General features: G+C 37.4%; 4 protein-coding genes and 2 long non-coding RNA genes across 18 annotated transcripts; 3 read left to right on the top strand and 3 right to left on the bottom strand.

Annotated features, from left to right (window-relative positions):
• Positions 1-10,013: 10,013 nt before the first annotated feature.
• LOC145542635 (uncharacterized) lies at positions 10,014-12,881 on the bottom strand. The gene is made up of 2 exons (XR_014079990.1): positions 11,608-12,881; positions 10,014-10,274 (listed from the first exon to the last, which is right to left on the bottom strand). It is a non-coding gene; the product is annotated as an uncharacterized LOC145542635 (long non-coding RNA).
• A 99-nt stretch (positions 12,882-12,980) lies between these two features.
• On the top strand, positions 12,981-50,983 carry ORC2 (origin recognition complex subunit 2). Of its 4 annotated transcripts, none has more exons than XM_081581844.1 (18): positions 12,981-13,264; positions 20,031-20,079; positions 21,043-21,146; positions 21,662-21,805; positions 23,223-23,312; positions 27,205-27,297; positions 28,081-28,109; positions 30,811-30,871; positions 33,459-33,652; positions 34,648-34,746; positions 37,222-37,331; positions 39,685-39,817; positions 40,642-40,738; positions 42,536-42,682; positions 43,297-43,468; positions 47,663-47,724; positions 48,597-48,715; positions 49,221-50,983. In XM_081581844.1, the coding sequence occupies exons 3-18, from the start codon at positions 21,050-21,052 to the stop codon at positions 49,305-49,307; spliced, it is 1,734 nt and encodes a 577-aa protein (XP_081437970.1). In that variant the 5' UTR covers positions 12,981-13,264; positions 20,031-20,079; positions 21,043-21,049; the 3' UTR covers positions 49,308-50,983. The 4 variants fall into 4 exon arrangements, with proteins under 4 accessions (XP_081437970.1, XP_081437972.1, XP_081437973.1 ...); XM_081581846.1 differs by having other exon boundaries at positions 21,043-21,175; XM_081581847.1 differs by lacking the exon at positions 12,981-13,264 and adding an exon at positions 13,403-13,594 and having other exon boundaries at positions 21,043-21,175.
• A 1,836-nt stretch (positions 50,984-52,819) lies between these two features.
• Positions 52,820-70,980, bottom strand: NIF3L1 (NGG1 interacting factor 3 like 1). 5 transcript variants are annotated; one of them, XM_081581854.1, is made up of 8 exons: positions 70,288-70,980; positions 68,650-70,069; positions 67,685-68,447; positions 66,670-66,832; positions 63,933-64,059; positions 61,633-61,771; positions 59,717-59,800; positions 52,820-55,454 (listed from the first exon to the last, which is right to left on the bottom strand). In XM_081581854.1, the coding sequence occupies exons 3-8, from the start codon at positions 68,118-68,120 to the stop codon at positions 55,270-55,272; spliced, it is 1,134 nt and encodes a 377-aa protein (XP_081437980.1). In that variant the 5' UTR covers positions 68,121-68,447; positions 68,650-70,069; positions 70,288-70,980; the 3' UTR covers positions 52,820-55,269. The 5 variants fall into 5 exon arrangements, with proteins under 5 accessions (XP_081437980.1, XP_081437977.1, XP_081437982.1 ...); XM_081581851.1 differs by lacking the exon at positions 68,650-70,069 and having other exon boundaries at positions 67,685-68,145; positions 70,820-70,980; XM_081581856.1 differs by lacking the exon at positions 68,650-70,069 and having other exon boundaries at positions 67,685-68,083; positions 70,820-70,980.
• Positions 70,981-71,016: 36 nt separating this feature from the next.
• PPIL3 (peptidylprolyl isomerase like 3) lies at positions 71,017-83,060 on the top strand. Of its 4 annotated transcripts, none has more exons than XM_081581858.1 (7): positions 71,017-71,131; positions 71,834-71,910; positions 72,995-73,069; positions 74,505-74,598; positions 74,956-75,023; positions 77,569-77,687; positions 79,704-83,060. In XM_081581858.1, exons 2-7 carry the CDS (start codon positions 71,908-71,910, stop codon positions 79,828-79,830), a joined length of 486 nt encoding a protein of 161 aa, XP_081437984.1. In that variant the 5' UTR covers positions 71,017-71,131; positions 71,834-71,907; the 3' UTR covers positions 79,831-83,060. The 4 variants fall into 4 exon arrangements, with proteins under 4 accessions (XP_081437984.1, XP_081437986.1, XP_081437983.1 ...); XM_081581860.1 differs by having other exon boundaries at positions 71,017-71,357; XM_081581857.1 differs by having other exon boundaries at positions 71,017-71,368.
• LOC145542634 (uncharacterized) lies at positions 78,379-90,674 on the bottom strand. The gene is made up of 5 exons (XR_014079989.1): positions 89,648-90,674; positions 88,291-88,449; positions 84,232-84,377; positions 80,828-81,014; positions 78,379-79,747 (listed from the first exon to the last, which is right to left on the bottom strand). It is a non-coding gene; the product is annotated as an uncharacterized LOC145542634 (long non-coding RNA).
• On the top strand, positions 90,167-97,553 carry CLK1 (CDC like kinase 1). Of its 3 annotated transcripts, none has more exons than XM_081581849.1 (13): positions 90,182-90,297; positions 91,269-91,432; positions 91,715-91,943; positions 92,953-93,043; positions 93,443-93,509; positions 94,583-94,699; positions 94,790-94,956; positions 95,451-95,545; positions 95,638-95,767; positions 96,306-96,388; positions 96,783-96,862; positions 96,969-97,059; positions 97,179-97,553. In XM_081581849.1, the coding sequence occupies exons 2-13, from the start codon at positions 91,269-91,271 to the stop codon at positions 97,320-97,322; spliced, it is 1,458 nt and encodes a 485-aa protein (XP_081437975.1). In that variant the 5' UTR covers positions 90,182-90,297; the 3' UTR covers positions 97,323-97,553. The 3 variants fall into 3 exon arrangements, with proteins under 3 accessions (XP_081437976.1, XP_081437975.1, XP_081437974.1); XM_081581848.1 differs by lacking the exon at positions 90,182-90,297 and adding an exon at positions 90,744-90,790; XM_081581850.1 differs by lacking the exon at positions 92,953-93,043 and having other exon boundaries at positions 90,167-90,297.
• The last annotated feature ends 4,947 nt before the right edge of the window (positions 97,554-102,500 follow it).

Genomic DNA, 102,500 nt, shown 5'->3' with positions numbered 1-102,500 from the left:
TTCAATTAAGAAATACAAAGAAATATCTGTAAGTTTTGGGAATTCTTCTCTATGATGTTAATTTGAAATCATGTTACTAGAACACGTATATGTTTTAGAACAAATCAAGTGTAAAGTGAAAGCTAGCTTAGAAGTAAGATTTTTTTTTTTAGAAGTAAGATTTTTAAATACGAAAATATTTTGAGAAGCTGCGTGAGAGGGTGATGATTGTAATTTGAAATCTGGATCATTACCACTAGTCTTACCTTCCCAATGATTCTCCTATGCCTATTTATTATAAAGTCAAATTTTTTTGTGCTAAAGAGACCGTAGAGGTAATCCAGGAGTCTCCCAGCACCCACTCCTTCATATCCATCCTCAGGAAACTGAGACTCAAAAAGGTTGTAATGTGCTCAAAGTCACATAACTTAGAAGCAGAGCCAGAGTCAAACTCCTGTCTCCCGTCAAATGCATATTAACACCCCACTGCCTCCTTTCACTCCTCATATGGTGAGCATGGTATGGAACACTCTCCACTTCTGCAGTTTCTTTACAGTTTGGGTCTAGTAGTGATGAATACAGCACATTAAGAAAAGTATTAAATCCAGAAAAAAGTGTAGAGTAATAAACATAGATGGGGAAGGATAGATGCATTTTTCTTACTCTAATTTATGCCTTACTATTTTCTGCCACTTAACAGTTGTATGCTGCCATTTTATAGTTGATTATGTTTCTGGGAATTTATTTAAATGCAAAAACTAACCCAGTGAAAATGACTTTAATCAGTGTTTCTAGCTATCTTAAGTAATTTTTGAATCAGCCAGCTTTCACAGTCACCTAGGTGGCAGGTTAACCGTATTGCACAATGTAGTATTGCAAAGTAAAGATAAATTTGATTCCATAATTTCTAATGTAAAGAGATTGAACCTTGTGCTCAGAGCAGATAGATAACAAGCAATTATTTCCTTCTGTGATTGAAAAAGATTTGTAGTGTGAAGCTTATGGTTCCATAACAGAATGGTGACTCATGTCATTTAAAGTGTATATATGGTATAAAATGTCTTAAATGCGGTAGTCCCAGCTATATAAGCTCAATATTTCCAACCTACATTCTCAAATTCCACTTGGTAGCTTTACTGAAGTACTGAGAATAACTCCTTTTAAGTTGTTTTGTTTGCACTATTTTTGTGAATATTTTAATGAAGTGGGGTGTTTTTCCTACTCGGACGAGTTAGTATGGGTCCATTTTTGAGTATTTTTAACTGTTGACAATCAGTAAGTCTCATTTAATTCTCTGCATGTTCATCTGTAAATAAAAATATTAGTATGTGTCTTTAGTGGGTAGTACACTATTTATACAGACACTAGCAAGGAGGATCTCTCCATTTCTGATTTTGAAATTACAAAGTAAGTTTTATGGTTTTGTTTTTTTAAAATCAGTATTTCAGTTACACACTTGTTTTTTAGTTTAAAAATGTTTAATAAGTCATCACAGTGGTCAGAAAATCTACAAGAATTTTAGAGCAATTTTTTCTATACTATGGCTATGTAAACAGTCTGAACCTGAGACTTTTTATCTTTCAAGTTGAATGATTATTGTCATGTTTCAAACCACTAAGTCGGTTGAGACACTTATTTGTAAAAATACTTTAATTTTTAAAAAAGTGCTTTTTAGAAACAAGCTGTTTGAAAATCAGCTAGAAATAATTGATAGCTTAAACTCTAAATGTTAGAATATTTGCCAGATTATAAAATGGAATGCAGTATAAAATTGTTAACAGTGCTAAAAAAAAAAAAATCATGAGTCACCAGATTGGTACAACTTTCCATTGCCAAGGTGGTCGTGTTGATAATGTAAGACATAAATTTTAGTATTACTTACATTGGTATACCTAATGGGTATATCATATTGGCACTGAATATATATAGGAAATACTATTTGTAGAGTCAACCAATGTGCACTTAAACTGTATTGGATTTTTGGTGGTGCCAGAAATTTGTGTGGTGATCCCAACCCATTAGAATTAGAGGAGTCATGTAATCATCCAACCTTCCCCTGCCCATATAGGTACATTGCTTCTGAACCTGACCACATAACCACAAAATTTAACTTCAATCTCTTCAGTATGTTTATAATCTTAGCCATTAATCCCATGAGAAATAGAAGAGCAAACAGTTTAGGATAGAAGTTAGCAGATAGCTGGCAATGATGTGAAATAACTGGCAGCATAGTACAGATACCTAAGTTCTCTGTTTCTGGATTTTGTGAAAATGTTTACAAATTAAGTCATATTCAGATATCGGCTATTATGCTATTCTGTTTAATACAGATTTTTACACCCAAAATTAGAATTAGGCGTAGCTTAAAGTATAAATGAGTCTTTTTTTTTTTTCAGAATTGTGTATCTGAAGGTAGATTTAGTAAAGAAAGTCTTTTATTTTCAAAGAAAATGAACTTAATTGGACAGTCCATCCCCAACTACAGAATTCATATCAATCTGGTTTGCTGTATTTGAGTGTCAAAAGTGTAGTGTTAATGATATCAGAGGAAATTCTTCACATCTTCATAAACTACAAAAGTTACCAAAGAAAATGAATCAACCAAATATAAAATTTGAAGTACCTAACTGTTAAGGAATGAGGCCCCTTTAACATGAAGGATTGATTTCTAGCCCTGGGGGAAATATTCTTCCATGTGGAACAGATATACAGAACCTACAAGATTCCATTTGAGGTTTTCTTATCGCGTTGGTAAAATGTCAACATTTATACTTCCAGCAAAAGTACCAGTTAAGGGTTAAGTCCAAATATTATATCTTATGGCAAATTTTCATGTCTCCTTAATTCAAATTAAGGGTTTTGCTCATCAGTGTTAAATAAAAGGGGGGGAGAGAAGAATTCCTATAATTGGTATACTGTATAATATTGTGACTTTCTAAAAAAATTGAGGGTAAATTATAGAAATGTGTATTTTAAGTGAGCAATGTCAATTATTTCTAGTAAGTATGATATTGGCTAAAACTGTGTTTGTTTACGTAATTTATGTACTCGATCACTGGATATTTTTTTTCTTTGCAGAAAAACATGATTGGGTTAAGAAAAGTTAAAACACTCATTTTTAAAACAGCTCAGTAAGCACTAAAGAATTTACTTAAACTATTAAATAATGATTTGGGGGGATATGAATTTTTATCTTACCTGATGTCCCAAACAGGCTCTATGTATTATTTTTTTTATAACAGAAGTTAAAAAAGTAATGAATGTATTGATCTGCTATCTTAGAAAAGATTGGCTTTCTAACAATTACGAACGTCGGTTTTTGTGGTTTTTTTAAGTTTTATCATCCAAACTGAATTGAGACATATGCCAAATGTTCTTTGTGTTGTTTTAAAATACTTGTAAGAAGTTCATTAACTGCTTTACAGTGGTGGTTTTTTGATTCTTATTCTAAAACTTATACTGGCTTTACATTCAGTTTAACTGGTTAAGTGAAACAGTTTTTACGGTGCAAAGATAATTTTCCCACTTTGACATCATAATTTGACTCTCCTGACCTACCATTTCTGAAGAGTTTTTTACTACTGTAACATCATGTATCTCATCTCTGTCACAATGGACAAGTATACAGGAAATATCCAACTTTGACGTTTGCTTCATAAAAGGATACAGGTTGAATAGGTCAGCTCTTATGTTTTTGTTTCTTAACCAGCATCAACCTATAGCTTGGTGTAAACTTGCCAAGTATTCAGAGAATAGTGCTGGTTAAAATTTAAATATGATAGGAAGAAAATATGATCTCTATTGACTGATGTCCTTTCAAACTAGGACTAGTGAAAACACTTTTTTCAGAGCTGAAGAAGAAAAAAACGCACATTTAAGATCATATTTATTGGTGCATGTAAGCCATTATCTTAACTGTCTTACTGAACTGGTTAATGCTGTTGATTGTTGAAATGTGAAATGTAGTCACTGTTGACCTTGTAAATATCTGCCAGAGATGAAAAAATATTTTAAGTTATAAATAAAGATGTATAAAATTCATTATCAGTCTGCAATGCAGAAACATATCTAAGATGTTAAATATTGTGTTTCTTGAGAGATGTGTAATTTTTCCCTAGATGTATCTAGTTACATTAAGGATGTAAATTTTCTTTTGTACAGTATAAAATACAGCTTTATTTGGCTTTTGACTGGATTTTCCTGAGTTAATTCATATCATAGCTAAGTTTCATAGCTTAAAATGGTCCTTCATTGCATTTTTTCAAAGCATGCAATTTTATTCATGTATGTCTAAACTTTTTAATTTATATGATACCCTATTAAGGAAATTTATAAAATTAAGGCAATATATAAAACTACATATAGTACCCCAAATAAGAAATAACATGTAGGCAGGAGTGAAGGTAATACATAAAACGTGTGCCATACACTTACATTACTGTTGAGGTACAAATTTATCTCTGAACTTTAAAGCAGCCAGAGAGAGAGAGATTAACAATGTGATTTTCAGATATCCTTAAGATAAATCAGTTTCTCAGATGAAGCACAACTGTTTCTAGTACTGAGCCATTAGAACTAATTTTCTTTCCTGGGTCCTTACAAGAGGAGCCATCATTATTACAGTGCCATTTATACTCTTCAGTAATGTATGAAAGTGCTTTTCTCACACTCTTACCAGCAGTTAGTTCTCTAGCATTAAACTTTTTGATCGATCCTACATTGTCTTTCTAAAGATACTTTAACCTCTTCTTAGAACATGGATTTAACAAAGGCCTGAGCTCCAGGCTCCCTTTACCTCTCCTTTTACATGCACTTTCTAGAAAAATCTCTTTTGTACCTTTTTTCCTCATGCTTGGTATTCCTTACTTATGAGCCAAAGCTTTCTCTTCCCTTTTATATCTTGTTATGCCTTAATGCAAAATTGCTGGTATAGATTAGCAGTTCCAGAAGAGTGATTTAAGGCAACTCACCAGACCTTTTTATTTCCCTCAACTCTAGTTCTCCATTATTAGTCAGGAAGAATGAATTTTACCAGTTGACAGTTTCAGTATTCCTTTCATTAAAAATGTATTACTTTGTGGTCCATTGGTTAAGATTCTGCACTTCCACTGCAGGAGGTACAGATTCACTCCCTGGTTGGGAAAATAAAATCCTCCATACCACGCGGCAGGGCCTGAAAAAAATAGTATTACTTGTTCATTTTGAAAACCTTAGAAAATACAGAGAAAGTACAGAGGAGAAAGTCACTTTAAGGTACTGTAATAGTGAATATTAAGATAGTGGGGGCAGTATCCTTCCACACAAATACAACTCTGGTCCAGGTCACAATATTTTATGGTCCAAGGATGAATTAAAAATGATGCTTGTTCAGTGGTAGGATGTGCCAAGCACCATTATAAACACTTTAAAGAAAATACTGCTATTCAGTTCTCAGTTAATACAAGTGTCTGATAGGTACTGTTTGTTGTGGTGGTGGTGGTGTAGTCGCTCAGTTGTGTCCAACTCTTTGCGACCCCATGGACTGTAGTCCACTAGGCTCCTTTGTCCATGGGATTTCCCAGGCAAGAATACTGGAGTGTATCGTGATTTCCTTCTCCAGGATATCTTCCCAACCCGGAGATTGAACCCGTGTCTCCTGCACTAGCGGGCGGACTCTTAACCACTGAGCCACCTGAGAAGCCCCAATAGGTACTATTACTCTTCCTTTATAAGAAAAGGAAATTTCATCTGAAGTAGCAACAACCTCAGATATGCAGATGATACCACTTTAATGGCAGAAAGTGAAGAGGAACTAAAGAGCCTCTTGATAAAGGTGAAAGAGGAGAGTGAAAAAGCTGGCTTAAAACAGCTGATTCATGTCAATGTATGGCAAAAACCACCACAATATTGTAAAGTAATTAGCCTCCAATTAAACATTCAAAAAACGAAGATCATGGCAACCGGTCCCATCACTTCATGGCAAGTCAGTTGGGAAAAAGTGGAAACTGTCAGATTTCATTTTCTTGGGCTCCAAAATCACTGTGGGTGGTGACTGCAGCCATGAAATTAAAAGACTTGCTCCTTGGAAGAAAAGCTCTGACAAACCAAGACAGCATATTGAAAAGCAAAAGTCAAAAAAAAAAAAAGTCACTTTGCTGACAAAGGTCTGTATAGTCAAAACAATGGTTTTTCAAGTAATCATGTACGGATGTGAAAGTTGGACATAAAGAAGATCGAAGAATTGACACTTTCAAACTGTGGTGCTGGAGAAGACTTGAGAGTCCCTTGGACATCAAGGAGATCAAACCAGTTAATCCTAAAGGAAATCCACCCTTAATATTCATTGGAAAGACTGATGCTGAAGCTGAAGATCCAATACTTCGGCCACCTGATGTGAAGAGCTGATTCATCTGAAAAGACCCTGATGCTGGGAAAGATTGAGGGCAAGAGGAGAAGGGGACAACAGAGGATGAGATGGTTGGATGGCATCACTGACTCAATGGACATGAGTTTGAGCAAACTCAGGGAGGTAGTGAAGTACAGGGAAGCCTGGCTTGCTGCAGTTCATGGGATCACAGAGTCAGACACAAGTTAGCAACTGAACAACAACAAGGTCACAGAGCTAGTAAGTGATAGAGCAGAGACACTCAAGACATTCAGGCTCACAGACTTGTGCACTTAACCATCAAGATACTGGTTCATATAATGTTGATTGTTCTAAGCTATTGTTCTCACTTGCCTGAGGCCAAGGCCCCTGTGGAAGTTGGGAAGGAAGGGGAGTTTGGATCTCAGTAGAGCTAGATTACTAAAAGGCAAATTAAACCCTTGAAAGAATCAAGTTCTAATACCCTAGATATCCATAGTTATAAATTAACTTTCCTCCTACATCCATTGGGTTGGCCAAAAAGTCTGTTTGGGTTTTTCCATGTTACAGAAAAACCTGAACAAACTCCTTGGTCAACCCAGTATAATATTTCTAATTGACTACTGTCCTTAATTATATCCCATTCTTATTTCTCCAGAGTGCATGTGTGACTGGAGAAATGAGAAAATAGTCTTTCTATGATTCATATGAGGAACCTCAGTTGAGAAAAGCTGGTTTAGACCATTAATGAAGAGGAGGCTCCCAAAATACAAACTTAAAAAATTTTAGTTCCTTCATCCCAACCACCCTGGGAAAAAGCGGCTTAGGAAGTTGGACTTATTTGCAATTATTTGTAATTTAATGTTATTTTTAACTGCATGGGAGTGGGTAGAAATAGTCTTTTGTGTTTAGGGCCTCTAATGATCTAAATGTGGCCCTGGGTCATAATTCAAATAGGTTGGATGTAATCAGTGGTACTAGCCCTAGTTTTGTTCCAAATGTTACATCAGAAAGGGGTGGTACTGACTTCTAAAACATGAAGGGCCAATTAGTTTTGGCACTTTATCTTAGGGAACAATGTTTAATACACATTAGAAATGAAAACATTTTTTATGGCTAGGTTATGTTAATCAGTACAGACTTAACGTTCTGAAATACCTATAGCTAAAAAAGTTACATTCAAAGAGATTAATCACAGGATTTTGAGAAATCTAAAGAATAGCAAGGAGAGATAAGAAAGCCTTCCTCAGTGATCAGTGCAAAGAAATAGAGGAAAACAACAGATTGGGAAAGACTAGAGATCTCTTCAAGAAAATTAGAAATGCCAAAGGAACATTTCATGCAAAGATAGGCTCGATAAAGGACAGAAATGGTATGGACCTAACATTAGAAGATATTAAGAAGAGGTGGCAAGAATACACAGAAGAACTGTACAAAAAAGATCTTCACGACCCAGATAATCACAATGGTGTGATCACTCACCTAGAGCCAGACATCCTGGAATGTGAAGTCAAGTGGACCTTAGAAAGCATCACTACGAACAAAGCTAGTGGAGGTGATGGAATTCCAGTTGAGCTATTTCCAGTCCTCAAAGGTGATGCTGTGAAAGTGCTGCACTCGATATGCCAGCAAATTTGGAAAACTCGGCAGTGGCCACAGGACTGGAAAAGGTCAGTTTTCGTTTCAATCCCAAAGAAAGGCAATGCCAAAGAATGCTCAAACTACCGCACAATTGCACTCATCTCACATGCTAGTAAAGTAATGCTCAAAATTCTCCAAGCCAGGCTTCAGCAATACATGAACTGTGAACTTCCAGATGTTCAAGCTGGTTTTAGAAAAGGCAGAGGAACCAGAGATGAAATTGCCAATATCCGCTGGATCATCGAAAAAGCAAGAGAGTTCCAGAAAAACATCTATTTCTGCTTTACTGACTATGCGAAAGCCTTTGACTGTGTGGATCACAATAAACTGTGGAAAATTCTGAAAGAGACGGGAATACCAGACCATCTGACCTGTCTCTTGAGAAACCTGTATGCAGGTCAGGAAGCAACAGTTAGAACCGGACATGGAACAACAGACTGGTTCCAAATAGGAAAAGGAGTACGTCAAGGCTGTATATTGTCACCCTGCTTATTTAACTTATATGCAGAGTACATCATGAGAAATGCTGGGCTGGAAGAAACACAAGCTGGAATCAAGATTGCCGGGAGAAATATCAATAACCTCAGATATGCAGATGACACCACCCTTATGGCAGAAAGTGAAGAAGAACTAAAGAGCCTCTTGATGAAGGTGAAAGAGGAGAGTGAAAAAGTTGGCTTAAAGGTCAACATTCAGAAAACTAAGATCATGGCATCTGGTCCCATCACTCCATGGGAAATAGATGGGGAAACAGTGGAAACAGTGTCAGACTTTATTTTTTTGGGCTCCAGAATCACTGCTGATGGTGACTGCAGCCATTAAATTAAAAGACGCTTACTCCTTGGAAGGAAGGTTATGGCCAACCTAGATAGCATATTGAAAAGCAGAGACATTACTTTGCCAACAAAAGTCCGTCTAGTCAAGGCTATGGTTTTTCCAGTGGTCATGTATGGATGTGAGAGTTGGACGGTGAAGAAAGCTGAGTGCCAAAGAATTGATGCTTTTGAACTGTGGTGTTGGAGAAGACTCTTGAGAGTCCCTTGGACTGCAAGGAGATCCAATCAATCCATCCTAAAAGAGATCAATCCTGGGTGTTCATTGGAAGGTCTGATGTTGAAGCTGAAACTCCAATACTTTGGCCACCTCATGCAAAGGGTTGACTCATTGGAAAAGACCCTAATGCTGGGTAGGATTGGGGGCGGGAGGAGAAGGGGACGACAGAGGATGAGATGGTTGGATGGCATAACCAACTCGATGGACATGGGTTTGGGTAGAATCCAGGAGTTGGTGATGGACAGAGAGGCCTGGCGTGCTGCAATTCATGGGGTCACAAAGAGTCAGACACGACTGAGCAACTGAACTGATAAATAATGATTTTACACTGTGAAATTCTTTCTGAATTGAAGGTTATATCCTATAACTATTCACGTTCTCAGAACATGAATTACTATGTACACGTTTTGGAGAGCTTACTCTGCCAAATCTTTCACTGCTAATTTGTGTGTAGTTTATGAAGACCTCATTATCACAGGTTCAAGAGAATACTAGAGATAAAATAGCTTCTGGTTACTATATTCTCTTTTATTCCTGGATTCTAAGATAGACATAATCACTTTTGTTTCCTGAGCATTATTGAAATCACTTGATATTTTTAAAAATCTCTGGGTAGAAATTATTTGCTGCGGCATCTGTCAGTGACATTCTAGACCTATTGTACCCTTATCAAGTGTGTGTTTAATGCATAGCATCTAGGTCATTTTATATCATATTTTGATCATCTAAAATATGGTTTGGGTAAAAACCTTTGTTTGAATGTGAAAATAATTAAAATTTGAAAAAGTAATTTCACATTTTTAAATTCACTCACTATCTTACTGAGAAAGAAGTTTATAAAGACATTCTGATTTGCTGTGCTGACAAATGAGATCATTGGGGAAGAAAAATGTGTTCAGCTGACATCTTGATGCTGCAATCTGCTGTCTAAACATTAATTAAAACTTTTTCTTTAGAATCTAAATTTGATGACCAACATTCCTTTTTATATTCCTTCTTTTACAGATATAAAATCTTTGTCTCTGAGGTATTCTTAATTACAGTTTGGAATAAACCTTCTGTTTCCTAAATAGTCTTTTTGCTCCTGGTCTATTTGTTTTGTCTCTTTTAGAGTTGAGGCTTTATTCAAAAGTTGGTGAAGCCAGAATTGACTGGAAACTTTGCCTGCAGGGGCAGGGATTATCAGCTGGTGGGTTTCAAGGTGGATCAATAGATGAACTGGCTTTTTCAACTGGGGCCTCCTCTTCTGATTAGTTTTCTGAAAAAGAAGTGTTTAAATAAATGACAGTTGCCAGTGTTCTGGGAGCCAAACAAGGAGATTCCTAGTATCCCACATAATCTGTCCAGTTATGCCGGCCAAATTCAGTATGACTTCTCATTTCTACTCTGTTGAGTCCAGATCCTCTGGTTCACCTTTAAACTCTTGCTGTTGCTAAGTATGAAAAGAGATCTAGGATCTAATTGGTCCTTGTTTCAGACTTTGACCAGTCCTCCAGCTCTCAGTTCCAGTCTGCTCTTCTGAGTTTAAAGGTTCCTATAGACTAATTCCTGAGACTAACTGGAGTTCTGTGACAGGAATAGACACTGTTGTCATCCTTTCCTGGCCTACATTTCAGCTTACTCTGCTTTGCCTGATCACTATACATCTTCCAAAATTTATTAAATTATCTCACTTCTTTTCCTGTTTCTTTGTATGTATGTTTATATTTAAAATTTTCTTTTGACTCTGTTATTTTAGTGGCATTTCAAGACAATATTCAATTCACCATGTTTAATCAAATTCTGAAAAGTAAAAGTGTTAGTTAGTCGTATCCGACTTTTTGCAACCCAATGGATTATAGCCCGCCAAGCTGCTCTGTCCCTGGAATTCTCCAGGGAAGATTACTGGAGTGGGTTATCCTTCTCCAGGGGATCTTCTCAACCCAGGGGTTGAACTTGGGTCTCCTGCGTTGCAGGCAGATTCTTTAGTCAAATTCCCAAAGACTTTTAAATTCAGAGACTTTTAAAACTTGGCCATAAATTTCAAACTATAACCCAACTAGCTGCTGGCATCTCTACCCACTTAAGATGGGTAGAGCCATCTTAAGCCAACTTAAGCCAATTCAAAACTGGCTTGGTCTTCTCTTCCTCTTGGAAAAGTCTAATGTTCTACCCAAACTATGTGTGGAATACATGGGGAAATTGCCATTTTATGATCACCTCTATCTTCAACTTCTTGCCACTCCTAAATTCTAGATCTCCATTTTGAATGGTATGACCCTTTGTTTTTATCTACCCCAGTACCAATCTAGAAGGGAAACAAACTCAGCTCCTTCTGTCTCTCCCACATATGTGTGTGAGCATGCTCAGTCATGTCCGACTCTGTGATGCATGGACTGTAGCCAACCAGGCTCTTCTGTCCATGAGATTTTCCCAAGCAAGAATACTGGAGTGGGATGCCATTTCCTTCTCCAGATCTTCCTGACCCAGGGATTGAATCCGAGTCTCTTGCATCTCCTGCATTTGCAGGCTGATTCTTTACCAACCGTGCCACCTGAGAAGTCCCATTTCCCACACATATACCATAAAAACAATTAAAACCCACCACTCACACCAAGTCTGCAGAAGACTAGTGAAGATTTGAGAGGGAGATGGAAGAAAGCTTCCATCATAGAAACAACTTATTAGTTGAGTAGTATTATCAGATCTTCACATTTTTAAGAACTCTTCAAGCACTTCAGTGTTAACTGTTGACTATGTTCCTTCTCTGGACTCAACCCCCAAATTCTGTTTTTGACTCCAATGTAGAGAAAATTAATCTGTCTTTTGTTTTCTTAAATTCTGCTAACCAAAATGGAATACTAAGGTAGGTATCCAGGCTATGACTATTTCTCTTTCCCAGATTTCCTAAACAGCTTCCAAAATGATGTAACTCCGTCTCTTCCTTCCCTCTGCTCCATTCTTTCCACCTTTATCCAGAATGATCTTTCAATACAATTTGACTAGTGCCCTAAGGGCCAAACTAGCCCTTCATAAAAACAGATGCAACTTTGGGGCTTGCTTCTTGACCCCTTTATACACCCACTGTGTTGATTTGGGCCTTCCTTCTGGAAAACTTTACCCCTCCTTTTGTCTGGCTTAAATCTATTCAATCCTCAGGTTTCAGGTTTAAATATCTCTTCCTCCAAAGAATTTTTTTTTTTTTCTGAATCCTTCTGTCCTTTAATTAGATAATTCTGCCAGTGGTTCGGTAAACACTGGGCTTTCCAAAATTGTAGCATTTTCCCCATATATTCAGTATCTTCTATAAGGGCTACTGTGAGCACAGAGAGCGGGCTCCGCTAGCTCAATAGTGTAACGTTATTATTTGGTATGCAGGTTTTCTTTTGAATGAATGAGGGAATCCAAATGAAATCGTAGTTAGTGGGTAATACTGTTATTCCAGCAGGTTCACTCCTTTTCTTCTTTATTACCTTTTCCCTCATTAGTTCTCTCTGCATCCATTCCTTCCATTTTCCTCCTCTCTTCATCCTATTAGCAGTCTGATTCCGATCTCCACATTCAGCGCTCCAGCCCTAATTCTCTTCATACCAGAGAGCACTGCTCCCCTCCTCCCTACCCCATATCCCTGAGATGCACGGGGTCCTACCTTTCACGCCAAATGTGGTTAAGTTTAAAAATAAATAAACCCAAATTCATTCCATTATCTTTTCCCTCAAAAGAAAGTATCCGGAGAAACCAATGACACTTCGAAGACTGCGTTTGCACAGAGCCCACTTAATTTCCTCAAATCTAAGCAATGCTTCCTACTCCCTTCCCCGGAAACGGAAAGAGCAAAAGCAAAGCCCAGAACCCAGAGCTTGCGGATTCGTTTTCCTGTTTTCTTGTGGGCGGGGCCATCAGACCGGCCTTGGCTGGTGAGCAGAACCGTCGCTCTCAGCCGACTCCACGTGCTATTGGCTATACGGGGCTCCGCCTCCTGAGCAGGGCGGGAGATTTGGTGTGCCGCAAGGAAGCTGCCCATCCCCCCTCTGACTCCCGGAGCTCTCCTGCTCGACCCTGCGACCCTGCGGTTCTGCTCCTGCACTGCCTACAAGAATTTGGCATTCTTGCTAGGGCCGAAGCCTTCTTCCCAGCGGCGACCATTCAGCTGGGTAGCGTCCGGCTGGCACGAGGCGGCCGCAGCCGCTCCTGGTGGAGACCTGGCGGTGCGTGGTGGAGCGGCGGGACCGCCTGCCTCCCTCTCCTGCTTTGCTCGGGGCTTCTGAGGTGAGTCCAGGTGCACCCAGTCCCCACCCAGCCTTCTCCTGAGCACCCTGGGCGGGGTGGCTGCGCCTCCCTCTGCGCTCCCCAGGCTGCCTCCAGCCTTGCTGGCCTGAGAACCCTCGGCTGCGCGAGGCCCAGAGCGAAATCAGTAAAGACTTGGTGTGAGAGGCTCACTGTTTAAGGACCGTTCCTCTGTCCAGCAGTGATGGGTCTTCTGTTCAGAGGATGTCTGTTACCAGAATATCTGTTTCCCGGCATGAGGAGCCTTCTGCTTGCAGAGAGAACTGTAAAACTCCGTAAAGAAAATAGTAAGGCGTCCTGGGACAGGAGCAGGTACAGTGAGGGCTAAAGAGGAAGGAATCTTGTCCCATAAGTGCCACTGGAGCGGGAACGCTTTGATGTCATCCCACCCTGGAAGCACCAAATGAATCCTCCTAACTGAACACAGTCACCCTGGGCCAGCGGTTGTAAAGCGGTTACCAAACCAGGCTCCTTTGGTAGAGCTTTTTAATAAAGTTAAAAGGATGCTGATGCATTACTTTTCGCTTTGCATCTGAAATCCACTACACCTTCCTCTAGCTGAACTGCAATCTGAAGAAAAATAGCATGGTCCCACACCTTTGTGTGGTGGCACTGCACATTAAATGGACATCATTCAACTCGTATTGAGCACTGTTTCTCTTTAATGTGCTGACGAAAATTAATCAGTAGTCGATCTAAGAAAGAAGTGGAAAATTTTATTTGAGCCAAACAAGGTTTTAATTCCGAGAACTGTTCTGTTAGAGGTCAAAGTACAGTTATGTGGATTTTTTTTTTGTTGTTATATGTTTTTGAGAGTGTGGACTGTACATTAAATTAAATGACACATTATTGAAAATTTACACTATCCAAATCTACACGTACAAAGCATATAAGGGGGTCGTGGGTCATCATGGCCCCTTACAAGACTAAAAAGGAAGGTTATCTTCTAAGGAAGTCTGGTTAATGCAGATGCACAACACATACTAAAGTGGAGGGAGGAGGCCCAAGTAGTTAAAAATTTTATATTTAAATTATGTTTAAATCATCTTGCCATAAAATATGAACTTTCATCAGATGTTATTTGGGATATGGAGTTGTACAAGAGATCTGCACTGTTAAGTTGAAATTTAAAGTAAAAATACCTGTAATAAGGAACTTGGTTAGCATTTTCATAGGCCAAGCACATGATCCCATTTAATCGTCAACTTTGTCCTAAGTTACACAGTTGTGTGGAGTTAAGATCAGAACCGAGGTTTATCTGATATTAAAATTGGTGAATAACGCTAAATTAAACCACTTTTTTAAAGGATTATGTTTTTAAAAAAATTTAGCAAACGCTTTATCTACTCTCAATGGAGAGTGTAAGCTATTAATGCTCTTTTGGTGTTAACTCTTTGAAAAAAAATCCACTTAAAGTAAGCATCAGGACAGGGTCTTGAAGAGTAAATGGTCACCAGATATTTTCATGTTATTCGGTTGTACTGGGGTTTTTTTGTTTTTTGTTTTCAGAAATTGTGGAAAAGAAGGAAGGAAAGGTTTATTTCAAGGTTTCTGTAGAAATTTCAATTTTGTGATTCTGTCCTATATAATAAGATGCCTTAAAATCTAGAAAAGGGAATTATGTATAAATGCATTTGGCTACAGACAAGCCTGAGTTAGGCTGCCTCTGCCCAGACAATTCTTACATAAAATACCATGGGGAAACTGCCTGGGATACTGTTCACTTATCTACAATATTTGTTTTTAAATTTTTGTTGAAAATCTTTTTTTCCCCCCCTGAAGGAACTACTTAACTTTTGCTAATAAAATTTATGTAACTGACCTTTAATCCTTTTGATTGCCAGGAAGCTCAGAGCTAAAAATTCTTTGTAGGATTTTATTTTCTGGCTTTCTTTTTCTTTTATTTTCCCTGATCCAGATTCCCTATTAGTATTTATAGTTTATCATTTGTTTTATTGCATTGTTTATTGTCATTGCTTCAGATCCTCTATACAACATAGTCAACTCATTGGAAGAGACTCTGGTGCTGGGAAAGACTGAGGGCAAGAGGAGAAGGGGCGACAGAGGAAGAGGTGGTTGGGTGGCATCACTGACTCAGTGGATATGAGTTTGAGCAAACTCAGGGAGATAGTGAAGGACAGGGAAGCCTGGCTTGCTGCAGTTCGTGGGGTCGCAAAAAGCTGGACATGACTTAGCGACTTAAACAACAAAATGCTGCTCTTAAAAGCATGCTTGCTAGAACTACTAATGTTTAACCTAGTGAATTGGAAACCTAGAGGAACTGTAGAAGTCCTTGGATATTTGAACCACTGTGTGGAAAAATGACTACACATGTTGTGAATAGTTTCCAGAGGCCAAGACAAGCATTTAGGATAACAGGTTATGATAATGGCATGAGAAGTGTGTCATTTAATAAAATGATCTAGGTCTTTGGAATTAGTCAAACTTGGGTTTCAGCCCTAATACACTTTCTAATTGTGTGAATTTTAGTGAGTAATTTAATATTTAACCTGTTAACTCATCGGTAAATTGGGGGAGTTATATATATTTTAACTACCTCAGGGAGTCTGAGGATTTACTGATCTGGTGTGCATAAAAGTGCCTCATACAGTGCCTGACAAACAGCCCCTCAGAAAGCTATTTTGTACAGATAAAAAGAAAATATTTCTTAATTTTATATAAATGTCACATAGATGCGTTAAACTTTTTGTTTAATACATCCATTTCCCCATATTAAGAAGCAGTATCATGACTAGAAAGTTGGCAAAGAAAAAAGAATATGTTCTACTGGCAATGGTCATATAAATTATAGGTGAAATATTATTATTGCCAAACTCTGTATTGTTGTTGTTCAGTCACTCAGTCGTGTCCTACTCTTTGTGATCCCATGGACTGCAGCTCTCCAGGCCTCCCTGTCCCTCACCATTTCCTGAAGTTTGCCCAAGTTCATGTCCATTGCATCAGTGGTGCCATCCAGCCATCTCATCCTCTGATGCCCTTTTCTCCTTCTGCCCTCAATCTTTCCCAGCATCAGGGACTTTTCCAATGAGTTGGCTGTTCGCATCAGGTGACCAAAATACTGGAGCTTCAGAATCAGTTCTTCCATTGAGTATTTAAGATTAACTGGTTTGATCTTGCTGTCCGAGGAACTCTCAGAAGCCTTCTCCAGCACCACAGTTCAAAGGCATCAATTCTTTGGCACTCTGCCTTCTTTACAGTCCAGCTCTCACAACCATAGGTGACTACTGGGAAGACCATAGCCTTGACTATGCGGACCTTTGTTGGCAGAGTAATGTCTCTGCTTTTCAATATAATGTCTAGGTTTGTCATAGCTTTCGTGCCAATAAGCAGTTGTCTTCTGATTTCATGGCTGCAGTCACCATCTGCAGTAATTTTAGTGCCCAGGAAGAGGAAATCTGTCACTACTTCCACCTTTTCCCTTTCTATTTGCCATGAAGTAATAGGACTGGATGCCATGATCTTAGTTTTTTCAATATTTAGTTTTAAGCCAGCTCTTTCACTCTTCTCCTTCACTCTCATCAAGAGGCTCTTTAGTTCCTCTTCGCTTTCTGCCATTAGAGTGGTATCATCCGCATATCTAAGGTTGTTGATGTTTCTCCTGCCTATCTTAATTCCAGCTTGTAACTCATCCAGCCCAGCATTTCTCATGATGTGCTCAGCATATAGGTTAAATAAACAGGGTGACAGCAGACAGCCCTGTCATATTCCTTTCTCAATCCTGAACCAATCAATCAGTTGTTCCATACTGTTCTAACTCTTGCTTCTTGACCCGCTACAGGTTTCTCAGGAGACAAGATGGTTTGGTATTCCCATCTCTTCAAGAGCTTTCCACAGTTTGTTGTGATCCACACAGTCAAAGGCTTTAGCATAGTCAATGAAACAGAGGTAGATGTTTTTCTGGAATTCTCTTGCTTTCTCTATGATCCAGCGGATGTTGGTAATTTGATCTCTGGTTCCTCTGCCTTTTCTAAACCCAGCTTGGACATCTGGAAGTTCTTGGTTCATGTAATGCTGAAGCCTAGCATGCAAGATTTTAAGCATGACCTTACTAGCATGGGGGCTTCCCAGGTGGTGCTAGTGGTAAAGTATCCGCCTGCTAATGCAGCAGATGCAGGAGACCAGGGTTTGATCTCTCTGTCAAGAAGATCCCCTAGAGAAGGAAATGGCAACCCACTCCAGTATTCTTTTTTTTTTTTTTGATGCTAAAATCATCTCAACTTGTATTTCATCAATTTGACCTACCTTTTATTTATTTTTTTTATTTTAAATAAATTTATTTATTTTAGTTGGAGGCTAATTACTTTACAATATTGTAGTAGTTTTTGCCATACATTGACATGAATCAGCCATGGGTTTACATGTGTTCCCCTTCCTGGACCCCCCTCCCACCTCCCTCCCCATCCCATCCCTTTGAGTCATCCCATTGCTCCGGCCCTGAGCATTTGTCTCATGCATCGAACATGGAATGGTGTTCTGTTTCACATATGATAATATGCATGTTTCAATGCTATTCTCCCAGAACGTCCCACCCTCACCTTCTCCCTCGGAGTCCATAAGACTGTTCTATGCATCTGTGTCTCTTATTCTGTCTCGCATATAGGGTTATCGTTACTATCTTTCAAATTCCATATATATGCATTAGTATACCGTATTGGTGTTTTTCTTTCTGGCTTACTTCACTCTGTATAATGGGCTCCAGTTTCATCCATCTCAATAGAACCGATTCAAATGTATTTTTTTAATGGCTGAGTAATATTCCATTGTGTATATGTACCACAGCTTCCTTATCCATTCGTCTGCTGATGGACATCTAGGTTGCTTCCATGTCCTGGCTGTTGTAAACAGTGCTGCGATGAACATTGGGGTACATGGGTCTCTTTCAATTCTGGTTTCCTCGGTGTGTATGCCCAGCAGTGGGATTGCTGGGTCATATGGCAGTTCTATTCCCATTTTTTTAAGGAATCTCCACACTGTTCTCCATAGTGGCTGTACTAGTTTGCCTTCCCACCAACAGTGTAAGAGGGTTCCCTTTTCTCCACACCCTCTCCAGCATTTATTGCTTGTAGACTTTTGGATAGCAGCCATTCTGACTGGTGTGAAATGGTACCTCATTGTGGTTTTGATTTGCATTTCTGTAATAATGCCACTCCAGTATTCTTGCCTGGAAAAATCCCATGGACAGAGGAGCCTGGTGGGCTTCAGTCCATGGAGTTGCAGAGTCGTATATGACTGAGCACTTGTTGTTGTTTTTTTTTCACTAGCTTGGGAGATGAGTTCAATTGTCTGATGATTTGAACATTCTTTAGTACTACCCTTCTTGGGAATTGGGATGAGGATTGACCTTTTCCAGACCTGTGGCCACTGCTGGGTCCTCCAGATTTGCTGACATATTGAGTACAACACTTTGATAGCATCATTCTTTAGGATTTTTAATAGCTCTACTGGAATTCCATCGCATCCATTAGCTTTATTGACAGCAGTGCTTCTTAAGGCCCACTTGACTTCACACTCCAGAATATCTGGCTCTGGGTGGCTGATCACATCATCGTAGTTATCTAGGTCATTAAGATGTTTTTTGTACAGTTCTTCTGTGTATTCTTTCTGTCTCTTCTTGATCTCTTCCATGTTTACCGGGTCTCTACCGTTACTATGGTCATATAAATTATAGGTGAAATATTATTGTTGCCAAAATCTTAACTCTCTGTACAGCAATGTCAAATAGAAATACAGAGACAGAATTTTGAACGAAAGACGATAGCTTTATTTCTTTGTCAGGCAAAGAGGGAACACAGTAGGCTAGCACCTCAACAACTGTACCCCCTTCTCTGGGGAATAGGGAGAGGTCTTCAGGGCTCATGGTCAGGGGTATGTGATAAGGATTAAGGCAGTCTTGCATTCTTCTTGCTTCTGCAAAGTTTCAAATGGCCTCAATGCTGGATCTGGTCATCTCCAAGGTTATCAGCTTATGACCTTCTTTCTGAAATGAAGAATGCTACAAGGGAGTGTTACAAGGGTGTTGGCAGGGGGAGCGGGGGAGGCCAGGTGCAAGATATGATTCACATAGAGAGTAACTAAGGAATTAACTTTGTGAAGGACAAGGCTTGTTACGGACACTATAGATTAGAAACAGCTGAAGTAAAACCAGGATTGCTTAACTCTCACGGACCTGTTCCTGGGGTTTTTATAGCTGTTTACTTCGTTTCCCTTGTTTGTTAGCATTAAAAAATCCCATTTTCCATTTCTGTTGTAACAAATTCCCCACTGCTGGTTTATTTGCTCCATTTCAATGGAAAAAGAGAATCGGGTATCGTTCTTGTTTGGCTTAGGACGAAACTTCAGTTTTACTCCACTGGACAAATACCAGCTGTCCAGCGTGGGGGCCCATCTGTCTCCTACCTTACTATCTTTGTACACAAAGTATGATCCTAATAGAATTGTTATGAGAATGAAATGAGAATACATATAGAACATTGAAAATTTTGTCTAGCACATAGTAAGTACTCAAAATTTCGGCCTCCCTCCACCACCTGCCCCTGCAATTTAGATCTTCCCAGTCTCCGAGGCTTCCTGGCCAAAATGGTCATTTTGCCCTTTACTGTGCCGTCATAGTAACTTTGGCTTTGTAAGATCTGCCTTTATTCATCTTGTTTGTTAAAACTCATGAACTTCTTTGGTTGCTCTCATTTTCCTGTTTGCTGGCCTGACTGAGGTCTTTTTCTCAAAACAGGTGACTCTACTTGAATTTTCCAGCTGAAGAATATGTAGTACCTTTAAAGGTAAATGAAAACTGAGACAAAATTATTTATGTGTGCTAGTTACAAAAGAAAATTTGGCAATATTTAGTAAGTTACCTGCATGCAAAGAACTGACTCATGGGGGGCATAGCAATATGATCCTCTTGTCAGGGAAAAGCGTATAAATAGGATTTATCAGAGACAAGAAAGAAAAAAAGTCTTGTTGAGTAAACTGCTGATTAACTGACAGCTAGGTGGAGTTATTAATTTGTTTCAGGCAATAAGTAGCATTGTAAGTTCTGAAACTAGATTTTGTCAAGGAAGTAAGAGTTGATCAAACGTTTGCCTGCCAAACTCTGAAATTTATTCAGTGAAGACCTGACTATAAAGTATTGGTAGGATTCATGTTTACTATTTAGTTACCGAGATAGCTAGAAAGCCATATTCATAGTTATAAAGTTGTTTGGGGAGAATGCAATTTAATAGTAAAGGGAGATCCTTGAGGGTTATTTGATCCAGGTTTGGACACAGTGATGTACACAGGCTTCCCCCAATAGACTGTATCTTTCTAGTGAACAGATATTAAAATCCACCAAACTATCATTCCTTGTTTGGCTGCCCCTTTTCTAAGCTCATGTATTAATCTCCCCCTTCTAATTAATGTTGTTTTCCTATAAATTGGTTAGAGGTTTTTTTACCCACAGAATTGTTTTCCTGTCACTATATTTCAGTTGTCTTGATTGGGCTTGGCTTTTTCTTTTTTTTTTTCTTTTCTTTTTTTTGTCTTTTTCTTAATCTCAGGCACTTCGTCATCTCTTCCGTTTTTCAGATAAAAAATTGAGTTACTTATTATCAAAAACATAATATTGATACAATAATGAATAATGTGTCTTTCATACTTAAAAACTTTTAAAAATATTATGTAAATATATGTATTCATTATGTGAATGTTTGACTGTTGATATGAATTTTTCATCACTTGAGTACTTTATTGCTTCTGTTCAGGTTAGCAATGACGAGCAAGCTGGAATTAAAGGAAGACAAGATGCTGAAAGTTCAATTTGTGGGAGATGATGATGTTCTTAATCACATTCTTGATAGAGAAGGAGGTACTAAATGATTATACAATTGAAGGGACGTTTATTTAATGGTTATGTATTATTTCACTTTTAAAAGTCTAATCATCTGTTTTGAAAATATAGTACAAAGTATTTGATCTAGTAAGACTGCAAATAAATACCACCTTAATTTTTAGTTTATTCCATTAAAAATGTATTAAAAATAGGGGGACTCCCCTGATGGTCCAGTGGTTGAGATCCCAACCTTGCAATGCAGGGGGCTCAGGTTCAGTCCCTGGTTGGGGAACTAAGATCCCAAAACCATCCACTGTAATTAAAATATATAGTTATTTTGAGCCCCCAAAATATATAATTTCAAGGTTTTTTTTTTAACTTACACAAACTTACACAAACTGATTTCTCTTGAATCAAAGAGAAAACACTGAACTTTTTTCCAACTTTTAAATAATGACAATGTAATAGTATAGTTTGTTTATTTAAATGTAGTGTTTACATTTAAAAGAATTTATACCTGTCATGTTCTAATTCTTTGGATGTTTATATAGGACCTAAAATAAAAAAGGACCGAGCCCAGCTTTTGGTCAACACAAAAAAAATAATAAAGAAGCCAGAAAATGAGTTGGAGGAAGATGACCAGGAAATTTTAAAAGATCAGAACTATGTTGAAGTTTTAGGACAAGATATTCAAGGTATTTGCAGGGTAGGGGTGGTGGAGTTGGGAATGTACCCTCAAATTTCTGCAGGTAGCTGAAATTGCTTTGCACGTTACATAAAACTAGTCCTGTTGGTTAGGTAGCATTTTGCTACAATTTTTTCCCAGTTTTTAAAATTTTAAAATATACATTTTAATAATATAACAGTTACCATTTTTGCCCATTTAAGTGTACAATTTAGTTATATTAAATACATTCATAATATTGTACTACCATCACCATTGTCCACCTCCAAAACTCTTTTTATCTGGTGTGCTATATTATGTCTCATCAGAAAAGCATTCCTTCAGATTCTTGCTCTGCAGTTGGAAAGATTGAAGCACTGAGTTTCTACTATAGACTTTTAAATAAACAACTAGTCTTGTTCTTACTTTAAGAAAGATAGAGTCTACTGACCCAGCCCACAAAGATATTTGTTAAAAGATATTTGTACTTTAAACTAATTTGAAATAATTTCATAAAACAAGTCACTTTATTATTACCTTGATCATCTTTACAGAAATAGATAGAAGGATGATTCCAAGGAGTAATGTGTTCCAACTAGGCATGCTAATGTTATGTTTTTTTATGCCTAAGCCAGATTCCTGCCAGATTATGCTTAAAAATGTTAGGCTTGAATTATAATTTACTTAACTTAGGACTCCAAGAGCACAGATTTATATTACAGTGCAAGGAGCACGGACCTACTTAAGTTGACTTAAAAAAAAATTAAAATCAAGGAACAAAATCAGTACTGTTGGGCACCAGGAGCGTTAGATCTAGGAGCAAGGCTTTTGCTATCTGGGATCTTCTGGTCTCCCTCATGTCATCTCTGTGCGTCAGTCCTGTTCTGTCTATGCCACCTGCCTCCCTAATGGACTTACTGTCTCATACTTGACTTATAAGTGGTCATTGTGACTACTCCTGACCTTTTTGTCACTTCTTGAGTGATACTGCTTTTGGAATTTTTCCCAGTGTTAAATGACATGATGCAAAAAATGACAATTACCCCTCAGTAGGCTTAGCAGGCAGGGTAGATTGTCGTAAAAGTGTCCCTAACTAGACAGTTGACACTTTTAGCAGTTGTTGTTCTTAAAGGGAAAATTAAAGAATGAAATTAACTCAGCGTCTTTGTTGAGAGAAAGAGAACTTCTATCATATGACTATTTTTGAATGTATTTTTGTGTATCTGTGAATAACGTGTTTTCTGTGTTTTAAAATTTATGTAAACAGTATCATGGTCTATTGTGTATTTTAAACATTTTATTTATAAATACATATTGTTGAACCTTTATGCAAGACAGTGAGGGGTACATATCCTAAGTTTTTAAGTAAAATTTTACCATTTTTTTCTGTTAATTAACCTCACCCATTTTTCTTGCATTCTTTTTTTATGTTGCATTTTTTCTTTCAGAAACCTTGAAAAATGGCTCTGCTACAGATGGTGGGAGTAAAGTTTATCCTTTTCAGAATAGAAAAAACCCTGAAAAGATGGCTAAATTAGGTATGTTGCTTTTCTGATTTCCGTAATCATTATTCATCTTTTCTAAGAAGGTGTGTTTAACCACATTTCCCACAGTTATCACCCCGTTGCTTTCACTAAAAGAATGATGAGGGATGTCATTTTATGTTACATATTCAAGCATACATAAAGTCATTAGTATTTTTTCATACTCAGATGTCTTCTGTTCTCAGCTAGGTTCTAAGCTTATAGAAACCCTGTCTTAGATTCCTTCCCACACATCTAGCACAGGTTCTTAACATTTACTTTTTTTGTTAAGTGAGTGACTTAAGTTGCACAGAAATATTCTGAATGCATTGAAAATAAGAGTTTTGCACTATATGTAGAAGAAAAATGTTGTTTGTACTAGAGAAAATTATTTATATAAAATTGTTAGTAATGAGCTGTTCTCATATTTTTCTTACCCAGGTTACCACTTATACTAATTACACGTGAATTACTGAGTTTCAGAGAACTAGACTATAGTTAGATCCTATGGCATGAGGGATCATCAGTTTTGGCAGTTTTGAGGAAAGGAAATAACATGTGAAAGCATTTTAAAATTAAGGCGGCCCATAAGTATATGAAAGCTTGAGAATACCAAAAAGTTAAGAGCAAAGGGATAATAATTAACTGCCTGGCAAAATGTAGTTGTTTGTATTAATATAAAAGGACTTATAATCTATAATTATAGAATATCTATATATATATGTCTTAGGTGGCATATTTTTATATAGTCATTGTGACCAATGGTCATTTAAACGTTCAAGGTTAAAAAATATCACACTCGCTGAGTGTTAAAACTGATGAGGGACATATAAAAAGTAATTATATTGGTAAGACCTGTGTTTCTGAACATAATAAAATTTAAACATTTGCAAAATTCAATTTTCTGAAAGATACTATATGCATCATTAATTTTGAACCTAACATGACACATATAATAATTTACACTAATTGATGTTTTTCTTAGAGTTTATTATCTACATAAAGAAATTTAAAAAAAATTTTTTATACAAATAAACTTATTATTTCCCTGGTGGTCCAGTGGTTAGGACTCGGCACTCCCCGTGCAGGTGGCACAGATTCTGATCCCTAGTTGGGAAACTAAGATCCCACATGCTGTTACCATTAGGCCAAAAAAAATGAAAAGAAAATAGATACTAACCTATAGTAGAGGAAATACTGAGTATCGTCAGAGGCATCCTTGCCAGCGCGCCAGGTGCAGTGAAGAGAAACTTAGTATGACCGTAAGTATGTAAAATTATTTCCACAGTGTTCATGATGTAAGTTTAAATACACAGTTAAGGTTCTAGGAGACCCTGGATGGTCAAAAATAAAAAGACCAAATGAACTTATTTACAAAACAGAAATAGACTCACAGAAATAGATAACTAACTTATGTTTACCAAAAGGAAAAGTTGGGGGAGGGATAAATTAGGAGTCTGGAATTAACAGATACACACTAATACATAAAAAATAAACAACAAGGACCTATAGCACAGGAAACTATATTCAATATTTTGTAATAACCTGTATGGGAAAAGAATCTGAAAAAAAAACCAGAGTCACTTTGCTGTGTACCTGAAACTAACACACCATTTTAAATCAACTACTTCAATAAAAAAGAAATTAAAAATTTTTTGATCTGTAAAAATGACTGAATTCTATGTTGGATCTCTGAGAAACCAGAGGAAAATCCTGAAATAATTATTAGAGGAAAGATCAGATAGACACCAAAGCCCAAATGAAACCCTAAGGACAGTGGGGCATTGGAGAAAGAGGAGAACTAATAGTGAAAAGAATAATAGAACCTCAGTGGAATCATCAAGTAGAAGTTCCCTGAGTGTGTACTTAACATCCACAAAGCTGCAATGATACACGTCTTCTATCTGTATGCACTGTGAGGAACTTAAGTATTGTTATGATGGGCATTTCTCTCACCACATCTGAAAGAAATATGCAGTCACGAAAAGGTAGTTTTTTGGATAATATAACTGATCATACTTTCCAAAAATCTGTGTTTAATTATGGTGCTCTTTGACTCATTAACGATTGTTGCTAATTAGGTTTACATCTGAACATATCGACAAAATAGAATGCCTTCATACTTTTAGATACGTGATCGGTCAGAAAATCGGTATTACTCTTGAGTGTAAAGGATGATTAAATATAATTGGACTAACCAAGATATAGTTGGGCTAGAAATTGAGTAGGAGTTAGTTTGGAAGGCTTTGTGAACTACAGAGAACACTTGCGAAATTGAAATTAGTTTGGTCAGATAGAATCAGATAAACTCTGATGAGAAGTTATTTTTAGCCAGAGAGGAATTTTGTTAATTAATTGATTTTTGGCTGCACTGGGTCTTCATTGCTGTGCTTGGGCTTTCTCTAGTTGCAGTGCACGGGCTTCTCATCGCGGCGTCTTCTCTCGTTGTAGAGCACAAGCTCTAGAGTGTGCAGGCTTAAGTAGCTGCAGCACGTGGGCTCAGTAGTTGGGGCTCAAGGGCTCTAGTGTGTGGGCTCAGTGGTTGTGGTGCTGGGCTTAGTTGCTGTGGGACATGTGGAACCTTCTCAGACCAGGGATTGAACATATGTCCCCTGCATTGGCAGGTAGATTCTTATCCACTGCGCCACCAGGGAAGTCCCAAAGAGAAATTTTACTTTAAAATTTTGAGTATGTTACAGACCACTCATTGTGTAAATATACAGTACAAATGAATAAGAAAAACAAAAATTAAATAAAATATATCCCCTGGTTTTTTATTATGGAAATTAATATCTGTACATGGGTTACTCTCTTGTTCCTTTTCCTCTTTAATTCTTCCTTTTTCTTCCTTTCTCTTTTTGTAATTTTAAGTTATTTAAAAGCAGAGAAATTTTAAGTTTTAAAACCAAAATGATCTCAGCTAAGTTACTTTGTACTTTTGTGGCTTTTTGTTGACGTGAAGGTTTTTTTCCTATATTGTGGATCAGCAGCCTTTAATGCAAACTTGGCCTACTTTTCTGATGTAAAGAGAAGGCAAGGCCTGAGCCTTAGGTACACCTGCAGGTAGATTGCTTGGGAGGACGAGGACAGTGAAGAAGAGATGGAATAACTACCAACAGTAGCTAACCTAACAAATCCACCTATATTTTGTCTTTAAAAAAAAAAAGATAAATAGTGCATACTTTTTTCCTCAGTGAACAATGTTCTAGTGTGTGTTATTGGGGAAATGTAAATCTGTTCCTTCAATTCCCATGTGCCTATTACAGTGAGAGAATGTGAGCATCTTTAACGTTTGTATTTTTTATTTTAAATGGCTCCTGCTGTTCAGAAGCCAGGTATTTCATCTGATGCTCAGTTGAAGAAATGCCCTGTTTAATGCTGTATCATATTTTATACATTATTAATATGTGTTATAAAGTTTTAGACATAAGTAATAGAGTAAACCACACTTTTGGGGAGATTTAAAGAGCTTTAAAATTAGTATAATTTTAAATATATACAGTTTTAACTTTTGATCCAACTTTCTGGCCATTCTTTCCTATGCCCTTGCAAAGATGTTCCTCAAGTATATGTGGTAGAGAAATGGAAGAACTGTAAGCCTGTCAGTGGAGAGGAGAGGGAGAGAATATGATGATTAGAGAAACTAGCAAGGTCAAAGTTAGCTCTTTTTTTTTTTTTTATTTGCGAGACCTTGAAGGAAGACTTGAAGAGGCTTGGAAAACAGTGAGTAAAGGTGAAAGCAGTACTACTCTTAACATGGCTAGGTTTATTTATCTTTCTGATAATAGTAGCAGCAAGTTTGTTTTCTTTTTTTTTGTAATTTATGTAAGTGAAATAAAGATACTTTCCCTCTTAATCTGTTATACATTAAAAAAATATTTTATGTATTTCTTTTGTCTATTTACAGCTTCAGAACTAGCAAAAACGCCAAGAAAAAGTGTTTCACTCAATATGAAGAATGATCCTAAAATTACAGTAGACATTCCTCAGTGTAGCAAGGGTAAGATTTTACCTCAGTTGTTTAAGGAGAGTTTTCAGAGTTGGTTCAAATTATAGTATACTACTTTTTTTTGGTCTACGTGCATGTTTATATATTTTCTTTTCTGTTCTGAAAATGCATTCGGCAGATGCAGTTAATACCCCAACCTGTGTGCTTTAGTGTATTTTAGCAAAAATACAAAAAGTAAAGGGCAAAAAGATCTGTGCAGGTTGAACTTGTACAAATTGACAGAGCCAATAAATACTATTGTCATTTGCCTAAGTTAGCCAAATGTTTGTGGAAAATTTGCTTTGGCAAATACTATTTGAAATAAGGTTTTGGGTATTTGGAAGTCTTACAGTTTGTGGATAATTGTGGAGCACTTGTTTTTGAATAACCCATTCCAACTAGATTAAACAGTGTACTATTAAAGTAATGAGTTGGGTATTCCCTTATGGTCCAGTGGTTAGGGCTCCACACTTTCACTGCTGGGGCCTGGATTTGATCCCTGGTTGGGAAACTAAGATCTCACAAGACACATGACATGGCTAAAATAAATAAATAAAAATAAACAATGAAAAGATGTAGTTTTTCTTGTTACATGAATGCTACAAAGTGTCACTAATGGGAGCAATCATAAAATTAATAAAAACAGTTCAGCCTCTAGTGGAGACGTAATTAATTAAGAATTCAGTAATATAGTGGCTTCTGGATAGAACTGGCAACTTTGCTTTTAATGAAACTAGGTTTTTATGGAACATGAAGTATTTGTAGTGAGTAATGGCTTTTTGTTTCATTCTTTAGGGCATTCTCCAGACAAATCTCAGTTGAAGGTAAGCAATTGACTAAAAATAAGCAAAAAGCATAGTGTTACAAAGTAAGACATGATGAAAAATAATCATTTCACCTCTTCATTTTGATAGTACTTAATCATTTACAGGTATCTGCTAATTAAATACCTAACTTATATGAAGAATGTGAGGTTCAGAGAAGTGAAGTGACTTGTCTAAACTCACCAAACTAGGATAGGGACAAGCTGGAAAATGAAGCCAGGTTTTCTGACCCCAACTGTCCTGCCTATTCTTTGTCAGAACTATCCCTGGGTATTTTCATCAAGTAGAGTTGGCTTGGAAATTTTACGGTTTGGTTTGGTGTTGCTTTTGTATGTAATGTTTTGGGGTTGGGGGGGTTAATCCCAAAATCCACTAAATCCATTAATCTAGCCCCTTATCATTTATGTTTGAAACCTAAGTTGGCTTTGGTAAATTCATTCCAGGGTAGCAGACAGTAATGAAGAGTTTATCCTCTCCTTTGTGTTTTTGTGGTTTTGTTCTTTCATTATACTTTGTCAAGTGGCCCTGCCTGGATGTGGGCAAGCCCAGGTAGGCATGGATGAATCCAGGATAATGAATATGTGAGTGGTGAGTGTTTCCAGGCCTAGGTGGCTATAGATTTAGATATGTCTGGACTTGTGTACAGGCTCAGTTCTGGGAACCCCTCATAAAATTTTGAGTATAGACATTCAGGGCCATGGTTATAGCCTGTGCAGGAATGTCCTGTTTTAGGCAAGTATAGGTGTGAGACTAGACATGTCAGAGCCTCCTGTGCCTTTGATAATGCTTTTTTCCCCCATATTATATCTTGTATCACTATAAAAGAATAAAGCTCATTCTCATAATCCAGTCAGTGATTTAGATAAATTAGTGCATTCTTTTTCAAGTTGTGGATCACAACTTAGTGGATCTTGTTGATTCCCTAAGACATGGTCAGAAAAACCTGTTAATCAGTGGTATTATACCCACCACAATAAGAGACCATCACCCTGAGAGAGTCTTAGTGTTTTATCTTATAAGGGGTCAATCAGGAGAGAATATGTATAGGGCTTTGGGATCTGGACTCGAGGGTTTTAAGGCACATCTATCAAGATGGGAAACTGATCTGTATTAGACAAAAATTCATGGCATAGTATTTTAGGATTAGTGGACACAGTGAGGAGAGGGTTTTAAATTGAGTTTTGTCCAGGGTAGCAGATAGTAATTGAAATTTACTTACCAAAATTTGAGTTTTTATAAGTAAACAAGTAAGCAAGCTGTTTGCCCTGGTTAGTAATCTGCTATCTTAATGGGAGACTAGATTGCCCAGATGAGCAAACTGTCAAGATAAATTAGTTGCAGAAATTTCTGTAGAAAACAGTGAAGTTATTTACTAGTTTATAGCCTTACGTTTTTGAGCAAGAATTTTCTGAAATGATTATTTTGACACAGATGTTCTCAGACCTGATAATTAAACTATGTGGATATAGGTTGTCTCAGTTCTCAATCCAGAAATCAGTTTGGTAGGACATGATCTACAATTTTAAAAAAATGAAATAGGATAAAACAGGAAATTTCTATTTTATAAGTAGTATTATAATTTAACTCAGTTATATATGCACATGTGTACTGGATAAAGATGGCAAAATATTTAAAAAAATTAAGGCTCTGTATCAAAAAAGTTTAAAATATACTGATATATTTTATAAACCCATGGATCAGATCAACTATTATAACTATTAATATCCTGAATCAAAATTTATTTATAACTAGTGCCATCAACTTATCACAAGACAGCAGACTTCTATTTTGTGTCATATATTCATGTTGCCAAAAAAAACAGGGTATTTTATCTCTTTATGAATACTATTATCATGTATACAACCGTAGACATTTTATTGTGCAGAAATTGCATGGTTTTAAAGTATTAGATTTTGTAAAGAAAAGAAAAACATGTTGTATCACTATAAATGTTTAAAAAATTAAAAATACAGAAGTAAAAAGTAGAAATCTCTGTTTCTGTCCTCACAAACTATTTTTTATTTCTGGCTGTGCTGGGTCTTTGTTGTGGCACACATGTTCTCTAGTTGCAGTGCATGGACTTCTCTAGTTGGGGCATGCAGGCTTAGTTGCCCTGCAGCATGTGGGATCTTAGTTTCCCAACAGAGGGTGCAGCCCATGTCTCCTGCATTTTGGAAGGCAGATTTCTTTACTGCTGGACCACCAGGGAAGACTCCTCACAGACCAGTAAATTTTTTGTACATTAAAAGGCCCATTGCCATAAGTATAGGAATCCCATTTAAGCAAATCCCATTTGCTTACTCATCATCACTGGACAGTATTACCTTTTTAAAAAAAAATATTCTGCTAATCTGATAGGTGAAGAATGGTTCAAACGCTGATAAATTTGTGCTTTTTCTTTACATAATAATAGAAGTCCATACTTGACAGATGTCTGGAATACAACTTAAAGAATCACTCTAAGAATCCTTTGGAATTTGTTTGTATCATTTTCGTTGTTATAGTCTTTTTTTTTCCCCCAACAAAGTCATTTGTCATTGTCTTCTAGTTCCAGGAAGTAGCTCCTCTAGTTCTAATGTCATCTATTGAAAACAAAATATTTTTCTTTCTAGCCTTTCTTGCACCCAGATCCATCATTAATTTCCATGTCATCATTATTATTTGACTATTTAAACTATGTTGCTGTTTTATTTTTGAACAGAACAATGATAAAAGTGAATTTCTGTCAACAGCACCTCGTGGGCTAAGGAAGAGATTAATAGGTGTGTATTTCTTTTAACACTGAGTTTTTTATAAAAAAGCATCTAAACAAGAGGCAATAATGGTTAAACATACAGGTTCTAGCCTTAGAATGCTTACTTTTTCTTTGGCCTGTCACTTACAGGGACTTCTCTATGCCTCAATTTTTTTCATTTGTGAAATAGGGACAACAGTGGTACCAGCCTCAGAGTTATTTTGAGATTAATTGAAATAAAGAATGTCAAATGTGCTTAGCAGTGCTTGACCATGATATATGCTTAACAGGTGTTAGCTATTATTATCTTTTACTAGTATAACTACTTATTGCTGTTTCTTTTCATGATGGAAAGGATATGTTCATGTCTTCAATTGAACTGTAAATTCCTTAAGGGCAAGGAGTCTATCTTATATTTTAACTCAACACTTAGCACCATGTCTTTGACATTACAGTCAGTGGATATTAAGGTTAGTTAAAATTCTTCTTCAATATAATAATATGCTTTCTGGCTTATTTGCCTAAGACAGTTTTAGAAATAGTTCTATTGATTTATTTAGAAGTTTTATATTGAAATAATTCAAAATATTCACAGTTATACTGAATACTATACAAAGCCAAGTAAACAAACATGAGTCCCACCTTTGGGGAAATTAAAAGTGTTTTTGGGTTTTTTGGTTTTGGGTTTTTGTTTTTGTTTTTGTTTTTTGCAGCACTGTATGGTTTGCAGGATCTTAGTTCCCTGAGCAGGGATTGAACCTGGGCCACAGCAGTGAAAATGTGGAACCCAAACTACTGGAACTACAGGGAACTCCCTGTTTTGGGGTTTTTAAATGTTTAACTTGGGGCAAATTTCTTGTTGACCTTGGTTTCCTAAAGATATCAGCGCCTTTCTTGGGGTTGACTCCTTGACAGTATTAGTTGACATTTTTAAGTCCATGTCCCGTAGCCGTTCTTTTCAAGGTATAAACTTGATGCTACATTTTTAATCAACGTAAAATTTATAATACTAAATTAGTGGATATCTGAAGTAGTAAAAGATGATATATGCAATTGTTATTATTATTTTATGCCAAATACATCCCACATCTTATGTTTCCTCCTTACTCCACAGAAGAATCCTTTGTAGAGAGAAGGTGAACATCCTTTTCCATCTCAATAACCATCAAATAAATACACCAACATGTATGATATATTCATGTAGATAGGATAAAGACATTGTCTAGTACCTCCTACCACTTCTAACCCATGCATCTACTGTGGGCAGCAATCACCATAAATCTGAATCTTCTAAGCTATATATGCCCACAAAATCAAGCCTTTTTTTTTTCTTTTTCAGTATCTATATTTGTTACATGCTGACTGGATATTCTCAAGTATATCTACTCTTCAAAATAAATAGTGATTTGCTTAAAATTATTTATTTTGAAAGTTAACCTTTTACGATAGTTTTATACTTATTTTATTGAGTGTAAAAACTAGTTTTATCCTTACTTTATGATTATAAAACTAGCTTTATTATTTCTAGACAGTGGTTGGGGTCATTATGGTTTGTTTAAAAATATAACTTTTATATCAACTCTGGGATGGAATTGTGCCTATGTATTAGTAGTACTTAAAGTAGTGACTGTCATATATTGAGTGCTCTGTCAGTTAGAATGGCATTTTCAACAGGCAGCAATGGAAAATTCTATAACAATTGCTTAAGCCATGGACATTGAAGTATCTCACATCATAAGAAGTCTAGGGATACACAGTTCGTGGTTGATGTAGTGACTCAACAGTGTCATGAAGGATCCAGGTTCTTCCTGTCTTTTTGCTTTATCACTGGCATTTTTCATCTTTAGTTTTGATATTTTATATTGCAGAATGGCTTCCATAGCTTTAAGCTGTGGATATAAGTCTTGGGACCCCATGGACTTCAGCCCACCAATTTCCTCTGCCCATGGAGTTTTCCAGGCAAAAGTACTGGAGTGGGTTGCATTTCCTCCTCCAGAGGAAGCTGACCTAGGGATCAAACCTGCGTCTCCTTCATTGGCAAGCGGATTCTTTACCCGCCGAGCTACCAAGGGGCTTTCTTCCATAACTGAGGAGAATCTTTCCCAAAAGCTTCCAGCAAATTTTCCTTCAAGTTTCATTGGTTAAATGTTTACATAGCCAACTCTGGTAGCAAAGGAGGCTGAGAGAGCATGTATTGGGCAAAGGAAAAGAGTTAAATTTTCTGTGATTATTTATTCCTTAGCACATTACCACATTTTGCAATGAATTCTATTAGCAAGGAAGAAGGAAAGAACATAGTAGATATGATTGACAATTTCTGCCTCAGTTCCTATGTGTTAGGCATTGTTAGTTGCTTTATATGCATTTTGGTGTAATCTTCACAATGTTTTATTAAAAATACTGTTTTATTAAATTAAGCATTGGTAGCCTCATTTGATAAGTGAGGAAACTGGTACTCAGAAAACTTACATAACTAGCTCTGGTGAGATCATCATCATGTAATGACAAAACCAGAAGTCACAATCTCTTACTTCAATGCCCACACTCTTCCTAATACCCTACAATGTCTCTCTTGTCAAGCTGTCCAATTTTCCCAATTACTTCTTCCCCCACAGCTGCACGGTCTCATTCTGACAGTGAAAGTGACTATTCAGCTTCCAACTCAGAGGATGATGAAGGGGTTGCACAGGAATATGAAGAGGACACTAATGAAGACATATTGAGCCAAAAGATTCAAGCTCAGAATAGAGTAGTTTCAGCTCCTGTTTGCAGAGAAACCCCTTCTAAGAAAATGAAGAGAGAGAAAACAGTAAGTGAAGAGAGAACTTTAACCTGAAAGAAAAATTAGTAATATCTCAAAGATAAGCTACCTAAAAGATCCAAATGCGAGGATCAGCACCATTTTTTTACTTCACTTTTCTACATTTTCTCAGCCTTTCACATAAATTCCCACATATATATTTCTGAACTTTGTATCCTGGCCTCTCTCTCTCCATATCCATATATCAATACCATAGTATATGCTAAAGGTGGCAATTCAGTTGACTGAAAAAGAGCTTTTCAATAAATATTAGTTGGGTAATTGAAGACAAGACTTCTCAGTATATACCTTTTTATATGGTTTTATTTTGTAACACTGTTCATGTATTCAGATTAGTATAAAGTATATAATAAATGCAGTGACTCTGGATCCAGGTTGAGTTGTTTGGAGAACACTGCACATATCATGGCCTGAGAAAAGGCTAATTATCCTCTCGTTCTCTGTAAAGACCCAGAGCAGAGCCTACTGCTTGATAGCTTTCCATTCCTTCCTTACCTTCATGGAGGTCAGTCATGCCACAAATCAGTGGAACACGTGGTGAGTCATCTTACTGGAATAGTAAGCAAGTCTTTTTTTTTTTAACCTCGGTGTTGATAACTTTCTCATTTTCACAGTCCTTCACCCGTACTAATTAAAGAATTTGCTAGGACTGTGTGAGGCAAAACAAAGGTCCTGATATATAAAACCTTTTTTTTCTGTAAGTCTGAATGGGAATTATATGTTGGAATTTAGGAATCATTTTTGGACAGACTACTTCAAACGAGTCACTTTCTTCAAATTTTATGATCCTAAGAGTTACTCAGTTTTATCACTGGAATTAATTTTGCTTGGTCCTTAATCAAGGTGTTGTTGCTTCAAAAAGAAAATACTGACTGCCAAATAAAGAATTTCACTTACCCTGTTTTACACTACTGTTACTATCTAGTTTTGATATAAAACAAATATCTGAAACTAAGAACTGACTTTGCTTGGTCCACTTTCAGAGTCACTTAGTAGAAGAATATTTTGAAGCCCACAGCAGTTCTAAAGTTTTAACCTCTGATAGGACACTGCAGAAACTGAAGAGGGCTAAACTGGATCAGGTATGTTGCAATGAATGCTACTTCTAAATTTTTCTTATTGTGAGCTGAAAAATATACTACATAAGCAGCAAAATCTGAAGAGTAAGCGTACACAGAAGAATACTGCCCTCATCAAATTAAACAAATTAGTGTGACATAACTATTACATATTTTATTATGTAAGTGGTAAATGGTTCACTGAATTGGAATTCTGTTTGACATACTATAATTATGTTTTTCTCTTATTTATAATTTCTTCAGGACCTACAGTAATCATCAGGGTCATAGTTTCTTTTTTTTTATTTTATTGACATATGTATATATATATATACTTGATTTACAATGTATTAATTTCTACTGTGCAACAAAGTGATTCAGTTATACGTGTATATATATTCACATTCTTTTCAGTATGGTTTATCACAGGATACTGAATATAGTTCCCTGTGCAGGGTCATAGTTTCTTTGAAATCCATGTACCATTAATCTCTATTGTTAGTTTAACCCATATATTCACTGAACCTCACATTGGTCATAAAACACTGACTGATCTGATTCTGAGTTAAAAACCTTGCAAAACGTAGTGAATATTCTGCTTTCTGATATTATGGAAAGCCTGTCCAGTACAGTAAGGTAACAGGGTTACTATATACTATGGTTCCACTGTGTCATGTAAAAAATACCATACAAGTAGACTCAGGGCTTTTATTCATACCTCACTAAGACAAGACACAGAACCATCTGAATAAGAAAATGTTTGATTAGAAAGTGGGCTTGATAATTTAAGCCAATAAGAGATTGTTATTGACTCAGAGTATCAAGATTTTATTATTTTCTGAAAGTAGAATTCAGTGCATTTTTTAAGGTATACAGGACTTCTGATGGACTTTTTCAAGGTATAGAAAAAAGGAGATTATTGGGTAAACCACTGTGATCTGGATGACATAGTGCTGTGTGGTTGGGTTTTTTGGGTATTTTGTTTCTTTCTGCCTGGCTCATTGGTATTGCAACTCAGATCAGAGACTAGCTGAAAACATGTGTCAAGAAACCATATTGTTCCAAGGAAGAGATGGCACTAACATCTTCTTAGTGCATCTGTTTTTATATAAGCAGCATGGGGATGGGGGAAAGTGGATCTAGGGTCAAAGTAGGACTTCACAGGACCTAGTGACAAAGATCTCTCAGAGAATGAAAGAAACACCCGTTACTGATAATGAAAGAAAGGAAAGTCTTTCATTAATTGTGGACATAGCTGATGGATACAGTCTTAGTAGCACATGTCAAGAAGCATTTATTTCTCATGTCTTCCAGTTAGCTGGGAGTTGGCTGATCTAGGATTTGCTCCACATATCTGTCTTCCTTGTTGGACCTCCTTGGAAGGCTACCAGAGGCATGTTCTTCTCATGACAATGTCAGAGACAGAAGTGAAAAAACAAAAGACCTCGTACAGCCTGGGCTCAAAAGTGTCTCTGTCACTTCTGCCTTATTCTGGTAGCCACAGTAAATCACGTGGCTGAAAACAAAGTCAGGTTCTTCCCTGGTGGTCCAGTGGCTAAGACTCTGTGCTCCCAATACAGGGGGCCTGGGTTCGATCCCTGGTCAGGGAACTAGATCCCACATGCCACAACTAAAGATCCTGTGTGCCACAACTAAGACCCAGCGAAGTCAAATAAATAAATATTAAAAAAAAAAACAAACAAACAAAGTCAGAGCAGGGGACTAGACTCACTTGTTTAGTGGGAGGGATTGCAAAGTCACACAGCAAAGGGTATGGATGGGGAAGTGGCAAGTGCTGGGGCCTTGTAATATAATTCTGCAACCCTAGTAATATAATTCTGCACAAATGGAGAGAGAAATTTTTTTAAGCTACCTACTTAACAGTTTCACTTAGAATTTGTCCTATTTCTCTTTAAGTATGTGAATAAATAAAAACTTGGCAAAAAATACAAACTATAGGCTAGAGTGTTTAGAATCTTGAAGACTAGCTGCACTAGTCTTCAGTATTAAAAGAATGTTTTACTTAAAGGATAGAATGATGAAAACACAGTAGTGCCAAGGTAAAAAGGGATATACAGCTTTTTGTTAGTGTTTTCATTTCAAGAAGTGAGCTGTGTTTAGTCACCAGAGTGTCTGGATTTGTTGTCAAAACTAGGAGGCAGGTTTAATCATCTCATGATGGTAACAGTTTTTTTTAAGAAATTAAAGCCTTAACATTTGGAGTTCATTGTCATGTAAATGGTTCTAGACAAAACTTAGCAAATTCATTACTGTTTTATATGTTGGTATGTAAGAGTATATAACACATTTTACAAAAACAAATACTGAAATACTATGTATATTCAGTAGATGCACTCACTACCAAACCTGATTAAAGTAATATTTCCACTAATAGCCTCTTCTAACTTCGACCTGTAAGGGAATATTTTTACTTTGAATTGATTTGATGTATGTGACTTGAGAGTGATCTTCTTCCTACCCTCTTCCTTTTTTTTAAAGCAAACTTTGCATAACTTATTGAGCAAGGTTTCTCCTTCCTTTTCTGCTGAACTTAAACAACTAAATCAACAGCATGAACAGTTATTTCATAAATGGATGTTGCAGTTACAGTAAGTACTATTATCATTGCAAACCTCTGTAAAATAAATATATTTACATAATAGTATATGTACATAAGTCTATGTTAAAATCAAAGCAGTTAGACATTTAATTTTTTTGGCAATGACCTTGATATGCATTTTTATTTATGTGTAAAAATTTGAAAAAATAGATGTTTTCCCAGTTTTATGACCCAAATGTAGAAATATCATATTATTATATGACTCTTCTCAGAAATTCCAATTTTCAGAAAATGTGTCTTTTCTAAGTTTAATCAAATTTGAAAGCTTTTATAAACTAAATAGCCTTTCTTAGAATTATAAATTATTACTTATAAAAATATTTGAAAATATAATTTGTCAAGATTGATAAATATATCAGATTTTACTTCTGTTTTTCACAGCCAAGTTCCTAAAATGAAAGAATATATATTTTTCTTTTAACCCCATTCTATTTACATGTACTGTAGACCTTCAAATTTCATGAGATCTGTTCTATAAATTTTATGTTACCATTTAAAAAATTTTTTTATAATATTTTTCCAATTTTATCATTTCTCAAATACTCAAGGCAAAATTTTAAACTTTCATTGAAATACCTAGAATGATAAAAATTAAAATATAGAAATTTTTTTCTATAATTATTTTTATATTTGTATTTAAAAGAAACTTAGTATAAGGAAGTGCTTAAAACGTATGCTAAAATGTGAATGCAGTAAGAACATAGAAATTGCCACAGTTTCCCCAGTTGATCCTGGTTTTCTCTTGCCAATAATAAATCAAAGGATTATGCTAGTAAGAAAATTATTTTCTTCCCTGTTAAGACCTCACCTTCTCTGAGTAACTATTTATGGATCTGTTCATTATAAATTTATATAGCAGATCTTCACTCTAATCCTACCCCACAGCCCACCAATTCTTTTCTTCTCATCTGTCAACTTTGATAACTTGATTTGCTTTGCTTCCCAGCCTAGACCTCATAGTCAGCTACTTCAGTAGAATTGCTAGTTCTCTGAATTCCCTTGCTTTGTTTTTCCTGCTGCTTTTACCTTGCTAATCTCTGCCTTTGGGGATTTATCTCTTCTTTTCTTCTATTTCTAGGCTATCCTGCATTGCTACAGAGCATATCATAAATACTGTTTCTGATTGACCTCCATAAACAATCATGGAGTTGAACTTTAGCTTGACCATTCATGCTTGATATTCTGGGTTGTCTCATCCACTCTCTTGGCTTCAGTTGCTCTTTGTATGTGAATAACTCCCATAACTGTATCTCTAGCCCAGCCAGAATTCACTTCAGCAGCAGACATGAATTATATTGGAAGTGTCCATGTAGAAGTTCTATAACTAATTCAATATACATAAAATTTAACTTGTCTTAAACCTATCATTTCCACCTGCCCCAACTACCTAGGGTAGTGAATATCACCTCATCATATAGTTGCCAATGCCAAAAAACTGAGTTATTCTTAATAGTCCCTTTCACTTATCTTCCATGTCTAATCATTCTCCAAATCCAGCCGATTTGATCCATAAAGCTCTTGACATCTTATGTTTTTCTCCATGACACCTAATTCAATTCCATAGTCTTCAGTTTTACTCTCCTTCCTATCCATCCCCCAACTCAGCCAGTGTAATCTTTCTAAAAAGATCATGTTACTTTCCTACTTAAAACCTTTCACTTAACACCCGACTGCTTACTTTAAATGATCGTATTCCTTAGAATAAAATCCAATTAATGTCTTAGTTGGTTTAACAAGACCTTTTGTGACCTGGCCCCTGCTTACTTTTCCAGTTTAATCTCTCAATTAAAACTCTGCTTCAGCCTATTAAAATTTTTTTAGTTTCTTGTACCTAGTGCCTTGTTCTCTCTCTCTTCCTAGTATTTGAAAGGTTATGGGAAGCTCTGATACTTTGGTCACCTGATACAAAGAACAACCTCATTGGAAAAGACCCTGATCCTGGGAGAGATTGAGGGCAGGAGGAGAATGGGGTGACAGAGAATGAGATGGTTGGATTCACCACTGACTCTGGACATGAGTTTGAGCAAACTCTAGGAGATAGTGAAAGACAGCGAAGCCTGGTGTGCTGCAGTCCATGGGGTCGCAAAGAGTCAGACATGACTTGGCAACTGAATCACAGTAGGAGCTAGAGAGAAAGCTACTGAAAGTTGGACCTGCAAGCTTGGTCTACAGATAACAAAATTGTGCTTTTTCTTTATGTGTGTTGGGAATAACATTAATCGTTATTTAGCCATGCCAGTTCTTCCTGTATTCTTGATAAGCTTAAATTACAGAAACTGGTTGATTATAAAATTGGCAATAAGTACTGAACTTTAATTTCGTGAGTGCTGTTTTTCTTACAGCCTGGGGTTCAACATTGTGCTTTATGGTTTGGGTTCTAAGAGAGATTTACTAGAAAGATTTCGAACCACCATGCTACAGGATTGCATACATATTGTCATCAATGGCTTCTTTCCTGGAATCAGTGTCAAATCAGTAAGTTTTAAAAATGTTTAAAAAAGGAGTAATATCATATCCCCTGCCAATCCATACCGCCATGATAAAGAGGATGCTATTTCATATTCTGGAGCATTCATTTTTTGTTTTTAGTTTTTACACTAGTAGGATTGCATAGTGCTTAAGATCACGTGTTTGAACTCAAGCGGGTTCTAGCTTTGAATCCCCCTCCTTGAATTTCCTATTTGGTAACTGAGAATGTATTAAATCTTAGGGAAATGTTAGCTTTGTTTACTACACTGAATATCTACAATACTTCTCTGAAGGATAGGATTATGGAAAAATTCAATTTTATTATGCTTTTATATCACTTTGATACTCTCAAAATAGTAAAAATTTATGTAATAGTTTATAGTTCTTTGATCATTTTTACACCAGATGCTCATTTCTCTTCATCATTTGAAAATGAATTTAAGCCTTTTGGGCTCTGGATATTAACTAATGTAATACTCCTTTTTAAAAATGTCTTGAATGTTTGGACCCTCTTTCATTTGATAAATCTATAGTTTTATATTTCTCATATTGTTGGGTTTGTTTTGTATTTTTACTACCTTGCTTATATTATCTTTACACCTTTGCTTCCCCATTTCCTTTTAGCAATAACTTATGCAAAAAAATAAATTAGATCTACTTAATCTACTTACCTTAAAAAGTAGGACTTTTGAAGAGATTTTTCAAACTTGGTGGGAAATCCAAATTTATTTTTAATTTATTTAAAAAAAAAAGGCTTGGCTTGTTAGTTGTATTTATCCTACATGACAGAATAAGTTATAACTGATGTATCTTGCACTTTTATGACATAGATCCTGAATTCTATAACAGAAGAAGTCCTTGATCATATGGGTACTTTCCGCAGTGTGCTGGATCAGCTAGAGTGGATAACAAATAAATTTAAAGAAGGTAATGTGAAGAACATGTTCTGCAGTTACAGGGTGAAGCTAAGCCTGCACTTCTACTTGTTTGTGTCCTAGTACACACAAAAACGCGGACAATTTTAGTAATGACGTTTCTCTCATTGCTGATTTAGATTTCTTTAAAATAATTTCTCCTTTCCTTTTCTGTGAACTTCACTTAACTAACAGGAAAGAATTGCTCCTGCTACCTTGAACTTACATAGCCAAAGCCTTTTTTCCCAAAACCTTATACTTCAGAATAATTTTCCAGTTTTGTTTGGCTAGTGTAAAGTGCTTCCAGCCAATTGGAACATCTGTGTCTAATAGTTTTATATTGTTTAATATGTTTATAAAGTATTATTTCTTTGTCTTGAGGAAATATCAATGCATTTGAATAATTTCATATACTAAAATCTGAGAAATGGGAAAAAAAATTTTGTTCTTTTGGTATGAGTGTTTTGGTTATATGAGCACTTCAGAAAAATAAAATAAAATTATTTAGGGCCTAACAATTGTTATTTAGTCATTGCTTAACAATTAATTGGGGGCTTCCCTGGTGGCTCAGATGGTAAAGAATATGCCTGCAATAATTAGACTTGGGTTTGATCCCTGGATTGGGAAGATCCCCTGCAGAAGGAAATGATAACCCACTCTGGTATTCTTGCCTGGAGAATTCCATGGACAGAAGAGCCTGGCAGACTACAGTCCATGAGGTGGCAAGGAGTCAGACATGACTGCTGCTGCAGCTGCTAAGTCGCATCAGTCATGTCTGACTCTGCAACCCCATAGACGGCAGCCCACCAGGCTCCTCCATCCCTGGGATTCTCCAGGCAAGAACACTGGAGTGGGTTGCCATGTCCTTCTCCAATGCATGAAAGTGAAAAGTGAAAGTGAAGTCGTCGTTCAGTGGTGTCCGACTCTTAACAACCCCATGGACTGCAGCCTACCAGGTTCCTCCGTCCATGGGATTTTCCAGGCAAGGGTACTAGAGTGGGGTGCCATTGCCTTCTCCACAGACATGACTGAGCGACTAACAATTAAATGGAGTAATTGGTTATGCTTAATGATTTAATAGATGATTTTGATATTATTTGTATGCTCATTAAAATAGGTGCCTGAGTCATTTTTAATATGTATATGTAGTATATAATCTGTATTATATAATCTATACTATAATAAATATATAATCTATAATTTCTATTAAATATATTTATAATTATGTAAATCATAAATATTTTAGTTATATAATATGCATGCTATCCAAATTTTACCTTCACTGACTTCTATATTTTACTTCTCTGACCTTCTTCGTGCCTTGAGGAATGTCCTAGGCCTCTCCCCTTCACTTTTTGTTTTTGTCTCTTGGCTTTTGTGATAACCGAGGTTTTATATATTCTCTCTTAATGCTTAATGTGAACTCTTTTAGGGATGGGGATCCATTCCACCTTGCAATTCAACATGCACAGATTCACCTCCCAATCTAATACATATCTTGCCTTATTTCCTATGCCTTATTAAAACTGGTTACTTCATGAATTGATTCAAGTGTTAACCATTCCAGTTAAGACTTTAACTGCTTCAGAGTCTACTGATTTTCAATGAATTTCATTTTTTTAAGAGTATAATAATGTCTTGCCTGTTTTATGAGTGACTGACATATCTTCTCAAATAAATTGCATACCCCTAACAATAGCTGTTTTGTCCTGTATTAACTTGATATGTTCTTCAATACATAAGCCTTGTATGTGGTGGGGACTTTACAAGTACTCACTGAAAGTAATAATTGAATTCTCTTTCCTTTTAGATTCTTCTTTAGAACTCTTTCTTCTTATTCACAACTTGGATAGCCAAATGTTGAGAGGAGACAAAAGCCAGCAAATTATTGGACAGTTATCATCTTTACGTAATATATACCTTATAGCATCTATTGATCACCTCAATGCTCCTCTCAGTAAGTTGAATATTGCTGTTTTTTTCTTCTTGAGTTAACAGTCTTTGAAAATTACTGTTCTTAATGGTGGAAATCACAGCATTTGTATTGTTTTTACATATACATTTCCTTTGTTCCATGTTTAAAAACACAGTTGCCAAAAATATAGGTGTCCTCAATCTGATTTAGAACATAATTCTTGGAAATAAAAATTTAGATAGTAAAGGGTGTGTTTTATGGTAAAGTGTCTTGAAGAAGAGGAGACCCAACTATTATTTTGGTTTCTTTCTAACTTTTCTTTGTGATACTGCATTATTTATTTTATGCCTTTAGTTCAGAGACTTTGTGATAATCCTGCAAAACAAAATGCTAAATTATTAAACTTTTTAAAAGAATGCCTTGGTAGTGCTAATATATTTTAACCTGTATTTAATATACACATAAAGATTCAGATGGTGATTGACAATGAAATTAGATTGTGAGGTACTGATTTGGATGGGGAGATAGCAAAAATGAAAATTTTCAGCCTTCGCTTTTTATTTAATGCTTTCTTGTGCTTTCCTAGAGTGGAATCTAGTAACAGGACAATATGAAAATAATTAGTCATTCTTATTTTTTTTGATCATGTACTCTAGTGTGGGATCATGCAAAGCAGAGTCTTTATAACTGGCTCTGGTATGAAACTACTACATATAGTCATTATACTGAAGAAACATCCTATGAGAATTCTCTTCTGGTTAAACAGTCTGGATCACTACCACTTAGTTCCCTAATTCATGTCTTACGAAGTCTTACCCCTAACGCAAGGTAAGAATGAAAACTATTGTTTCATTTTTAAAAAAACCTTTACACATTTTAAGATATGCCCTATTAGGTTTCAATGGCAGTACTTAAAGTCCTTACTAAGTTTGCATGATTAAGAGAAATAGTATCAATGGTAATAGTCGCTAGTACTGGGTTATGCATTAAGTAGACTACTCAATAGTAGTCTCAAATTGCCCAATAATAAAGCAGGGGTACCAACATTTTTAACAGATTTTTATGTTTTTGAATAAGAACATCTCAGTGGTCATCGTTGAGGAAACAGCAGAATTTTGATGGATTTTACGACCCAGATAATCACAATGGTGTGATCACTCACACTCACCTAAAGCCAGACATCCTGGAATGTGAAGTCAAGTGGGCCTTAGAAAGCATCACTATGAACAAAGCTAGTGGAGGTGATGGAATTCTAGTTGAGCTATTTCAAATCCTAAAAGATGATGCTGTGAAAATGCTGCACTCAATATGCCAGCAAATTTGGAAAACTCAACAGTGGCCACAGGACTGGAAAAGGTCAGTTTTCACTCCAATCCCAAAGAAAGGCAATGCCAAAGAATGCTCCAACTACCGCACAATTGCACGCATCTCACACACTAGTAAAGTAATGCTCAAAATTTTCCAAGCCAGGCTTCAGCAATACGTGAACCATGAACTTCCAGATGTTCAAGCTGGTTTTAGAAAAGGCAGAGGAACCAGAGATCAAATTGCCAACATCCGCTGGATCATCGAAAAAGCAAGAGAGCTCCAGAAAAACATCTCTTTCTGCTTTATTGACTATGCCAAAGCCTTTGACTGTGTGGATCACAATAAACTGTGGAAAATTCTGAAAGAGATGAGAATACCAGACCACCTGACCTGCCTCTTGAGAAACCTGTATGCAGGTTAGGAAGCAACAGTTAGAACTGGACATGGAACAACAGACTGGTTCCAAATAGGAAAAGGAGTATGTCAAGACTGTATATTGTCACCCTACTTATTTAACTTATATGCAGAGTACATCATGAGAAACGCTAGGCTGGATGAAGCACAAACTGGAATCAAGATTGCCGGGAGAAATATTAATAACCTCAGATATGCAGATGACACCATCCTTATGGCAGAAAGTGAAGAAGAACTAAAGAGCCTCTTGATGAAGGTGAAAGAGGAGAGTGAAAAAGTTGGCTTAAAGCTCAACATTCAGAAAACTAAGATCATGGTATCTGGTCCCATCACTTCATGGCAAATAGGTGGGGAAACAATGGCTGACTTTATTTTTTCGGCTCCAAAATCACTGCAGATGGTAATTGCAGCCATGAAATTAAAAGACGCTTACTCCTTGGAAGGAAAGTTATGACCAACCTAGACAGCATATTAAAAAGCAGAAACATTACTTTGCCAATAAAGGTCCGTCTAGTCAAGGCTATGGTTTTCCCAGTGGTCATGTATGGATGTGAGAGTTGGACTATAAAGAAAGCTGAGTGCTGAAGAATTGATGGTTTTGAACTGTGATGTTGGAGAAGACTCTTGCGAGTCCCTTGGACTGCAAGGAGATCCAACCAGTCCATCCTAAAGGAAATCAGTCCTGGTTGTTCATTGGAAGGGTTGATGTTGAAGCTGAAACTCCAATACTTGGGCCACCTGATGCAAAGAGCTGACTCATTTGAAAAGACTCTGATGCTGGGAAAGATTGAGGACAGGAAGAGAAGGGAACAACAGAGGATGAGATGGTTAGATGGCATCACCGACTCGATGGACATGGATTTGGGTAGACTCCAGGAGTTGGTGATGGACAGGGAGGCCTGGCGTGCTGCGGTTCATGGGGTCACAAAGAGTTAGACACAACTAACTGAACTGAACTTACATGTGATAGTTATTTTTAATTACATATTGAACATTATGATTCAGACACAGGGCCCTTTACACAAAATAGCTTTTTTGATCCTCATAACCACTCTAAGGTAGATAGTAAAGGGCACAGAGATTTTGATTCCTATCTATGTGGTTCCACAGCTCATACTGTTAAACCTTGAACATCTTTGTATATAGTGTTTCCAGTGAAACCCTTCAGCAGCCTAACCAAGACGCATATCCGACTTAATAAGAGCTAGTTAATAAAGGCTAAGGAAAGTTGTATATAGCATAAGCCAGCAAAAAATAAATTGCGTAATTAAGCTGTTGAAAAGGGCTTTTTAGTAGCCTCACTTGGAGGCCCCAGAGAAACGTACAGGCAGGTCCAGAGTATTCCTTTCCCAACACCACCCCCCCACCCCCCCACCCTCCCCCGCCAGTAGCTCACACCACAGATCGGTGTTAAAGCCAGGAGACTGACACTGGCACAATCCATAGAGCTCATTCAGATCTCACTTTTGATACGTGCACTTATTTGTACGTATGTGTGTTAGCTCTGTGCTGTTTTGTCACATGTGTAACTTTGTGTAACTACTATCACAGTCAAGATATGCAGCTTCATCATCACAAGACTCCCTTGTGGTGTCAACCCTCAAATGCTAATTTTAATGAATTTTATTATTCTATAAAGCTATTTCTGTACACTTAAAGATTATCATTGCATTTACAATGAAATAGGTATTAAATGACTTCCCAGATGGCTCAGTGGTAAAGAACCCACCTGCCAATGCAGGAGACGTGGATTCAGTCTCTGGGTCAGGAATATCCCCTGGAGAAGGAAATGGCAGCCCACTCCAGTATTCTTCCTTGGAGAATCCCATGGACAGAAGAGCCTGGCAGGCTACAGCCCATGGGGTCGCAGAGTCAGAGATGACTAAAGTGACTTAGCACATATATTAAATGGGTATCTAATCAAAATTTTTGATGGAATTGGGAATAGAAAAAATGTTCATTCAATTTTACTATTATGCTTACTCCTAGTGGACTGTTGCAATTTACTACATATAAACTTGGGAATCCAGCAATGCAGATATTCTCAACATGACACTGACTGCTCCAAATGCAGTTGTTTTTAGTTTGGCATACCTAAATGTCTGTGTGCTAGCCTCCGCTGCGTCTTTGGTTCATCCTTTACACTCCAGTACACATTTAGTCTTTACTTGGTATGAATGTGATTGATCAAAAAATCCTCACCAAATTCAGCTGTGTCCTAAGTTATAAAGCGGTCATTGAGATGATCCAAAATGTGCTCATAGAAATTATCTTCTAGACTGTAATAAAAATGAAAATGTGAAGGTTTAAAATTTTTACCACATCCAGGGACTTCTGGGAAGTTTAGTTTGTATAACACTGCTTCCAACCTAGTAATTCTACCTGGTACACTCTCCTATAGAAACAGTTCCAAAAACATGAAAGAATATTTATTACAATTTTATTTAATGTGGTGTTATTTTTTATTAATTTAAATTGGAAGTAATGTGAACGTCCAAAACCAGTAGCAAAATGGTAAGTTTGTGGTATGATAAATGAGCAGGCATTAAAAACTGTTTAGGAAGAATTTTAAGACATGGAAAAATAACTAAGTGAAAAAGTGAGGTTTAAAATGGTGTATACCATATATAAATGCATGAATTTATGTTTTCACACTGCTTCATTCCACAGACTTGAGAAAGCATCATATGCAAATATGATCTCCACATCAAATGTTAGTGACTGTAATTTTAAGGTTATGGAATTAATATTTTTCTCTTTAGGTTTTTTTTTCTTTAGTTTTTATTATATATTCCAGGTTTTCTATAGTAAACTAATCTCTAGTCTAAAAAAAAAGTTGACCCTTGAACAACATGGGGGTTAATCTGTGTCTAACTTTTTATAGTCAGCACTCCATATTCCACTGCATCTGCAGAGTCAGTTAACTAGGGACTATGTAGTACTGTAGTGTTTACTATTGAAGAATATGCATATGTAAGTTCGATTCAGGTTCAGTCACTCAGTCGTGTCCGACTCTTTGCACCCCCATGGACTGCAGCATACCAGGCTTCATATGTAAGTAGACGCATGCAGTTCAAACCCATGATGTTCAAGGGTCAGTTCTATGCCTAGATTTTCTTTAAAAGGAAGTAAAAATGCTTCTCCTTTTTAAGTAGACCAGGATATGATGTTCTTTGAAAAAGGAAAGGAAGGTAATATAAACAGGCTAAGTGTTTCACAGTCTGTGTGTACTTGACTATTAACTGTTATCTGTGGATGTTAACATTCTGGATTTCAATTTGTTTTTGTTTTTTTCCTTAGGGGAATTTTCCGGCTACTAATAAAGTATCAGCTGGATAACCAGGATAACCCTTCTTACACTGGTATCCAATATTTGATATTAAATTGTGTGACCTTTGTTTCATCCCATAAACTCTTTCCTGGAATCTAGTAATAGCACTGCAGTGTTTCACAGCAGTAAATAAATGGTTGCTCTGTGATCACTGTGTCTGCCATATCGAAAATTTTCAGTCAGCCCTACAGATACACTGCTGAGCAGGCTATTTGTATTATTTGTCCATACAAATTGAAAAACAAATCCAGTTTACTTCTTAAATTTCCTCTGCTAACTATGGATGTGTGTCTACCAGCTACATATATTTCATATACTGAGCAACTTAGATTTTCTTTCACTTGAGTGAAAATAATCTGTTAAACACGCATTTTAATAATCATTCAGGGGACTCCCCTGGTGGTCCAATGGTTAACACTTCACCTACCAATGTGGGAGTTTCAGGTTTGATCCCTCATTGGGGAGCCAAGATCCCACATGCCTTGTGGCCAAAAAACCAAGACATAAAATAGAAACAATATCGTAACAAATTCAATAAAGACTTTGAAAAAATATTAAAAAAAAAATCATTCAGCTCTCACTTGACTTACTAGTTCCCTCTTTTAAAAAAGTCAGCTTTACTCATGCTGTTTACAACTGCCCATGAGATTATATATTACACTTGGCCACAGTTGACTGCTTTCAACCAATCAGTTCTCATTAAAAAAATGTAAGCCACAGTATATAACACCTAAGTATTCTCTAGTTTTGCTTCTTCCAGAGATATTTACTCAGCATTTACTGACTGCTTTGACATACTCGGCTAATAGCACTTTTTTCCTGTGTTTTTCAGCATGGGTATGCATATATGGGGTCATGTCTTAAATACTGACTTATGTTCACATCTTCTTTTGAACTCGCCAGGACTTTGTTTTCAAGACTTTTACCAGCAGTGTCGGGAGGCATTCCTTGTCAATAGTGATCTGACACTTCGGGCCCAGTTAACTGAATTTAGGGACCACAAGCTTATAAGAACAAAGAAGGTGAGATTTTGCTCTATAACATTGTATGCCAGGAATAGTGTCTCTTGTTTACTTAAGGACAAGTATGCCTATTATGAAACTGAGGTTGCCTTGGTGGGTCACAAGGATCCATTTAGGCCGAGTGCCATTCGAGTTCTGTAGAAAGAAGGTAGAAGTGCTGCACTTCAGCTTGGAGCAGAAGACTCATGACTTCTAGTTCAGAGTAACAAACAGGCCATTAGAAATGAGTCAGATAATCATGTTCCCTTCTCCTCTATTCATTAATAGAAAGAGCAGGAAATACCCACCTTCTCATTCTTTAGTCTTCTTTTCCACTATAAAGTGGTTTAACTATAAACTCAGTGTATTTAATAGCTATATATCCCTGTGTCCCCTCTGGCTGCCCTTGTTTTTTATACTTTTCTATTCATGTAAAGTATTCATGAAATCAAGTCCATTTTTTGTTTAACATTTCAAATACATTTCTTATGAATGACTAACATTCAGGTATTCTCACATCTTTTAGGGAACTGATGGAGTAGAGTATTTATTAATTCCTGTTGACAATGGAATACTGACTGATTTCCTGGAAAAGGAAGAAGAGGAGTTATGAAGCACTTCCTGTACTCTTAAATCTTCAGTGGAAGAGTTATACCCCAGCTGCCACTCCTCTGAAGTGTTGTGTTTACATCCAACACTAGACTCTTCAGTGTACAAGATTTAAAACGGGGAGGGGTAATGTCATCACCTAGAACCGTGGTTAGCCTGGCTGGTATACCATCCTAGTACTATGCAGCGGTCCTCACATTGGAGAAAATGTGCCTTTCATTTATTACCTCTCTGGAGGCTTCTTGCTGGAAGGAACAGTGTGCTCAGGGACTATTTGGAACTGGATGTTTTTGAATTCTTTTATACCAGAGATGATGCTCCTAAATTTTTGAAGGCCTTTTATCATTGTATTTGCAAATGTGCTTGTTCCAGAGTGTGAAAGTTACAAAGACAGTGGCATAATGTAAATCTGCTCTATTTGCTATTCCATGTGTCCGAATTGAAGAGTATAATGAAGTAGGCAGATCATCTTTTATTGTTTCTGAAATGGCTTAATAAAAGGCATAGGACTGGAGGAAAGTAGGTGATTTTCAACTTTCTCCTTTTGGATTTAGGCTACATGCTGATAGAGGAAGGAGCATGATGCTATTCAGTTGGGAAAGTGGGAAAACATAACAAGCGTACAGGGTGTACGCCCATCCCAGAAAGCACATGAACAATAGATCATGCTCTTCGAACCAGTTAATGTTTGTGCCATCATGTTCACGATATGAGTGAGAAGCCAGGCTAGAGAAACACGATCCTGAAATTATAGTCCTTTTTTTCCAAGGCAACAGAAAAATTTAATTATTCTTGTATATCAACGTATTTTTTTCTTTTCTTGAGTAACATGCAGATAAGTAGCTTATTAATGGCTGGCTTTAATTTGATTTCTCTATCAAGTAGGCCTACCTAAAACTCACTGTAAGATATTTCAGTTTTTTCTTAAAGTGACAATTTCAAGCCTCCTAAATACACAACCCTTTTTTCTTAGGAAAGAAAAAAATGCTAACTTTGACCACTGGAGTCAGCAGATAGTCTTTACATACTCCCTGAAATGTTTCATATTTGGAAATTAAATTCTCTTGTCACTGCAGTATACTGCATCAGCATTTCTCACTCATTTCTTATCTTGTAAACCCCTTTTACGAAAATATTTCCCAAAATGCCCAGAATTTTTAAAATCATTTCTTTGTGTCATATAATGAAGTAATTTTATATTAAATCCATGTATAAGGGGGTTAGTCTTAACCATAATTACTAATCAATATTTAAACAAATTTGTACGTGAATAGGATTCAAAAATTTTTTAATTGTACCAAAGGATATTCAGTGAAAAGTGAGTTTCCTTACCATTCCCTGATCCAGTCCCTTAGGCAGCCATTGACAGCATTTTAAGCATTCTTCCAGAGGTAGTCTATGCACATCTAAGGTATTTGTCTATATTTCTTCTTTTAAAAACAAGAATGGTGGCATATGATACTTGCTGGTTTGCACCTTTTTTTTTTTTTGCTTAATATATTTAGTTTATAATAACTTACAATATAAAAAAATGTATACAAAATCTTTAATGACCTACTGTGAAACTTTGCATTTGCCCTTAAATTTATCTACTGGTTTATTTTTATATTTTTTGTGTCGATACTGTTTGCAAGCAATATGTGTGAATAGGCTACTATTAATAAAGCAATTTGGATAGAACTTTCTTCTTCATTTATAGTACTGTTTTTTTACTTAGAGCTCCCAGATTCTCTGGGACCTTTTTTTTTTTTTCCATCTTTTGGCAGTGCAGTATAACATGTAGGATCTTAGTTCCCCAACCAGAGATAGAACCTGCACCCCTTACATTAACAGCACAGAGTCTCAACTGCTGGACTGCCAGGGAAGCCCCATGAAGTGCTGTATTTTTACTAAAAATATTTTGAAGTGCTTCAAAAATTTTATGAGTGCATCTTACAGCTCTGATAGTGATCTTGGCAGAATTATATGCTCTTCACTAACTTGTTTCAACATCAATGTAGCTTAAGCTCTATCAGTTTGACTGCTAAGGCTCCAGACTTCTGCTGTTACTTGCTTCTGGCAATGTTAAACAGACCTGAAACCTTGAAAGATTCTTCTGGCTTCTCTTAATAAAATGGCTAAAACAGGGCTAAAAAGGTGCAGGGGACACAGGACAGATATTTGCACTATGCAAACTTGGCATAATACTGAATTCCTTATGCAGAGAATTCTAAATGAGCTCCTGTGATATTCCATAATAGAAACAACTTTCTTAGTATCATATTTGTTATTTTAATACATGAAATATTTCATTCTTATAAAAGATCAGGCAATTTGAGGGATGGTTTATAGATTATGCCTAACTTAAAAAAATTACTAACGAAACTTTAGAAGTCTACAGTTGACCCTGAACAACACAGGTTTGAATTGTGTGGGTCCACTTATGTGCAGATTTTTTCCAACAGTAATTACTACAGTACTATATGATCCATGGTCCGTTGAACCCACAGATGTAAAAAGGGAAACCAAGCATACACAGAGCCAACTGTAGGTTATAGTTGGATTTTTTACTGTGCAGGTCAGCACCCCCACGATGTTCAAGGCTCAACTATACTTCAGCTCCAGTCAATCCAAACCTGGAGCCAGTAGCATGTTCAGAATGTATTTTTCTACATTCCAGGTTTTTGGCTTAGTCCTGACTAGCTGTCAGAGATGACAGCAAGTCATGAGAGTCTGCCTCATCACAGATGTGTGTCTTCTGAAAACCAAAGGATAGTCTCGTACATGACTTTCTCAGGCTTTTTGTAATTATTTGATTTCTCCCTTGGGAGATTCTCCCACACTTTAATTTTTCAAATTGCTGTTAAGCCATGTTAATTCATGTTTTTTGAGAACTTACCATGCAGAAAGCTCTGTTCTAGGCAGCTGAGAGAAAATCAAGATGTGATATGAAATACCTAGTTGAGGTTTTAATAGCATTAAAAATTACAGTATCCTTAATGTGTTGAATAAAATCAATTTGAAATAACTAATGCTATGAAAAATATAACTTTAAGCATAACAAAGCTCATTACCAAGTTTTCATTATTTTGGCATGTATCACTTGGGCCTCAAGTCTTCTGAAGTATTTAGGTCACCTGAATACTTCAGCATCTTTACTTCTGCTATCCAAAGTGTCCTCAAGGTGGCAGCACTGGCATCTCATGGCAGCTTAAATGCTTGGGCCCTTAACTTGAGCATCTGAATCAATCTGCATTTTAACTAAATCTTGAGATGTCCTTGTGCACATTAAAAAATGAAAAGCAAATTATATATACAACTAAGCAATCAACATTGTTAAAACAGTTTGGAAAATTTGACAGCTGAAAGTAAGGAATCTTGAGTGATATTTTTTCTTAAACTGCATAGGAAGAAAAAAATAAACTACATAGGATATGTTTAGGGGTATTTTTTTTTGTTATTCAGAAGTGCAAGCAGGCTGAAAATGTATTACAGTAATAATACTATTTGGCAATAAGTGTGTCAATGTTAAACAAATTTATTTTTTTTTTTTTTTAAACAAATTTATTGATTCATTAACCCCTCCTAAAACTCTACCCAAAGGGATTAATCCACAACTGTCAATTCCAAGATCCTGTCTGCCTTCATGAGTCCCAGGTCAAATCATACCACAGCTTAAGTGTGCTGTAACAAAAAAAGGAGGGTGTGAGAGCTATGGCCTCAGGCTATTACTTCATTATCACCTTGGACCATACCTTTCCTACCTTCTTTCCACCCTGGCAATACTGAATGAATTACCTGGGCTTTTCCAGTGGGCTCAGCTGTTTCTCTACTTGGTGCGTGTGTTTAAGCTGTTCCCCCAGAAGACCTTCCCTATAAATCCTACGCCTGCCTTTTTCATAGTTAAGAGTTTACTGTCATCATCAACCAAATTCTGTCGTATCCTCTCCACATCTCTATGGGTCCAACACAGAAAGCAACCAAGAGTGAATGAATGAAGCAAATACCATTAAGATAGTCTCAAAGCTGCTATCTCATTCTCTCTGCTTTGACAAACTTGACCATCTCATAGAGGCGTTCTAGTTCTTGGCTTCTGACACTTAGCTGTTCTCTCACCTTTCCTGGTGGCTCCTCCAACTTTAAATGAGGAGCATTTCATAAGGCTCACTCCTGTTGGCTATTTCTGTAGTGAATCAGTATTAACAGGTGAACCACTAAGAATAATTTTTAAGTTAGGATCCCAAATCCTCCAGGAGATAGAAGATGGGTAGGAAAAGGATCCTACAAATATTAAATTCTATGCTTTCTCATTTTTAGACAATAGTATTTTAAAAGATTGCTTTTGCCATTACCATAGTAACATGCTCAGTGTAGAAATTGGAAATAAATATAAAAGCATTAAAAAGAAAAGCCTCTCATCATACCACCCAGAGAAGATCACAGTTAAGATGGATTTTTTTTTCCCCTTCAGGATTTCTTCCCTACCTCTTCTATCAGTCCTGCCATCAACGTATTTGATTAAGATCCACTGCAATTAATAAGCACATAGGCTCTGGAGCCAAACTGAGTTTATATCCTAACTCCATCACTTCCAAGCTACGTGGCCTTGGGCAAGCTACATAACCTCTGTCTCAGTTTCCTCATCTGTTAAAATGGGAGTAACAATACCTATATACTTGCATATAAGGGATTGAAAGTGTTTATAGAGCACCTAGTAGAGTGCTTGGCACAAAACTAATACTGTACAGGTAATCACCGGTATTATTTTTAAAGTTAAAAATCTTTAATGAAATGGTGAGTTACCTAAAAAGCAATAGTTACATGAATAATCCTGAATATTCATTGGAAGGACTGATGCTGAAGCTGAAACTCCAGTACTTTGGCCACCTGATGTGAAGAACTGACTCATTAGAAAAGAGCCTGATGCTGGGAAAGATTGAAGGTGGGAGGAAAAGGGGACGACAGAGGATGAGGTGGTTGGATGGCATCACTGACTCAATGGACATGAGTTTGAGTAAACTCTGGGAGTTGGTGATGGACAGAGAGGCCTGACGTGCTGCAGTCCATGGGGTCGCGAAGAGTCGGACACGACTAAGCGACTGAACTGAACATGAATAATGATCATGTGTATTTACAACAAAAAGCAGAACTCATTCTGAGGGACATCCCTGGAGGTCCAGTGGTTAAGACTTCACACTTGCACTGCAGGAGGCACTAGTGTGAGCCCTGGTTGAGGAACTAACATACCACATGCCACGTGGGATGAGGACACTGAGACAAAGGTTAAGTAGTTTGCTGCTAAGTCGCTTCAGTCGTGCCCGACTCTGTGTGACCCCATAGACGGCAGCCGACCAGGCTCCCCCGTCCCTGGGATTCTCCAGGCAAGAACACTGGAGTGGGTTGCCATTTCCTTCTCCAAGTAGTTTGCTCAAGGCCAAAAAATAAAATCTCATACTGATCCTGAAATTTAGGTGGGAGATCAGTGATCTAGGAACAGGAACATATGGACAGAACTTACCACCCTCCAAAGGTTACTACCTAGACATAGGTGAGCTAATATCAAGTTTTTAAAGTATACATATATAGACATACTTTTCTGAAAAAGTATATTTTTGAAATAAGAACAGATCTAGAATGATACATCCCATCTACAACTGAGTTTAAGAGATGATTACTTGAGCTATTTCCCAAGAATGTTAAATAAACAGGTTTACTCCATCTTTCCTAGAGTTTATAATGAATTTATATTACACAGTATATTCTTTAATTTGTTCTTCATAATATTTATTCTTCAATGGTAATTACCTTATAGTTTTTACCTTCTGAGCTACAGAACATCTGGAGAAGCAGATTAAGCAACCAGAAATGATAATGTACCTTCTAAGATATTCTTTTGGAAGGATACCAACCCCTCTGATTCATGTTATGGATTGACACTGGGAGCCATCTGATTTCTATATTGTGTTATCTCGCTGTTCCTGCAGGCCTTATATCACATGAAGAGGGTCCCTGTCTGTTTCTGACAGAATAATATTAATCTTATTCTCCAAGTGAGCACCCAGCATATCTCGAAGATTGGAAAGAAAGCCTCGTTCAGTGTTGCTGTGTTCACAGAGGATGACACTTATTCCTTGGGAAGCAGCATCCAGAACATCATGGTGGGACATCTCACCTGCCAACAAAGGAAAGAGCAAATATTTAAATATTAGACACAGTCTGTGGACTATGGTTCTGTGCTGAACCATAACAGCGGAAATACCAAGTTTTCATCCTATATGAAGCAAATGTAATACAGCAGAACTTTACACATGAATCTAGAAAGTTATATGCATGTTTCTTACATGTCCTCCAATTTAAAGAGAGATAGAGACCATCCCACTGAGAATTCCAAATTCTTTCTCCTTGGCATATGCAAGGCAAGTATCCAAATTCACACATCCAACAGTATCTCATACCGCCAGAAATGTAGGAACACCCATTCAAAAGGTTTCCACAATAAAATAAAATAAATGACCACTGCTTACCTCCTAAAGACTCCTTTATACTTTGTGAAATAACGTGAAGTGTTAGTAGCTCAGTCATGTCTGACTCTTTGTATCCCCATGGACTCTAGCCCGCCAGGCTCCTCTGTCCATGGAATTCTCCAAGCAAGAATACTGGAGTGGGTTGCCATTTCCTTCTCCACGGGGTCTTCCTGACCCAGGAATCGAACCCAGATCTCCCACATTCCAGGCAGATTCTTTACCATCTGAGCTAGCAGGGAAGCCCCTTATAACTTTGTGAATACCAAAATTCTCAGCATCAACTGTATTCTAATTCATAAGAATGAAATGAGCTTAAGGTTATTTCTAAATTAAAAACAAGGTATTTTCCTTTGACTCAGGCAAAACGCCTAGAAATTCTGAAGTTACTGGTAGAAGAGGATCTTATCTTTTGTGGAAAGATTTTGGGAAAACTCAAATGTTTTGAATTTTTAAAAAACACTGTGAATCTGATGTAAGAGCAAGAATATTTGGCTTTTTCATAAAAAGCACAATTTTGAAATATACTTAAGACATAAAGGCATTTAAAAAAAAGGTTCTTAGGAAAAAAAAAAACCTCAATTTCAATACCCCACACTCCCCTAGCCATCATTTCATTATGAAGTGTTAGTCACTCAGTCATGTCCGACCCCTTGTGACCCCATGGACTGTAGCTTGCTAGGCTCCTCTGTCCATGGAATTGTCCAGGCAAGAATGCTGAAGTGGGTAGCCATTCTCTTCTCCAGGAGATGTTCCCAACTTGGGGATCGAACCCAGGTCTCCTGCATTGCAGGCAGATACTTTAACATTTGAGCCACCAGGGAAGCCCTCATTGTAAGGACTAGTTTCTACTCAAGCACTTTTTAAAATATCTTAATCTTAAGTAATAATAGAGAAAAAGTGAAAGGAGAAAAAGACACTATGTGGCCCATTTAGAAGTCATGCTTTAGGAAAGACCATCTGGCTGTCTGGACTAGTATACAATTTATATTTCCAAGGAGCAAGCTTGCCATCTGCTGGTCTTCCTAGGATACTACCCTTTATGACCTAATATGTAGAGCTCAAAGGAAGGGTGATGAAAATGGGTCTTTTGGCTGGGGTTTCCCATCCCTGAAGTGATATTCAAGTGATGCCTCACAGATCACAGACATCTAAAGTAAGCTAGATAAGACATTTTCTGTTTCCCCAACTAACCATATAAGAAGGACATTTTAACATTTTGGAACTGTGTGAATTTATTTCATGTACATACTGCTTTGTGATATGAAAACTAATTTAAAAAGTCATTATTTATGAGAAAACAATCAGCCATTCCAAACTGAGAGATATACAAAAAAGCAAATGGCCTACGCTCTTCAAAAATGCCCATGCTTTAAAGACAAAGTTGAGAACTAGAACAGATGCAGTGTGTGATCAAGAATTGAGCATCAATCTGAAAAAGAAATACTATAAATTTTGATCAATTAACAATATTAAATTCCTGAATTTGGTCATTATAACATGGTCATATAAGAGAATGTCCTTGCTCCTAGGAGATATAATGCTGAGGTGTTTGAGGGTAAAAGGTCATCATATCTGTAATTTATTTATAAATGGTTTAGGAGAAAACATAAATACATATTAGGTTGGTGCAAAAGTAATTGTGCTTGGTACAAAAGTAATTGAGATTCAAAACTAATTGTTGTTGGTGCAAAAGTAATAGTAACTCAGGTTGATGAAAAAGTAATTGAGGTTCAAAAGCAACTGCCGTTGGTACAAAAATAATTGAGGTTGGTGTAAAAGTCAACCACAATTACTTTTGCACCAACCTAATACTTATGCATACACAAATATATACACACATATATGATGTTGTAGAAAGACAGAATGTACAAATGTGGCAAAAAATAGCCATAAGTAATCTAGGTGAAGGGTATATAAGAGTTGATTATACTATTCTCACTGCAACTTTTCTATAGGTCTAAAATTCCTTCCAAGTAAAATGTTAAATTTTAAAATAGAAACACCATGTTATAACATGTTAAACTGTCTATACACTGAAAGTTTATTTCAATCTGGTATAAATTTGAGGGCTTATAAAAATCTTACATTTTAGGTGACCTAGACAGGAAGGAAATCTAAAAAAGAGTGAATATATCTATACATATAACTGATTCATTTTACTGTACATCAGAAACTAATACAACATTATAAAGCAACTATACTCCAATAAAAAATTAAATAAATAAATACCCCCCTCCCCAAAAAAACCTTGCTTCTTTAGAAGGAAAGAAAACAGACAGTGGTCACATACACTTTTAATTGGTTCAAAGCAATACATCAGGCTTGCTAAGATGCTGTACTTATTCTCAGAAATATGACATTATTTCAAGTGCAGCGGCCTTTGTAAGGGAGTATGCTAGATAATAAGGCACGGGTGTACGGTGGCAGGAGAGGTCTAGTAATGGCAAGCCCCAGAGGTAGCCAAAGGAATGGCCAGGGGCTTAAAACCCTTGAGTCTAGTTTTAGAAGTGGGTAAAGTAATCTTAAGCCCCTGTCTCCTAACCCTCAGAAGGCCCAGAGGTAGAAATGCAGCTGGTAGCAGCAGCGTTCAAAGTGCCTCCAGCTCCCTCGGAGGAACGATGGGCCATGTTATCAATTAGGTATCACCCATAAGAACAGAGTATAGAGCCTGAGAGTCAAACAATTTCTGTCCAAAAGAAATGCATATTGTAGATTAAGAACAAAGTGAAAGGAATTGGGAGAGGAAGGTACGATCATCAGGGGCAGGAGCCAGACACTGTCAAGAAAATGCTTCTCAGGGGAGGTATGTTTGAGCTTATCACTAGAAGTATAAGAAAGGAGCAAAGAAAAGACGTCCTAGCCAGGGAAAACAGCATGAGCCAAGACTGCATAAAGAGGGTGGGATGTTTAGGCTTCACCAGGGCACATGGAGAAAATCGCTGAAGGGTTTTCAGCCACGATAATATCATACACTACACGTTTGTACTTCTGAAAGTTAGTTCTGGGGGAGTGTGTGGAAGATTAAGATTAGAGGCTTAATGAAGTACTTTAGGTAGGGGATGCCTGGATGGAGATAAGGGGAAAAATAGATTTTGGAGCTAGAACTGAGAGAAAGTGATCATTGCCTTCAGGGCCGAGTAAGAGGAACAATTTTCTACCTAAGGCAACAGGTAAAAAGTGTCCCAGTAACTTACGTGAAATTTAAAAGAAATCATGTTTAGGAACAAAATAGGTTAAATAAATGCTGAACATCACTTTTTAGATAATCTAATTACTAGATGATTTTTCTTCCTTCCACAAAGTCTGTGGTATGTCCCCAATTTTGACATAGTTCTTATTTAGTTCAGCTTCAAAAAAACATTTATTAGATCCATCTGTATGTTAGGTGCTGTCCTAAAATCTGCTAATTTTTTTTTTATTTATTTATTTTTTTATTTTATAAATTTATTTATTTTAGTTGGGGGCTAATTACTTTACAATATTGTAATAGTTTTTGCCATACATTGACATGAATCAGCCATGGGTTTACATGTGTTCCCTTTCCTGGACCCCCCACCGACCTCCCTCCCCATCCCATCCCTCTGGGTCATCCCATTGCCCCGGCCCTGAGCCCTTGTCTCATGCATCGAACATGGAATGGTGTTCTGTTTCACATATGATAATATACATGTTTCAATGCTATTCTCCCAGAACGTCCCACCCTCACCTTCTCCCTCAGAGTCCATAAAATTGTTCTATGCATCTGTGTCTCTTATTCTGTCTCGCATATAGGGTTATCGTTACCATCTTTCAAATTCCATATATATATGCTAATTTTTACCTTGTAAAAAAACAAACCAAGGTAGGGAAGGGATACACAAGAAAAGAGTATCAAGAAAAGGGTACAAGAAAGGTCCAAAGGCTGTCCTACCTGTGAGATAAAGGTCGGCATCCGTCCCCTGCAGGACGCTGCTCCCAGAACCAGCGCACAGAGCCACGACTTTGACTGGAGACTCTTCACGATAAAGAAAACAAGAGACCAACACTTTACAATTCCCCTTCATATTAATATTACAATCTGTACCAAGAATCCAATATGCAATACAGATCTCTCTCCCAGTCTCATCACCAGTATGTGAATTTTGTGTAAAAAATTTTAAAAAATAATAAAACATGTCTTCATATAGGCAAACAGACTACTCCTTGGTATTACAAAGCTAACCTAAGGCAGGATTATTACTCCTTTGGACATTCGCTGTTGCACAAGCCCACATAAGGCACCTCTGAATAGTATTTACCACTATTAGCACTAGGTTTTAGGCTTTACCACGGTGCTGCTCAGTTAAGCGACCTCACCTGGTCTCCAGGTAACAGTGAGAGGCAGGCATGTTTGTCTCTGTTCCCAGGTAAGGAAGCTAAGGAACTAAACAGGCCAGTTAGAGGATGCTATGTAATGGATTTGACACACATCTTTTTAACTTTTGATTTTATATTGGAGCATAGTTGATAATATAGAGACCGAACTTATAGTTACCAGTGGGGAAGTAAGGAGAAGGGATAGTTAGGGAATGACATGTATATACTGCTATATTTAAAATGGATAACCAACCAGGATCTACTATTTAGCATAGGCAACTCTGCTCAATATTATGTAACAACCTAAATGGGAAAAGAATTTGAAAAAGAATAGATATATGTATAACTGAATCACTTTGCTGTATACCTGAAACTTAACACAACACTGTTAATTGACATTTTTTTTTAATATGGTATTTTCCTAAAAGAGCATCCTCTGGAGAGTGAAATACAAAAACTGTCAAGCCAAAATCCAACAAGCGCTGAGCCCTTACGTTTCTAGAATGGACACTTCATTAGTTATATTTCAAAAAAGGGGCAATGGAGCTGGTCAGAAGTCTTATTCCATCTCTGCCACCCACCTTCTTTGGAAATGAGCACTCCTGAGTTGTTTGATCCAACTGTGGATTTTGGTTAAGTCAGGTACCTCTGCAAACCTTAATTTTTTTCACCTATACGACAGGAATAATAATACTTTCCAGACATCTAACAATAGCTAGCATTTACTGCACTTAATGTGTGCCAGCCACATGAATTATACCACCACTTCCGTGTCTGTCAAAGTCATGCAGCAGACATAACTGTTACATGAACCCACAGCATCAGACTCCACACTCATAACAACTGCACTCCACTTATCACCTTCGCAGTGGAAACACACACACTCAGGACACTCTGAATAATCCTAGGCTCACTGCAGGGGCCCAATAGATGTTCTGCTCATTCCTTTTGTTCCCCAAAGTATAGGCGAAAGCCAAGAGAGAAGGCAGTGGCTACAAAACTCAGAAACCGCAGTCAATTACATCACTGAGCATAGCAGTACCTCACTATAAATTACCACCAGTATTGTAAAACTTAAGATCTGCATTGTAACTGGAGCAATCACCATTTCTAGCTTTCTTCCTGGAATGTGGTAGGACTACTCTCCCTGGGTTGACTGACTCTGAACAATGAGTTGAACAGAATATGTATCATTTCTAGACTACAATGTTTAACTGCAGTTTAAGACCCTCCCTCTTCAAGACCTGTCTACAATGATCAGACTCCCCTGCTGATTTGAGATGGACCTGGAGTGTGAATGAGAAACAAATCTTGTTTAGGCCGATGAGATATATACCACAGCATAACCTTGACCACTCTGACTGATAAAGTAAACCAGTCATCTTCTGTGAGCTGCTAACACATTGCTATCATATTGATATAGCCAAAAGTTTCAATTTTTGCCCAACATTATCAGTAGGTATGCTGGACAAATACAGAAGACATACTTACCTAAGGTCTTCCCTATTCCAAGAGCAAGGCGAACATGAGATAGTTTTAGGTGACTTTTGATTCGCTCAATCATGATTGCCAAGGAGACAGACTCATCCAGTGTGCATAACCGTCCCATCCCAGTATAGAGAAGTAGAGGCTGTAGAGAAACAGATATTAGGAAAACTGGACATCATCAGTCCTAGAAAACAATTCCATAGAGCAAAGAGCAAATACTGAGATTAATAAAACAAGGGTACTATGAGCTTGCTACAAAACTAGCTCCAGGGCTTTCCTGGTGGTTCAGTGGTAAAGAATCTGCCTGCCAATGCAGGTGACACAGGTTCGACCCCTGATCTGGAAAGATCCCACATGCTGCAGGGCAGCTACTAAGCCCATGCACCACAACTATTAAGCCTGTGCTCCGGAGCCCAGGAGTCGAAACTACTGAAGCCCTTGGACCTGAGAGCCCATGCCCTGCAAGGAGAGAAGCCACCACAATGAGATGCCCATGCATAGCAACTAGAGGGTAGCTCCCAATCACAGCAACTAGAAAAAAGCCCACACAGCAATGAAGACCCAGTACAGCCAAAAGTAAATAAATAGATAAAAATTTGAAAAAGAAAATTAGCTTCAAGCTAAAATTTAGGAACGCAAACCTGACAAAAACATTCTCTGACTTCTAGGAGCTCAATCTCCTGAGAAGGTAGTTTTCTCTTCTTTTTCTATTTTTTTTGGCTGAGTGGCATGTGGGATCTTAGTTCCCTGTCCAGGTACTGAACCTCTGCCCCTTGCATTGGAAGCATGGTCTTAACTAGTGGACCACCAGGGAAGTCCAAGATAGGTACTATTTTTTTATGGGATCACAAAAGAGTGACAAAATAGATGAGTTGCGGGGAAGGTGGGTATTTGAAGTAAGCGGAGTAAAATAAGGTTCTACAAGGACTTGGGTCTTGAAGACAAACCAGAAAGGAGTTAAGAAAGAAATGATGTCAAGTGCAGGGTGGTGGGTTAGAGATAGGGTGAGGCATTCTATTTTTTTTCTTTTTTCCTTTTTATTTATTGATTTATTGAGGCATTCTAAACAGAGAGAACATGTACAAAGGTGCCAAGGTGTGAGAGAGCACACAGGGCAGATCTCAAAGCAGACAGTGTAGCTGGTATGCAGAGCGAGGGATGGGGAGGGAGAAGAAGCTGGAGACAGGGGTCCTTGCTGCTCATGAAAGGCTACATACTCTAAGCCGAAAAGCCTGGACTATCTCCTGGAGGTGTCTGCTCAGGAGTTTACTGTGTCTTATATCCCAAGGGAGGGAATATGAGAGATTCAACTACTGTGGTGGCAAAGCAAACAGAGAAGAGAAACATCTTGTAGATTTAGGGACAGAATCAGCAGGGCTTGGATGTACGGGAGCAAGAGAGAGTTGTGCAAACCTGCAAATAAAACAGCTCTTAGGGTCACCGATAAAAAGGAAAAAACTTGTATTTAAAAGCATGGTATGTGGATAAGATCAGTATTTGTATATATTGGATTTTAAATACTTGTGAGATCTGTAAGTGGAAAATTTTCAGAAAGTGTCTGGAAATACAGTTTTTTAAAAAATTTTTATCTTTTATCTTAAGAAAGCACCCTGAGACAGGAAGTGAAGACACAGGGATCATCACATGTCAAGTTAAAGGAATGAATAAAATGGTCCAGGCAGAGGGTATAAGATAGGAAACTGAATCTGTAACTGAGTTTCTAATCGTGAAGAAGTACCATCATGGTCTGAATGTTTCTGTCCCCCTCAAATTCATAGGATGAAATCCTAACCTATAGATTAGGAGGTGTAGCCTTTGGGAGGTACTTTCAGATCAAGAGGTTGGAACCCACACAAATGGGATTAGTGCTTTAGAAAAGAGGCTCCAGAGAGATTCCATGTCCCCTTCACTGTGTGAAGACACAGAGAGAAGGCATCATCTTTGAACCATGTAGTGAGCTCCCATCAAGCAACACTCAGAATCTGCCAGTGCCACGATTTCGGACTTTACTTCCTCCATAACTGTGAGAAATAAATTTCTGTTGTTTGTAAGCTATCCAGTCTATAGTATTCTGTTACAGAAGTCCAAACATGTTATGGCAGCCTGAATGGACTAAGATATCTACATTTTTTGTATTCCTGAAATGTCTCCCTTTTTCAATAAACTTTCCAGGGCATAACACGCTTTCATCATCACTTTGTGCTTTTACTCTAGGCAATAGTTAATAACCTGCTGAACTAACAATTTACATATATGAATTTGTCAAACAAAACTGCACTGTAACATAAGATATCTTTTATTACCTTCTCTAGTGACAGAATTTCAGTCTTCTGATAAAACTGCCTATTCTGGGAAAGAAAAGCCACCACCTGCATCAAAGCTTGTTGAGTACAATTCAGACTGAGCCATGTTTGTTCTTCACCATCAGTCCTGGAAAAAAAAGTCACTTGGTTTAGGATAAATATAAACAAATAAATATAAATTTATAAATATATATACATATAAATTTATGTATTTAAAATAATCCATAGTTACAACCTCCTGTAATAGGAGATTAGATTTACATGGAATTTGGGATTTAATTCCAAACCATTTTCTAGAATAGTGTTTCTCAAACTTCAGCATGCATCAAAATGATCTCATGGCCTTATTAAAACAGACTGTTGGGCCATACCCTCAGAGTTTCTAATTTAGTACGTCTGAGTGGGGGCTGAGAATTTATCTAACAAGTTCCAGGTGACACTGATGTGCTGGTCCAGGGACCTCTTTGAAACCCCTGTTCTAGAACTGTTCTTAGTCCTGGTCGTGCATCAGAAATCTCCTGCTGGCTTCTTAAAATAACAGCTGCTGGACTCTTCTATAGACTCAGTGAAACAGAACATCTATGAATGGGGCTGAGGCAAACAATTTTTTTAAAGCCCTAGAAAAGTTAATTTTCAAACATCATTGAATACAAGAACCTCCCAGACAGATTCTCAGGCAAATCCCATTCTAATTACACAGATCTGCAATAAAGGAAAAAATCTGTGTTTTTGTTTGTTTTTAATTGAAGGATAATTCTGCTATAATATTGCATTGGTTTCTGCCATACAACAACATGAGGCATTTTTCAAAAGCACCCATTATACTTATGATTCAGAGGGTCACTGAATCACCCTTTAAAAAGCAATACCCTTGGGAATTCCCTGGCGATCCAGTGGTTAGGACTAGGTGCTTTTATTGCCAGGGACTGGGTTCACTCCTTGGTCAGCAAACTAAGATCCTGAAAGCCACGGGGCACAGCCAAAAAAAAATTTTTAAAGAACTATCTGAGAGCCTCTCCAAAAAAACTAGCATCAAGAAAGTTTTGTATTTAACCATAAACTCTAAATATAATCGCAGAATTCGAGAACTAAAAGATACCTTACAAGATAATGTGGAAGCGTAGTTTTAACACTGGAACCATCTGTAGAGATTTAAAAAGAAAAAGCAAAAACAATGCCTGGTCCCCAGTCTAATTGTTAAGTCCTAGATGTTACCTGTAATATGGAGAAACTGGAACCAAACTAAATGTGTATCAGTTCTTTAAAAGGTCCAACAGTTAGGAAGCAAAATGCTTCAAGAAATTACAGTACATTCATAATAAGAAATCTACATGGAAAGATTACTATGACAAGTTGAAAAGGCAAATACAGCATACTATTTAATTATAAAAAACAATGACTAAAACAAAACTATACATTCTTTCATGTCCCTATACATGTTTGGAAGGATACCCACTTCTCTGAAAACAAAAGAAAAGACAACTTGAGTTGAAGATCTTGGAACTGAGCAGAAGGGACAAAGAGGACTTTGGTATTGTTTGAAGTTTTCATGCTCTATTTGCATAATTTTAATTTCAGTATTTACACAGTATTTCAGAATGGTAAAAGATACCTACAACTGGAATCTATGCAAAATCTTATAAACAATTTTCCTTAAGGTTCTTGAAATCCCCCAATACTATTATAGGACATTTACTGTGGCTTTAGTGTAATGTGCTGCTGCTGCTGCTAAGTCACTTCAGTCGTGTCCGACTCTGTGCGACCCCATGGACTGCAGCCCAGCAGGCTCCCCCATCCCTGGGATTCTCCAGGCAAGAATACTGGAGTGGGTTGCCATTTCCTTCTCCAATGCATGAAAGTAAAAAGTGAAAGTGAAGTCGCTCAGTCGTGTCCAACTCTGAGCGACCCCATAGACTGCAGCCTACCAGCCTCCATCCATGGGATTTTCCAGGCAAGAGTACTGGAGTGGGGTGCCATTGCCTTCTCCGTTAGTGTAATGTATCTACACATAAAAACCACTCATCAAAGAGTCATTTTCAGTGTAGCCTATATGGATTTCCATTTTAGCTTTGCACAGCGGCAGTATCACAGCCAGTGAGATTTATCCAAGGCATGATTACTGCTAACAGATTTCCATTTTATTAAAAGGTCACTATATTTATCTTTGTTTTTTTGAATAATTATTAAGTCCTAGCTCTGTATAATGTGTCTTTTACAATGCTTTAGTAGGCATTAGGGTAAATTAGTCCCCCCAAAAATCTCCAATGAGGCAACATTTTTTGGTATCTCAGATCCAATTAAATAAATGATTGGCCTATCTGAGAGGCATTTTAATGTATTTTTCCCTTTCAAGTGTTTGAGAATCATCATTTGCTGGGAACTGATAAAAATAAACCTATACAATCAGTATATCAGTAAGGTTTATCTATATACCCTAAAGTAAAATTAGCTTTCAACACTGTCAGGAGGATTAGAAATACTGTAAGATGTGTGGTATAGTCCTTCCTGCATAGAAAATAGTCAATAAGCGTTATCATTTTTATTGTATTGAAAAGATCCCATAGTTTTCCTCCTCAGGGACCCATATGCAAATGAGAAGAATGCTGTTTTGTAAACCTACTGGAGGAAAATGATTCCACTTGAGGTAAATGATTTGTTGTAAACTTAAATAGCAGGGTTATAGAATTTGTAAGAAAGATTCTTAACATATACACAAAAAGAGGAAAATATATTGTACCTAGCAGAAAAAGAAGTGACAGATACACCTGCAATTTCTTTCAGTGCAGAAACGACTTTCTCCAGGTCTTGGGTGTGGGTAACACCGAATTCTACTCTGTGAGTTCCCTCTGTGGGGTAGTCGGGAGCTTTGGAAGGATGGATGGGCCTAGAGGTGCAAACACCTAGAAAAAAAATTGCCAGGAGTTAAAAGAAATTCTGTGAGTTTTTTAAAAAATTAAAAAGAAAAACTACTACTTTAAGAAATGAGTATTCTTTAAAAGATTCATTCTTAGATGCTTCTATAATAAACACACACAACATGGTCCTTACATATACACCCAGCAGTCCCCATAATCTAAGGATTTTGTATTGTCATACAGAATCGTATTTCTTTTCAGAACTATTTTCCACAAGACTCTTAAATATCACAGAAAGTTGGACAAGACTGACTCATGAATTTCTGATGACATATAGAATTGTGACTGCTTACTAAATTTACTTGTGTAAACTATGATTCAAGTCACAAAGCTCATGATCCACTTGACCACACTAATCCAGATTGTATCATCACAGAAGCTTCAAACCAGCACAAGGAAACTAAAAAGTCTTACCAAAAATAAAGCTAAAAACACATACACTGAATCCCCTCATTGTGCTGGGCATTAAGCACTAATCCAGTGAAACTATCTGACTGATAAATGAAGTATATTCTGGAGAGGCCTGAGCTTTCAATTCAATTCAACAATCATTTCTGGAGTGCCTGAGTGCTAGGCACTGTACCACTTGAGTTAGGAATCACAAAGCTCAGCCAAAAATGAAGATTTCCAATGTGGTCTTTATTCAATAAGAATAAAATTTTATTTTCAAATATAATTTAATTGTCAGGTTTCAGCAAGATTATTTTAAAATATATAAAAACAGAATAATGGTCCCCATCCCTAAAGAGGTTAAAACACTATTGAAAAGACACTCTATAAAATTTCAAAGCACTGAAAGGGAAAAAACTAGATATGAAAGAACAAGAGGCTTCTCACCAAGCCCTTTAGCCAGCCAGTTGTTGACTCCCTGAGGAGCAGCGTCATAGGCGGTGTGAGGAGAGTAGATCCCAACTCTGTTCTCCAGTGCCCGGATTACCAGGCGCTCCTTCCATGTTTTCCAGGTGATGCGCTTCATGGGTCGGAAAATAGGTGGATGGTAGGAGAGGATGAGATCTGCCTTCTTCTGCAGCGCCTCCTCCATCACTTCCTCTGTCAAGTCATTGGTCAGGAAGAGTGTGTTTACAGTGTGTGGTGGGCTCGGTTCCACCAGTAATCCAACATTGTCCCAACTCTCAGCAAATGAGAGGGATGCAAAGTCATTCAAGGAGGAAAGGAGAGCCTTCAGATCCATGAAGGAACGGGAAGAACTGCAGATCAGGGAACGGACCAGGCGGGCTGTCGTGGCAACCATGCGTACACGAGATGACAACATGCAGAAGTCAGGTAAAACTGAGGATCTGAAGTCAAACAAAGACTATGGAGCACATGTACCCTTTACAGACTAAAACCTTTTTAGAGAGCAAAGCATATGAGCAAAAGAGCTGTAGTCTTACACTAAGAAAAAAAAAAAAACCATGATGGCATGTGTACTCAGTTGCTTCAAACCCAGGTCTCCCACATTGCAGGCAGATTCTTTACAGCTGAGCCACAAGGGAAGCCCAAGAATACTGGAGTGGGTAGCCTATCCCTTCTGCAACAGATCTTCACGACCCAGGAATCAAACCAGGGTCTCCTGCATTGCAGGCAGATTCTTTACCAACTGAGCTATCAGGGAAGCCCACTAAGTTGCTTCAGTCGTGTCCAACTCTTTGCAACCCACTGGACTGTAGCCAGCTAGGCTCCTCTATCCATAGGATTCTCCAGGCAAGAATACTGGAGCAGGTTGCCATGCCCTCCTCCAGGGCTTCTTCCTGACCCAAGGATCAAACCCGCGTCTCCTGCGATGCAGGCAAATTCTTTACTGCTGAGCCACCAGGGAAGCCATACCTAAGTTCAAATACTGGCTCTGTCATTTACCGGCACACGGTATCACAGGTAAGTCACTTAAGTGCTCTAAGCTTGTTTTCTCATCTACAAAACAGAGATACTATAACTTACTTCATAGGCCATCTGGAGGAGTAAATGGATTATATGTTTAAGTCATCTTGAACAAGCCTGGTGTGTGTGTGTGCGTGAGTGCGTGTATGTGTTGCTCAGTTGTGTCTGACTCTTCGCAACTCTACGGGCTGTAGCCCACCTCACTCTTCTTTCCATGGAATTCTCCAGGTAAGAACATGGGAGTGGGTAGCCATTCCCTTCTCCAGCGCACAAGCCTGGTACATAACACACAATTACATTCATCCCCTCCTCCCTGTCCCCCACATACCCTCTGTTCTTACTCTCCTCACTCTTACTTCAACCATCCTTCTCCATTTCTCTAGATATTATACTTCCTTCCAAGACCACTTCAACTTCCTAAATAAAGCTTTTCTTGACAAACTTTTCTCTTTCATTGTCTCCCCTTTTGCTCCATTCTCTTAATTAATGTTATATTCCTGTTTGTCTCCCCTAGTATGATAAAGCTACCAGAGAACAGGAACTATCTTTTCTGTATCTCAGTATCTCCAATATGGGCCAGCACTAAATGCTTACTATACACAGACAGTTTCCCTCCCCCTATCATAGCAGAATTTGGAGTTAGGGTGGTATATACTGACATTAAAAATTGCTTTATCAGAGAGTTCCCTGGTGGCCTGGTGGTTAGGATTCCAGCTTTCACTGCTGTGGCTCAGGTTCAATCCCTGGTTGGAGAACTGAAATCTCTCAAGCTGTGGGGCATGGCCAAAAAAAGGTGCTTTATCAAGAAAAAGTAATGATACCATATATAAAAAATTAAGTGGTTTATCAGTAGGATGGGATATCACCATGGGATGCAGAGGTGGGTCACTGTGAATAGGCAAGGTCATGGCAGGAAAGGGGCAGGAGATGCTGCCCCTGAACAAACACCTTGGTGCCATACAAAGGACAGAATCAAGAGGTGGGAGAGGTGAAGATGTAGGGTACTCTGTCCGTAGAGTCTGTCAAAGCCTTCTAGACATCTGTATCCAATACAAAAGATAACACTGTCAGCTCAATTCTTAAATTGAGTATCTATAAAAATTTTTTTGAAGAAAAGCATTTCATGGTATGCAAATTAGCAAGAAAGCAGTCAACTGTAAATTTTAATTGGAATACTTGTAACTCAACTTCGGAAACAATTTTTTAAACTTTCATTTGTCCAAAAAAATATTTAATATTTAATGCATTTATTCAAAGTATGGTTTGGAGTGATGAGGAACCTCCACAAACCCTTGAACTGAGGTCTTGGAAGATCTTCTAAGTGTCCTTATACCAACTTACGGGCTTCCCTGGTAGCTCAGTTGGTAAAGAATCCGCCTGCAATGCCGGAGAATGCAGGAGACCTGGGTTCGACCCCTGGTTGGGTACATCCCCTGGAGGAGGGCATGTCAACCCACTTCAGTATTCTTGCCTGCAGAATCTCCATGGACAAAGGAGCCTGGGAGGCTACAGGCCACAGAGTCGGACACGACTGAGCCACTAAGCACCACAGCACATACCACTTCCAATTTTCAGATTCCAGGTCCTGATACTAATTACTCCACTCTACAGACTCTTCTAAATCTGGCAACGGGTAAAGTGAAGCTCTACTGGTCTACCACGTCGGTGTTGATTTATTTACTGCTAAATTTGAAGGACTTAAAGGTAACAAAACACTTCCCATTCACAACGAAGCTGCATAGCTTGAAGCCACAATTAACAATGGGAGGCTGCCCAGCATGGTGGAAGACCACGGATCCTAAAACCAGACTGACTCCCAGAGCCACAGCTGTCTGCGGTTTCCACCTCTGAAGGATGGAAATAATAGTTTCCAGCTCACAGTGTTGTTGCAAGATTTAATCGTAAAGCTGAGGAAAAGTGCCTGGCCTAGAGTCAGCGCTGTTTAAGTATCATTAGCAAGGCCCACTTCACAGCCTGCAAACTGCGCCCCCCTTTTTTCAGTCCCACTTCAGACGTTTTCCAGGATAATGAAGAGAGCAGGTGACAAGGCCGTAAACCTGAGAGTCAGGGCCCCGGCCCCTCTTGAGCCCTAACCTATCTCGAGGTAACCCGGTTTTCTGCGCCGATCTCTGCCTTGTGACTATCAGGGTGCTGCCACAGCCCGCCACCGAAGGCTCAGCTACCCACGCTGCAATCTCATTTTCCCAAGACTCACCAGTCCCGGGACTCCGCGAGTGCTACTTCCGGTCCTGCGCGGAACTTCCTGGTGTTGTGAAAGTGGGCGGGACGCCGGAGCCGGGCGGAAGGGGTCCTTTCTATTTTGTCTAAGCCCGAGGCAGTTCTAGAGGTTGCCCAGAATTAACGCTTCTTGTCCTAGTGTAATTATTGAAAGAGCCCCCTGTCAAGGTCAGAAGTGTTTCTGGTGGGGAATAAATCATACATTCTCTCCCTAGTTCTTCTCGTTTGGGTTACAGATAGGGAGGGGGGAAGGGAGGACGCGAACAGGCGAGGGGCGTTCTCTTTAATGGGTCTCTTGCTCGACTTCCGGTGGGATTTCGAATCTACAGACCCGTGGGGGCACCTACGATTGCATCATTGCTGTTTTAACAACTGTGCTAATCGAAGTGCTTAAGTAAATATGGGGTAACGTCACTTATTGTTTCATTAGCTTAACTCAGGTGCTTGCAGAGCGCTGTGTGTTTTAGTTCTTGGACTGCTTACAGTGAGTATTTATTCTGTGCGGGGAGGGTGACGATTAGTAAAGCATATAGTATACTAGTGGTAAGTGCGGTGAGAAAAGGAAATCGTTATGGCAGGATTAACCAGACTTTTGAGCAGAGATTTGGAGGTGAGGAAACTAGCCGTACAGATGTCTGAGTGTACATGTTCCAGGCGAGGGGAACAGGCGCTTGAGAAGTGAGCGGGGAAAGTAGGAGTTTGAGGGTCTGGAGTCGATTAGTTTCACCTGATGGTTTCCATAACCGAATTTTTATTACTTGGGTAGAATGGGTACTTGTTGACACTTTTTGTTTTAAATATGCTATAAAGCTGAGCTTGTGTGAGTTAAGAGAGGGAAATGAATTTAATTCTCATTTCTTTTGTAAATAGAGGCTGTTTTCGAACTTCTCTCAATAAACTCTGAGAGAAAGTAACAGTGCTTCCTGAAACCATCAAGGAAAAAAATGGTAAATTTTATGGAATTCTTATGAATGTCTTTCGTAATAAGTAATTTTTTTTAGAAACTCAATCAAGGGAATTAAAACTGCATGGAAATTTCAATGACAAAACAAATAATAAGCTGAAGAACTATATAGTGTAAAATGATTCTAAACAAAACTAGCAAAGGCAAAATTAAATTATGTTTTTCACTTAACACAGAATTTACCTTTGTATGGAAAAAGATTGATACGAGAGAGACAGATGGAAAGGGGGTTTTGCAGAAGAACATAGTCAGGTGTGATCATTTTCATTGGATCCTTTTGCTCTTGATCTAAGGTGGACAACTGGAGCCGGAAATAGAAAGAAAGCAATGTGCCCCACCAACACACACACACACATTCCTGCCCTCTTTCTTCAACTTAGTCATACTCTGACTGCTAGATAATATTGTAAAAAGAAAAATTAAAAAAGAAGTCTCAGAAGCTTTCTAGCCTCTCTGGAATGGGGTAAAAAAAGGAGTATTTTGACTACCAATGAATAGATTAAGCAAAAAGGCAAGAAAGAAAGAGTACTCTTGGTTACCTCTGCACATTTAGAATCTAAAAACACAGATGCTTTTTATGTCTGTTGTCTTTAGTGGAGAAAGAAATTGTTTTTCAACTCTCACAATTACATAAGGGAAATAGTAAAAAAAAAAAAAAAACTATGTGAAAGTCTTTTTCTTACTATTTTTCAATAAACATTAATGACTTAGTGAATTGCTTATGTAAGTCAGTCTTACTAACATAAAAATTGTTTTTATTGATGAAAAATTCAAATAAGATAATTATTTCTATTATAGTATTTGCTCCCAAATTTTTAGCATAGATACCATTTTACCTAAACATTTACATTTCTCCTCTGGAATTTTTTTTTTTTTTCTACTGCTGAAATAATTTTGAAGAACTGTAACTTATCTCTCAGCTACTGTGTGGATAGATCGTCTCTGAAATGGTGTTTCTTTCTGCTTTTATTCAGATAGTCATCTTTAATACCTAGTTAGGGAAATGATAAAGTGCACAAAACCACCTGAAGAAATCTCATTTTTCTCACATTTTCTCTCCTTTTTAGTCAGTGACATTGCATACAGATGTAGGTGATATTAAAATAGAAGTCTTCTGTGAAAGGACACCCAAAACCTGTGAAGTGAGTACCATAATGTATGCATAAAAGATGAGTTAACTCAATAGGGTAACCATTTTGAAATTGAGTCACTTAACTTAAATGACATTCCGTCCCCCGCAAAATAGAAAACTTTTCTATAAAACCATTGTGAAGAAAAACCATCAATCATAATTTCTGATCTAATTTATACTTCGTTTTCTTATTTTTAGCTGTGCTGGGTCTTCGATGCTGCATGCAGGGCTTCTCTAGTTGCAGGGAGCAAGGGCTGCTCTCTAGTTGCAGTGCACCAGCTTCTCTTTGTGGTGGTTTCTCTTGTAGAGCATGGGCCCTTGGCAGACAGGCTCAGTAGTTGTGGCACACAGGCTTAGTTGCCCCTCGGCATGTAGAATCTTCCCAGACCAAGGATTGAACCTATGTCCCCAACATTGACAGGCAGATTCTTAACCACTGGACCACCAGGGAAGTCCTACACTTCTTTTTCTGATGTTAAAAGTGAATTAAAGAAAGGGTAGATAATTTTTCTCTTACTATCATGGGGCTGGTGTCTTTTTCTTTTGGCTCTTTTTTCTCAAGAAATATAGGGGAACTGTTCCATATATTATTTCATTTGTTTAAATAACAAGGATAGAAGGAAAAAGGGAGTTCCCTGGTGGTCCAGTGGTTAGGACTTGGTGCTTTCACTCCTGTGGCCTAGGTTCAGTCTCTGGTTGGTGAACTAATATCCCATAAGCAGCGTGGCATGGCCAAAAAAAAATACAAGAAGGGAAAAAAAGAGAGTCAGCTATATATATATTCATTCATTCAGCAATTTTGCTTATGAGAAGCTATCTTGCTAGCACCTGGAACTTCAGTGATGGACAAGAGACATTCCTTGCTCATACGGAGCTAATATTTACCTGATAGGCAGGGGGAAAATTCATTCTAGAAAAAAAAGTAATTCTAGAGGGAAATAATGCCTTGAAGGAAATAAAGGGTTGAGATGGAGAATAATGGGAAAGATCTATTTAAAAGAAGGTGAGGGCAAGGTTAGCCAAGAAGAACTGAGTGTGAAAAGTAATGAAGGCATCTCTCTGGAAGGACTTACAAAAAGAACGTTCCGGGTATAAAAATAGGTACAAGGGCCTCAAGGTGTGAAAGCCTGTGTTTTTTTAATAAACTTTCAGAAGGCTGATGGGGTTAACACAGTAAGTAGCAGAGAAGGAGTGATTATCATGAGATGCAGAAGTAGGCTAGGTCATGCAGGGCTTGCTAGGCTCCACTGAGGATTTTGCATTTTCTTTCGGAAACAGAAGGAAGCTATTGGAGAGTTTTAGTCGGTGACTTTATCCAAAGTAATGCCTAATGCCTGAAAGACATTGTTTAAATAGGTTGTTGCAGTATTTTCAGTAAATACAATTCATTCGTTATCTAAAATATGTTCTGCTACGTTCTCAATCATTATTTTTACTCTCTTCAGAATTTCTTGGCTCTTTGTGCCAGTAATTACTACAATGGCTGTATATTTCATAGAAATATCAAGGGTTTCATGGTTCAAACGGGAGATCCGACAGGTAAGTGATTCCAGTAATATGTAGGAAATTGAATATATGGTGTAAAGAAGAGACTAGATAATGAATAGAAAAATAAAAGCATGTGGGGTTTTTATAACTTATCTTAGCAAGAAATTTTTACGCAGAAGCTACTAGCACCAAGCCCTAAAATATGAACAATATTGATGAGGGTTTGGGGGTTTTGTAGAGATAGTTTATTTTTATGTTCTTTAAAGTTCATTTTGGGGAAGTAAGAAAGGACATACCAGATTTTATTTGTATGTAAAGGGTTACGCTATATAAACTAGCCCTTACATTTAGAAAATAAACCCTTTTCACCTTTAATTAGATACTTTATTTGTTTGTCTTGTAATATAGGTACTGGAAGGGGAGGTAACAGTATCTGGGGCAAGAAGTTTGAAGACGAATATAGTGAATATCTTAAGGTATATCCAAAATACTTCAGAATCTATTTTTTCATGCTGTGTTTACCACTTGGAAACTGATACATATGTTGTAATGATGCAGGTTAAAATAATTAGTAAATATACTTTTTTTTTAGCTTTTCACGCTTGATAAGTGATGTCAGAGAGGAAATATAAATGTCAGTTCTAGCCTAATATATAGCGGAATCTCACCATCACATGAATCTTGACATTAAGTGAGCTCATCTTTGGGTCCAATCTGAAATGTTTAATCAGTAATGTACCTGTGGGGCTTCATGTCTCACTATAAAATTCATGTTGAATGACATGAATCATTGGCCTTTTTTGAGGGTGGGGAGGAGAGACTCTCAGACCTCCTGGTTGCAATATTGCCTATTATCAATCACCAGCTTTTTATCATCTTCTCTTAGATATTCAAATATTTCTGTATTAACTTCACGTAATGTCTGTGGTAGATCTCAGCTAGGTCTCAGAGAAGTGCATATAAATAAATCTTCAGCATAGAAAAATTAGATATTTATATTTCCTTCATATTTTTTCAAACTTTCTAAAGAATTTTTTTTCTAAAAGTTAAAAAACTAGTACATATTAATTAAAAAAAAAAGTTCCATTCCCCAGAGATGACATCAGTTAACAATTTATTGTGTGGTCTTTCAGTCTGAATATGTAATTTAGTATATTGTTTTGCAGTTACAGTAAAATGTACTCAGCAAAACTTCTAAAAATATTCATTTCAGTGTTTATCTCTGGACGGTGACTAGGAATAATTTATATTTTTGCTTTTCTATCATAAATAAATACTATTACAAAGTTGGAGTTAGAAGGTGATAAATTGTTTAAAAAGTCAGTTAAACAGTTTTTTAGGCATTAATTAATGACTGTTTCCATGGTACTGATCTGTCATCCTATACCAGTGATTTTCAGACTTTGCTGGTGACAGATTGACCTGTAGAAGTTTTAAATTTAAAAAAAAAGAGTAGGACCTTAGCTCCCTAAATCTAGAGGAAAAACAGTAGAACTGATTAGGACCGTTACTATATTTTAAGGTTCCCTGGTGACTCCTACACAAACAACGTTAAGAAGTATTTTCTAACATACCAGAATTGAGGATGCATGAATAGTCACTTACTCTAACCCATAAATTCCATTCCCACACGTTTACCCTAGAGAAATTCGTGTACATGTGCACTAGGAAACATAGAGAATGAAAATGTACAAGTGTGTTCCTAGAGTACTACTTGTATTAACAAAAATAGAAAAACAATGTCCATCAATCTTTGGACAAATTGTACTATATTCAGTAGTAAAATATTATACAGTGAAAGAAATATGTATAATACATGTATGAATCTTAGAAGCATTAAGTGCAGAAATCATTTTCTAGAAGACTAAAAATAGTATGAACTATTTTATAGAACTCAGAAACCAGCAAAAGGAAACAATATATTGTTCAGGCATTTATAAAGATATTAGAATACTAGTTACCACTTCGAGAGGCTAAAGTAATAGCTTAGAGGAGCATATAGACATATGCAACAATTTGGTAAATTTTAATTCTTAAAGCTTGGAAACAGGTTAATGGTTGCTTATTTTATTATACTGTAAGTGGTACATATATTCTTATGATGCATCAAATACATTTGATTGGTAGTCACCTTTTAGGGAGACAGTAAAGCATTAGCATCTATGTAGTTGCATCTCTGTGGTTTGTCTCATTAGTGTCTGCTGATGAATAGCTACAGACAGAGTAATCATTGGAGTTACTTTTAGTGTATTTTATATTTGGGCATCTCCCTGGAAGACAGTTCTGTCTTCAGTCTTTATTGGTAAAGTCCTTTTAACTCCTGTACACATTCCCTTGTATAACAGTGTAATGAATATTAGACAAGGCCTTCCTTAGATCATCCAGTCCTAGGTTTATGAACTGACTGCCCATAGGTGGAAGACCCACAGATTCATTCTCTATGGCCATTGGTTTAAAAAAATTGTAAATGTCATGAGGCAAGAGATACACTATTCCTTTTGCCAGATTCCACCATTCCCTAATGTTTACATTCTGCCCAATTATCAACTTATTATCTGCTAACCCTTGTGAGAATTTAAATTATGAATAAACCCCTGAACTAGTCCAACCTCCCTTGTTTTACAGATAAAGAAACTAGCCAGAGTCCAGTGTATATGTGAAGAGATTATGGGGATTTTGGTTTTATTGTCTGCCTGATGGTTTCATGCCAGCACACTGTTCCTTAATATAAATGTAAGGATTATTTCTATTATACATTGGTGTTGCCAAAAGTGTTTGTGGCTCTACTTCTCCAAAGATAAAATTGAGGAATGTGATTTGGTATATAAACAATTTACATACAAGTTTCCAGACATACAGATAATACAGAAACTGAACATTTGGACTAGCCCTGATGGAAACAGATTACATGTTTTCTTGATCTCTTAAATATTGGGAAGGTGAAGAGTGCATGTCTTGTTTCAGTCCTATATTTGGAATGCTTATGTAAAAACAATTAATACTTTGGTCTGTCCTTTTCAGCACAATGTTAGAGGTGTTGTATCTATGGCTAATAATGGCCCAAATACCAATGGATCTCAGTTTTTCATCACCTATGGGAAGCAGCCACATCTGGACATGAAATACACAGTATTTGGCAAGTGAGTATTCTGGTTTGGAATTTCATTGCAAAGGATGCATATGAGTGGCTGTGATCATGGTGTAACTAGTATTCAAAGAGCAGTATGAGAGCTAAATGTACCTGAAATTTACACCCACCACTTAATAGCCATGTGACCTTGGGTAATTTACAACCTCTCTCACCCTCAGTTATTTTGTAAAGAAGCACCAGCACTTTTTTCAGGATCTTATGCAAGTTAGCAGTATGTATTTTTTTCATTCAGAATAGCATTTTGTATCAACACATCTGAAAAACAGTTGCTTAAACAAGATGAACTGGGATGGTGGTTCTAGTATGTCACTGATGTCCCAAGTGCCTTTCTTTTTTCTCAGCCATCATTAGCTTTCATTCTGAAATTCACCTCATGGTTATAATTTGAACAGCAAAGCTCCAGTCAGAACATTTGTGTTCCAAGCAGAAAGAAGGAGGAAAGGCAAAAGGTGCTTGCCAGCTGAATCAGTCCCTTTTTAAAGAACTTTCCTGGAAGACCCAGGCCTTACTTACAAGAGAGGGTAGGAAATGTTTTTCAGCTAGATATATTGCCATATCAATAAAATCAGGCCTCTATAAATAAGAAAGGGGAACGGAATCTTGAGACTTTTAGCAGTCTCTGCAAGAAAATCCATTAGATGCACTATCCCTGGGAATTGCTTTTATAAATCAACAGGAGGTCAGTTTGTCAACGAATTATTTACTTTGTTCAGTAAGCCAAGGCACAGTTACAGAGTTTGTTTTATTTAATAGTTTGGAGGCCAAGCTAGTTTAATTAAAAATACAAGAGTCTACAACTTTCCTTTTTCATTCCATATGCATATCTAATTTATAGATTAATAATTGCTGAAAAGGAATATTATAGCCTTTAGTAGTTTTTGTGTGTACATGGATAATCTTTAGACTCCCTTTATTTTCTCCCTAACCCACCATTCAGAATTATTGATTAGTAATTAGTAGGACTTATCTTACTGAATTGGTTAAAAAACACTAGCATTTAGAGCAAGTATTCTTAACCTTCAGTCTAGTAACTCCTTGAAACTGTTTTCTGTATACGCACACACATTTTTCTGAGAAAATGGCTCATAGCTTTTGCTGGTTCTCAAAAGTACCCATTCCCAAATACTTCCTTACTTCAACTCTACATGCCCTTTTTTGCCTGGGATCTTTTTCCTGCACCCTCTTTTTCTCTTACTGACCCAGAAGGTGGGAAAACCTTTAAAACTTACAATTTAAAGACCTTAACTGCCTACCTTTGGGCATAAAATCAGAAGGCTTTGGCTATAATAACATTTTAGTGGAAATGTAAAATAAAATGAGAATCTCTCTTATTTTTAAAGTACCTACTCTAAGTCTTAGGAATTGACTCAAATTGCACTAGGAGGTATAATCTAAAAAGCCACTTTGTCTTAGTAGACTAAGTTTCTAGAATATATTAGAAAAACAGCTGTATTTTTTTTTCTGATAGAAACATGAAGTGGGCTTGCTGGAAGTGGGCTTAGCTGTCAATCTTCTCTTCAATATTTCTTTTTGTTGTTTAGAAGCAAAAAATAAAAACACCACGTTTAAACACTAAAGTACAAAGAAGCTACCCACTTCAGAACCTTCAGTGTAGGGCAGCACTCATAATAACTGTCATCCTTACATACTTTCTCCAGGCTTTTCCTATAGCAAAGAAAACCTTCTGACTGGTTGTATTGGCCCCATTTGTAGCTAATCCATGTGAATGAGGCAGAATACATCATTGAAGATACTTTGATGGGAATATTCCTGCCCATTGCTACTTTTGTCTAAAGGCATAAACATAAATTTTTGTTTCTGAATTTTGGGCCCTACTTATGGCAGAAAATCAAAGCAATATTTTATTGTATACTCAACAGGGGAACTCAAAAAACACTGTATGACTTGGTTGTTTTCTCTTAGGGAGACTGTAATTGTTGTACATATTTGGATATTATGTTTCAATCGTAGGAAATTTTCAAACATTATATTGTTTCTCTTTCAGGGTAATAGATGGTCTGGAGACTCTAGATGAACTGGAGAAGTTACCTGTAAATGAGAAGACATATCGACCTCTTAATGATGTACACATTAAGGATATAACTATTCATGCCAACCCATTTGCTCAGTAGCTATAATAGACCTGGACAAATACTTGGCAAACTATTCAAGGAACACACCTATTATGGTTTACTCAGTTTTAATTATGTCAAAGATTGCAGCTTGTTTACAACTAAGATCTTCTACAAATTGCTGGTACTAAGGGGGGCCAAACAGTGTTTAGTCCTATTTTTAGAGCATATTCTGTGACTATTATCTAATGCATTTCTTTAATTCAAAAAAACAACCCTGTGTTTGACTTTGTATTTTCATATAAACATTCATTTTTAAATGCTGAAATGTCAAATCCAGGCATTTTTGAGCACCCTAATTACATACTCCTACCATATCTAGTCTACATCCTGTTCAGTTCAATTCAGTTGCTCAGTCATGTCTGACTCTTTATGACCCCATGGACTGCAGCACACCAGGCCTCCCTGTCCATCATCAACTCCTAGAGTGTACTCAAACTCATGTCCATTGAGTTGGTGATGCCATCCAACTATCTCATCCTCTGTTGTCCCTTCTCCTCCCGCCTTCAATCTTTCCCAGCATCAGGGTCTTTTCAAATGAGTCAAGTCTTCACATCAGGTGGCCGAAGGGGTTTTAGCTTCAGCATCAGTCCTTCCAAAGAATATTCAGGACTGATTTCCTGTAGGGCAGACTGGTTGGATCTCCTTACTGTCCAAGGGACTCTTAAGAGTCTTCTCCAACACCACAATTCAAAAGCGGCAATTCTTCGGCGCTTAGCTTTCTGTATAGTCCAACTGTCACATCCATACATGACTACTGGAAAAACCATAACCTTGACTAGACAAACCTTTGTTGGCAAAGTAATGTCTCTGCTTTTTAATAAGCTGTCTAGGTTGGTCATAGCTTTTCTTCCAAGGAGCAAGTGTCTTGTAATTTCATGGCTGCAGTCACCATCTGCAGTAATTTTGGAGCCCCCCAAAATAAAGTTTGTCACTATTTCCACTGTTTCCCCATCTATTTGCCATGAAGTGATGGGACCAGATGCCATGATCTTACTTTTCTGAATGTTGAGTTTTAAACCAACTTTTTCACTCCTCTTTCACTTTCATCAAGAGGCTCTTTAGTTCTTCCCTTTCTGCCATAAGGGTGGTGTCATCTGTGTATCTGAGGTTATTGATATTTCTCCCAGCAATCTTGATTCCAGCTTGTGTTTCTTCCAGCCCAGCATTTCTCATGATGTACTCTGCATATAAGTTAAATAAGCAGGGTGACAATATACAGCCTTAATGTACTCCACATCCTAGAAATATTTCTATTAACTATTTACTTTGTACAGTTAGAGGAAGGATAAATAAAGAGATGGCCTAGAGAGGTCAGTCAATCCATTAGGTATTTCCCCTGGTCTTTAAATTTATAGTCAAGGCCCAGAGAAGTCCTGGAGTACAGTGAACACTCAGAATTCCCTGATTTGCCCATGGAACATCTTTTTAAAGTGTATCCTTTTAAAAGTGCAATAATATGTAAATGCAAGGTAAGAGTTTTACAGATGATCCATTTGGAAAATACAATTAGTTGTAGAGTCCTGGTCTGGGTCTGAATCACAGCTCTGCCTCCTACTATTAATTTTAGGCAAGTTAACATCAAGCTTTAATTTTCTCATAAATAATCTTCCATATGACTCTTGTTAGGATTAAATGACACAATGTGTGTAAGGCTTCTGGGGTGGAGGAGTAAGTGTTCTGTAGCCAGTAAATGGAGGCTGCGTTCTTTTTTAAATTATTTATTTTAGTTGGGGGCTAATTACTTTACAATATTGTAATAGTTTTTGCCATACATTGACATGAATCAGCCATGGGTTTACATGTGTTCCCCTTCCTGGACCCCCTCCCCCCTCCCTCCCCATCCCATCCCTCTGGGTCATCCCATTGCCCCGGCCCTGAGCATTTGTCTCATGCATCGAACATGGAATGGTGTTCTGTTTCACATATGACAATATACATGTTTCAGTGCTACTCTCCCAGAACGTCCCACCCTCACCTTCTCCCTCAAAGTCCATAAGATTGTTCTATGCATCTGTGTCTCTTATTCTGTCTCGCATATAGGGTTATCGTTACCATCTTTCAAATTCCATATATATGCATTAGTATACTGTATTGGTGTTTTTCTTTCTGGCTTACTTCACTCTGTATAATGGGCTCCAGTTTCATCCATCTCAGTAGAACCGATTCAAATGTATTTTTTTTAATGGCTGAGTAATATTCCATCGTGTATATGTACCACAGCTTCCTTATCCATTCGTCTGCTGATGGACATCTAGGTTGCTTCCATGTCCCGGCTATTGTAAACAGTGCTGCGATGAACATTGGGGTACATGGGTCTCTTTCAATTCTGGTTTCCTCGGTGTGTATGCCCAGCAGTGGGATGAGGCTGCGTTCTTAACCATATCAGGGTTCTCACTTAATCAGGTCATTTATCAGACTATACCATTGATATGATCAAGAACTATGTCCTATTCACTGTCTAGATCACCTGGATTAGACTTTAGGTAGTCCTAAGAATGATACAGAACATTTCTTTCTGGGTATTTCTGCAGATGGCTGATCTAATTAATGTTTTGATTCTTTCTTAAGTGCAGTTTGGGAGTTAGCTTGCAGTTATCCTCCTGTTACTATTGATGTCTCCCATACCTTCCAATAAACTGAGTGGCCAGTTCCATCAATGCCCTCAGGTTTTGTTTCACCCTTTTAATTTAATCATTAGTTTCTAGACTTAGTATTAAGGCCTTTTTTGGGTCAGAGTTTGGTTTGCCACTTCTTATACTTGATATCTTTTTTCTCTTTAAACCACAAAAATAATGGCTACGTTGTTTCCCACGGGAATGTTCTGGCAATTTCAAAATATAAAATACACCAAATAGTTAACCTATGACCAATAAGACCTCACAGTGTTCATCCAATGAGAAAATGTCTTTGGGCATGTTTCTGCAGCTTTATTTGTTTTTGTTTATATGTAATGATGAAATAGTCTTTGAATTCTTCTGACTCTGTGATAGAATTTTGTAAGGTGTTTAGACAGTGATTTGATTTCAGTCAGTCTAGTTATCCTGGAATATAAGTTGTCAATCACAATCATAAGTGATGATCTTTCCATAAACCTAGTATTTAAAATATTTTATTGATTTCTTTTTTTCTTTACCCTGTTACATCACATAGAGTTCATCTGTCAAGAGTAAACCTAATGTGAACATCTTTGTTGATATTTGATAGAATAAAGAAAAGTAAGTCTTTAGTAGATCAGACTTTTTTTTGTCCTCCTGATTAAGAACATAACCCCTCAAACAAGCATGTGATTGGGAAAATCAGGTCTCTGCTGTTACTCACTGTCCCACATGTAAGTGTTAAAATACAGTATTTGTTTTCCTCTTTCTGACTTACTTTACTCTGTATGACAGTCTCTACATCCATTCACCCTTGGTATCTTTCTTCTCCAAACATATCATTGAATTTTGTCACCACCCTTAAGAGTATTTTACTGATTGTCAGGATGTTTTTGTACTGAATGACATTCCCTCAATTTTTATTCCAAACTGTGCCATTTTTTTTTTTTTTTTAGTGTTGCCAATATGGTGACTTTTGTGTTCTTCAAACTCATTCTTAGGTCTGCTCAACTGTACCCATAAGGATCTCATAGATAAGGAAGTATATTGACTGCCCCCATGGGCCTCTTGTAGGTAGTGAGGATCAAAACTCAGAACATTGATTTCTGTCCATTCACACTGAGTTGATTGGTTCACTGATCACATTAGCAGTTGGGTGACTGATATCTGTCCCATGTATTGAAAATCAAAGTGTTAGTTGCTCAGTCGTGTCCAACTCTTAGTGACCCCATGGATTATAGCCTACCAGGCTTCTCTGTCCATAGAACTGTCTAGGCAAGAATACTGGAGTGGGTAGGGTAACCTTTCCCTTCTCCAAGGGATCTTTCCAACCCAGGGATCAAACCTGGGTCTTCTACATTGCAGGCAGACTCTTTACTGTCTGAGCCACCAGGGAAGCCCGTAAACTACTAAGACTAGAATATTGCTGATAACCCAAATTCTCTTTAAAATGAAATTAATATGATTCCCCGTCTAGACTAGAGGTTGGCAAACTGCAGCCCTCGGGCTGGGCACCTGTTTTTGCAAGTAACGTTTTCTTAGAACTCTGCCATTCCTATGTTTATGCAGGGAGTCTGGCTGTTTGTTCTACAGCAGCAGAGTTGATTGGCTGTGACAGAGACCAAATATCCTGCAAGCCTAGAATATTTACTATCTGGCCCTTTCAGAAACAGTTTGCCAACCCTTGACCCAGACTATCAGAAGTTGCCAGATAATCATGGTTTCACACCAGAGGGAGTAGGATGAGTCCAAGGGATAGTATAAACAAACTAGGCCTGAAACCTTATCTGCTGTGGAAATGTACCTGAATTCATTAGAATTCCTGCCGGAGTCCAGCTTCAGCAGGTCCAGGGGTTCCCTCAGGATGGACGGCGTCGGCGATGCGAATGAGAAGACACAGCGAGTCTTGGCGTTTCCAAGTGTCTTCCAACTTTATTATTTTTAAGACAGCTTTTATATTTTTTGTGGTACATAGAAACAAATGTAAAGTATAGAGTCATACCAATTCAGCTTAGTGGGCATACCAATTTAGCTTAATGGGTATATCTTAATGGGCCTATCAAGTTAGCTCAATGGGCCAGCAGCTTTGACCCTCATCGAAGCCGTTTGCATGTCTTTAGTTACAAAAAAGCCTCATTTTGTTTACATCATCTTCTGGCCTGGTGGCCTGCTAACACCTTGTGACTCTCTATTGATAAAGGTTGATCAATCATAACACTTTTGTACAGGGTACAGCAGGAAAGAATTCATCAATAGAAAGTTTCAAGGTAAAACCTGTTTTCGGTAATTTACTCTACGCCTTGAGCTTAACAGAAAAGAACGTGGTCCCATAAAGTCATAGAACAGCAAGCTGAAGGTCAGCTCTAAGTAAGAATCATCAGTTAAATCAACAATTGTCTTATTATTTGTATTAAAGCTAAACTTTTATTTATATAAATTTTTAACTATTATGCTTTCATTATATAGGCTAAATACGTTAAGAGTAAAAACATAGTGAGTAAATATAGACTAAGTAACAGTTTCATAAAGCAATATTTTTTATATTTCCTAACAAGCCTTTTTTCCTGCGAAGGGTTTTGTGCCCATAGGGGCTTTCTGTGCGGAAGCCCTCAATGCTGTTTTATTATTAAGGAGCAGTTATGCACATTAGCTCCAAAGGCACAGGTACATTTATTACACAAACCAATATGTTAGCAAAAGGAATTTAGATCAGCATACTCTATATCCCAGATAATTTTATTTAGGGTGCTACCGTTCAGGGGCCTTGTTGATTGAGTTTTCAGAATGATCTATTTTAGAAGGGAATCAGGGAAGGCCTTTTGCCTAAGTCATAGAAAATAAGAAGAGGTTTATTATAGTAAACATCAGAAAGACAGATATCTTTAAGGTGAGCACTGAGGCAGCCTTCCGAGAATCCCTGAGGCCTGAGAAGCCGTGCTCAATCATTCCTTTTTCCCATGACTCTGTCATGGGTGGGATCTCGTGGGCTGGCTCCCGGCAAATTCCTCAGTCCTGTTAGATTTTGGTTCGGAGTTCTCTTTTGAGTAGAAGGCTTGCAGATCTTTTGTTTTGGTTAATGGCAAATTGAGTAGTTAAAATTTATACCTTGGCTGAACTTGGAAATTTCCAGATCCATTTAGTAACACATTTATACTCTCTATGTTGGGTATTTCTGAAGATATGTTTAATTACTAAAACTAGTAATTTATTAAGCTTCTTCCAGGTTTGGAGACAAAGTTGCATATGACACTGCCTACTCTATGGGAGCTCAGTCTGTGAAGCTAACAGACAAGTAAATAGATAAATTTTAATACACAGAACTCAACTTTTAATCAATTTAGTAAAGTGGATAGATTAGTTACTATTTCACTAATGGGTTGAAAAGAAAACTGATGCATTTTTTCAATTCAATTTGTACCAACTGTGGTTCAGTAAGTGATAGGAACTCCATATAATAATTTTAAAATAAATTTATAAGGAAAATGATAAAAGAAAAAATTTTAAATATAATGAAAAGGAATTAATCCCAATTTTTATATAGCAGCAAATATTAAAAATGTTATGATGTGAGGAATAAGGCTAGAATAATAGAAGGCAATGGCAACCCACTCCAGTACTCTTGCCTGGAAAATCCCATGGATGGAGGAGCCCAGTAGGCTGCAGTCCATGGGGTCGCACAGAGTCAGACATGACTGAGCGATTTCACTTCCACTTCTCACTTTGATGCATTGGAGAAGGAAATGGCAACCCACTCCAGCGTTCTTGCCTGGAGAATCCCAGGAATGGCGGAGCCTGGTGGGCTGCCGTCTCTGGGGTCACACAGAGTCGGACACGACTGAAGTGACTTAGCAATAGAGTGTAGGAATTCCCTGGTGGTTCAGTGGTTAAGACTCCATGCTTTCAACGCAGGGAGCAAGGTTCAATACCTGGTTGGGAAACTAACAGTGAATACATAGTTTATTTAAAGCAGTGGCTTTACTGCTTTAAATCCAGGGGCTTCACTGGTGGCTCAGTGGTAAAGAATCTGCCTGTTACTGCAGGCAACACAGGTTCAATCCCTGATCTGGGAAGATCCCACACACCTAAGAGCACTAAACCCATGCACCTTAGAGCCCATGCTCTGCAACAAGAGAAGCCACTGCAATGAGAAGCCCACGTACTGCAACTCAAGAAAGCCCACACAAGCAACGAAGACCCAACACTGCCAAAAATAAAATAAATAAATATTAAAAATTTTTTAAAAAGCAAGATCCAAAATCATTTTTTTTTAAAAAAGAGAAGAGTTATTCTATAAGTTGTGTTAGGATAACTGGTAAATGACATGGAAAAAAGAAAAGCAAAAGAAATCACATGATATACCAAAATTCCAGACAGGTAAAAGAGTTGCCTTTTTAAAGAATACACAAGAAAAACCTAAAGGAAAGGAATTTCTCAGTTTACAAACTTGATAAAGGCAAAGATGAAATGCGTTTAACTGAATGCAAATAGGACAAAAGAGAGCTGTACATTCAAAAAAGCAATAGGTATGAATGGGCAAGTCACAAGAGAAAAGAGAAAATGTTCAACCTCACTAATTAGAAACCAAAGTTACAAGTTCAGTATCCACCAAAATAACATTTCTTAATGTTATGTACTAAGAATGGCCAAAACAAAGCTCTGTATCAGAGACTGGGTGGCTTAATCAACAGAAAATTTTCTTACAGTTCTAGAGACTAGAAGTTGGGAGGTCAAGGTGTGGGCAGGATTGTTCACTCTTGAGGCCATTCTCCTTGGCTTGTAGATGACCATCTCCTGTCTTAACCTCATCATTCCTTGGGATGTGTTTCCTAGTCTCTTTTTAGAAAGACACTAGCTAAATTGAATTAGGCCTCTCCCTAATGACCTCATTTAATCCTAATTATCTCTGTAAAGACACTATTTACTGCCAACGGAAAAAGGTTGCTTGCCATTTGGTTCTACAGTATAAGAATGAAGTCACTAGCCACTGCAGTCGCTGACCTTTGACACACCTTGAAAGGAGTTTGCTTTGGGAGAAACTAACAGAACAGATCTTCAGATAGGTATTTTCAGGAAAATAGTTTTTGAGTTCAATTTCTTGCATCTTTTCATATCTGCTAAGTCACTTCAGTCGTGTCTGACTCTGTGCAACCCCATAGACGGCAGCCCACCAGGATCCCCCGTCCCTGGGATTCTCCAGGCAAGAACACTGGAGTGGGTTGCCATTTCCTTCTCCAATGCATGAAAGTGAAAAGTGAAAGTGAAGTTGCTCAGTCGTGTCTGACTCTTAGCGACCCCATGGACTGCAGCCTACCAGCTAGAAAAGCACTAAAATCATTAATGGAAACATCTGCCTCTCTGTCACTAGCAGCAACTTTCTGCTAAGATATGTGCTTTCTGACACTGTCCCCTTTCAGTAAAACTAGATGTAATACTGACTTCTCTCCCTACCTCTTGGGAGCAGTTCCTAAGAGCTACTGGAGAGGCTGTCTCTGGGTATTTTGCCTCAAATAAAACTTAACTCACGACTCTTTTTGCCTTTTCATACCACTCATGAGACTCTCAAGGCAAGAATACTGAAGTGGTTTGCCATTCCATTCTCCAGTGGACCATATTTTGTCCAGTCCTAACTAGCAGACATGACCTTCAGCCACTCAACACAGCTGGATGACATGCCTAGTGCCCTGGCTGTCCCACTGTTGGTGTCTGCTGAGCTTGTTTAAACCTTAACTGGTTGTTAAGTGTCGGTCAACGTGCAGCCAGGAGTCAAGACAAAGGCCCTACTGGAGTGGCTGGGAAGGGGGTCTGGGGAAGGCTAGAGGTGATGTTGGATGACGTCCAGGAGTGGAGGGCACCTCGGACTCACCGCTGCCTTTGACCGCCCTGGGGCTGATCCGCTGCTCAGGAGTCACTGTCGGCTGTGGAGCCAATCAGCCACCCAGGAGCCACTGGTCACCTGATGCTGAAGCTCCAATACTTTGGCCACCAGATGTGGAGAGCTGACTCACTGGAAAAGACCCTGATGCTGGGAAAGATTGACGGCAGGAGGAGAAGGGGGTGACAGAGAATGATACGGTTGTATGGCATCACTGATTCAATGGACATAAGTTTGAGCAAACTCAGGGAGACAGTGATGGACAGAGAAGCCTGGTGTGCTGCAGCTCACGGGGGTCACAAAGAGTCAGACACAAACTAGCACCTGAACAACAACACAACTCTCACACTGCAATTTTTCCAGTTGACACTATAGTCACATTCTGAAATAGTGGGAGCTAGGACTTAAAACTATGAATATGTGTGGGGGTGGAGACACAGCCCTTCAAACAGCCCATAACATGCATTAACACTAAAATAGCTAATTAATGAAACTTTGGGTATATCCAAAATCACTAATTGGTTAGATATAGGCTTTGTTAAATTAAAATCATTTTGGAAAACAAGTGCAAGATTTATTCACCTTTTACCCAGCAATTTTACAGTGAGGAAGTCTCCTAAGGAAATTAAACACATTAACTTGCTCTCTGCACAGTCATTCGCTACAACTTTGACCTGTGTTAGCATAATATGGTTAATGCTCATATTTAGGATTAAGTGAGAACCTATGCTCAGTGCTAACACAATGTGATTAACTATTAGACTTCAAAGACTGGGATTCCCTATGTTTTGGTTAACATTTAAATATGCTGAGAAACATATACCTAATAGCAAATTTCACAAGTTACTGTGAGAAATTGCTCCCTCACAAGTGAAACACTAACCTTATATTTAGTGATCCTGATCCCATATAAAAATCTAGATATTAGTGATTCTAAAGCATTTTTAGAGAAGCGGCTTAAGAAATGCAAACCACCATAGGAATTTTGGGAATTCCTGAGTATTCCTCTTCATCATTTTACCCTACAGTACTGCATCTGTAATGGGCAGCTTATCTACGTTGCTCTCCTGTGCAAAAAAACACAAGTATGCTCCATCTTCATGCGTGATGATTTTATGTGTTTCACTAAGTTTAGAAGGAGTATCGCGACGTTTTTTTTCAAGTTGGAGGAGGGGCGGGGATCAGGATGGGCAGTTACTTTGTTCTCTCAAATTGCACGTTGATTTCTGTTATTCAGAAGTTGTTTTCCGATAATTTGGTCTTCTTCTAATAACCTTCCATTTTCCCCTTTCAATTTACTTGACCTTTACACCTTAAAGGCTTCACTTAACGCGGAAATGTTGCTTACCTGCGGAGTCCCACTTCCTATCTCCAGGCTCTTGCTCTCACATTTCGATTTTTAAAACCTCGGTAAAAATCTTTACAATCTAACCTCAGTGAGCGTGGGTCTCAGTCACGTAACATTTACCTAGTTTTAAAAATGTCTCAGAACAAAAGCCCAAATACAGACAATTCCTAATTTGGGGCTACTTGATGCAGATGGTGTAATCTTTCAGTTTAAGCGGTTGCAATCAGGACACACGCTACTTTGTACCCGCTTCCCCCACTTTTCTTCATTTCTAGTGTTCACGAACACAATTTTCAGTGAGGATGAACGAGTCTTTTCTATCGAACACAATGTTTCCTCAGAGAACTGAGAGCGAGGCCAAAATGGCCGCCAACAAAGCCTTGCCTCGGTCCACCTATTGTCTCTGAGCTCCCCACCCAGCGCCTGCGCATAAGGCTCACCAGCTCAGCCCTACACGCGAGCACGCCACGCCCCGCCCTGCCCCACCCGGAGGCGGAGACGCGCTTGCCTAGTCATCTTGTTTTCCAAGAGTCCAGACACTGCGGTTGTTAGCTCCACACTGCCGTAGGAGCTTGTCGCAGCCAGCGGTGTTTTCTCGTGGTCGTGTTGCAAGCATTGCCTCCTTAGGCTTGGACGCGTTGGCCAGGACGGTAAGACGCAGGGAGAAGCGGGCTAGATGTCGGGGCCTCCTTTTGTCCCTCGAGAACGCCCGTGAAGCGCCCCCGCCCCGAGCTTGTTGGCCGCCCGCTGTCTCTGGTGCGGTGATCCTTTTTTTTCTCCGCCTCCCGCTCCCCTCCCCCAGCTGCAGGAAGATGATCCGTTCGTCTCCCAAGCTTTGTCGAGGCCGTCACTGCGAATTTCTGTGTGATCCGCGACGCCCCAGACACTAGTGGAGGGGAGTGATAAGAGTTCGCTAGGCGGGCAGAGATTCTCGAACGTTTGTCTTCGCCAGAGGCAGCGGGGAGGGCCGAGCCCTGGCGCCCGCGGCCGCCATGTTGTCTGCGACGGCAGGCCTCGGATGGGCTCTAAGATGGCGGCGGGGTGGGGGTGGGGGGAGGTTGGCGATGACTTGGGTTCTGGAATGTGCCTGAGTCACGCTCATCTGAGAAACTATGCTCTTAACAAAGAACACATTGACCCGATGTAAGGCGACTCGAGGGAAAATGCGAGTGTCTTTGCCCTCAGTGGTGAAAGTAAAAGTTAGGTTTAGGAACTCGAGGAAACAGGAATAACATGGTGTAGTTGAAGGAGCGTGTGAGAAATCGGTTGATCGAGCCTTTTAGGCGTTGAGTGTTTCCGCCGCCCCTTCTCGGAACAGTTGGAGCGTCTTGATTTCGACGCTTGTGTTTGTATAGAGTCGAGGTGGAGCCCGGGTATTAGTATTGATATGAACGGTAGTTGATGAAAAGTCGTTTCTGTATAACGTGTTTTTCAAATTGTTAGGAATTTGTAGTTTTGGCAGGAAAGGATTTCCCCCATAGTTGGGTAATAATGACTTTTGAACTTTGATTTAAAAGAACAATTAAAACGTCACAACTCGAATGAATTTTAGAGGACGAGTTTTATTAAAATGTTTACATGTGGGATACAACTTAATCGGGAAAACTTGTCTTTTATGTAGATGAGACACTCAAAAAGAAGTTACTGTCCTGATTGGGATGAGAAAGATTGGGATTATGGAAAATGGAGGAGCAGCAGCGGCAGTCATAAAAGAAAGAAGAGATCGCATAGCAGTGCACGGGAGAACAAGCGCTGCAGATACAATTACTCTAAAACATCTGATAGGTAAGGAGGGTTCTTAGTATCTCAGTAGAAGAATACTTTCATTACAATATTAACATGTCACTTTTATTTCAGTAAAACTGATGGGGAATACATTTTTATTATTAAAACTAGAATTGACTTAAAATAACTGATGCATTGCTGTTTTCAGCGATGGTTGTAAAATTGGGAGTCTGTTTTTTGGTGGGGAAAAAATTTTTAATGAGTACTATTTTAAGAGATTTACTGAAAATTTGAGGATATTTGATATTAACATAAAAACGTTGAAAAAAATTCTTTTTCTAGCTATTACCTGGAAAGCAGATCCTTAAATGAGAAAGATTATCATAGTCGACGCTACATTGATGAATACAGAAATGACTACAGTCAAGGATGTGAACCTGGACATCGACATAGAGATTATGAAAGCAGATATCAGAACCATAGTAGCAAGTCCTCTGGTAGAAGTGGAAGAAGTAGTTATAAAAGCAAACACAGAATTCACGACAGCACTTCATATCATCGTTCACATGGGGTATGAGCGCTTTTAAATTTTTTGAAAATTTTATTTCCCATGTGGAACAGGAAGACTTGAATTTGTGTTTGATCATTTAAGAAAGTTCTATTTAAGATGAAGTCATCTCAGTTTTAACTTGCAGGATTCTTTGTGCATTGGATAGGAAATTCCTGAAATACAGTAGATGTTTAATTATATGGTAACAGATTTTATTAATCATTGGCAACTAATTGTCATTCCATTGAAATAGTGGAGATAATGTCGGTTAGTTTATAGCAGGGATTACAAGATATTCTGACAATATTTTTATGGTACTTTAAGAAATTTGATTTGCTTTGATAAATGAAAGTCTTACCTACAAGTAGGATTTTTATATTTGTATGATTGAGGATTATGCCTTGCCTTTGTTCTGGCTAATTGGCTAATCCTTTTACCACTAAAAAACAGATTTGAACATTATGGGTTGGTAATGTGTTAATTTGGACCTCAAACTCAGATGACGTTTTAAATACTGTAGTGTTATTCTTGTATGCCAATTTTTTTTCTCTCCAGCATTAGAATTTTTATTTTATTTACTGTTTTGGTATTTGTTTTCTTAGATTAGCTAGGAAATTATAATTTGGCCACAGTCTACTTTTGACAAGTAAATAATTACATTCTACAATTTTGCAACATTAAATTAGGACACTAGAAACTTAAAAGTTATGTTTCAGTGAATGCTACAACTAAGCATTTTTTTTTTTTTTTAAAGAAAAACAATTGTATTATGTTTTGTTACCTTGCCACTTTGAGTATCTTATCTGAAAATCTGTTCCTTGCCATGTTTTTCTCCTGTTAACATAAACTATGTGCCCTGTGAATTTCTGGGGACTGAATTTGAAATTGCTCCTGCCAACCGTTTGTGGCCTGGCGTGTATCTGAATGCCTGAATATCTCCCCGCTGAATGAATTTCGTATTCTGCCCTGAATTCACTCGGGTATATTGATTGGCTGGATGATCTTGGTGCCGCGCACTTGACGTTTCCAGAAGAGTCACCGAAGGAAAAGAACCAGGAGTGTAGAGGATGATGAGGAGGGTCACCTGATCTGTCAGAGTGGAGACGTACTAAGTGCAAGATGTATAGAATATTTTTCAACACTTATTAACTTTTCAGATAACATAATCTATTTATAGATTAAGATTTCAGGGATTTGGAAATCTTTTTTTCTTTCTCTGTTTTTGTTTGTTTTGTTTTTTTCCATTTCTTTGGTGGGGGGGATTGTGTTTTTGCTTTCTTTAGAAATTTAATGTTATACAGAACTTCCAGAACAGTAAATCAAAGTTAATGAAAGTAGCTTAAGAATGAAATTAGACCTAAAAATAGTTATGTATGTTTTTTTGGCAGTGTTGACCAATAAACTATCTAGTGATAAGGAAATTTGTAGCATCAACTAGAATAATCTGCATTTGATAGCCTTTACTGTAAGTAAATTGTTTTTACTTCTTGGTATAACTGAGTTTTATTTCTCTCTTTTAGATGAAATTGTTGATACTTTAGGTGAAGGAGCTTTTGGGAAAGTTGTGGAGTGCATTGATCATAAAGCGTAAGTTTCCTGGTCTGAAATTGGACTTAGGAAGGTGAATAGTACAGAAAATACATTTAGTTTTAGGATATGATCTGATCATGAATCAGTTATTGTCATTATACCTTTTTAGCTTAGGTTTTTATCTTAGATACAGGAAATGCTTGGTAAAGTTACTAGCCCTTTGTGTTTAAGCAGTAGCTGTTAATAGTGCGTGTAAGCTGCTTCTGCAAGCTGAGAAAAGATTTTATTATGTCAGAACGTATTCTCTTGTCCCACTGGGCACAGTTCTGTGTTTTTTATTCTAGATCAGTTTTTAGCTTTGGTTTCATGTTAGGAGTCTGGAGACTTCCTTACCCCAGACATTGAACCAGTCTTCAGGAACCTGTATTTTTAGAAAGTGACATATCTGATACTGGTCACAAAAGCTAGAGCTAAAAACTCTTTCTAGATTGGTGTCATACATAAGTTAATCCATGCCCTTCAAACAACTGATTGAAATAAGATAGGGTAGGAAATTTCTTTTGTCTCGTGTTTGAATTTCTTTCTCCTTAGGGGTGACAAAGTTTTTCTAAATGAATTATTAGGGGAGGCTTCCAACTATTGGTTGGTAAGATTTTAAGAACTAGTACTCTTTTATTTTACTGCCACTATTTCCCAACTTTTTTGGCAACCTGGTCCAAATGAAGATTTGAGATATTAGCCAGTGATTGGTACCTTATTTGGAATGTAAATTGAGGTGATAATGTCACAGTATTGTTAAATTAGAGCTGTTGGTGCATAGTTAAAGGACCAAAAAAAAAGGTCACGTGAGTTAGATGGGCTGATGAAAAAAATCTGTCATGCAACTTGTATTGACCCTACCATATTTCCCAAGGTCATTCTGGTTGTTTACACTGAGTTGAAGTTGGACATATAATTAGACATAACTATATGCCTATAATTACATGTAATTAGACAACTGAATGCCAGACCATAAATTGAAAAAAACAACTGCTTCAAAGTAGAAGTAGGACAGTTTGAAGAGTGATTAAAAAGTGGAATTGGACATATCTTTGTTTTTTTTTTTAATGTGGACTTAATTTTCTTAACAGGGGAGGTAGACATGTAGCAGTAAAAATAGTTAAAAATGTGGATAGATATTGTGAAGCAGCTCGCTCAGAAATACAAGTTCTGGAACACTTAAATACAACAGACCCTAGCAGTACATTGTAAGTATCAAAATAGAACTTAGGAAATGGCCTCAGGTAGATTTGAATTGTGAGAGGCTGTACTCAGTTGTTTTTTTGGTATGTTTATAGCCGCTGTGTCCAGATGTTGGAGTGGTTTGAGCATCATGGTCATGTCTGCATTGTATTTGAACTATTGGGACTTAGTACATATGACTTTATTAAGGAAAATGGTTTTCTGCCTTTTCGACTGGATCATATCAGGAAGATGGCATACCAGATATGCAAGTCTGTGAACTGTAAGTGCTTAACATTCCAGAATGAGACTGATTTTAATAACCAATTTGGATATTTGAAAAAAATCTAATGTACACAACTTGGTAGCCTACCTTAAGAGTAGGTAGGAGAAAGATGTAGTTGATAACAAGCTGTTGGTCAGTTTACTGCGTATCATTCAGTAAATAAGCATATTGTCCAGCGTATAATAACATATTATCCTCTATAACATTGATTAGCCTTTCTGATTGCCAAAAATGATAATCCAGAACCACTGGGTTAAAAATTAAGGAATGGCAGATCTCATGATATACTGCTTCAGTTTTTAAATAGTTGGTTTTCAGTGAACTAACTTTAGAAAGGAGTGTAGTGGGTTTTAGTCCCTGATGGATTTCTAGCAGCATATTGAACGTTGACCACTTCTTTGGACATAAGAAAATCAGAATTTTTGTTGCAGAGCTTTGGAGTTTGATTTTTGGTTTTTATAATACAGGAACTTTTTCTGTTTTGTTTTCAGTTCTGCACAGTAATAAGTTGACTCACACAGACTTGAAGCCTGAAAACATCTTATTTGTACAGTCTGACTACACAGAGGCATATAATCCCAAAATGGTAAGTCTTTGATGTTTTATCTTCACACGTTCAAATTAATTTATTTTGTGCCTCCTTAATATGCCTTCTTAACCATCATGTATGATTTTCAGAAACGTGATGAACGTACTTTAATAAATCCAGATATTAAAGTTGTAGACTTTGGAAGTGCAACATATGATGATGAACATCACAGTACATTGGTATCTACAAGACATTATAGGGCACCTGAAGTTATATTAGGTAAGAATTTCTTAACTATGCTTTGAGACATGTTTTGAAGCTGACTTTAAAATTTACAGTTCTAGGTGTTTGTGGGACTATCTTTTTCCATTTCAGGAGTTAGTATAATAAAACACATTAAGGATTTTAAACTTACTCCAAATAGTCAACTCATAAAACTTTGAGAGATTGCTTAGTCTTGCTAGATTTCAGTTTTCACATTTATAATACATGATGGGATTTTAAAACATAATCATTTAATGCCTGTTATATTCCATACACTTAATGTTTGCATGGTGTAGATTGCTCCCATTTTACAAGCTAATAAATGGGGACTTGAACGAAAATTTTTTTCCCCAAGTCTGTTGTCCCAAAAAAGTAAGCCTGATTTGGGGCTTGAAACCAGATGTCTCCAGAGCCCAGATTGTTAACATACTATGCTACTGTGTTATGTTTAAGCTTGGATTAAGTGATTCCTTTAGGATCTTTCCAGCTCAAATATCAAAGTCAATAAGAAATATTGAGAATTTTTTCATTAACAGTTTGCTTTGCTTTGCAGCTTTAGGATGGTCCCAGCCATGTGATGTCTGGAGTATAGGATGTATTCTTATTGAATATTACCTTGGGTTTACAGTATTTCCAGTAAGTGACATTGATCTGTTTCAATAGTTTTGCCAAAGTAAATTGCCTGTTTATATGAATGGACACTTTAACACAAAATATACGTGCATTTTTTAGGTAATGCTTTTTCCTTTTCATGTGTAATTCTGACACTGTATTTCCTTCATAATTTATTTTATTTAAAACTTTTCTAAGTATATTACAAATAATTATCTTTAGGAAATTTATGGTGAATTTACTCTGTAGGCCTTTTTTTTTGTAAGTTATAACTTGCTATAAGTATACCTGATTTAAATATCACATTCTTTGGTGACCTGTAATTATCCATTGACTAAAAGTTTAGCAGCTCTGTTAAATAAGAGCAAAACACAATGTGCAAGTAGAGGTAGTTAATAACTTTTCTTTATTATTTTAGACGCATGACAGTAAGGAACATTTGGCAATGATGGAAAGGATTCTTGGACCTTTACCAAAACATATGATACAGAAAACCAGGTATGTTTAAGAGAAAGTGACATCAGTCAGTCACCTTTGCTAGATGTTTTTTAAGTTTTCATTGTAAACATTATATAAACATGAACGGATATCAATTTATTCTTAGGAAACGTAAATATTTCCATCATGATCGATTAGACTGGGATGAACATAGTTCTGCTGGCAGATACGTTTCAAGGCGTTGTAAACCTCTGAAGGTAAGCCTGGGTCTTTGCTTAAATGATCAAAACCTTGAGTTTCTTTCATGGTGGGTAAATAAACTTATAATAAATGGTAGTAGAAAAGACTGTTGACTGTGTATTTCTTCTCCTTTCAGGAATTTATGCTTTCTCAAGATGCTGAACATGAGCTTCTCTTTGACCTTATTCAGAAAATGTTGGAGTATGAACCAGCTAAAAGGATCACTCTTAAAGAAGCCTTAAAGCATCCTTTCTTTTACCCTCTTAAAAAAGCTATGTAAATCTATAATTGTACAGCTCCCTTACAAGAGACCACATGGACTGTATCAGTCCCATTTTTAAATATTAAGTTATTTTGTACAGCTTTTGTAAATTTCTTGCAATTTTGTATTGCCATGTTTATTTTGTTTGGATGTTTTAAGTAGATAGTAAGGTAATGAGTGTCCTTTTCAGTAATTAAGTGTATAAAATGATTTATTCAGAATAAATTTTCTTATACTTAATGAAATTTATATGAAGCTGTAGAGTTCATTTTTAGCATCATATTCTGTTACTGTGAGAATGGGTGTATATCTCTTTCTGGAGTTTTCATTAAGTCTAGAAATGTTTGGCTTTGTTTGCATTTTAGGGATCGCCAGCATTGGAACTTACACCTTCCTTTTCTGAACCAAATGTAATTAAACCAAATTATAGAATACCAAGAACTAGAGATCAACCAAACACATTCTGTTTTCCCTTTATTCCCAAATTTAATACTGCTGCTTTCTTGTCACTCCCAGTGGGATTCGCAAATGGCTTAAGGTGCTGAACCCCTTTAAAATTGATGACAGAAACTTCCAGAAATCCTTTGTGGCCTAATCTGAATCGTCAAATAGACTGTAATAACCCATGTTTTTGCCCATGGTCCTTTTAGGAGTCAACATGGTTGGCTTTATAGTTGCAGATTCATAGCAAAATAGAGAAGAAAGTACAGAGATTTCCAGTATACCACTTGCTTCACCCATGGATAGCCTCTCCCTTGGCTCCCCCCCCATTATCTACGTCCCTCGTGTTAAGCATAGGATACAAATTGTTTTCATTGCTCTAAAAATCTGCTCTATTCCTCCTTAACCTCGCCCAACCACTATTTTTACTGGTTTATCTCCCAGCCACTGCTATTTTGACAGTTTTGTCTAGAAAGTGGAATCATTGGAATAGTTGGAATCATATACGTAGTCTTTTCAAATGGGCTTTTATAAAAGATTTATGATAAAGACAACTATGAACTAGGCAGAGACACAGACTAAAAACAAATGTTTCAGAAGGAACTGGGTAAAAATTACCTAGTAATGCCGCTAAGTCTTTTCAAGTTCACTTTGAGTTTGTAGCAGTGTGGTACCATGTAAATAGTAAAAGCTGCCACTCTGGTGGATTTAGGGTACTTAACTCATTTTCCCTTTTCAGAAATCCTCAGGTCCTTACGTAAGCTAAAATCTACTCTGCTAGTGCTCTGTAAATGGAACAACATAGCATGGATGACAGCGTTATCTATTTACAATGTTTACTGAAAATTTTAAGCCTACTGTTGAGACCTGACTGCTCAGAAAAGATTTCCTTTCAAAATACTACTGTTTATTGACAGTGCTTCCCAGGTGGCGCTATTGGTAAAGAATCCACCTGCCAATGCAGTAGAGTTTGATCCCTAGGTTGGGAAGATCCCCTGGAGGACAGCATGGCAACTCCAGTATTCTTGCCTAGAGAATTCCATAGACAGAGGAGCCTGGTAGTCTATAGGGTCATGAAGAGTCAAGATACCACTGAAGCAACTTAGCACGATAGCAGAATTGACAACACACCTAAGAGCTCTGAGGGGAGACGGACAGGGAGATTTAATGTTTTCATGCCTGCTAACTGCATCTGTCCTGCAGCCCCTGGATCAAGGAGTAATTTCAACTTTGAATTCTTTTTATTTAAGAAGTAATAGGCTACAGCTGTTATAGTGATTCCTCTAATGGATCCTGAACAGTCAATTGAAAACCTGGAAAAGAAAAAAAATAAAACCTGGAAAAGGATTCACAATTCTGGATACTGTTAAGAATATTTGTGATTCATGAGAAGAGGTCAGAAAATCAACATTAACAAGAGTTAGAAAGATATTTATTCCAATTCTCCTGGAAGACTTTGAGGAACTCAAGACTTCAGTGGAGGAAATAACTGCAGATGTGGTGAAAATAAGGAATTAGAAGCGGAGCCTGAAGATGTGATTTAGTTGCTGCAGCCTCATAAAACTTGAACGGATGAGGTGTTTTCCTCTTAAGAGTTCTGCAGTTTCTGGTCTTTATGTCTTTAATCCAATTTGAGTTTGTGTATGGTATTAGGAATTTTAATTTTATTAAAATTATTTTATTTAATTTTATAAATATAAATAATTATAAATTATAATTATAAATTATAATTATAAAAATTATAAATAAATAATTATATAAATTATTATTATTATTTAATTTTATTCTTCTATGTGTAGCTGTCTAGTTTTCCTAGCACCATTTATTGAAGAGGCCGTCTTTGCCCCATTGTATATTCTTCCCTCCTTTGTCAAAAATAAGGTACCCATAGGTGCATGGGTTTATTTCTGGGCTTTCTGTTTTGTTCCATTGGTCTATATTTCTGTTTTTGTGCCAGTACCATACTGTCTTGATGACTGTAGCTTTGTAGCATAATCTGAAGTCAGGAAGGTTGATTCTTCTAGCTCCATTCTTTCTCAAGATTGCTTTGGCTATTTGAGGTCTTTCGTGTTTCCGTATGAATTGTGAAATTTCTGTTACAGTTCTGTGAAAAATGCCATTGGTAATTTGATAGGGATCACATTGAATCGGTAGATTGCGCTTGGTAGTATAGTCATTTTCGTAATATTGATTCTTCCTACCCACAAACATGAAATATCTCTCCATCTGTTTGTCATCTTTGATTTCTTTCATTAGTGTTATAATTTTCTGTGTACAGTTCTTTTGTCTCCTTAGGTTTATTCCTAGATATTTATTTCTTTTTACTGCAATGGTGAATGGGATTGATTCCTTAATTTCTCTTGCTGAGTTTTCATTGTTAATATATAGAAATGCAGGTGATTTCTGTGTATTGATTTTGTATCCTGCAACTTTGCTGAATTCACTGATTAGCTCTAGTAATTTTCTGATACTATCTTTAGGTTTTTCTTATGTACAGTATCATGTCATCTGCAGTGAGAGCTTTTCTTCTTTTCCAGTCTGAATTCCTTTTATTTCTTTTTCTTCTCTGATTGCTGTAGCTAGGATTTCCAGAACTATGTTGAATAATAGTGGTGAAAGTGGACACCCTTGTCTTGTTCCTGATCTTAGGGGGAATGCTTTCAGTTTTTCACCATTGAGAATGTTTGCTTTAGGCTTATTGTGTATGGCCTTTACTATGTTGAGGTAGGCTCCTTCTTTGCCCATTTTTCGAAGAATAAATAAATGGATGCTGAAGTTTGTCAAAGGCTTTTTCTGCACCTATTGAGATTATCATATGGTTTTGATCTTTCATTTTGTTAATATGGTGTATCACATTGATTGATTTGTGTATATTGAAGAATCCTTGCATCTCTGGAATGAACCCAACTTGATCATGGTGTTTGAGCTTTTGGATGTGTTGCTGAATTCTGTTTGCTAAGATTTTGTTGAGGATTTTTGCATCTATGTTCATCAGTGATATTGGCCTGTAGTTTCCTTTTTTTGTGTTGTCTTTTTCTGATTTTGGTATCAGGGTGATGGTGGCCCTGTAGAATGACTTTGGAAGTGTCCTTTCCTCTGCAATTTCTTGAAAGAGTTTTAGAAAGATAGGCATTAGCTCTTCTCTAAATGTTTGATTGAATTCTGTGAAGCCATCTGGTCCTGGGCTTTTGTTTTTGGGGGGGATTTTTGATCACAGCTTGTAATTTCAGTGCTTGTAATTGGGTTCATAATTTCTGTTTCTTCCTGTTTCAGTCTTGGAAGACTGACTGTTTCTAAGAATCTGTTTCTTCCAGGTATCTATTTTATTGCCATATAGTTGCTCATAATAGTCTCTTATAAACCTTTGCATTTCTGCATTGTCTATTGTAACTTCTCCTTTTTCATGTCTAATTTTGTTGATTTGATTCTTCTTTTTTTTTCTTGATGACTCTGGCTAAAAGCTTGTCAATTTTGTTTATCTTCTCAAAGAACCAGCTTTTAGTTTTATTAATCTTTACTATTGTTTCTTTTTCATTTATTTCTGCTCGAATCTTTATGATTTCTTTCCTTCTACTAATTTTGGGGTTTTTTTGTTCTTTTTCCAAAGTTGTTTTAGGTGTAAAGTTAGGTTGTCTAGTCAATGTTTTTCTTGTTTCTTGAGGTAGGATTGTTTCGCTATAAACTTCCTTCTTAGAACTGCTTTTGCTGCATCCCACAGGTTTTGAGTTGTGTTTTCATTGTCATTTGTTTCTAGAAATTTTTTTATTTCCCTTTTGATTTCTTCAGTAACCTATTGGTTATTTAGAAACGTGTTGTTTAATCTCCATGTGTTTGTGTTTCTTACAGTTTTTTTCTTGTAATTGATATCTAGTCTCATAGCATTGTGGTTGGTGAAGATCCTTGATACAATTTAAATGTACTGAGGTTTTGATTTGTGACCCAAGATGTGGTCTGTCCTGGAGAAGGTTCTATGTGCACTTGAGAAGAAGGTGTATTCTTCTGCATTTGGGTGGGATGTCCTGAAGATATCAATGAGATCCATTTCATCTAATGTATCATTTAAGACTTGTGTTTCCTTATCAGTTTTGTTTTGATGATCTGTCCATTGGTGTGAGTGGGATGTTAAAGTCTCCTACTATTATTGTGTTACTGTCAATTTCTCCCTTTATGTCTGTTAGTGTTTGTCTTAAGTGTTGAGGTGCTCCTATGTTGGGTGCATAGATACAATTGTTATGTCTTCCTCTTGGATTGATCCCTTGATCATTATGTAGAGTTCTTCATGAGGATTGCTACTCCAGCTTTCTTTGCTTTCCATTTGCATGGAGTATATTTTTCCATCCTCTCACTTTCAGTCTATATGTATCTTTAGGTCTGAAGTGGGTTTCTTGTAGACAGCATATATATGGGTCTTGTTTTTGTATCCATTCAGCCAGTATGTGTCTTTTGGTTGGAGCATTTAATCCATTTACATTTTAAGTAGTTATTGATATATATGTTCCTATTGCCATTTTCTTAGTTGTTTGGGGTTGATTTTGTAGATCTTTTTCCTTCTCTTGTATGTCTTGACTATATAAGTGCCTTTAACATTTGTTGTAAAGCTGGTTAGGTGGTACTGAATTCTGTTAACTTTTACTTGTCTGAAAAGCTTTTTATTTCTCCATCAATTTTAAATGAGATCCTTGCTGGTTACAGTGATCTTGGTTGGAGATTTTTCCCTTTAAGTACTTTAAATATATCCTGCCATTCCCTTCTGGC

The sequence above is a fragment of the Giraffa tippelskirchi genome, chromosome 3 (genome assembly GCF_054371585.1).
Source record: "Giraffa tippelskirchi isolate mGirTip1 chromosome 3, T2T-mGirTip1v1.2.pri, whole genome shotgun sequence".
In the NCBI taxonomy this organism is placed as follows: Eukaryota; Metazoa; Chordata; class Mammalia; order Artiodactyla; family Giraffidae; genus Giraffa; species Giraffa tippelskirchi.
The sequence above is the reverse complement of the archived record's forward strand: the minus strand, read 5'-3'. Positions and strand labels throughout refer to the sequence as shown.

Bases quoted from the DNA above. Each gene is read 5' to 3' on its own strand.
- ORC2 (XM_081581844.1), top strand. From the start codon at position 21,050: ATGACGAGCAAGCTGGAATTAAAGGAAGACAAGATGCTGAAAGTTCAA. The intron at 21,147-21,661 runs GTACTAAATGAT...ATGTTTATATAG, and splicing joins CATTCTTGATAGAGAAGGAG to GACCTAAAATAAAAAAGGAC. The intron at 28,110-30,810 runs GTAAGCAATTGA...ATTTTTGAACAG, and splicing joins CAGACAAATCTCAGTTGAAG to AACAATGATAAAAGTGAATT.
- CLK1 (XM_081581849.1), top strand. From the start codon at position 91,269: ATGAGACACTCAAAAAGAAGTTACTGTCCTGATTGGGATGAGAAAGAT. The intron at 96,389-96,782 runs GTAAGTGACATT...TTATTATTTTAG, and splicing joins TTGGGTTTACAGTATTTCCA to ACGCATGACAGTAAGGAACA. The intron at 96,863-96,968 runs GTATGTTTAAGA...ATTTATTCTTAG, and splicing joins CATATGATACAGAAAACCAG to GAAACGTAAATATTTCCATC.
- NIF3L1 (XM_081581854.1), bottom strand. From the start codon at position 68,120: ATGTTGTCATCTCGTGTACGCATGGTTGCCACGACAGCCCGCCTGGTC. The intron at 64,060-66,669 runs GTACAATATATT...TTTTTTTTCCAG, and splicing joins GTCACTTCTTTTTCTGCTAG to GACTGATGGTGAAGAACAAA. The intron at 59,801-61,632 runs GTAAGTATGTCT...TTTATCGTGAAG, and splicing joins TGGAATAGGGAAGACCTTAG to AGTCTCCAGTCAAAGTCGTG.
- PPIL3 (XM_081581858.1), top strand. The intron at 74,599-74,955 runs GTAAGTGATTCC...CTTGTAATATAG, and splicing joins TCAAACGGGAGATCCGACAG to GTACTGGAAGGGGAGGTAAC. The intron at 77,688-79,703 runs GTGAGTATTCTG...TTTCTCTTTCAG, and splicing joins AAATACACAGTATTTGGCAA to GGTAATAGATGGTCTGGAGA.